Source organism: Panicum virgatum, chromosome 7K (assembly GCF_016808335.1).
Source record: "Panicum virgatum strain AP13 chromosome 7K, P.virgatum_v5, whole genome shotgun sequence".
Classification (NCBI taxonomy): domain Eukaryota; kingdom Viridiplantae; phylum Streptophyta; class Magnoliopsida; order Poales; family Poaceae; genus Panicum; species Panicum virgatum.
Genome location: NC_053142.1, coordinates 5,939,049 through 6,083,227, shown reverse-complemented (window position 1 = coordinate 6,083,227; position 144,179 = coordinate 5,939,049). Strand labels below are relative to the sequence as shown.

Sequence of the window (144,179 nt, the reverse complement as noted above, 5' to 3'; positions counted from 1 at the left end):
CACCTGCTGTATCATCTCAACAAAGCGGCTGAACTGCTCATCTGTACTTGGCTTCTTTGCCCTCATAGGGAATGGCAATACTTGAGTATCATAGAATTCATGCGGAGCCGTCTTCCCTTCATGAACCTTCTCGGGTTCCTCCTCCCGAGGTGGTTCTTCTGCCACTGGGCTTGCTTTCTTCCTGTTAATATGGTTAGGATAAGGCGGATCTTGAGTAGTTTTACCTCCTAGTGTGGTTATCGCCTTAACGTTCTCCAAAGCAGGGGGCATGGTAGCAGCCACTTGATCTAGTTGAGTCTCAATCATCTTGTTGAAACTCAACTGGTTCTTGATGGCAGTGGAGAATCCATCCATCTTGGCATGAATAGTCTCCATAGATTTATCTATAGCAGCCAACTTCCTTTGAAGGGACTCATTAATCTTCGCTTGGCCGTAGACAAGATCTCTCAAGGTAGGCTGGTTAGGACCGAAAGAATTCGAATTCCCATTACCTCCTTAGTAGTATGGGCATGGTTGATTCCACCCCTGATCTCCTTGTGGACGAAACCCATTGCTGCAATTGTGGAATAGAGCTTTTTCTTGGGTTTCTGGGCAATTGTCGCCTGAATGTCCAACATTCTCATAGACCTCGCACGTCATGAGAGTTTCCAAGGCTCGAAGTGTTTGCATTTGAGCCTTATCTTGGGAATAATCTTCAAATTTCTTGAGGAGGAGATCAATCTTCATAGCGAGCATGTCAGCCTCCTTGACGAAGTGCATACCTCACTGGCGCGGTTGGAGGCGATCATCGCTCCAACCTTGGTTGGAAACCATCTTCTCGATCAATGATGTAGCTCTTTCAATGGTCCACCCGCAGCGGCATCCACATGATCACGGGATGACTGTGTCAACCCATTGTAGAAGTTTTGTAGAATGAGCCAATTATCCATTCCATAGTGCAGACACGCCAGAATGTACTCTAAAGCCTCTCCCAAGCTTCCGGAATTGACTCATCTGATGCCTGCTGGAAGTTCGAAATCCGATCACGAAGAGCATTGGTTTTGCCCATCGGGAAGAACTTCGAGAGGAACGCCTTGGCACATTTGTCCCAAGTATCCACAACAGCCTTGTTAGCATAAAACCATTGCTTCGCTCTCCCTAAAAGAGAGAATGGAAACAGACAGAGCCGGATTGCATCTTGCGATACACCCTTGATAACAAAAGTACTGCAGAGCTCCAGGAACTGTTGGAGATGAGTGCTGGCATCCTCATTGGCCTTGCCACAGAAAGGGCTGACCTGCACCATCATAATGAGACCCGTCTTGATCTTGAAATTTTCTCCTCCGGTGTTAACCTCGGGCCCGGTAGGGACCTGGTTAGCAGATGGAGCTGAGTAATCACGGAGTGTCTTCTGGGCCACAGCTCTAGGAGCTGACTACGATGCGATGACTGGTTCGGCTGCCAAGAGTGAGATCTGAGGAGATACGAGATGAGCTCGTGTCCTTCTCAAAAGTAACTCTGGATCGGAATGAAAGTTTTGTGGCAAGTCGAAACCGGTCATACACTACCCTATTTTCATATCAACAAAGATAGGAAAACAAAGCCAAGTTAGCCTGTTTAGCAAGCGAATACAAATTTTGATTTTGTTCACAACTTTGTATATATATTTCACTCTGTGCCTTCCCCAGCAATGGCGCCAAAAATACTTGTTGGTGCCTACCAACGTCACCAGCGAAGACGCCCGCAGACGCCAATTTGGGGTGGCAGTATTTCATGAACCACTAATAAATCCGCAAGCGCACGGAATACCGCTGTAGCATTTTACCCGGGAGTATACTGGGGTGTCATTTATATTTCCGCAGGGAAGGCGGTGAGTGAGAAGATATATAGATTAGTTGGTGAACTCTATCTAGATTGGATATTCTCATGCATAAACAGGGGTAAGATAATAACATGGTAGGAGGTAGTGTGACACACACACAAACTACCCTCTTGGATAAATAAAAGATAAAAGAAAGATAAAAGATGGTTCAGGTCGGGAGTAAGGTAGAAGTCAGAGCTCGAGTCCGCTGTGCTAGGCTAGCAATATCTACACTTTCTCATTGGTTAGCTCGTCAGAGATTAAACTACACAACAGGGAGATCGCTATTGAAGCAACGGGAGGAGCCCGTATACTCCGGCGACTTTATGTACCTCCTACCCCGCATAGCGAACGTGGAGGATTACTCGGGCTCGGACAGGGCTGTCACCACCTGCCGGCTACCTCTACAAACTGTGGGTATAGTTGACATCCAGCAACACTTAGCTAATCTAGACACCATGTCTACACTAGTAAGGGATACTCTAGTGTCTCGGGCGGAGCCCCCACCCTCCGGATGGACAGACATCACACTAGAGCAATCATACGAATACTGGAGCGGTTGATAGAGTTCTAAGAACAAAAGACTAACGATCTCCAGCACAGGGCGATCATACAATGCAAGCATTGAATAATAACGCAACCATGACAAGAAGCATATACCCGATAACTCAGAATATACTTCAAGCAGATATCGGTAACCATAGTCTAATTCTATTACAAACGACCGAATATTAGAAGAGAGAGCTAGAGATGAACCCATACTAGAACTCTCGAGCAACTCCGGCGACTCGATGACTCCTAGACTCCTCCTAAACTCACTAAGCCTAAAGACTATGCAAGGAATGCAAGAGAGGAGAGATGTGAGGTGTGTGGGGTGTGTGTGTGTGTGTTCTAATCTCTACCCCCCCTCTCTTGTATTTATAGCAGGCAGCCACGGGGTGAGAGTACTGCAACTGACTTCAGCAACCAGTGGAGAGGCGACACGTGGCTAAGTTGAGGCGGTGGGGCCCATGGGCCAGGTCGGCCGACCTATAGGTCGGGCGACCTGCCAGGTGGGCCAACCGATCCCAGCTTCGTCCAGCAGGCTGTCTTGGGCCTTCTTGTCTGATCCACGGTGGTCTTGGCCTGTCTTGGCTTGTTTGAATTGGGTTCTTGCATCACTTTTGCTCCATCTGAGCCTGAATCGGTGCTCTGATAATTTCTGTGATTTTATGTCGGGCCAAAGTGTGCTTGTAACCTGCATATTAGCTTGAAAACATAACTTGCATATTCTAAAAGGTAAAGTGTGGTTTAGGGACTTTATTGGATAAAGATGCATGTAAGAAATGCAAACTCTCATGATTTTCTGATCAAGTTGAAACCTAAAAATGATCGTTAGTGAGCGTCAACAGAGGTAGCCGGCAGGTGGTGACAGCCCTGTTCGAACCCTAGTAATTCTCCACATTCGGATAGAGGGGTAGGAGGTACATAAAGCCATTGGATGTTCAGGCTCCTCTAGTTCATCTGGATGCGGTCTTCCTAGTCCATTGGTCAGGCTTTTCTTTTGTGTATGAACGACTCAACCCAGCTTGCTCATGAGAGTGCTATAGATTATGGCTCTAGTTACCCTTGATCTTGCTCCTTCCTCTCCGGTGTCCTAGATAGATTATCTAGTTCAGTTTGTGAGTTCACTACCCTTTGTTATCATGAATATTATCCCCCTGTTCGGATCACTGCTATTAATCCATAGTGGTCCTCCTAGCTTAATTAAATTCTACACACTGCTGCCTTCCCTTCTGAAATATAAATGACACCCCGGGTTACTCTCCGGTAAAATGCTACGGTGATACTCCGTGCGCTTGCGAATTTATTCATGGCCCATGAAATACCTACCACCCCATTGACGCATGCGGATGTCATCGCTGTTTTCCAGTGGTGACATTGGTAGGCATGAACAGTAGGCACGGCAGGCCCCAGGACGCCGATCCACTAGTTCCAACTCCAGTGGACCCCCGATCTCTGCCAGACGTTCAACTTCATCCGGAGGTTTCACCACTCTGACTCAGCAGATGGGAGAGCGGGACATGCGTGCCAGCAAAATCGACGAGTCGCTAGGCCAGCACATCCAGTCAACCCAGAACTAGCTACGACACACAGGCGAGAGGATCCACAACATGGAGCAGCAACAGCAGCAGATGCAGGAGGAGTGGAGGGCTTACTACCGTTGGGCTGGGTTCAACCCCAACCAACAGAAGTGAGCATGAAGCTAGCTTGGGGGAGGACCCCCATGAGAGGTAACTTCTATCAAACTCTACCTTTTACTGTTTTCAAAACCATTGCATGAAACCAAACAAAAATTTGTAAAATTCTGAAAATCCATAAAAATTTGCATAACTAAAATCAAATAAAAACTGGCAAAACAAAGAAAAACCCAAAAAAATATATTTACTTGCTTTCCAATATGTGTAGTAAGCATGTGTAGTTTTTTCTTGTTGAGATGATGAATAGTTGCTCTGTTAGTTCCTTTCTTATGCCTAGTTACAACCTTGTGCTCTACCTAAGTTTTGAGTTTGGTGGCTAATTATTCAAACCTTAAGCTTGAAATTTGTGGGTACCAAAACGCAGAATTCAAATATAGGTTGTTGTGGCTTATGATATGGCTGAAAAGAGTTGCTATGATCTTCTCCTACGTGATGCTTGATATCCAGAGTATTTCTTTTCAAAAATACAAAAATAAAATAAAATCCCTCGGTGATATGAAATTCCCATCCAGAGTCATATGAGTTACAAGTTTGAAAAGACTTTTCCACATGTGCAACTTGTTTTCTCATTGAGCTTTGTCAAATTGTTGTGACCCTTTGAGGGAATCATTTCATACGCCCATGATCAAGATCACGTACATGTTCACTCACATGCTATACTTCTACACTAGAAGATAGCAAGTACATCCACCCATCCATCCACAAATAAAACTTCATGATATACCATGACTATTTCTCTTCAAAGTTATCATTAAAAACTATGGGCTATACAAAAAGAAATAAAAGATGCATACCCAAAGAAGGTATGCCACAAGCCCACAAGGCATGTCAAAAAAATGAATAAAAATAAGATACATACCCAAAAGAAGGTATGACACATGTCCCCAAGGCATGTCAAAAAAAAGAGAGAAGAGAAAGAAAATACAGCCCATACCAAAAAAAGTATACAAGGGAGAGAGAAATCATGCAAAGGAGTTCCTCCACCATCCACCAAAAATATCCACACACTTGCACATCTTGATCAAGGTTTATGACTTGTTTCTCATTTGGATCCGGTCTTTGACTCATGTTGGCGCCTATCAGTGTCACCATCGGGAAAATAGTGATGACGCCCGTAGACGCCAATTGGTGTGGCAGGTATTTCATGAACCACAAATAAATCCGCAAGCGCACGGAATACTGCTGTAGTATTTTACCCAGGAGTATACCGGGGTGTCATTTATATTTCTGCAGGGAAGGCGGTTGTTGACGCTCACTAACGACCATTTCCAAGCGTCAACTTGATTAGAAAATCATGAGAGTTTGCATTTCTTACACGCATCTTTATCCAATAAAGTCCCTAAACCACACTTCAGCTTCTAGAAAAAGCAAGTTGCGTTTTTGAGCTAATATGCAGGTTGCAAGCACACTTTGGCCTGACATAAGATCACAGAAAATATCAGAGCACCAATTCTGGCTCAAATAGACCAAGTGTAACCCAAGAACTTAGTTTTGACCACCCAAGACAAGACAAGACCAATGGGGTTTGGACAAGGCATCCAAGGAAAGCCCACCAGAGGAAGTTGGGGGCTGTTGGAGCCCCTAGTCCGTCGGCCGACCACCCTGGTGTTGACGGTGCTTAAGTGCCATTTTCACCTGTCAACTATACTCAATAATAAAGGAAAATTGTATGCCTTACTCGCATATTTGTATCACTAACCTTGCTCCATAGTTGTTTTCGAGTTTTGTACATTTCAGATGAGCAGGAGCGGAATAAGACGAAAACACGCAGTAGACGCCATACAACTACGTAGAATATCGCGTTCGGCATCACCCACTTACAAGGAGGGCCCATCTGGCAGAGCAAACGGGCGCGCCACGCATAATGCATACAAGAAAAGATATCAGGGCCCACATGTCAGCCTGCCAGAGAAGGATAAGGACGAGATGTGGCCAGGTGGGGCCGGCCTCCCGTCCAGTTGCATTTCGAGGAGGAGTCGGCCCCAAGTCTCCTGATTACCTTCCATACGTGCATTTGGCGGGAACCAACCTCCACTAGTATAAATAGGGCCCCCTCTCACCCCTCACACACACACACACACTTCATTCCATTTTCTCCAAGAAGGCTCTCCTCTCTCTTGCTCTCTTAGCTAGGTAGTGGAGCTAGGCTAGTTCTTTTTAGCGAGCAAGTCGTCCTCGGGGTCGTTAAGCAATCCTCGGCTCCTGGTATGGCTTTGTATCCGACATGTCAGACTTCTATTCATAATATAGAGTTTTGCCATGGTTGCTTTACTATCTTGATAGTTTATCAATCCAGGCTTAGATCGTTCATAAGTTATGCTACGGTCTTGGTTAGGCCAGATGAGCTGGATACGGATAGAGGTTCGTTGTGCTTTCGGGCTTGCTCTAGTATTTTACTCGTCCATCCAAAGGGTGGGAGACCTGGGGGCACTAGAGTAGTGACTTCATACACGAGCGTGGTGCTCGGGTATGCGGGATCCTTCGGATATAACCGTGCTCCACGGTGTGACTGGGGTAGACGGCAGGTGATGATAGCCATGTCCATCCGGCGTAACAGCGGTGTTGCGTTTAGCGTACTCCCCGACGTTCGGGTTCGGTGTAGGAGTTCATGCAAAGAGGTAATGGGACTGGATGTACTCCGGTGCGGGACCTTCTCCCCGCTATCCCATTTTCCTAGCACCTGCAGTCCTAACCATGATCTAACATGACCCCAGCTTTGGATAGAAGCACTAGGACACCTAACCTAGCTTAAGCTCCAGCTGACTTGACGTTGGATAGAGTAGTTCTTTATTTTATAGTTTCTCTCCTTTATTCCATCCTCTTGGAGTGTGGATGTGTGCTGTGTCACATTACCCTTGCTTATTCTTTGTCTGTACTTACCCCTATTAGAGTATTGCCTATTGCTTGAGGCACAATGTCATGGTTAATGTTGAGTACAATACCTTTGCCGCTGCCGTCCTTTGGGACACAAATAAATGACGATACCCTTACTCTCCGGGTGAAATGCTACAACGGTATATCCGTGCGCTTGCGGATCCATCTGTAATCGTATTGATTATACCACGAGAGTGGCACCCCTTGGGTGCAGTTGCTAGGATGGGTTCGGCGCCCTCATTTCAAGTGATAGCACTAAGGACTGCCAACAGGCATTTCTGGCGCTGTTGCTAAGGATTAACCATTCCTAGTGATTGCGCTAAGAAATGTCAACAAGCATTTCTGGCGCCGTTGCCGGGGACGGCATGTGAATAAAGATATTGTGCTGATATTAACTTAGACCTTGTACTCAGGATATAGTCTTTACTCTTTCAGGCTAATGTCACTTTATGTCTTCTTTTATTTTTGATTTGAAAAGAAGACAGGGGTAGTGTATGACCGGTTTCTCCCAGCCGAAAAACTACACAGACATTCTAGAGAGGCTCGTGAGAAGGGCACGACCTCGCGTCGTTGCTCCTCTCGCTATCCTCCCGGCACAGGAACCCATTTCGGAAGCACCACTCGTTCTTAAGGCTATGGCTAAAAATACACTCCACGAGTTCTCCGTCCCCTTCACCGACAATGTGGCCACTGGCCCCAACATCAATGTCGGGGACGTGAACTTCGAGCTCAAATCAAGCCTCATCAACATGGTGCAGGCTAGCCCATTCTGTGGCAAGCCAAATGAGGACGCAAATGCACATTTGCAGAATTTTCTGGAGCTCTGCGACACCATTGTCATACGGGGTGTCGCTGCTGATGTTGTCAAGCTTTGTCTGTTTCCCTTTTCCCTCCTAGGGAAGGCAAAACAGTGGTTTTATAAGGAAAAGGACATCGACACCTGGGCCAAATGCTCCAAGGCATTCCTCACAAAATTCTTCCCGCTGGGCAAAACGAATGCCCTGCACTGGAAAATATCAAGTTTCCAGCAGACGGGGATGGAATCCATCCTAGAAGCTTGGGAGAGGTTGCAGGAATGCATCCTGGCCTGTCCTCATCACGGCATGGACGAGTGGCTCGTCCTGCAAAGCTTCTACAACGGGCTCACAACGACATCTCGAGCCAACATTGATGCTGCTGCTGGAGGAGCCTTTCTCGACCTGACCATAGCCAAAACAAAAGAATTGGTCGAGAAGATGGTCTCCAATCAGGGGTGGAGCGATGAACGACTCCAACCCCGCACGAAAGGCATGCATACCGTCAAGGAGATGGATATGATTGCCGCAAAACTGGACCTCCTCATCAAGAAGATGGAGGAAGGGAGCCAACGACAGATTCAGGCTCCCGTCTACGCCATGGGTTCGCACTTCGCGTGCGAAGTCTGTAGCAATGATGGACACTCGGGGAACGACTGCCCTGAAACCTGTGAGGACTGCGCCTACCTCAACAACAACAACAACAACAACAACAACAACGGGTACCGTCCACCACAAGGAGGCCAGGGTTGGAACCAGGCGCGTCCACCTTTTCAGGGAGGTAATAATTACAACTCTTCTTTCAATTCAAATTTCAATTCAAACCAACCTCCCTTGAGAGAACTTGTTCTTGGCCAAGTTAAAATCAACGAAAATATAAATAAAAAGCTTTTGGCCAATGACAAATCCCTAGAAGGTTTAAATGTCAAGCTTGAAGCTTTGTCTTCTACTCTTAAAAACTAGTTAAGTTTCAACAAAATGATCGAAACCCAGCTTGCACAAATTGCTATTTCGTTACCTGCTGTTGAGAGCGGGAAGATCCCGGGGCAACCCGAGTCTCCCGTTGAAAATGTCAGCATGGTGTCTACCGGACGGGGTAACTCGTCCCGTAGGCCACCACGCAATAACCATGCAGGTAGGTACTATCCCCCAAGGAATGACATTTGGGATGGCATGGTGGCAGTGGTGCAAGAGGATCCAGGGGTCCCCATGATCAGCTGCTTGATCTACACCAAACACATCGAGCGATGCCTATGCGATCTGGGGGGCAAGCGTGAATATAATGCCCAAGGTAATATATGAAGCACTTGAATATCCTGCTCTTTTCCCAACAACTATGCTCGTACAGCTTGCAGATTCAACCATTCGGTATCCCGAAGGGATAGCCGAACACGTTTTCATACGAGTACGAGACTCCTTCGTCCTTGCTGACTTTGTGATAATGGATATGGAGGGCAACCTCGGAGTCGACCTCGTACTTGGGCGACCTTTTCTAAGGTCTGCCAAGGCAAGGATCGTTGTCGGAAAGGGAGAAATCCATTTCCGTGTCGGAAGGGAGGATATGTTTTTCAGGTTCAAGAAGAAGGAAGAGCAGTGCTTCATGATCTAACAAGACAGTGAAGGGCAAGCACTCTGAGGTGCACCAAAACCGCAGCCAGAACAACGACCCTCCGCACCTAAAAGAAAGAAGAAGGAAAAGAAGGTGTGGCGGAAGGTCGAAAGTTCGGCCTCGTCTAGTTCTCCAGGATGAGACAACGAATGGTAAGAACGATGGAGAAAAGTCGTGCACGTCGGACTTTAAATGACGCGCCCTTGCCAAAGGTAAATTGGTATTTATCTCATATTTGCTTTCTTCGCTTTTCATCATTTTCTTTGCACCTTATTTGTTTTTATCGACTGCATGTTTGAAATTTTCAAAAATTGTTTTCTGCATGCTGGAATTTTTCTAGCATTTTTCCCTTTTTACAAAAAGACCAAAAATATTTTTTGAGTTTTAAAATCCTTTGGGAAAAATAATTTGGACATCTTTTCGAGCAAACTTTTGGCCGTGCACCATATTTCCAAAGTTCATAACCGTTGAGGAAGCATCTGGCCAAAGTGGGGCACCAGGGGGCCCACCCTGGGGCCGGCCGACCCCACAGGTCGGCCGACCCAGGGCCAACAGCTTCTGGGCCCCACCTTCTCCAATGGCTCCATAGCCGTTGTGGCTTGCATCTCCTCTGGTGCACGCGCCATCTTCTCTTTAAATAGGGGCCGAGAGGGGTGTTGAGCTCTCTCATACTCACACACTCACTCACACTCCCTCTCACACATTCTTGCTCGGGTTTCCATTGGATTTTGGCTCAAGTTTGGTTTCAAGAAATCTCTCTCTCTCTCATTCTTTGCTGCAAGATTGATCACATATTTGGATGAACTCTCGGGTAAGAATTTCATTTTGATTTTGCTAACATAACCCGAACCGAGTTGTTCTCGTTCGTTCTTGTTCGCTCTTGTTGCAAGCATGAAGGGTGTAGGTCAGAAACTTTCCGGAGCTATCAAGAAGATGACAGGGTCAAGCTCATCTCGTTCACGGGGTGGGTCGAGCTCCCGTCATTCCCCCGAACCTACACACAACGCCGACCACGATGGACTATGAGCAAGACGAACAAGAGGAACAAATAGAGGAGCAATCTAAAGAACCGCAAGCCGAGGACATGGGAATAGATGAAGATGATGCACCGTACCTCGACTTGCAAGATGACCGCGAGCGTCAAGCCTACGCCATGATCAAGAATCGAAGCTTTGGTCATACCAGAGCCTTCGATCCGGACCTTCTAAAAAAACAGGTATGGATGTTGACTTCGCTCGTGTTTGGCATGCGGTTGGATGGGATGGTTTTGTGCCCGTTGAGGAGAATGGTTCTCGTCTCCTCACCATCCAGTTTCTTTGCACTCTTCGGGAGGTGGACGATGGTGTTTCTTTCTGACTTTTTGGAGTTGAATGCTATTTTAATTGTAGAAATTTCAGTCACCTCCTTGGTTTTAGCGCGCGCTTGCCGATTTCCCTTGCAAAAGCTTGCCGCGGTTTTGATCGGCATGAGTTTTGGGGTTTGATTTCGGGTCAAGTTGTTCATGGCAAGTTTGCACCTCGGTGCAATGACATTCAAAATCCGACTCTTCGTTTGATGCACAAGTGGGTGGCTATCACTCTCTTTCCAAGAGATGATCCACGACCAGTGCGGAACAATGAGTTGATGATATTATACGCCATGGTCAACAAAATCCGAATCTTCCCCGCACAAGCAATGGTTAAGCAATGGCTCACAAATTTTCAGATGACAGGTCCTATTGAATGCACTTCTTTGGTTACCCGCATCGCATCAAACATGGGAATCTTAGATGGGAACCCCGTTCCCTTCATTGAGGAGCCCCATGTTATGATCGATGAGGCGTACTTGGTTCAAGGCCACACGCTCAAGAAAGGCCCAGATGACTCCTTGATTTTCTTTTCGCTTGGTTATGCAAATGAAATCCCGTTGCCAAATGCGGGGTATCATTTGTATAACTGTCGTTCGCTAACCATCCCTCTTGTTCCACAAGAGTAGAGCCGCCGGCATAGTGTTTCTGGTCTTCCTGGCAGGGTTACAAGATGCAGGGCCAGAAGGGAGGAATTCATGCAGTAGCAACCTCAGCCTCAACCACAGCAATATGAGGCTGGAGGTTCGTCAAAGCAGAGTGCCAGCTCCACCGAGTGGGAACGGTAGGCCTCAGGGCACCGGTCCACCAGTTCCAGCTGTAGCGGACCTCCGAGACGTACAGCTTCGTCCAGAGGCTTCGCCACTCTGACTCGGTAGATGGGCGAGCTGAACATGCGCACCACCAACATCGACGAGTCGCTGGGCCAGCACATTGAGTCAACTCAAAACTGGCAGCGATACACAGGCGAGAGGATCCGCAACCTGGAGAAGCAACAGCAGCAATCCCAGGAGGAGTGGAGGGCCTGCTATCGTTGGGCTGGGTTTAATCCCAACCAGCAGTAGTGAGCGTGAAGCTAGCTTGGGGGAGGACCCCCATGAGAGGTACCTTGTATCAAACTCTACCTTTACCGCTTTTCAAAACCTTGCATGAAACCAAACAAAAATTTGCAAAATTCTGAAAATCCATAAAAATTCGCATAACTAAAATCAAATAAAAATTGACAAAACCTTTAAAAACCCAAAAATATTTACTTGCTTTCCAGTATGTGTAGTAAGCATGTGTAGTTTTTCCTTGTTGAGATGATAAATAGTTGCTCTGTTAGTTCCTTTCATATGCCGAGTTACAACCTTGTGCTCTCCCTAAGTTCTGAGTTTGGTGGCTAGATATTCAAACCTTAAGCTTGAAACTTGTGGGTAGCGAAAAGTAGAATTCGAATCTAGGTTGTTGTGGGTTATGATATGGCTAAAAAGAGTTGCTATGATCTTCTCCTACGTGATGCTTGATATCCGGAGTATTTCTTTTCAAAAAATACAATAAAGTTCCTCGGTGATATGCAATTCCCATCCAAAGCCAAATGAGTTACAAGTTTGAAAAAAAAACATTTCTTTATATGCAACTTGTCCTCTCATTGAGCTTTGTCAAATTGTTGTGACCCTTTGTGAGAATCACTTCAAACGCCCATGATCAAGATCACGTACACGTCCACTCACATGCTATACTTCTATACTTGGAAGATAGCAAGTACATCCCCCATCCATCCACAAATAAAACTCCAAGTTGCGCCATGTTTATCTCTCTCCAAAGTTATCATCATAATGTATGGGCTATACAAAAAGAAATAAAAGATGCATACCCAAAGAAGGTATGCCACACGCCCACAAGGTGTGTCAAAAAAAAAGATGCATACCCAAAGAAGGTGTGCCACACACCCACAAGGTGTGTCAAAAAAAAGGAAAAAAAAGAAAAGAAAAGAAAAAAGAAAATATAGCCCGTACCAAAAATTACAAGGGAGAGAGAATTCATATAAAGGAGTTTTTCATCCACCATCCACCAAAAATATCCACACTCTTGCACATCTTGATCAAGGCTTATGACTTGTTTCTCCATTGGATCTGGTCTTTGACTTGGCAAAATATGAGAAGCAAGGTTGCCATCATATCTTCCATACCTACAGATCCATCAAAAAGAAGCCATTAGAAGTAGGGTGGAAAAACAAAGGAGCATAACAAGGCCTTGGTGAGGAATGAATCACATATGAGCGATCCGAGGGATCACCCGAGGAACTTACAAATTTATTTTCAAAAACTTTATAAAACCTCCAGATTGACGGTTGAACAAAGGAGTGGTAAGTGGTACTCTACAAGCCGTTCTGACCCTCAACCGCCAAAGATGAGGATGATGCTATAAGCCCCATAGGAGTAAGGTAAAAGGTGCGAACAAGGCCAACTTATTCAGAATAAAGGTAAGAACATTCGGTTGTGCCTTGGGCATAAGTCAGGAATGCGACATTGTAGCAACTCCTTTTCAACAACCTAAGTCTAAAACTTTGCTCGGGACGAGCAAAGGGCTAGCTTGGGGGAGATGTTGACGTTGCTTAAGTGCCATTTTCACCCGTCAACTATACTCAATAATAAAGGAAAACTGCATGCATTACTGGCATATTTGTATCACTAACCTTGCTACACAGTTGTTTTCGAGTTTTGTACATTTCAGATGAGCAGGAGCGGAATAAGATGAAAACACGCAGCAGACGCCATACAACTACGTAAAATATCGCGTCCGGTGTCACCCACTTACAAGGAGGGCCCATCTGGCAGAGCAAACGGGCGCGCCACGCATAATGCATACAAGGAAAGATATCAGGGCCCACATGATAGCCTGCCAGAGAAGGAAAAGGATGAGAGGTGGCCAGGTGGGGCCGGCCGACCCCCTGGGTCGGCCGAACCTGGCCGGCCTCCCGCCCAGGTGCATTTCGAGGAGGAGTCGGCCCCAAGTCTCCTGATTACCTTCCATACGTGCATTTGGCGGGAACCGACCTCCACTAGTGTAAATAGGGCCCCCTCTCACCCCTCACACACACACACACACACTTCATTCCATTCTCTCCTAGAAGGCTCTCCTCTCTCTTGCTCTCTTAGCTAGGTAGTGGAGCTAGGCTAGTTCTCTTTAGCGAGCAAGTCGTCCTCGGGGTCATTGAGCAATCCTCAGCTCCTGGTATGGCTTTGTATCCGACTTGTCAGACTTCTATATATAATATAGAGTTTTGCTATGGTTGCTTTACTATCTTGATAGTTTATCAATCCATGCTTAGATCGTTCATAAGTTATGCTACGGTCTTGGTTAGGCCAGATGATCCGGGTACGGATAGAGGTTTGTTGTGCTTTTGGGCTTGCTCTAGTGTTTTACTCGTCCATCCGAAGGGTGGGAGACCTGGGGGCACTAGTGTAGTGACTTCATACACGAGCGTGGTGCTCGAGTATGCGGGATCCTTCGGATATGACCGTGCTCCACGGTGTGACTGGAGTAGACGGCAGGTGGTGACAGCCCTGTCCGTCCGGCGTAACAGCGGTGTTGCGTTTAGCGTACTCCCCGACGTTCGGGTTCGGTGTATGAGTTCATGCAAAGAGGTAACGGGACTGGATGTACTCCGGTGCGGGACCTTCTCCCCGCTATCCCATTTTCCTGGCACCTGCAGTCCTAACCATGATCTAACATGACCCCAGCTTTGGATAGAAGCACTAGGACACCTAACCTAGCCTAAGCTCCAGCTGACTTGACGTAGGATAGAGTAGTTCTTTATTTTATAGTTTCTCTCCTTTATTCCTTCCTCTTGGGGTGTGGATGTGTGCTGTGTCACATTACCCTTTCTTATTCTTTATCTGTACTTACCCCTGTTAGAGTATTGCCTATTGCTTGAGGCACAATGTCATGGTTAATGTTGAGTACAATACCTTTGCCGCAGCCGTCCTTTGGGATACAAATAAATGACGATACCCTTACTCTCCGGGTGAAATGCTACAATGGTATATCCTGCGCTTGCGGATCCATCTGTAATCGTATTGATTATACCACGAGAGTGGCACCCCTTGGGTGCAGTTGCTAGGATGGGTTTGGCGCCCTCATTTCTAGTGATTGCACTAAGGACTGCCAACAGGCATTTCTGGTGTTGTTGCTAAGGATTAACCATTCCTAGTGATTGCGCTAAGAAATGTCAACACCTGGTCTGCTGAGCAGGCCCGTGCGCCCCACCGCCTCAACTTTGCCACATGTCGCCTCCTTAGTGGTTGCTCAAGTCGATTCTGCAGGTCTTAGCCCGTGGCTCCCTCCTATAAATACAAGGGGGGGTAGAGAATAGAACACACACACACCTCACTCACCTCTTCTCTTGCTCATCTTGCATAGTCTTTAGGCTTAGTGGAGTTTAGGATAAGTCTAGGAGTCATAGAGTCGCCGGAGTTGCTCGAGAGTTCTGGTACGGGTTCATCTCTACCTCTCTCTTGTAATATTCGGTTGTTTGTAATAGAATTAAACTATGGTTACCGATATCTGCTAGAAGTATGTTCTGAGTTATCGGATATATGCTTCTTGATCTAGTTCCGTTATTGTTCAATGCTTGCATTGCATGATCGCCCTGTGCTCGCGATGGTTAAAATATCGGCCTTATAACTCTATCAACTGCTCCAGTATTCGTATGTTTGCTCTAGTGTGATGTCTGTCCATCTGGAGGGTGGGGGCTCCACACGAGACACTAGAGTATCACTTACAAGTGTAGACATGATGTCTAGATTAGCTAAGAGTTGCTGGATGTCAACTATACCCACGGTTTGTAGAGGTAGCCGACAGGTGGTGACAGCCCTGTTCGAGCCCTAGTAATCCTCCACGTTCGGCATGGGGGATAGGAGGTGCATAAAGCCACCAGGGTGTACGGGCTCCTCCCGTTGCTTCGATAGCGGTCTCCCTATTATGTAGTTTAATCTCTGTCGATCTAGCCATAAGATAGCATAGATATAGCTGGCGTAGCACAGTTGACTCGAGCTCGAACTTCTGCCTTGCTCCCAGCCTAAAGCATCTTTTGTTTTCTTTTATTAGCTAAGAGCTCTAACATAAATGGCACCCTGGTATACTCCCAGGTAAAATGCTACAGCGGCATTCTGTGTGCTTGCGGATTTATTTGTGGTTCATGAAATACCCGCCACCCTAATTGGCGTCTGCGGGCGTCATCGCTGTTTTCCCAGTGGTGACGCTAGTAGGCGCCAACAAGCATTTTTGGCGCCGTTGCCGGGGAAGGCGTAGATTGAAGTATATAGACAAAGTTATGAACAAAATCGAAATTGGTACTCACTTGCTAAATAGGCTAACTTGACTTTGTTTTCTTGTCTTTGTTGACATGAAAACAGGGTAGTGTATGACCGGTTTCGACTTGCCACAAAACTTTCATTCCGATCTAGAGTCACTTTTGAGGAGGACGCGAGCTCATCTCGTATCACCTCGGAGACCACTCTCGGCAGCCGAACCAGTCATCACATCATCGTCAGCTTCTCAAGCTATGACCCAGAAGACACTCCGTGATTATTCTGCTCCGTCTGCAAACCAGGTCCCCACCAGACCCGAGGTTAACACCGGAGGGGAAAATTTCGAGATCAAGACGGGTCACATTATGATGGTGCAGGCCAGTCTTTTCTGTGGCAAGGCCAATGAGGATGCCAGCGCTCATCTCCTGCAGTTCCTGGAGATCTACAGTACTTTTGTTATCAAGGGTGTATCACAAGATGCAATCCGGCTCTGTCTGTTTTCGTTCTCTCTCTTGGGGACAAGGTTGTTGTGGACACTTGGGCCAAATGTGCCAAGGCATTCCTCGCGAAGTTCTTCCAGACGGGCAAAACCAATGCTCTTCATGGACGGAATTCGAACTTCCAGTAGGCATCAAATGAGTCAATTCCTGAAGCTTGGGAGAGACTTCAGGAGTACATTCTAGCGTGTCCGCACCATGGAATGGACAATTGGCTCATTCTTCAAAACTTCTACAACGGGTTGACTCAATCATCCTGTGATCATGTGGATGCCGCTGCGGGTGGAGCTTTCTTCTCGCTGACCATTAAAAGAGCTACATCATTAATCGAGAAGATGGTGTCCAACCAAGGTTGGAGCGATGATCGCCTCCAACCACGCCAGCGAGGCATGCACTCCGTCATGGAGGCCGACATGCTTGCTATGAAGATTGATCTCCTCCACAAAAAATTCAAGGATTATTCCCAAGATAAGGCTCAAATACAAACACTTCAAGTCTTGGAGACTCGCATGACGTGCGAGGTCTGCGGGAATATTCGACATTCAGGAGATAATTGCCCGGAAACCCAAGAAGAAGCATTATATCTCAATGGCAACAACAATGGGTTTCGTCCACAAGGAGGTCAGGGGTGGAATCAACCACGCCCATACTATTAAGGAGGTAATGGCAATTCGAATTCTTTCAATCCTAACCAACCTACCTTGAGAGATCTTATCTACGGCCAAGCGAAGATCAATGAGTCCCTTCAAAAGAAGTTGGCCGCTATAGACAAATCAATGGAGACCATCCATGCCAAGATGGACGGATTCTCCACTGCTATCAAGAACCAGCTGAGTTTCAACAACATGCTTGAAACTCAATTGGCTTAGTTAACTGCTGCCACACCTGCTACTGAATTAGGGAAGATTCCGGGGCAACCCAAATCAACTCTAGAGAGCGTCAATGTCATAAATGCTATGTGGAAAGAGCCACTTAGCAGGACACCCCTAAGCTATGCAGAGTATCTCACACGCCCAAGAAGAGGTGCGTGGGGCGAGTTAGCAGCTATAGTAAGAGAAGATCCTGGAACCCTAGTGATCAATTGCTCAATCTTTGATTGTAAATTTGATCACGCTCTATGTGACCATGGAGCCAGCGTCAACATCATGCCCAAGGTAACATTTGAGAAGTTAGGCTATCCATCAATTTCTCCTACTACTATGTGTGTTCAGCTGGCGGATTCCACTATGAGATATCCTGATGGAGTCGTGGAAATTCTTATGGTAAAAGTCAAGAATACCTACATATTAGTGGACTTCGTAGTCCTCGATATGGAAGGAGATCTTGGGATCCCGCTCATACTTGGGCGCCCGTTCCTCAAGGACATAAACGCCAGAATTGATGTAGGGACAGGAAGAATCAGCCTCTGCATCATGGGAAAGACCATGAAGTTCAAGTTTCAAAACAAGAGGTAAGTATTCTTGATTCATGAGGATAGCAAGAAACATGGGTTATGGGCAGAACCCGATTGAGATGATCAAGATTATCACTCCCCTTCCAAGCCAGCTTGGGAGGATTGGGAGATTCATACTCACCCAACCGAGCCATAGGAAGACGACCAGAAGATTCCCGATTTCATCACCAATACAGTATGGGAAGATCTAGAGATCGTCTATCCTACATCCGAGGATCCTATTTCTGTGCCGTCTACGCCACCAAAGAAGAACAAGAAAATATGACGCAAGAAGAACAAGACGTTATCGACCTCTACTACTTCTCCAGGTATGGACAAAATGACCTCAACCTGATCAGGTATGGAGAAAGGTCCTGCTTTTCGGACCCTAAACCAAGAGCTAGCTTGTGGGAGGTTCCCCCCCCCCTAAGTCAAATGTATCCTTTATTTGCTTTTTGAATAAAATTTGATAAAAACTTTCAAAATAAAATAAATATTTACTGCTTTATTTCCCTTTCCATCATGCGCGGTAAGAATGTTTTAACTCCTTATGAAAGTTGAAAGGATGAGTTTTGCTTTGTTCTACCATGTCTGTTGTATTTAGTTTGGCAGTAGGAGTTCTCGTGAGTTTAAATCTGTTGGTCATGAAAATACCTTGCCAATGAACCTGAAAGTTCCATGGGTTGCATATGCTTGATCCAAGTCTAAGTTGTTGTGAGTATAGATATGGTAAATAAAGTTTTGCAAATTTGTTCTAGTGATGCTCGAAATCTGGAGTTGTTTTCGAAAATCTAAAAAGGCAAGTTCCCCAGTAATAAGCAAAGTCCTACCGGAGCCATATGTTACACTCCATGAAAAAACCTTACACATATGCTACTTGATGTTCTATTGAGTTTTGTCAAATTGTGTGACCCTAGTGAGATGCTTTTCATACTTTCTCGATCATAAGCACGTACACGACCCATCCATTTGCTACATTCCTACATTGGGAAATGAGCACCATCATCCATCCATTTCCCATCAATAAATACTCCATGTCTTGTTAATCTCTCTCATAGAACATCCCTAAAATAAAATAAAGTCAGATTATGGTTGCCCCAAAAAGAGAAAAGATGGCACGCCAAAGAAGCATGACCCAAAAAAAAGAGAGAGAAAGGGGTAGCCATGTCTCAAAAAAAGAGAGAGAGAGAGAAGAAAGGGATGTTTCAAGAGAGAGAACCAATGCCTTAAGGAGTAGGTCCGTCCATCCATCCACTCATACACTTGCACCTTTTGATCGAGATTGCATGACTTGTTTCTCCATGGATCCCCTCTTTGACTTTACAATATATGAAATGCAAGTATGCCCTGTTCTTATCCTACCTTGAGCTCCACAAACGCTTTATAGTAGTAGGAATGGTTGAAGACAGATACTGCCCTAGTGAGGATAATAAAAGTTGAGTGCTTCGAGAGAATCATCCTGGGAACTTTGCGATGTTTTAAAAAATCTTTCAAAAAAAGTATCTCCAGATGGATTGCAGATCTATGAACATGTAAGTACTACTCTATGCACCGTTCTAACTCTCAACAACGCAAGACAAGGAGACAGCTAAGAAGCCCCATGAAGGAGTAAGGTAATTGTGCAAAGGTATGATAGCCAACTTATTTAAGCTTATAGATGAACATCTCTGCTTCAGACTATCACATGATAGGTAAGGAATGAGTCAAAGTGATTTTTTAATCAACAAACTGATTTGTCCGACTTTGCTCGGGACGAGCAAAGGATAGCTTGGGGGATCTTGTTGACACTCACTAATGACCATTTCCAAGCATCAACTTGATCAGAAAATCATGAGAGTTTGTATAGAAATTATCAGAGCACCGATTCAGGCTCAAATGGACCAAGTGTAGCCCAAGAACTCAGTTCAGACCACCCAAGATGAGCCAAGACCAACGAGGTTCGGACAAGGCAGCCCAGGACAGCCCACCTGAGGAAGTTGGGGGCAGTTGGAGCCCCTGGGCCGTCGGACGACCACCCTGGTCGGCCGAGGAGGCCCGTGGGCCCCACCACCTCAACTTTGCCACATGTCACTTCCTTAGTGGTTGCACAAGTCGGTTATGCAAGTCTCAGCTTGTGGCTCCTCCTATAAATACAAGGGGGGTAGAGAAAAGAACACACACACACACACACACCCCTCACTCACCTCTTCTCTTGCTCATCTTGCATAGTCTTTAGGCTTAGTGGAGTTTAGGAGAAGTCTAGGAGTCATCGAGTCGCCAGAGTTGCTCGAGAGTTCTGGTATGGGTTCATCTCTACCTCTCTCTTGTAATATTCGGTAGTTTGTAATAGAATTAGACTATGGTTACCGATATCTGCTCGAAGTATGTTTTGAGTTATCGGATATATACTTCTTGATCTGGTTGTGTTATTGTTCAATGCTTGCATTGCATGATCACCCTATGCTCACGATGGTTAACATATCGGCCTTAGAACTCTATCAACTGCTCCAGTATTCGTATGTTTGCTCTAGTGTGATGTCTGTCCATCCGGAGGGTGGGGCCTCCGTGTGGGACACTAGAGTATCGCTTACTAGTCTAGACATGGTGTCTAGATTAGCTAAGAGTTGCTGGATGTCAACTATACCCAAGGTTTGTATAGGTAGCCGGCAGGTGGTGACAGCCCTGTTCGAGCCCTAGTAATCCTCCACGTTAGGTATGGGGGGTAGGAGGTGCATAAAGCCACCGGGGTGTACGGGCTCCTCCCGTTGCTTCGATAGCGGTCTCCCTGTTGTGTAGTTTAATCTCTGATGATCTAACCATAAGATATCATAGATATAGCTAGCCTAGCACTATGTGTGTGTGTGTGTCCTATTCTCATCCCCCCTTGTAATTATAGCAGGGAGCCACGGGGTGAGACGCTGGAATCCTCGGTGAACCGCCATTGGGAGCCTATGAGATGTCACCACATGGCAGGTTTAAGGCGGTAGGGCCCACGGGCCGGCCGGCCTGCTGATGGCCCCCACCGCCAACAACTGCCTGGGGTTGGGCTTGTCTGGGCCTGGCCTTGTCTGAACACCGGGGCTTGCCTTGTATTAACTGGGTTTGCTTCGGTTCTTCGGCTACACTTGGTCCATTTGAGCCTGAATCGATGCTCTGATATTTTCTGTGATTTTATGTCCGGCCAAAGTGTGCTTGCAACCTGCATATTAGCTCAAAAACACAACTTGCATTTTCTAGAAGGTAAAGTGTGGTTTAGGGACTTTATTGGATAAAGATGCATGTAAGAAATGCAAACTCTCGTGATTTTCTGATCAAGTTGACGCCTGGAAATAGTCGTTAGTGAGCGTCAACAACTCAGTAAAATATGCGAAGCAGGCTTGCCTTCATATCCTCCATACCTACAGCTCCACTAAAAAGAACCAATTAGGAGTAGGAACCAATTAGGAGTAGGATGGAAGAGAAAGGCGCATGAAAAGGCCTTGGTGAGGAATGAAATACATTTGAGCGATCCGAGAGATCACCCGAGAAACTTACAAAATTTCTTTTTAGAAACTTTATAAAACCTCCGGATTGACGGTTGAGCAAAGGAGTGGGTAAATGGTACTCTACAAGCTGTTCTGATCCTCAACCGCCAAAGATGAGGATGATGCTATAAGCCCCACAGGAGTAAGGTAAAAGGTGCGAACAAGGCCATCTTATTCAAAATCAAGGTGAGAACACTCGGTTGTGCCTTGTGCATAAGTCAGGAATGCGACATTGTAGCAACTCTTGATCAACAACCTAAATCTAAAACTTCGCTCGGCTGAGCAAAGGGCTAGCATGGGGGAGTTGTTGACAGTCGTTAAGTGCCAAATTTGACTGTCAACTAGACTCAATAATTATTGAAAACAATATACCTTACTCGCATATTTGTATCACTAACCTTGCTCCACAGTTGTTTTCGAGTTTTATACATTTCAGATGAACAAGAGCGGAATAAGATGAAAACATGCAGCAGATGCCACACAATTATGCAGGATATCGCATCCGGCGTCACACACTTATAAGAAGGTTCCATCTAACAGAGCAAACGGGCACGCCACGCAAAATGCATACAAGGAAAGAGATCAGGGCCCACATGTCAGCCTGACAAAAGAGGATGAGGACGAGCGGCAGCAAAGTAGGGCCGGGTGACCCCTAGTGTTGACACTGTTTTTTGACACGTGTCAAGGAACGTGATATTGTGAAGGAAAGGTTGCCGATTTGGAAGAAACCAAAAGATGCACAGGATCAGGGCCGGCCGATGGAGTGTAGCCGATAGGCTAGAAGAATATTCCATGAAGATGGCGATCCGCACGGTTTGGTGATCGGCCGATGAAGAGTTGCCGATGAACAAGAAGACAAAGGGAAGTCCGAGTTTTACGAAGATTCTGATGATTCGGTTGTAGATTTTTAGATAGTTTGTTTTTAGAAAGTCTTTACTTTTTAGTCAAGTAATATATTTGCCATAATCGGCTAGGACTTGTTAGTGTAGACTATATATATATATATATATATATATATATATATATATATATATATATATATATATATATATATCAGTTGTATGGGACCGGAAAAAGTTGATACACATCCAATACAACAAACCCTTTGCAATTTCCTTGCACTTTACTTTTCCTGTCGGCGACTTCACTATTTTCTTTTCGGTGAGCTCTTTCAAGTGGATCAAGGACATCTCACATTCGAGTGACTTGATTTGCTGGTGAGTTTTCATTTTATCGAGTATATTTGAGCTTTAGCTACCGGGCGCATTGTTGTAGCTTTGTTCAAATCTATTCAAAAGTTATCGAATTTATCTAGGCTTTGATCTCGGGCGTATCGCTATTTTCTCATCTAGACTTATTCACAATTTATCGATATTGGCTAGATTTATAGGTTGTTCCTATGCTTTTGGCCATTATCACATCTATTTGCTTTGAAACATATTAGATTGGCTATAGAATTTGCAGTAACATCCCGTTATTATAAAGGCCGGTTTAGATCTATTTCAAGCTACATCATCTGAGTTACATATTCGTAGCTTAGATCTTGTTACATATGTGCAATCAGCTGTTCTAAGCTAATTTTGTCATTTTCTGCATCGGCTGAATCTGCCGACGCGTTCGTTCATCTCGTACCCGTATTTAATATTCTTTTGTCATTTTTTCCCTATCGGCAGAGCTTGCCGATACGTTGGTGTGAGAGATATACGGAATCCCAACCAATACACTCTCGAATTTAACTTTGTTTTATCCCTTGTCAATTGTAGGTCAAATTGACTGGCACGCTTGGTTGAATTTTTGGAGCTTGGCGAGCACTTGCTCTCAGATTCCAGGGTGTTGATTTTTGCGTCAACACCTAGGGTCGGCCGAACCTGGCCTGCCTCCCGTCCAGGTGCATGTTGGGTATTTTAACGATGCGAATTAGATCCGCAAGCGCACGGATACCGTCGTAGCTTTCACCCGTGAGTATTCAAGGGTATCGTATCCATAGGGAACGTGTGTGCACTAACTCCTAACTCAGTCGGCCCAAGGACACACCAAGATTAAGTGGCAAGGCTGGAGAGGATTCCTGCGGTAGCACTAAAGATGAGTTAAAGGTCGATCTCTCGGGTAAGACTCACTTTGGGCACCGGCTTACCCCTGAAATGGTCAGGAGACTCCGGCCAACGGCTCTACGCTATATCCGAACGTGGAGGGCTACTAAGGACCAACAGGGCTGTCACTACCTACGGCCTACCTCACAGACCGTGGGATATAAGGCAAACGAAGGTAACCCTTAGCCTAGACACCATGTCTATACTACTGCTTACTACTGTAGTCTAACTACGTCTGATATCCCGTAGCAAACTACAGCACTCCGTGTAAATACGGAGCGATGAACCCGCGAGTAAGAGAACTGATCTCACCCATATAAAAGTACTATGAAATACAAGAATCATAAATACTAACTTACTCATACAAGAGGAAGCCAGCATCCGTAGAGGTACAAGTTGGAGAAGAGCGCCGACAGGCCGGCGCCCCTCCAAACTACTCCTCACGCTCCTGCTACACTAAGCACTAGCCTAGGCAGCGCCTCGCCTTTGCAATGGAGCACAAGATCTACATGATGGTGGTGTGTTCAATGGGGGACTCTCCTCCTCCTTATATAGCCCTCTAAGGGTGGATCTTCGCCTCAGCTTTCGGGGTGGTACCATCCGGGACCAGCGTAGGGGATGCACAAGGGAACTACAGGAGAAAGTTGGGCCTGATTGAGCCCAGAAAGGGGTCGGGCGACCCAGGGGTTCGGCCGGCCCCTTTCTGAGGCCGTCAGGCCCCATCTTCGGCCTGTGGCCTCCCTGTGGGCTCCCTGTGTTGGCATGTGGGTGTTTCCCGAAAGTTAAGTGGGTTAAGCTTGACATTTGGCCTTCGGATCCTTGTGTCTGCTTCTGGCTTTGTTGAAAGTGTCTTTTCTTTTGGGCTTGAGCTGATTTGCTTCTGGATGTGTGCTCTCTAATTCTCATGCTCGTGTAGCATGCTCTGAATTATAGTGTTGGCTTCATTTGAGCATGGTTTCCCTCCATATGCAGACACGGTCTCCTGAAAACGATCATTCACCAAAACTTGTGGAAATGATTAGTATTAAACTCCTATCTCTAGTTTGGTGTTTGATTTGGCATTGTTCTTTGCCAGAGTTGATGGTCAGATATGACACTTAAGGACCGTCAACAACACCCCCACACTTAGCCTTTGCTCATCCTCGAGTGAATGGGAAAGGACTAAGGTGGATGCCACTCCGTGGATGTAACCTGCATACAAGTTATTCCAAGCTTCCTCTAGTCCTGTGAACTTTGAAGTGGCTACCATGCTTTCTTGGGTAATTGAAGAATGGAACAATGCAGACTTCAGGTTCCTAGCTCTTACTGCTAAGAAACTTGGTTTTTATATTTTGAAATAAAAGAATAGTCTTACTCCTCAAATTATTCTCTCGAATCACTCCTTTTGTTTCATATCCTCACCAAGGCAAAGTTGGTGCCTTCTTTTCTCCTATCTTCTAATTAGGCTTATGTGGAGCTCAGCGTAGGAGTAGAGAGGCATGCTTGCTTTGCTTCTGTTGCTAAGTCAAAAACAAGATCCAAGCAGAAACGAGTCATACAATCTGATCAAGATGTGCAAATGTATGGAATTTTTTTTTGGTGGATGAACTCCTTTGTATGATCCTTCTCTCTTCTTTATTTTCCGTGGATGTGGACTATCTTTCTCTTCTCTTTTTTTTTGACATACCATGTGGGCATGTGGCATACCTTTTTTGGGTATGCATCTTTATTATTTTTTTCTTTTTTTGACATGCCTTTTGAGCATGTGGCACACCTTCTTTGGGTATGCAGCTTTTATTTCTTTTTGCATAGCCCACATCCTTTATGGTCACCTTAGAGAGAAAGAGTCATGGAATGTCATGGAGTTTTATTATGTGGGTGGATGATAAAGTTTGCTATGTGAGTGGACGTGTCCGTGACCTTGATCATGAGAGTATGACAAGTCTCTGACAAGGGTCAAAGAATTTGACAAAACTCAAAGCAAAGTCAAACTGCATATGAAGGTTAGAGCATGAAAATCTAACTTTGGCATTGGTAGGAATTCATTAATTTGAGGAGACAAGCTATTGATGATTTTTTTGAAAAGAAATCCCAACTACTTTGCAAGGAAGAGCATGGTTCCATTCATCCAATCATATCACATTAGTCAATTACTTAGATAGCATGGGGTCCCTATGAGGATATATGTTCACAAGAACTTGAAAGAATGCAAGGAATAAAGAGTATGCAAGTTTATTCATGGAAGCCCATAGAGTGCACATGGTGAATTGGCATGATTCATTGAGTTTAAATTTAGTGATGAACATGTAATTTGTTTAAACTCAAGAGAGAGGGAGTTTGAGGGTAGTGTTGTACAAACCATCTGATGAGGACATCCTCCACTATTACCCGCTGGCAAAGACGCAACAAAAATAGGCCAAAAGTGGCCCAGTTGTAGTCGGGCGGCGACCGTGTGAGCCGCATAATCCCACCTTGCTTAGCTTGGGAGGAGGAAGCCACCTTAAAAGGGAGAGCTACCCTTCCCCTATTGGACTAGTCTTTTGGGGCGATTGGGCATTTTCCTGAGTGGGTGCGCCGGAGTGCGGTGCTAAGATTGCCGAGGCACAACAAGAGGCCCTAGTGGCATTGTAGGCCGGATTGGTGCGTCGTAATTTTGGATGCCGGTGCTAAGATTGCGGGATTCGTGGAATCCGGATCGGTGTATCGGGCTTTTCATCCAATCCGACCTGGGCCGGACTCATCATTTGGTATCAGAGCTGGGCTCTTGTTAAGGGGATGGGAATAATGAGGACATCCTCCACTATTACCCGCTGGCAAAGACGCAACAAAAATGGGCCAAAAGTGGCCCAGTTGTAGTCGGGCGGCGACCGTGTGAGCTGCATAATCCCGCCCTAACCATGTCCTAACATAACCTCAGCTTTGAATAGAAGCACTAGGACACCAAACCTAGCCTAAGCTCCAGCTGACTTAACATAGGGTAGATTAGTTTTTCTTTTGTTCTTTCTTTCTTTTATTCCTTTCTCCTTGGGTGTGGTTGTGTGTTGTGTCGCATTACCCTTGCTTATTCTTTATCATGGCTTACTCCTGTCAGAGCTCTGCCTATTGCTTGAGGCACAATGTCCTGATTAATGTTAAGTACAATACCTTTGCCACTGCCATCCTTTGGGAAAATATAAATAACGATACCCTTACTCTCTGGGTGAAATGCTACAACGGTATATCCATGCACTTGCGGATCCTTCTGTAATCGTATAGACTATACACGAGAGTGGCGTTCCTATGGTGCAGTTGCTAGGATGGGTTGGCGCCCTCGTTTCTAGTGATTACACTAAGGAATGCCAACAAGCATTTCTGAGGCCGTTGCCGGGAACACAAAACCGAGTAGCGACTTAAGAAATGCCAACACTCATAAACGAAAACATCTTCGACTAAACCAGTTGGACCATCCGCACCACCTGGCCGGACCGTCCGCCCTTCAAAGTTTCAGGGCGACTAAAAACCACAACAAGGGCCGAATCATCCACCCTTGATTTTTCAGCGCCCACCAGAGACACATGTGTCCTTAACTAAAACTTTCAAGGAGGGGCAGACCGTCCGCCCCCTATGGCCAGATTGTCCGTCCCTGGTGTTCAGCTCACCTTTTGAAAAACCAGAGTTTTCCATTTTCAAACATGTTAACCTTCATGCATGTAATGAAAGTGTTTGAGCAAAATGGCACTAAAGAACATTCAAGCAAAGGCACAACAACCCCTCTTGATAGTATGACTATTTATCCTATTAATCTGGTCATTCTTCATCCTCTAATCACCTTATGACCAGCAAAATAGAAAAAGCCCTATTATATACCTTTGCCTTGAGCTCATGCATTTAACATCATCTCTATGACATCAATGTATGCTCGCTCACCCATGGACCAACCTATACTCATTTTTCTCTCAAGAAATCGCCAGTCCATAAATGTTGTCATTAATTATCAAAACTCAGATTATGGGCCTAGATGCTTTCATCGAGACATCCTTAACATTGCCCTCTGGATGCCCAACTTACGAGTCAATAGCTGCATCAGTGTTAGAGTCAGCACCAATTAGTTGAGACGATCAAAGACCGCCTTGGGCATCACACTGACACTGGAACCTAAATCACACTAGGCCTTGTAAAAAAATTGTGTCCTAATTGAGCATATGATAGTGGCACACCTTGGATCCTTCTTCTTCATAGGAAGCTGCTGAAGTATAGTTGCGTTGCACGCCTCGATGAGCTTGACTACTTTTGTAGTTGGTAATGGCCGCTTGTTGTTGATGAGATAGAGAGCATAAGTAGGGACTTGCATCGCATTAATCAAGGGCACATTGATATTCACTTGTTGGATCTTCTCTACAAAGCGGTTGAAGAGCTCATCCATCATCAGCTTTTTCACTTTCATGGGAAATGACAATACCTGAGTATTATAGAATTCAAGCGGTGTTGTCTTCCCTTCATGCACCTTCTCGGTGTCATCCTCTTGTTGTCACTACATTGACATTTTCCACAGCAAAGGGTACGGCAGTGGCCAGTTGAGCTAGTTGAGTTTTAAGCATCTTGTTGAAGCTGAGCTGATTTTTAATAGCGGTGGAGAAGCCATCCATCTTGACATGAATGGTCTCCAAAGACTTTTCGTTGGAAACCAACTTCTTCTAGATTGACTCATTGATCTTCGCTTGGCCGTAGACAAGATCCCTCAAGGTAGGTTGGTTAGAATTAAATGAATTTGAATTACCATTACCTCTTTGGTAGTATGGGCATGGTTGATCCCACCCCTCCCTCCTTGTGGATGAAACCCATTATTGTTGTTGTTAAAGTGCATCGCCTCTTTATGGGTTTCACAACAATCGTCCAAATGTCCAGTGTTCCCGCAGACCTCACACGTCATGCAAGCATCCTAGGCTTGGAGTGTCTATATTTGAGCCTTGTCTTGGGAATAACCCTCAAATTTCTTGAGGAGGAGATCAATCTTTGCAGTAAGCATGTCTGTTTCCTTAATGGTGTGCATGCCCCGCTGGTGTGGTTGGAGACGATCATCGCTCCGTCCATGGTTGGACACCATCTTCTCGATCAAATCTATGGTTCTTAATGGTTAGCGAGAAGAAAGCTCCACCTGCAGGAGCGTCTCTACATGATCACCGGCTGTCTGCGTCAACCCATTGTAGATGTTCTAAAGAATGAGCCAATTGTTCATCCCATGGTGCGGACACGCCAGGATGTACTCCTGAAGCTTCTCCCAAACTTCAGGAATGGTCTCATCAGATGCTTGCTGGAAGATCGAGATCCTTCCGCGAAGAGCATTGGTTTCGCCCATCATGAAGAACTTCATGAGGAATGCCATGGTGCAATTATCCCAAGTGTCTACTAAACTCTTGTTTGAGTAAAACCACTTCACTCTTCCCAGAAGAGAGAACAAAAATAGTTAGAGTTGGATTGCATCTTGAGAGACTACTTTGGTCACAAGAGTGCTGTAAAGCTCCAGGAATTACTGGAGATGAGTGCTGACATCCTCATAGGCCATGCCACAAAAAGGGCTGGCCTGCACCATCATGATAAGATTGCTGACGCCTACCGACGTCACCATTGGGAACCAGCGATGATGCCCGCAGACATCAATGGGGTTGCAGGCATTTCATGAGCCATGAATAAATCCGCAAGCACACGGAGTACCGCCGTAGCATTTTACCCGAGAGTAACCCGGGGTGTCATTTATATTTCCGCAGGAAAGGCGGCGGTGTGTAGAATTTTGTTAAGCTTGGAAGAACCACTATGGACTAATGTCAATGATCGAACAGGGGGATAATATTCATGATAACTGGGGTAGTGAACACACAAGCATAACTAGATAATCTGTCTAGGACATTGGAGAGGAAAGAGCAAGATCAAGGGTAACCAGGGTGGTCGGCTGGCCATCCAGTGGGCCCACCGACCTTCCCCTTTGTCTTGTGGGCTGCTCTCGGGCCCACTTGTCAATAGTGTGTGTCTTGACTCTGTTCATTTTGGTTTTCTTCTCTGGTGGGCCATTCGATCCATGTGAAGCTCGTGTGATGGTGTTTGATCGGACGGCGTTTTGCTCCTTGGCTGCAAAGGGTATGATTGCCCTCCATTTTCAGCTAAAACCTGCACTCACAGAAATCTAGAGGGACATGTGGAATTTGGTGATTTATTAGAGGCATGAGTGTAAGAAATGCAAGTTCATCCATTTATTATAGCTATATTGACGCTTAGAAATGGTCGTTAGTGAGCGTCAACAAAGATCTGACTTGATCTCGAAATTCTCATCTTTGGTGCTGACCTCGGGCCCACCTAGGACGTTGGTAGCAGACGGAGTAGAAAATTCACTGAGCGTCTTCTAGGCATTAGTATTGGATGTCGATGGCACCGTAGTGACTGGTTTGGCTGCCGAGAGTGAAATCTAAGGAGGTATGACACGGGGTCGAACACTTTTCAAAAGTGACTTCGGATTCTGATTGAAAATTTGGCGGTAGATCAAAACCGGTCGTACACTACCTTATTTTCACGGTAAAGAGAAAACAAAGCCAATTTAACCGATTTGACAAATGAATACCAATTTTATTTTTGTTCATAACTTTGCCTATTCAATTAATCCATGCCTTCTCTGGCAACGATGCCAAAAATGCTTGTTGGCATCTACAATCAACACCTTTAGGTTGGGTGTGCCTAGGCAGTATGCCCGCAAATGCAAGGTGGTGGGTATTTCGCAAACCATGAATAATCCATAGGTGCACGAAATACCACTGTAGAATTTTTTTGGGAGTATTTTGAGGTGTCATTTATATTTCCGCAAGGAAGACGACTGTTAATGTATAAGCAAGTTGATGAACTAATCTTGATTGGATATTCAATTGCATAAATAAGGGTGAGATAAATATTGGAAAACAGGTAGTGTGACACACAAGTTTCAATATCAACTCAAGATAAGATAGAGGCAGGAAGAAAAGGAGAAATTAGCAACTCGGGTTTCATGTAATTAAGTTTGTTATATAGCTTATATCATACTTTACACCGTACACACGTATAAACTAGCTCTAGTCAACCTAGTACTCCCGGAAGACTGCTTATGACTGACAGATAGTACTTCAAATTATTATAGTACTTTATGGACCTTCTACCCCCTAACCGAACGTGGAGGATTTCACTGGCACAAAACAGGGTTGTCACCACCTGCATTCTACCTCTACAAATATGGAAAAGGGCAACATCCGGCAACACTTAATTAACCCAAACACCACATCTACGCCAATAAGCCATACTCTAGTATCCCGCCCAAAGCCTCCACCCTTCGGATGGACAAACATCATACTAGAGCAAACATTTGAATACTAGAACGGGTACCGATGTACTAAAGCTAATTGTCTAATCATGCAAAGTATAGAGTAAGCATACAAACTAATAACGAAGTATATGTCTGACATTGGAAGATATAAGTCATGTCTATATAAATAATTATAAGATAAGTCAATTACAGATATCCAAAAATTACAAAGGAAGATATGAGCTAGACTCATACTGAAGACTAACTAATTAAGCCTAAACTTCACTATCATATTTAGCTAAACAAGAGAAGGAGCTTGAGTTTCAACTTGAGGTGTGTCTTCATTCTTACCCCCCCCCCCCTCTCATATTTATATTGGGGAGCCAGGGGTGTGCACGGCATGTTGCAATAGCTCAATCACCAAGAATCGACGTTGTGAGCCAATGGGAAGCTGCCACATCGAAGGAGGTAAGTCGGTTGTGCAGTGGGCTGGTTGCCGACCAGGCTGGTCGGCCAAGTTGGGGCTGGCACTAGCCACCCCCAACTTCCTCCGAGAGGCAGTCCCATGGGTCTACAAGTCAATTTCAAGTGAGTGGGCTCTGTCCTAAGTCGGTTACGCCTGCAAGTGGACCCATTGATCCGTGTGAGACTGAATTTTGCATTCTAATTGGTCGACATGTTTCTACCTCGGATCAATAGGTGCTTGTAGCCTGCATTTCTGCTTAATTTCCAACATTGCATATTTTCTAAAGGCTTAGTTGGTTTTAGCATTATTTCGGATATGTATGTGGGTAAGAAATGCAATTTCTTATGATTTGTTGATCAAATTGATGCTTGAAAATTGTCTCTATTGAGCGTCAACACGTGCACGTCCCTGGTTGCGGGCTCGTGGTGCTCCTTCCCCTGACACACACCAAGCTCAACTTCCCCGTCCAGGAAGGAGAACCTCCTCCCCACGGAGACAGGGGCACGGGAGAAAAGAAGAACATAACACGATGGGAGGGTAGGGCGGCACAATGCGGATGTGGAAGGGAGTGACGGGATGAGGGGCGTGATTGGAGGGGTGGGTACCATGGGCGGGTAAGTGGGCAAACACGGTAAAAAAGATTAAATGATTTGGCGGAATGTTTTTAGAACATTGTTTTTATTAATTTGCATCCTATCAGGCCGATTCCAATGCTAACAGATGGGACCAATGAGAGGGATATCGTTAATTTTTAGTGGTGAAATGTGTACTTAGTTTTTGATCTTTATAGTACAGATTTTTTGAAGTTTTCAAAAATATTTTTATGAGCTTCAATTATTTCATTGGAACTGTAGAGAATTTTTATGATTTAAAACATAGATATATTATTTGTTGGACTTATTTTGAATTAGCATAGACGCACGTGCAACAAGCACGTTGCAAGTAATTTTAAAAATCCAATAAGCTTTTAATTTAATATTTAAATTAAATACCAAAAACATGTATCATGATAGACGTCACTACTATAAAGTAGATTAGGTTGATATGACCCTATTGCAGCAGGAACTGACCTAAAATAATTAAGCGGTTGAGGTTTAAAGATATAGGAATAAGGGTATAAATGTTGGCATGACACATTAAATAGCGCTTAGGAATTAGGAAAAAATCTTAGATTAGTTATACAAGTCCAATAATCGAATAATTGTAAGAAGAAGCCGATGGGGCTTCTCACCTTCACGCATCGAAGTTTGGCGTAGCAGTGGTTTGTTGAGGACGATGACGGGTGCAGAAATCTGCCGCAAGGAGCACGACTATCTTACGGCCTTGCCACTTCTTTGGTCGATGGTTGTAGACGAAGCTTGATTGCAGGACCTTCACGTGGGGCAGCCTGATGGAGTAGTTCCACAGTGTGTTGGTGTTGAATTTATGAAACCTATATAGCTAGTTCCCACTAGAGATTTCTCTTAACATACAAGTTGTCCACCTCAGCAATGCACTATCACGTGCAATTAAACCCACTACGACACCAACATTTGTTATCCATGTCAACATGTTATGCAATCCACTAACATTAATTTATAATAGTTTATTCATTTAGATAAGTAACTACGTATGTAATAATTTTATATCTATATCTATAAAACTCATATAGAAATTCATATCTATATCTATATTTATAAAACATATATAGAAGATCCTCACTAAAGATCACTAGAGATTTCTCTCAACATAAGGCTGCCGCGGCAACTGGCGTCGGTGCGAAGAAAGGCATGGTTGCTGCCGCCGATTAGCAGCAGGGCGCAAGAAGGTGGACTACAAAACTATACCGAAGTGGTACGTCAACTCCCTGCTACGAGAGTATGATCTACACGCCACTGACAATCTCAACAGCAAGTAGAAATTCGCCATTGGGCCATGGGCACTGACGGTGGGTGAGTACTGCCCGCAGGGATTCTAGGGAACCCCCGTTTAGAGATTCGGCCAGGGGTGTAACACGCAGTGAGATCTTCCTGCCAGAAGGTGTGTGAGACGGAGGTTTAGACAGGTTCAGGCCGCCATTAGAGGCATAATACCCTACGTCCTGTGTTCTTGAGTTCTTGGGATTACTACTCTTGCTCCTGTGTGTTCATTATCTAGCATCAGGAGCCGATCCCTTTACATGTCCTGGGACCTTCCTATTTATAGAATACAACCGGTACTGGGAATATTCTCCCTTGGGTGTGAACGCTCTATGCTTGGGGCGGGCGCCATCCACCAACCGCTTCTGCTTCTTGTCAATCGATGGGCCAGTCTGTCGGGCCCACCCGGAGCCACCTGGGCGGGAACCCCAGGGTGCGGCCCGAGGCGCCACGGGGCATCTTGGGGTGGCCTTCTCCTGACCCGCTGGGCCCGTCTCTTGCCCGGGGTGACCTAGGCCCACCGCTACACGGCTCCTCCATAATCATGATGTTTTTACAGAGAAGCCGCACCCTCCTTCAGGCCTTGCGTAGGCTACGGCGGCACGGAGCAGTAACTCCTAGGAATTGCCGTCGTGGTAAGGGATTTTTACCACGCGGGTGTCTTTGCCGAGAAGGAAAAGGACCTCCTCGGGCCACTCTGAGTGGCCCGGAGCCAGCCCAGCCTGATTAAGTGTTGGATCCTCGCCCGGGCTTGCTCGGCCCCCTCAGCCCTTCATGAGGGTGGGTGCTCATTTTGCCCTGTGGAGTGGGACCCCGATCCCACTACGCTGACAGTAGCCCCTGGGCCCTCCGGCGACCCGGGGAAGGGTCGGTGGTGGGGCCATCCACACCCGCCGCCATGAATGCAGCGGCTGCTTTCCCATGTCGCTGTTGTGGGGATCATGCCGTATCTGTCGGAGGAGACGAGGCGCTGCCATAGGTGATCCTCTTGTCGCTCCACTTCTCCTCCCCCCATAAGTATATAAGGGGAGAGATAGACGCCGCTAGCCATTTACGCCTTCTGCCTTTCTTCAACCTTCTGCCTCCCTTCTTCCAATCTCTTCCCCTTTTAACATTTAGCCATGGCTCGCCAGGGCTCGCAGGTCAGTGGCACCCGCGTCGTCGACTTCTCACCGTCGAAGGTCTCCGCCGAAGGCATGGACCGCAAGATGGCACCTGCGGGCATCGTGGTTCACCAAGGCGGGAGCTTTCCTACTCCTCACAATGGCCGGGAGGTAGTGATCTTCCTCTTGTTTCTGGTAGTGGGAGCGGTGCCACCGTTCTCGCCGTTCTTGATGGCAGTCCTTGAGGACTTCGCCATCCACCTAGTGAACCTCACCCCCAACGCCATTCTCACGCTGGTGTTGTTTGCGCATGCGTGCGAGATGTTCATGGTGGTGCATCCATTGGTGGAGCTGTTCCTGCACTTCTTCACCATCTGCCGATCGGCGTCGCTCTCCCCTGGCCCTGGTGCCGCCCCGCAACCACGTTTTGTCGGCGGGGTCTTCTTCAAGCGGCATGGCTCGAGCTTCCTCCCACTCGCTCGGCGGGGCAAGTGGGAGAACTGGGAGAGGCATTGGCTGTACATCGAGGTGCACAGCCTGTCGCCGCTCCTGCTTCTCTCCCAGGGGCCTCCGGCTGGCAACAACTGCTGGACCGAGGTGCCGGTGCTTGGGGCTATGTGGGCGTCGGTGATGGGGCGAATCGAGACGCTTTGGCAGGCCCGCCTCACGTCGACCATGGTGGCCGCCGAATTCTTCCGCCGTTGTTTGGCTCCCCTGCAGGCCCGCCCACATCCATCGTGGTTCTACGACGGTGATGGTGACGCGAGTCGCCTGGGGCGCGGCGCGGAGTTCAACCATAACGACCACATGGTGGCCGAGTGGCTGGAGCTGTCAATGGACGAGAAGGATCCCGCCGTGGCCTTCCTCCACAAGGGGATCCTTCCCTTGTGTGAGGATCCAAGCCAGGAGGTGGTGCTGTGCCTCCATCCGGTGATGGACGAGCGGGGGCTAGCCCTCCTGCCGCCGCCTCCCCCTCCCACTGGACACAGTGGCGGCCCGGCGCCCGGAGGAGGCAGCCATCCTGTGGGTCGGAGGAGGCACCGGAGCCGAGTCACGGGGGATCCAAATGCCCGCGCTTGGTCTCCCTCATCTTGGTGGAGTCTTCCTCAGCATCCCCATCTCCTTCGCCGGCGTCCAGCGCAAGGCCCGCGGGGGGCTCGTCTTCCGCTTTCGCTGTATCGCAGCAAATGCCGGCCACGAAACGGCCGGCAGCGATCTCCCCTCGGTGGCGGCAGCAGTCTTTGACCCGTACCAGGTTCGTGCCCCAGATCACGGTCTTTTTGCATTTTTGCATTGTCTCTTGGTTGGTCAAAAACTCGGTCGATGTCATCGTACATGGGTGCTCTTGGCTCTGCAGTCGGCACCTCATCCGCCCGCCACCGGGCAAATCCACCGGTGACAGGGGAGACCGTGCTGGGAGCGTGTTGACAGCCATTATTTCACATTCTGACCATCAACTTCGCGGGAATAAATTGAGCTTCACACTATGTTACATTCATATTTTATTTAATTCTAACAAGTTCCACAAGTTTTAGATGAGTTTTGATTTCAGGTGAACACATGCCAAAAATGGGCAAAATCCCAGGCTGATCGGCCTCTCCTAGGCCGGCCGGCCTGGCACCTCTACACACAGTGCCACGTCTTCGATCCAGGGGCAATGTTATACACTCAAGTGCCTCTGAGTCGTGGATTGGATGTCGGTTCAATCGAATGGACCGAAAGGCTTCCACAAGGATCAAAGGACCCACAATTCAGTGCAAAGACATGTCCAAGCCAGCAATCCACCTCCCAGGAAGATCACAAGCGTACACTTGCAATGTTGGTGCAATGGAGGGCCGAGGAGAGCCAGAGGGAGGCCGGCCGGCCTAGCACGTGCAAGTGTTGCAACTATGCAACTGTTACCGACATCAAGAGAGGATCTGAAGCGTCCAGGAGAAGGCGGTGGCCATGTGGCAACATTCCTAGGCCGGCCGGCCCCACATGGTGGCCTCTGGCGTCCCGACTTTGTGTGGAAGTTAAGCTCAACTACCACAACTGCTTTCAACCGACACCATGTGCTTCACCTGCTCAGAACCAACCTTGGAAGGCTATAAATAGAACACTCCTCCCTTACTTGTAACACACACCATTGGAGCTCATTCTCTCTTTCACTTTCTAGAGTAGGTTAGTAGTTTGGGAGTTAGAGTCGAGTCGAGCTTGCTCGGGATTCCGGAGTCATCGGAAGTTTGGTATAGCTCTTATATCCTTCTTTCGAATTTATTAATATAAGTTATCTTCTCTACTTATCTGAGTCAGCTTTACTTTCTGCCTTCCTTTATCCTCTCGAGTCTGAGTGTTCAGCTCGAGCGTGGAAGCTGTATCCTTTAGCTTAGGCTAAGTTATCTCTCTAATAGTCGGGATTCTATCTTACGGGTTTTCTCGCCCGGACTAGAGTATCTCAAGTTAAATGCTCTAGGTTGAGGGGAATTTCTCTCGAAGGCCTCGAGAGAAATCCTAACAACGAGTGCAGACGTGGTGTCTGAGCTTAGTGTTAGCTAGAAAGTGTGTTCCACCCTGCGGAACCATTGTGGTAGGCGGTAGGTAGTGACAGCCCTATCCATCCCTCGTAGTCCACCATGTTCGGATGCTTTCATAGCAATAATGCCGACTGCTGTTGGACTCCTGTCTCATCCCAGTCTTAGTCCTTCCCTGAGGCCGCCGAAGTAAGATCTACCTTCCCGAAGATTAGTTAGATAGTTGGTCTGATCTAGAGAGGCTAGCTTGATAGTTCAGAAGTGTATCAGGAGTCTTATCTCGCTCGTTGTCCTCCCAGCTGCTACCTCTCTAAGGAGTTGAGTCTCCATGTGTCACTCGGCATAGACTGGCCATTTACCCTATCCTTATATCTGGCTTACCCCCGTCTAGTTAGTCGGTTGATTAAGCTAGTACGGTTATCATTTGATTTACGATACTCTTTACCATAGTGCTTCCCTGAGGAAAAATACGATACCCTGGAATACTCCATGGTGAAGTGCTACAGCGGTGATTCTGTGCGCTTGCGGAATTAATATTCTAATGGGGCATAAGAAACGCCAACAGAGCACCGCCCGCCTCCTCACCCGCCATCACGGATGCGGATGTGGCCGATACGTGCGCGTCGAGGCCCCGAGTTTCTCCAGTCGAGCCTCTGGAACAGGTGCTCCTAGTCGTCGATACTACCACTGGAGGCTCGGGCGCTTCTCCCACTGTGACGTCGCCGTCTCAGCCTGCCGTCACGGGGGCCCTGGTGGACACCCCTCACAGGGAAACAGCGGTGGCTCCTCCTTCGACCATGTCATGGGTCGTCGCGTGGATGGAGGTCGCGCTCTCCGATCTGCGCATCCTCCAGGCGAGTGAAGACCCGACCGGTGAGTGCGCCTCCCGCCACGCGGCCTGGGGGTGCGACCTCCAGGCACGTGAGGAGGAGCTCCGGCCACGCGGCGAGCAGGCGCACCTGGCGCTCGTCGATGCCGGCCGCCAGGAGGAGGTACTAGCATTAAAGGAGCAGCGCCTTGAGGTGGAGCTGGGCGCCATTCCTGCCTGTGAGCAGGTGCTTGCCGTCGGATTCACGAGGCTGGAGAGCGATCGTGCCCGCGTCTTGCAGCAGGAGTTAGCGCTCCACGAATGGGAGGGCCGGCTTTTGGAAAAGGAGACGGATGTCTCCTCCCGGGACACAGCGCTCACCGCCCGGGAGCGTGTGGTAGCCGTCCGTGAGGAGTCCATGCGCCGGGAGGCGGCGGCCGCAGCGACCGCCGGCGAGCGCGTGGTGGCCGCCCAACGGGAAGCCCGCGATGCTGCTACCGCGGCTGCGCTTGATGCTGCCGCCAAGGTGAAGGATGCCCGGGCCAGCTGTGCGAGGCCAACCACCGAGTTGCGGTGGCAGAGAAGGCTGCCCGGTTGGAGGCGCAGCTGGCTGATGCCCTTCGTGCCAGCCAGCAATCGGAGGCGGCCACACTCCGCGGCCAACTCCGTCAGCTGGCTGACGGCGCGCGGGCCCTAGAATAGCGCTTCAAGGTGGCATGGTCGTCGGCGAGCCTGGGCGAGGTGAAGCTCCCGCCTCACGGTGAGTCACAGGACGAGCTCTACCTCTACCCCCACATGCGTGTCCAGGGCGACCGGCTGGACACGCTTGACGGCGTGCTCCGGCGGGCTATGGAAGCCAGTTTGCGGGAGATTGCCACGGAGGTAGTGGAGTTCACGATGGACAGCCTATGGAGCCGTGTGCCTGGCATCCCACTGGAGGAGGTGCTGCTCGGCGTCGTAACCAGCTACGAGGCGAAGGTGCGAGGCCAAGTGCACCACCTGGCGGTGGACGTCATCGCCTCGTTCGTTCCCGAGACTGGTGACGACCCCGCGGTAGGAGGCGGCGAGGACTCGGCGACCGCAAAGGTGGGGTCCATTTCTGGCCGGTAGGGCCCTCCCTTCTATCTTCTTTTGTTTGATGATGTCAGTGTTGGGGCGCTGTTGGCGCCTACCAACATCACCACCGGGAAAACAACGATGACGCTCGTAGACACCAACTTGGGGTGGCAGTATTCCATGAACCACGACTAATTCTGCAAGCGCACGTAATACCGCTGTAGCATTTTACCCGAGAGCATACCGGGGTGTCATTTATATTTCCGTAGGGAAGGTTGTGAGTGAAGAGATATAGACATCACACTAGAGCAAACATACGAGTACTGGAGCAGTTGATAGAGTTCTAAGCATGATATGTTAACCATCACAAGCACAGGGTGATCATGCAATGCCAGCATTGAACAATAACACAACCAGATCAAGAAGCATATATTTGATAACTCAGAACATACTTCGAGTAGATATCGGTAACCATAGTCTAATTCTATTACAAACAACCGAATACTATAAGAGAGAGCTAGAGATGAACCCATACCAGAACTCTCAAGCAACTCCGGCGACTCAAAGACTCATAGACTTCTCCTAAACTCCACTAAGCCTAGAGACTATGCAAGAGGTGAACAAGAGAGGAGAGGTAAGTGTGGTGTGTGTGTGTGTTCCTATTCTCCACCCCCCCCCTCTTTGTATTTATAGCAGGGCGCCACGGGGTGAAGCTCTCCAAACCGACCTAAAGGACCAACCAGGAGATGCCACGTGGCTTGGCTAAGGAAGTGGGGCCCACGAGCCAGGTCGGCCGACCAGGCAGGTCGGTCGGCCTGCTAATGGCGCTAAACCGCCCCCATCTTCGTCCGGCAGGCTGTCCTGGGCCTCCTTTTCTGGTCCACATTGGTATTGGCTTGTCTTGGCTTGTCTAAACTGGGTTCTTGCACCACTTTTAGTCCATCTGAGCCTGAATCGGTGCTCCGATAATCTTTGTAATTTATGTCGGGCCAAAGTGTGCTTGTAACCTACATATTAGCTCAAAAACACAACTTGCATTTTCTAGAAGGTGAAATGTGGTCTAGGGACTTTATTGGATAAAGATGCGTGTAAGAAATGCAAACTCTCATGATTTTCTGATCAAGTTGACGCCTAGAAATGGTCATTAGTGAGCGTCAACAGGCGTGCTTGCTGTAAAAAGAACTTGCAGGGGGTTTCGTCCTCCTTAACTTAGTGCTTTGGTTACCTGGCCTGTCCGTGAAGTACTCGTAGCATTTAGCAACATCGCGCCATCCCTTGCTTGCGTGTCGTGTGCCCTTGGCCGTGCTAGGGCACTTGAGTGCGCAAATGGCGCAGTCAGAGCCACATTGCCCAGATTTGAGAAGGCAGAGGATTCAGGGCGGAGTCCTCCGTGGCGCGCATGCCACGGGCCTGACTGGAGCCCCGCTGGTCATGGCGTCCATGCCCAGCCGTTGGCTCAGCGGCCGGGGACGCGTGGCGGGGCGAGTGCTGTGGCCGTGCTTGCTCTGCTGCCGAGTGGACCGATGGGCCGGGAGGTAGTGGAGGTACGCCTCCCAGCCGGTGCACGCCTTGGACAGGTGGAAACTTCTTGGGTCCCGCCCGAAGACCCTAGTCGGTCTGCCCTCCTACTGCTGGCCTATAAATAGCCCGGTGGGGGCGTCTTCTTCCCCAACTCGAGATGGAAGAACCATCCAGTCTTGGGTTAATGGCTGGGCTTTGGGGCTCCTCCCCAAGGCCGCTACTGCAGCTTGGCTCCTTGCCACCGGCGAGGGGCCAAAGGAGCGAGTGCTCCTCCTTCCATCCAGTGTATTGGAGTCGGGTTGAAACAGCGTTGTGGGCTTGGGCAGCCATGGCGCCCTCGAAGCATGGAGGAGGTGGTCCTCCTAGATTTTTGGCCACTGCCCGAGCAACCCCCCTCCCTACGTCATCCTCCGACTCCAATGTAGCCGAGAGGGGCCGAAGGGGGGTTCGCCGCTTGGGGGCAGCTGCACGCGCTCTGTCTCAGGGCGTTCATCAAGGTGAGGTCGGAGCTCCAGCTTTCACTTCACCTTCATCTGCGGCTGCTGCTGGAGTCCGTGGTCTACCCTAGCATGGAGGCCGCTGCTCTGCTGCATTGCTTCGTCCCTCGTCTTCTCCCACCGAGAAGGAAGAAGACATTAAGGGTGTACCAGCAAAGCAGAGCAGCACCGGGGCCACCGTCGTAGACGCAGGTGCCGACGGTGCTCTTCTGGCCATGCCGCTCCTAGCGGGGGGCTGCAAGCCCCCATGCTGAGCGGGAGCGGTCTGCCCTGTCGCTGGGCGTCGTCGGCTTAGCGAGGATGGTGATGAGGGATCTCCCTCACCATCTTCTTCGTCGCCTATGATGCTGGTGACCTCCTCCGGGAAGTTGTTGCCGCTTCTGCTGAGTATGAGGAAGGGCCTGTAGCCTTTCTCATCCTCCCCAAAGCGGCTGCTTCTCCGGCTATGCCCCACGGCCGGGTGTAGGATGCTTTTGTTGCTCCGGGAACTTGTTGGGATTGCCTCCAACTCCTTCTTGTGGCAGCTGGGGGTGGAGCGACTACACCTCAGTAGTCGCTTCGATTCCGGAGCTCGGGATGTACAAGGTGAGGAACACCCAAGTTCCTTTCCCACTGATCCCGAGCTCCAGATTGCCCCTGCTGCCCCTTCTGCTCGTGGCCTATGGGAGTGCCCTCCTGGCCTCGTTGTAGACCCGCTCCGGCCACAGCGTGGTACTCCCAGCGGACGGGAAGTTCTTCGCGGCAGCTTTATGTACCTTTGTCCTTGTAACTCTGTGATGTACTCAAACAAAGCAATAAAGTTTCCCCTTTTTGGGATCTAACGATCCCGATCATTTTCGACCTTTAGTGATGTGGAAAACTCTAATTACTGTTGTTTTTTACTTTGCCCGTGAGCAGGCTGATTCACCACGAGGCGGATGCTGTTTTTGTTACTTGGTGTGTCTTTGTCGTTGAGTGGAAATGTCGAGGGTGTAGGGTTCCTTAGCAGGCAACTGATCCCAGAGTCTGGGGGACCATGCTGGGAGTCGGAGTTGGCCAGGAAGAGCTTGTAAACCCCCAAGCAAATCGGCACTTTTGGCAAAGAGTGATCAAAGGGCAGTGACATGTCAGCAATCCGAGGCAATCTCCTCTCGACCAATCAGACGCAAGCATGAGGATCAAAGGGCCCACATGGCAGCCATGCATAAGGAGGAAACTTGGCATCCACTCTTCCTTGCATGAGGGGTCCACGTGTCAGTCACCCAGCCAAAGGAGAGGTCGGTGGGCCACTGTGCCAGGCCGGCCGACCACCCTGGTCGGCTGACGGCCCAGTGGGCCCCAATGCCTCAAGTTGCCACGTGTCACTTCCCTATTGGCTCTAGTAGGCGGTTTGAGGAGGATTAGCTGCAGCACAGCGATGCAAGGCCCCTGGCTCCCTCCTACATTTATGAGGGGAGGGGTGAGAATAGGAACACACACACACACACACCACAAACCACACCATCTCTTCTCTTGAGTTCTCACTTGAGTGAAAGTTTTCTTAGGGAGTTTAGGAGTAGAGGTACTCAGGAGGGGCGCCGGCAATGGCGCTCTTATCCAATTTGTACCTCTACAAGAGAGTGAGGAGGAGTCGGGGAACGTGCCGGGCTTGTCGGCGCTCTTCTCTGCTTATACCTCGACGGAAGCTTATTCGGTTGTAAGTGTTCGAGACCTTCTTATTTAGAATTAGAGTTTAGATTGCAAGTTATTATCTCTGCATTATATTATATGAGTGTATGCTTAGAGAGTAGCATTTGACTCTAGAGTTGGGCTCCAGATAGAAAAGGATAACCATGATTGCCTCTAGAGTTAGTAGGGAATGGCATAGACGTGGTGTCTAGGCTAGACTATACCACTCTGTTATCTGATAGTCCCATGGTTTGTAGAGATAGCCGGCAGGTAGTGACAGTCCTGTTTGAGCCCTAGTAATCCTCCATGTTTGGATATCGGATAGAGTGAGATGCAGTGGAGTCCTGCTCCTTGGTGTGATGAGTGATTGCCAACACGTGGAGTGGACTAACTGTGTGTAGTCGCGACTCTATGTAGATTGCGCCAGTTCTTGGTCTGTGGTGTGCATGTACTCAGATGGCGCAGTGGCAGCAAGATGGTTTGGACAAGAGCGAGGCACGTGCCGATGCACCATGCGGCGTCGTTGCGGTGGCAGGGAGCTCGACGACCATGCGGAGGCGGGAGACCTTGCGGTGGCATTGGAGGCCCGACCGGGCGACCGTACGGTGGAGAAGGGAGGCCCAGATGCTTGGGCCACTGCTGGGCCGCGTTGCGAACCACTCCTGGCGCCAAGGCGGGACGGCGTGGAGTTTGTTGGTAACTCGGGAAAAACCAACGGCTGGGATGCGTCGACGTCGGCCTAGTCGGAGAGAGATGGCGATGGCGTCTAGATGACGAAGGCGCTAGGGTTCCGTTGGGAGGTCGGACATGTGGCAACATCGGGCTTGGCGGGTGTGCCAGAAACATCACGCGGGAAGGTTTGGCGGTTCCTCCAAAACCGCCCCCGAACTCGGTTTCGACAGTTTTCCCAAAACTGCCCCCGTGAAGATTCCAGAAGGACGCGTGGAGACGTCGGGGCGATTGTGTCGGGATGAAGCAAATTTCTCCAAGTCATCGCAGCCGTCGGATGGTCTTCAATGTATCTTTTCCGGTTTTGCCCCTAAGGGCCTTCTAGTTTAATTTCAGCACTTAGGGGTATTCTAGTCTTTAGAGGGAGACTTGGAGGATAAGAAAGGAGGGGAGGCCAGCAGAGACGGGTGCGACTTGCCCAGGGAACCAGATGTGCGCCCTCTCCCTGCTGGTCGCCTCTCTCCTTCCCTCTCTGTTCTTCTCCCTTCCTCCTCTCGGGTGAGATTTTGGAGATGGATTCTTGATACTTTGTACGTGAATTGATCGGGAAAGGAGGCCCTTCCCTCCTTGTGCCCTCGGGGCTTTTGATTTCATTCAATTCGGTATGTCTCTCGTCTTCCTTGTGATGGATTTTCCATTCCGTGATGATTCTTTGTGTGCACGAGATCGTAGTGGTTCTTAGAGCTCTTTGTGGTGAATTCTTATCCTCTTGCCTAGTGCCAAACTCCTAGGATTCACGAGCTTCTTAGGATCGATGTTCTTGAGAGTTCCACGTTTTGAGAAAACCCCGTTCTTGCTCATGATTTTGACGATTCCTCTCGAATCATGGAGTGAATCGTCGATTCCTTTGGTGGGTGTGTTCACAAGGTCTTTGTGATCGTGCCTGCAAATTTTGGTGAGATTTGGACTTGTTTTGATCCTCGTATCGTCAAGTCTTGATCGAGCCGCGAGCAAAAACAGAGTTTTCTGCGTCGTGCTGAACTTTTCCAATCACCAGTTAAACCGATGTTCACGCTGGACATCGTCGGTTCAACCGGTGTGTAGAAATCTCGACTGTTAGGGTTTTCGGCTTCTCATCTGGTTGCACCGGTGCTTTCTCTCTCTAGAGCATCGGTTCATCCGGTGATTGCTGTCCTATTGCTGGTTTTCCTCATTGCATCGGTGTATAAAAAGTTGTCTACATCAGTTCAACCGGTGCTCAGCACTTCTCGCTTTGTGATCTCTCTGGAGAATTACACTGGTGTTTGGATTTGAGAATGTCGGTTTAACCGGTGCTTGTTGAGATCGTTTTGAGCTCTCTCTGGACAACTGCACCGGTGTTCGACTTTGATTTTGTCGGATCATCCGGTGTTGCATCATCGGTTGAACTGACGACGTTCAAACCGCTATGTCGGATCAACCGGTGCTGCTTTTCACGTGCTGTAGGCTCTGTATCATCGGTTTAACCGACGCACACAATTCTGTGAGCGTCGAATCAACCGTTGATATATACCTTGCTGGTTCTTGTGTTGTTTTCTTGTGTTTGCTTCCACGCTTGTTCACTCTTGTTCCTAGGTTTGTTTTGTGTTAGTGTAGCTCCCCAATAGCTACTCTACACCTCACCTAGGACTCTTGGGTTGGGTGTTTAATTGGGATCAAGACCGAACTTTCGTTTGCGAAAATTTTTTATCGGCTCCCATTCACCTCCCCTCTGGTCGCATTTCTCGGTCCTACAATTAGTATCAGAGCTGGGTTGGTTTCTCAATAGCCTTCTCTGGTTCGAAACCGTTGTGCGACCATGGGTTCACCGGGCAAACCCCCGATTTTCGATGGAACCGATTATGACAACTGGAAGGTGCGCATGCGTGCCTATCTCTTGAGTCTAGGTTCTGAAGTCTGGGAGATTTGCGTGGACACTGAATACGTGAACCTTGTGGTCCACACGATCGAACTTCAGGTCAGGAGACACGAGGTCAATAGCAAGGCGTACAATGCTCTTATCACCTGTCTCGCTCGTCCTGAGTTCGATCGTGTCAGCGATCTTCTCACAGCCCGGGAGATTTGGGCATGGTTGGCCAATTTCCATGAGGGAACCAACCATGTCAAGTCTAGGCTGTATGAGACTCACCGACAAGAATATGAGAACTTTACCCAGTTGCCGGGTGAGAGCATCGACACCATGTTCAGTCGTTTCCAATCGATTGTGAACAAGGTGCGTGCGAACCATCCACAGGGTACCCAGACCTACTCCGATCATGAGAAGGCTATGAAGCTTCTCTATGCTCTTGATCGCAAGGTCTGGGAGGTGAAGGTCCAGACTATCATAGAGTCTGCTGGCTATGAGACCCTCACCGTGGATGAGCTGTTTAGAAAGCTCAAGGCTTCGGAGGTGGAGAAGCTCTCTCGAGCTAAGATGGAAGGCAATCATGCTGATGCCTCCGCCTATAAAGTCGATGGCCCTGGTAGGCAACTCTGGAGCTAACTCTAACCCTTCTCTTGGAGGTTTTTGCTTGTCTTCTCTTGTGTCTGTGACAGATGAGCAGCTGGAGGTGCTGGGAAATGAGGAGCTTGCACTGATCATCCACAAGTTCCAGCGCGCCTTCAACAACAGACAAGCACGAGCGAAGACCTGCTTCAACTGCGGCAAGACCGGCCACTTCGCCGCCGAGTGCCGCAAGAAGAAGAGTTCCAGGGAAGAGGACGACCGCTCCAGGCATGAAGAGTACCGCGAGCACCGCCACAAGCACAAGAGTGGACACTCACACAAGAAGAGTGGCGGACGCTCCAAGCGGCACCACGAGCGGAAGAAGAACGTCGGCAAGTACAAGAGCAAGCAGGCGTTCGTCGCCCAGAGCGAGGATCACTCCTCCACCAGCCATAGTTCGATGTCTTTGTCCTCATCTAGCTCCAGTGACTCCGACTCATACCACCGTGGCAAGAAGAAGCGGAGCTCCAAGAAGAAGGCCCGGAGGGCTTCACTGGCCTTTGCCTTCATGCTGGGAAGGCGGCCGGTTTCTGCACCATGGCCATCGACTCCGACGCCGATGGGACTCCTTTCACCACGGCAGAGCCTGTACTTCAGCCAGAGCCAAGCTCTAAGGTACGTCCTGAGCACCCCACTCCTGAGGAGTTGGAGGATCTTTACACTGCTCTAGATAACCAGGACTTGATCATTAAGGATGCTAAGAGGTAGTTTAGAGCTTTGAGATAGGAGTTGAAGGAAGTTAAGCTAGCTCTAGAGATTGCTCAGTCTGCTCCTATTGTGGAGGATTGTGAGGAGGAAGATGAGTGTAGTCAGTGTATCGGTTTGATGTCTGACCTTTCCGAGCTTAGTAGCAAGTATGATGAGAACTTGCTCAAGCTCGAGGAGGGCAAGAAGGCCTTGGACGAGCTCAAGTCCTGGCCTACCCTCTTGGGTGCTTGTAAGGAGTGCCCAGCGCTTAGAGAAGAGCTTAAGGAGAAGAATGTTGCTTTGAGGAAGTTGGAGAAATCCGCAGTTACTAGCTCTTGCTCTGCTGATTGTACTGTGTGCCCAAGTCTGATCTCTGAACTTGAGGAGGCACGGAAGGACAAGACCCGGATGGAGGAGGAGAACTCCCACCTTCGGGAGATTCTTAGTTGGGTGTCCACCCGCAAGCCTCAGTTGGGCATGATGGTTCAGCAGTTTAAGCATCCTGACGGTGTTGGGGTTGGTTTTGCTTTTCACTCCTGCTGACTTTGTCCAACCCTATGGCAAGATTGGTGAGATGCTTGAGCCGAGTGTGAGTGCACCTTCTTCTTCCACAGCTCCACCAGTTCCTAAGCCAGCACCAGTTAAGGACGAAATTCTCTCTGAGCCACCCAGAGCTCCACCTAAGAATCCAATGTGGGTTCCCAAGCCTAACCACCTCAAGAACCGACTGGATACACTCCCTCCTAGTGGTAAGCCTATTCCTAAGCCCAAGGTAAGGACTCAGCCCCCCAGAGTGCATCAGAGAGCCCCAGCTCCTACACCATAGCCTACACACAAGAGAGAGCCTTACCAGTGTGAGTGGTGTGGAAGGGATGGTCACTTGGCAGAGTTCTATTTTCGGAGGTTGAGGTTTGAGCGCAGGCAGCCTGAGAGGTGCGCTCCGGAGGTGTTCCACCAGCCTACGGGAGGACACGCTCCAGCTCAACGTGGGCAGAGGCGGGATGCCATGCCACGTCGTGTAGGTGGAGGAGGGGGAGGTGGTGATGGATACCGCGCTCCTGGTGGTGGTTTCACTGGCCCCATTCCACACCGTGCTTTCGGTGGTGGTCAGCGTGGCCGAGGCTTTGGTGGCGGAGGCGCACCACGTTTTCCTCAGCGTGGTGGTCGCCAGCCACAGTTTTCGTTTGAGGAGACTTACCCTGCTTTCAAGTAGATGGCACGACACTGGTTTGCTTCCTTCTATGCTAACCCCAGTGTCAGGCCATTTGCCTGCTCTTTTTCCTCTTACTGAGCAGGACACTCGAGGCCTGGAGAACATATGGCTCATGGACTCCGGTTGTTTGTGCTATATGACCAGGAGTCACAGATGGTTCTCCAGCCACACCCCGATGAAAGAAAAAGAGTACATCGTCTTCGGGGATAACAGCAGAGGAAAGGTACGTGGAGTTGGCACTATTCGGATTTTTGACGACTTTACCCTGAGAGAGGTTGCTCTTGTTGATAAACTTAGTTTTAATCTACTTTCTGTTTCGCAACTTCTTGATGATGGGTATGAGGTGAGTTTCAAGAGAGGTTGCTCGCGTGTTCTTGATTCCAGAGGGGATTTTATTTGTAACATTGTTCCTCTTGGTCGTGTGTTTCGCATTGACTTCTCTGGATCTTCTTCTAGCACTTCTCACTGTCAGGTGACGGGTCAGTCCTCTGAGCTCTGGAAGTGGCATAGGAGACTTGGTCACTTGAGCTTTGATCTACTAGTTAGGCTCAGCTCACTTGATCTAATCCGAGGATTGCCCAAGTTCAAGTTGGAAAAGGACCTTGTCTGTCACCCATGTCGTCACGGGAAGATGGTTTCCCTTCCGCACCCACCTGTGAATCAGGTGATGACATCGCATCCAGGCGAGCTTCATCATATGGACACCATCGGTTCTGTTCGTGTGCGCTCTGTTGGTGGGAAGTGGTACATTCCTGGAGACTAAGGATACTCTTGGGTTTTCTTCTTGGAGACTAAGGATGAGGTTTTTCAGTACTTTCGAGACCTTGCCTTGAGGTTACAGAACGAGCTTCCACATGCCATGAGGGCTATTCGCAGTGACAATGGCTCTGAATTTAAGAATGCTCGTTTTGATGACCTCTGTCGTGGCCTCGGTCTTGATCACCAATACTCCTCTCCTTATGTTCCTCCACAGAATGCGCGTGGTTGAACGCAAAAATCGGACCCTAGTGGAGATGGCCAGGACGATGCTCGATGAGCATAGGACTCCTAGGCGTTTTTGGGCCGAGGCAATCAACACCACATGCTATGTTGCCAACCGCATCTTCCTTTGCTCATTCATGAAAAAGACTTCGTATGAGTTGTGGTTTGGTCGACAGCCCAGAGTGTCTCACCTGCATGCTTTTGGTTGCAGATGCTTTGTTCTGAAGGAGGGAAATCTTGATAAGTTCGAGTCTAGGAGCTCTGATGGCATTCTTCTTGGCTATGCTCTTCAATCTAGAGGCTATCGTGTTCTTATTCTTGAGACTAACTGGATCGTCGAAACTTGTAATGTAACATTCGACGAGTCCACTCCTTCCTTGTCTACTTCTGTGGAGTGTGCAGGTGACGATGAGTTTGGCCAGGACATCTTCGAGGATGAGGATGAGCCTGAAGCCTTTGAGGGTGATGGTGGTGTCCCTGCGCCGGCTGTAGGCCCACTTCCTGGGGATTTGAGTTCTAACGACGATGGCGGCCCGCTCCCCACAGCTTCGACTACGGCCAATCCATGTCCAGCTCAAGGTTCTTCCTCCAGAACCCATGCTAAGGGCGGCGGAGAGGTGACTTCACCTCAGCGAGTACACCACCGAGCCCTGCGGGATCATCCTCCAGAGAGGATACTTGGGGACCTTCACCGAGGAGTTCAGACGCGGTCAAAGGTTACCTCTATCGCTTTCTGTGCTCACTCTGCTTTCGTAGCCACCTTTGAGCCCAAAGATGTTGGACACGCTTTATCTGATTCTAACTGGGTCAATGCCATGCATGAGGAGCTAGAAAACTTTGAGCGAAACCAAGTCTGGGTCCTTGTAGAGCCTACACCAGATTGCCACCCTATAGGTACCAAATGGGTTTTCAAGAACAAACAGGGTCAGGATTGGGTGGTTGTGACGAACAAGGCTAGGTTAGTAGCTCAGGGTTACAGCCAGCAGGAGGGGATAGATTACGAGGAGAGCTTTGCACCTGTAGCTCGTTTAGAGGTCATCCGGATCTTTTTAGCCTTTGCAGCTTCGAAGGGGTTCAAGCTGTATCAGATGGATGTGAAGAGTGCCTTCTTGAACGGGTTTATAGAGGAGGAGGTCTATGTGAAGCAACCTCCTGGCTTTGAGAATCCCAAGTTTCCAGACCGACTCTTCAAGCTTCAGAAGGCTTTGTATGGTCTGAAACAAGCCCCTAGAGCCTGGTATGCGAGGTTGAGAGCCTTTTTGCTTAAGCAGGGATTTGTCATGGGATCGGTAGATAAGACTTTGTTTCTCCTCAGGCGTGGCACTGATTTTCTGTTGGTTTAGATTTACATGGATGATATTATCTTTGGTGGCTCCTCTCACTCTCTTGTTTCTAGCTTTTCTGATGACATGAGCAGGGAGTTTGAGATGTCTATGATGGGTGAGCTTCAGTTCTTCCTTGGGTTGCACATCAAGCAAACCCGGGATGGCACCTTCGTCCACTAGGCCAAGTACACCAAGGACATGCTTAAGAAGTTCAACTTCGGGGACCTCAGTCCCATGCCGACTCCTATGGGCACTTCTACGGCGCTGGATGAGGACACTGAAGGTGTTGCTGTGGACTAGAAGGAGTACAGGAGCATGATCGGCTCGCTCCTGTACTTGATGGCCACTAGACCCGACATCCAGTTCGCGGTTTGTCTCTACGCGAGGTTCCAGGCTTCTCCGCGCACTTCTCACAGGAACGCTATGAAGAGAATTTTCAGGTACCTCCGCTACACTCCTGAGTTTGGCCTTTGGCACTCTTCTTCCTCTTCTCTTGCGTTAGTTGGCTTTTCTGATGCTGATCATGGTGGGTGTCGGATTGATCGCAAGTCGACTTCAGGCACCTGTCAGTTTCTTGGAACTTCTCTTGTGTCTTGGTCTACCCGCAAGCAAACTAGTGTAGCTCTTTCCACCACAGAAGCCGAATACATTGCTGCTGCTAGTTGCTGCTCCCAGATCCTTTGGATGAGACACACTCTCAGTGATTATGGCCTAACCTATGGCAGAGTTCCTATTTTCATTGACAGCACCTCAGCCATAAGCTTAGCCAAGAACCCCGTCCTACACTCTCTCTCCAAGCATATAGACGTGAGGTTCCATTTCCTGAGAGATCACTATGAGAAGGGCGATGTTGAGCAGACCCATGTATCCACTGATAATCAAGTAGCCGACATCCTGACCAAGCCCTTAGAACAAGCCACCTATGTTCGCTTGCGGGGAGAGCTTGGCGTGTGCTACCCATTTTGAGTTGGGTAGTTGTTTCTGTAGTTTAGGATTGGATTGGATTTTCTATTGCTTTTTTTTGCATTTTTGTGTACATACCATTTTGCATAGCATTTGCTCATATGCATTACACTTGCACTAAGCTTCTCTTGTATGATATCTGCATTTGCTTGTGCCTTGTGCTATGCTATGAGTTGTATATATGCTTTGACCATGTGTAGTTAGCTCCTTTGAATATGTGTATATTGGCTCTGATCTTAGCTATTTTATTCTTTGAAAATCATAAAACATGGTCACCTTCAGGATCTGCTACTAGCATGTGTAGGCTTGTATGCTTATGCTATCTTGTTTCATGCTTAGTGGCTAGGTCCTTTGCTATCATATGCAACAAGATGCCCTCTTTTGCTTCATGATTGTTTTGCAAACTCAAACAGTTGGTGTGTTATAATTGGTATTCAATTTCAAAAATCCAACATTTGGTATATCATGCTTTGCTCTGAGTGAAAAGATCCAGGTGGGATTGCTTGCACCACTGATCTTGTTCCGAGACTGCTCCTCTAGAGAACTTGGACAAGGCTGTGGATGACTGAGAGTGTTGTCTCAACCTTCTGATGGCCCTTGACCTAGGCTTGGCACATTCGCTAAGTTAAGCACTTGCAAGTTTTCAACCCCTGGCACCACTTCTTCTTGTTGAGAAATTAAGAGTTTTCAGTTGGTTGAGTGGCAGTTGCTGTGATATGCTTTGGATAGCTCACTTGTATGTTCTTGCTAGCACTAGCATGCTTGTTTGCCTTCTAGTATACTAGGTCCTTTATGGTGATGCTTTTTCTTTTACAAATGACAAATGCTTGCTCATGATCTGTATAGATATATTCTTATGAGCTTCTCCATGCATTGTCTTTGTATATGCACCCTCATATGCTGTGCTGTTTCGACCCTTGCAAATGCTCTTGTTCTGTACCTGGAAGCTCTTTAGGCACGCATGCATTGCACTTCATGGCATATTTCCAGGGGGAGCATCTAGACAGGGGGAGGTACCTTGGTGTGTGCCTTGTCAACAAGGGGGAGAGATTGGTGTTTGGTATAAGGGGGAGAGTTTGGTGTCTCTGATACCTTAGGCGGAGAGATTGTGGAGAGTTCCAGTCTTTGAGTGTGCACACATCGGGGGAGGGTTGCATAGTGAGGGGGAGCTGCATTTCAGGGGGAGTCTTTGAGTCTTTTCATGCTCTTTGCTGGTTGTGTTGAGCCTTGCCTCTTTCTGGAGGGACCAACTTTGCACATGCTTGGCTATGTTGAGCCTTGCCTCTTTCTTGAGGGGTCAAGCATGTTTTGGAGTTAGTGCGTCGAGCCGTTGCCCTTGTCTTGGGGGCTGACTCTTTTGGCTTTGCTATCTTCAAGTGATCCTTTCTGGCTTTCATTCGCTTTTGATCACTTGAGTTAGCTCTCTTTATTTTCCATTTCTTTTTCGGTTATATTTTTCTTTCACCAGTGCCCGTGTGGGGTGTGGTGTTGACAATGCACTCATCAAAGGGGAGATTGAGAGGCAGTGGAGGCCTGCTCCTTGGTGTGATGAGTGATTGCCAACACGTGGAGTGGACTAACTGTGTGTAGTCGCGACTCTGTGGAGATTGCGCCAGTTCTTGGTCTGTGGTGTGCAGGTACATAGATGGCGCGGTCGCAGCAAGATGGTTTGGACAAGAGCGAGGCACGTGCCGATGCACAATGCGGCGGTGTTGCGGTGGCAGGGAGCTCGACGACCATGCGGAGGCGGGAGACCTTGCGGTGGCGTTGGAGGCCCGACCGGATGACCGTGCGGTGGAGAAGGGCGGCCCAGATGCTTGGGCCACTGCTGGGCCGCGTTGCAATCCACTCCTGGCGCCAAGGCGGGACGGCGTGGAGTTTGTTGGTAACTCGGGAAAAACCAATGGCTGGGATGCGTCGACGTCATCCAAGTCGGAGAGAGATGGCGATGGCGTCTGGATGACGAAGGCGCTAGGGTTCCGGCGGGAGGTCGGACACGTGGCGACATCGGGCTTGGCGGGTGTGCTGGAAACATTGCGCGGGAAGGTTTGGCGGTTCCTCCAAAACCACCCCCGAACTCGGTTTCGGCAGTTTTCCCAAAACTGCCCCCGTGAAGATTCCAGAACGACGCGTGGCGACGTCGGGGCGATTGCGTCGGGACGAAGCAAATTTCTCCAAGTCGACGCAGCCGTCGGATGGTCTTCAATGTATCTTTTCCGGTTCTGCCCCTAAGGGCCTTCTAGTTTAATTTCAGCACTTAGGGGTATTCTAGTCTTTAGAGGGAGACTTGGAGGATAAGAAAGGAGGGGAGGCCAGCAGAGACGGGTGCGACTTGCCCAGGGAACCAGATGTGCGCCCTCTCCCTGCTGGTTGCCTCTCTCCTTCCCTCTCTGTTCTTCTCCCTTCCTCCTCTAGGGTGAGATTTTGGAGATGGATTCTTGATACTTTGTACGTGAATTGATCGGGAAAGGAGGCCCTTCCCTCCTTGTGCCCTCGGGGCTTTTGATTTCATTCAATTCGGTATGTCTCTCGTCTTCCTTGTGATGGATTTTCCATTCCGTGATGATTCTTTGTGTGCACGAGATCATAGTGGTTCTTAGAGCTCTTTGTGGTGAATTCTTATCCTCTTGCCTAGTGCCAAACTCCTAGGATTCACGAGCTTCTTAGGATCGACGTTCTTGAGAGTTCCACGTTTTGAGAAAACCCCATTCTTGCTCATGATTTTGATGATTCCTCTCGAATCATGGAGTGAATCATCGATTCCTTTGGTGGGTGTGTTCACAAGGTCTTTGTGATCGTGCCTGCAAATTTTGGTGAGATTTGGACTTGTTTTGATCCTCGTATCGTCAAGTCTTGATCGAGCCGCGAGCAAAAAACAAAGTTTTCTGCGTCATGTTGAACTTTTCCTATCACCGGTTAAACCGATGTTCACGCTGGACATCGTCGGTTCAACCGGTGTGTAGAAATCTCGACTGTTAGGGTTTTCGGCTGATCATCTGGTTGCACTGGTGCTTTCTCTCTCTAGAGCATCGGTTCATCCGGTGATTGCTGTCCTATTGTTGTTTTTCCTCGTTGCACCGGCGTATAGAAAGTTGTCTACGTCGGTTCAACCGGCGCTCAGCACTTCTCGCTTTGTGATCTCTCTGGAGAATTACACCGGTGTTTGGATTTGAGAACGTCGGTTTAACCAGTGCTTGTTGAGATCATTTTGAGCTCTCTCTGGACAACTGCACCGGCGTTCGACTTTGATTTTGTCGGATCATCCGGTGTTGCATCATCGGTTGAACCGACGACGTTCAAACCGCTGCGTCGGATCAACCGGTGCTGCTTTTCACGTGCTGCAGGCTCTGTATCATCAGTTTAACCGACGCACACAATTCTGTGAGCGTCGGATCAACCGGTGATATATACCTTGCTGATTCTTGTGCTGTTTTCTCGTGTTTGCTTCCACGCTTGTTCACTCTTGTTCCTAGGGTTGTTTTGTGTTAGTGTAGCTCCCCAATAGCTACTCTGCACCTCACCTAGGACTCTTGGGTTGGGTGCTTAATTGCGATCAAGACCGAACTTTCGTTTGCGAAAATTTTTGATCGGCTTCCATTCACCCCCCCTCTGGTCGCATTTCTCGGTCCTACATAGAGCACATATTATTGGAACTATTGGCTCGTATAAGTTGGTCGAAACCAGTAGCTCGAAGCATAACGGCGACGTGATCTCTTCTTCTAAACATATATTCTAAAGGAAGTCCTCTCTGTCCTATCCTTCCCACACCAGTGTGTGTGTCCTTGGACTGTCTGAACCCATTGATAGTGTACTCACGTTCCCCAGTGGATACAATACCCTGGAATACTCTTGGGTGAAAGCTATAGCGGTATCCGTGCGCTTACGGATTTTATTCGTGACGTTACAAAGTACCAGCAAGCTTTCTGGCGCCATTGCCAGGGAACGGCAGCTACATTATCTTCGGACTCAGTCGTCCTCGTATCTTTTTTTTTCTTTATTTCTACCTCAATCCCTGCTACCCATGGAGCAGCCAATCTTTTCACGGCTCTCTTACCCCCCGGGCGAGTTCAGGAAGCCATCATCCTCATCGAACCCATTTCTTTCAGCAAACGATGAACCCCGTCCTGCCTTCAAAGCCATGGTTCGAACTCGACTCTTTTCTGGAACAATTAGTGAAGATCTCGGCGATCATTTGAGAGTGTTCGAGGGACTGTGTTCAAGCTTGGAAATTCCAGGCATGACATAGGAGGCCGTGCGGTGAAAATTGATTCCTTTCTCTCTCACAGAGAGGGCGGAGCAATGGTACACCCGCACGATAGGAAGTATGTGCGGTAGTTGGAAAGAGCTTCGAGCTGACTTTTGTCCCTCATTCTCTCGCGATAAATGCATAAACTCCCTACCGATAGATATCTTCAACTTCAAGCAATTAGAGGAGGAGTCCATAGGTGCAGCTTGGGCTAGATTCTTACGCCTTTTGGCATCTAGCCCAGACTTGTCTCTACCCGATGATGTATCATTGAACATCTTCTGCTCGGGTTTAGGCATGAAATCTGCCCTCAAACTCGACATCGCCGCCGGAGGTTCGTTTGCTCAGATAACTCCAACAGAAGGAAGAGAGATCTTAGATTTTTCTCTTAGCAAACTCTTCATTCCCTACGAACCACAACGAACCCATCCAACAAGATTGCGAGTTGCGCCAAGAGGAGCTTCCAGCAGCTGAATCCTGTCCTTCAACTTCTACATCCTTAGATTCAGCCGTAGAACTCACGCCGACCCAGGAACAATGGAGGAAGAAGATATTCAACCTCCGACGTCCTGTTTTCGATTCGAGGATGAACCTTTAGGAAATATCTGAAACACCTCGAATCATCTTAGGCACGAGGAGCCTACGAAATCGATGTGTCTTTATGAGACCCTCAATGCAATTTTCCGCCATACACCCGCAATGGATTGGTCAAAGGAGGCAAAGCTTGCTTCCGAAGCAATTTGGATTAGCCCAACCTCTGCAACCATCACTTGTTCTATGAAGGAAAAAATCATAGAAGCTCTTCATGACCCTACTGCTGAGGTTTGCATCATACCCAAGTACCTCTTGGATACTCTTGTGGGTAACAAGCCTTTAACCCCGACTGACAAATACTTTAAGAGTCCATCTAGACTGTACTTTAAATGTCGGGGGATTGCAAGGGACGTGCCTATCACCATAGACAAAATCGAGGTGCATTTAGATTTTTACATTTACGATATCCTCGATTTTGATCTTCTCCTAGGCCTCCCGTTAGAAAAACTTTTGGCATCTCATAGGAGCCTAGATGAAAAGCTTAGGGAAACCAGCTCTGCCATTGCTACTCCTTATTTAGAAAATCTTTTGGCAAAGCCTCTTCCTGAACAAAACCCACTCAATGAGAGGATGCATACATCTCCGTTCATACCATCCAAGCCCGTTCTCTTGGGAGTTTTAGAATCCTCTGAAGAATACGACTCTGAGGGTGGCCTTCACTCTTGTGAAGATGAACGATTATCATCATCCTTGACCGAGTTTGAGCCTCTTCCCGATGGCCTAGAAACTGTTGTTCTCGACCTTGATCTAGATACAACTATGATCTTTCACGATGAATCTCTTGAGATGGAGAAATCATGGGCCAAGGAATTTTGTGAGGCGCCGACTCTGGAGTCCGAGGAAAAGGATTCCACAAACAAGCATGGGAGTTTCACTTTTGACATACCATGTAAACCATGCTCATTCAATGCAACTCCAGAGTCAGGCATGCTTAGTGCACCGTGCACACACGAGGACTATAATCACCTTATGGTCCTCTTCTGCAAAATCTTCAGAAGGTTGGTTGTAGATATATATGTTTATCGTAAATATTGCAGATTTCGTGAGTGCACCATGACACTAACCTTGCAGCTAGCTTCAACAATTGGTGGTGAAACAATGACCCATCACCAATTATGACTGCAAGAGTTATCATGGTCGAGCTTATGACCAGAAACAAAGCAATGTTGGGAGATAGCCCGGACTATTATTTACTTACTTATTTATTTCCCTTTCAATAAAAGCAAGAGCATGTTCTAGAACATAGTTTTCCTTCGGGTATTTTTGGTCGCTAACCTTTCTAGGGGAAGATCAAGAAGAATGATGGACAAGCAATACCTACGAACATGAGAGCTGCACCAACTACAACACCTCGATATGCCTTGATGAAGGAACAACTACAGAAGGGGACTTGAACTCCATACACTTGAGTTTTGCAAACTCCAAGTGTGGGGGAGGTATGTGAGTGCCCCAAAGTAAGTTCCTTTCTCAATTCATATCTTTTCTTGGAATTGGTGTATGTCCTCACATCTTGCTCTATAAAAAAATGAAAAAAATGAAAATGAGAGGAATTGCCATGGTGACAACATCGAGTCTTCATCAACAAAAAATGTTGTGGTAAGTACTCTCGATGTCCTGCTTTTGACATTAAACAAAGCCCTGCCGGGAGGTCGCCCGAGGATCACCAGGTTCATACCCATGCCTATCTCTCTTTGAATAAAGCTCAACCGTGCTTCCTTTCTCCCTTTATCTGTTCTTGCATGCTCTAGTTTGAATGTGTTTGATGCATCACACATTCATAGGTGTTTTAAATCAAGCATGGTGTTTGGGTTGAAATGTCATCTTTAGTCAAACTAGACCTTGTGTCAAGTTTGTTTGATGTTCCGGAGTTAATACTTGTATAGATATTGGTTGCATATGTGGACTAACCCCTGCAGAAATCTTCAAATCCAATTGGGTGAGTCATTGATGCTGAAATCAAATGGAAAAGTAAGACAAGGTTTTGGATTAATATTGCACAACATACTCATGTTGATGCAATCTTAATTCAGCCTTGCTTGAGTAAGTATCATGGTGAGATTAAATTTTAGTTTCAATAAATTTTAGAAGCTCCCTGGTTCTTAAAACCGATAGAGCTATTAGTTTGTTTCCACATTTTTGTTTTTTGAATAAGCACCATGTATAAGAACAAGTGTGGGGGAGATCTCTCGGAACTTTCAGGCATATACACTCGAGATCTCCCACAACACGTGCACAACACTGAACGAACCAGAATGCGAAAAGTCAAGAAAAATCAGAGCTCGTATTGGGCAGTGGAACCTCAGGTTTGACTGACTAGCACTAGCTCCGATCATCTTCATCGCGACGGTTTGTGCACTCTACCCCTCATACTCTCCCTAATCTATGAGTTTAAATGAAATCTGGATCAATCACTAAAATTAAACTCAAGGTATCCTCAGGTCTTGTGCTTCTCTATGATTGGCTTGCATACTTTTTATTCTTTGCTAAGCCTAAGCTTGTGAATCATATCTTAGGGAACCCATGATTGTTAAGTTGTTGACTAGTGAGATATAGTTTGATGGAAGAATCCTTGCTTTATCTGCTTATGTGTCTGGAAAAATTTTATCAAAAGAAAAACCTCCATAGCTTTACAACTCCACGTGTCTGTCCTACCAAAGCCATATGTTGATATTCATGATACAAATCGTTATGCATATGTGGCTTGTTGTTGCATTGAGCTTCTTCAAACTTTGTGACCCTAGTGAGATGTCCTTCATGCTTGTTTGATCAAGGTCACGTGCCCTCCACCAGTTGAACTTCTACTCTAGAAGTCAGATATGCCATTCCATCCATCCACAAAATAAACGCCATGTTTAATGATCTCTCTCTCTCTCTGGTATCCTTCAATTGAGGCATGGGCTATAAAAAAAGATTGCATGCCCAAGAAGCATGACTCAAAAAAAATGGACACATCAATGTCCATGAAAAAAAAGAGAAGAGAAAAAGAAGAAAAAAAATATAGCCATGTCCTCATGTTATCCAAATAAAGGAGAGAGAGATTCATAAAAGGAGTATTTCATTCCACCATCCACCTTCCACACATGTGCACAATCTTGATCAACTTGTGTGATTTGTCATCTCCATGGATCCTTTGTTTGATTTTGCAATATATGTGACACAAGTGCATGCTTCCATTTCCCTACCGTGAGCTCCACATATGCCATCTTTAGAAGTAGGGTGAAACGAAGCAATGCTTTGGTGACGACATATACACAATGAGCGACATGAGAGATTCTATGGAGAAGTAAAGCTATGGTTGGTCTTTTCAAAAAAAATCATTTCCAAAACCCCAGTCATATAGCAGGAAAGTGGAGGAGACTGAAGTCAATATCGTTCCGCTCTTCAACTTCCCAAACATTTATGGTAGACACATCAAAATTCACAAGTAAAAATAAGGCTTAGAATAATCTGTATGTAAGTGCCACATCATATGAAGTCGGGTCCGCCTTAGTTCTAGCCTTTACTCGAGGACGAGCAAAGAACTAAGTGTGGGAGATCTTGTTGACGGTCTCTATCGACCCATTTTGACCGTCAACTATCGTGCAAAAGTTGAGCATCGAAAGGAATAAATGTTAGCATAGGATGATTATTTGATGAATTCCACAGATGCTCGTCTAAGAATGTGTGCAGGTGAATTTGGGACAAAACTGCGTGTAACAAGCATATTATCCAAGGCATAAATTCCTAGGCCAAGCATAAGCAAGCCCAAAGGCCAAAAGGGCCCACTTGGCAGCTGCACACGAGAGAGAGACGCAGCCCATGAGCAGTGACACGTCAGCAATCCGAGGCAATCTCTTCTCGACCAATCAGACGCAAGCGCGAGGATCCATGGACCCAAATCCAGCAGCCAAACCGACTTATCAGAAACAATACCACGTGCTAAAGACCAAGGACTCCACGTGTCAACCTCTGGATGAAAGCTGGAGGCGGTTGGCAGCTGGGCCTGGTCAGCCGACCACCCAGGTCGGCCGACGGCCTAGTGGGCCCCACCGCCTCAAGCTTTGATGTGGCGCTTCCTCATTGGTGGAGAATGTCGGTTTGGGGAGTATTAGCTGCAGCACGGCGACGCAAGACCCGTGGCTCTCTCCTATATATATGAGGGGAGGGGTAAGGAATGGGGCACACAACACACCGCACCATCAACAATTCACTCTTCTCTTGAGTTCTCACTTGAGTGAGAGTTGTCTTAGGGAGGTTAGGAGTAGAGGTACTCAGGAGGGGCGCCGGTAACAACGCTCTTCTCCAAATTGTACCTCTACGAGAGTGAGGGAGAGAGTTGGGGGAAGTGCCGGGCTTGTCGGTGCTCTTCTCCGCTTGTACCTCGACGGATGCTTATTCGGTTTTAAGTGTTTGAGACTTCCTTATTTAGAATTAGAGTTTAGATTGCAAGTTATCATCTCTGCCTTATATTACATGAGTGTATGCTTAGAGAGTAGCATTTGACTCTAGAGTTGGGCTCCGGATAGAAAAGGATAACCCTGATCGCCTCTAGCGTTAGTAGGGAATAGCGTAGACGTGGTGTCTAGGCTGGACTATACCACTCTGTTGTCTGATAGTCCCACAGTTTGTAGAGGTAGCTGGTAGGTGGTGACAGCCCTGTTCGAGCCCTAGTAATCCTCCACGTTCGGATATTGGATAGAGCACGTATTATTGGAGCTATTGGCTTGTATGAGCCGGTCGAAACCAGTAGTTCGAAGTATAACGGCGACGTGATCTCTTCTTCTAAAGGAAGTCCTCTCTGTCCTATCCTTCCCACACCATTGTGTGTGTCCTTGGATGAGCCTAAAAACGTAGATAGTGTACTCATGTTCCCCAGTGGATACGATACCCTGGAATACTTTTGGGTGAAAGCTACAACGGTATCCTTGCGCTTGCAGATTTTATTCGTGATGTTATAAAATACCAACATTGGTCCACGTGCCGGAGCACCAGAGCTTTCTGCTAACCCCAAAAGTAGAACTTACAGTAGCATTTCGCCATTCCATTCATTTGGCATTCGTGCCTCCTTCCCATAGGGGTGACGGGTAGCCCTCAGCCAGCATTTTTTTCATCGCACGGGGAAAGATCCTCTCGCGTTAGCGAGGCTGTGGTTCGACCTCGGCGGTGGCTGGAAAATGGCGGAGGGTAAGTCTCCCAACTTGGGATTTTCCTGGGCCGTGCATAGCACTGCCCGAGGGCGATGTCCCCCCGACATCCTATGGCGTCCTGCCGTTGAGGCGCCCAAGGCGTCACGCTTGGCGAGACGTCGTTGTTGGAGCCCCCTGCTGTTGACGGTTACTAACAACCTATTTTAACCGTCAACTCCTACACAAAAATGAACCATAATATGGAATAAAAGCTAGGATAGACTAATTTACTAATGAATTCCACAAATACTGTTCTAGAATATGTGCAGGTGATTTTTAGCTAATTTTGCAGCATAATGGTGTGGCATGATCCAAGACACGATGTTCCAGCGAATCAGGACGTGACACGTGTCAGAACATGGACTAAAGGGCCCACCAGAGCAAGAAACTGACATACCAGAGGCTAATATCCATGCCATTGACAAGTGGGCCCAGGAAGAAACCCACAGACCAAAAGGGAAGGTCGATGGCCCCACTGGGTGGCCTGCCGACCACCCTGGTCGGCCGAGCAGCCCGTGGGCCCCACCGTCTTAACCTTGCCACGTGGAGGAAGCTCATTGGATGCCCACGTCGGTTTGGAGAGGATCAGCTGCAGAATGGACTCCCCTTGGCCGTGACTCCCTCCTATAAATACAAAGGGAGGGGGAAGCAATGAACACACAGAACACCACACAACACTCAACTCACCCTTTCTCCCTTAGAGCTTGAGGCCTTCATCCTAGATGCTTAGGTAGTCTAGGAGGTGTAGAAGAGGAGGAGGAGAGTGAGGAGGAGTCGGGGGAAGTGCCGAGTTTGTCGGCACTCTTCTCTGCTTGTACCTCGATGGATGCTTATTCGGTTTTAAGTGTTTGAGACTTTCTTATTTAGAATTAGAGTTTAGATTGCAAGTTATCATCTCTGCCTTATATTACATGAGGGTATGCTTAGAGAGTAGCATTTGACTCTAGAGTTGGGCTCCGGATAGAAAAGGATAACCCTGATCGCCTCTAGAGTTAGTAGGGAATAGCGTAGATGTGGTGTCTAGGCTGGACTATACCACTCTGTTGTCTGATAGTCCCACAGTTTGTAGAGGTAGCCGGCAAGTGGTGACATCCCTGTTCGAGCCCTAGTAATCCTCCATGTTCGGATAATGGATAGAGCACGTATTACTGGAGCTATCGACTAGTATAAGCCGGTCGAAACCAGTAGCTCAAAGTATAATGGCAACGTGATCTCTTTTTCTAGGCATAGATTCTAGATCTTAGAAAGTCCTCGCTTCTATCTTTTCCGCACTGGCGTGTGTGTCCTTAGATGAGCCTGAACACATAGATAGTGCACTCACGTTCCCCAGAGGATACGATACCCTGGAATACTTTTGGGTGAAAGCTACAGCAGTATCCGTGCGCTTGCGGATTTTATTCGTGACGTTACAAAGTACCAACACCTGCTTGCACCGGTCTCCGCGGCGATAGCATGCACGACCCACCGGAAAGCCGGGCTGGCATTCTTGAGCATGAAGGGCATACGGGCGCGAACATCCGCCTTTGCCACTGCGGCAAACGGGGCTTCTTCCTTGTCCCTCCCGGGTACGTTCACTCGGCGGCAGATGGGGCCCATGCCCCGAACATGCGAGGATTCGTATTCCACCAGGGCATCAAGGCCTTGGCCCGCGAGAGGTGGTGAGTGGGACTCCGCTTCGCCGGCGCGGTTTCTAGAGTCGATCCTGATGGAGACGACCCCAGCAGGGGCAGGGACCTTAAGCGTGTTGCAGCCGTAGTGGATTGCCGCCATGAACATGGCGAGCGCCGGACGCCCGAGGATGGCATTGTAGGGGAGGTTGAAGTGCGCCACGTCAAACGTGATGCTCTCAGTGCAGAAGTTGTCGCGTCCGCCAAATGTGACGGGGAGCTCGATCTGTCCCAGCAGGAGGGTTTTCCCATTGGTGACCCCGCAGAATGGGGGAGAAGGAGTAAGCTTGCGCTCTTCGATCTGCATTTGGCGGAACACCTCCGGTGACAGTTGGTTGAGGCTGGCTCCCCCGTCAACGAGGGTCCGGCCGACTCCAATGTTGCAAATCGTGGGCGTGACCACGACGGGGAGAAGGCCTACCCCAGCCGTGTTGGATGGGTGGTCACCCTGGTCAAAGGTGACCGGGGTGTCAGACCACTTCAGAGGCCGGGTACCCTCGGGGGCCGGCGCCGCCACGCAGACCTCCCTCCAGAGGAGCTTGGCCTTCCGCCAGGAGGGCGGTGCGCCTGCTCCACTGAAGATGGTGGCCACCACATACTGGGGCTCCTGGAAGCCCAAACCGGCCCCGTCCGGGCCCGGTGAGCTGCGGTTGTCGTGGTTGTCGCGGCGCCGATCGCCGTGGTCCTTTCGTCATTCCGCAGCCAGGTCCTTGACAAGGCGGCACTCGGTGAGGTCGTGGTAGTTGGTGCGGTGAAGCTTGCACCACTTCCCACCGCCTTGGCGGGCGGGGCAGGTGCCTTCCCCTCACAGGCGGGCTTGCTGCCGGCCTGGGACTTGGGGTGTCCTTCTGCCGCTAGGACAGCGGCAGCCTTCCTCTTGTTCTTCTTGGCACCGAGCTTCGGGGCCTTGCCTTTCGGAGGATCCTCCGGTGCGCCTCGACGCTCGACGCGAGCATGCGCCTACAACTTGCGGGCACACTTGACCGCGAGCGCGAAAAGTTCGGAGACGGTTTCCATTTTGTGGGTCTCCAGCTTGCCCACCAACCGTTTGTTGGTGACCCCTTCACTGAATGCCATGATAATAGCAGCTAGAAAGATGCGGGGAATGGTGTTGCGAACCTGACTGAAACGCTGGATGTACTGCCGCAGCGATTCGCCCTTGCGCTGACGGATGGCGAGGAGGTCGCCGCGTGTCCCGGGTCGGGTGAACGACCCGGAGAAGTTTGTGACGAACTATTCGCACAGCTCCCCCCAAGACCCGACAGATCCTGGCGGAAGATTCATCAACCAGGACTTGGTGGTCCCCCAGAGAGCAACATGGAAGTAGTTGGCCATGACCCGGGGCCCTCCCCTTGCCACCTGGATGGCGGTGGTGTAGATCTGAAAGAATTCCTCCAGATCGATTGTGCCGTCATATTTCTCCGGCATGTCGGCCGAAACTTCATGGGCCAGTCAACCTGTCGCAGGTCCGCCGTGAACGCCAGGCAGCTGGGTCCGTACGGGCCGATGTTGTCGAGCCCCCCGACCTGGTCCTCGGGGGGTCGAGCCGTGGTGGTGTGGTGGCATATGAGGCCGCTCGTCCGCCGGTCGGAACTGGAGAAGGTGAGCCCCCAGCCTCCATGCGTGGAGGAGCACTAGGGGGTCCGCAACGCGGGTGCATGCGCTCTCTATTGCTCTCACTGTCGGTACGGTTGGAGCGGCTTGCCATGGATCTTGCTTGAGGAAGCTTCGCAACGAGGCAGATTTTCACGCGCCTACACCCCCTACCTGGCGCGCCAGCTGATGGTGGGTGAGTACCGCCCACAGGGATTTCGGGGAATCCACATTAAGAGATTCGGCCAGGGGTGTAACACGCAGCGAGATCTTCCTGCCGGAAGGTGTGTGAGACGGTGGTTTAGACAGGTTCAGGCTGCCGTTAGAGGTGTAATACCCTACATCCTGTGTTCTTGAGTTCTTGGGATTACTACTCTTGCTCCTGTGTGTTCATTATCTGGGATCAGGAGCGGATCCCTTTACATGTACTGGGACCTTTCTATTTATAGAATACAACCGGTACTGGGAATATGCTCCCTTGGGTGTGAACGCTCCATGCCTGGGGCGGGCGCCATCCACCAACTTGCTTCTGCTTCTTGTCAGTCAAGGGGCCAGTCTGTCGGGCCCACCTGGAGCCACTCGGGGTGCACCCCGGAGGGACGTGGCACCCCGGGAACCCCGGGGTGCGGCCTAAGGCACCATGGGGCATCCCGGGTGGCCTTCTCCTGACCCGCTGGGCCCGCCTCTTGCTCGGGGTGACCTAGGTCAACCCCGGGCAGGCAGCCGGGGTCGGGAGAGGAGTTTCCACGACGGGACGCGCAGTAAACGGGGGCGGGCCCCAGCCACCTCCCACTTACCCCTGATGTGACGCGGCTCAGAGATAAGCTTATCCAGCCGGCTCACCGCTGCACGGCTCCTCCGTAATCATGATGTTTTTACGGGGAAGCCACGCCCTCCTTTGGGCCTTGCGTAGGCTACGGCGGCACGACGTCGTAACTCTTGGGAATTGTCGTCGTGGTAAGGGATTTTTAACACGCGGGTGTCTTCGCTGAGAAGGAAAAGGACCTCCTCGGGCCGCTCTGAGGGGCCCGGAGCCAGCCCGGCCTGATTAAGTGTAGGATCCTCGCCCGGGCTTTTGCTCGGCCTGCTCAGCCCTTCATGGGGGTGGGTGCTCGTTTTGCCCTGCGCAGTGGGACCCCCGATCCCACTACACTGACAGGCACATCTCTCTCATCTCTCAAGCAACCACATCGTCACCTTGATTATCCTAACCATTTAGATCAATTTCGTGCACATCTTCCGTCCATCAAGTTTATTATTCTTTTATCATATTTTAACGTAAAGCATCTTCAAATCCCGCAGCAACGCGCGGGGAATCACCTAGTGATGATTGATTCTAGGGAGCCAAATAAACCGATTTATTTATTTGATTTCCAAGATATAGAACTTAGGAAACTGATTGATGCTGAGCGCAGCCAAATCCGATCCAGCTAGCCGCAGGAATATCACTAGAAATTCCTCGTCTCCCACTCTCTTGTCCCTTCATCATCGTGCGGCCCGGCAGCAGGTCCAGGGTGCATCTAGCAGGCTCGCCTGATGGACTGGGAACCATATTGATCTATGGGGTATACGCGGGACTGGTGAGAAAAAAATTAGTTTTTGATAGAAACACTCTCCAACTCGCAATTTTTATAGATCTATCCTCCCTTCGTCCTCTATCAACCTCGACAGACGGCTCCAACATGAGCGGTATAGCGGGCCCAATATAAGTGAGAAAAATTTTCAATTGTTTTCGATCTTCATAGTATAAATAAAAAAATAACTATATCTTCTGATATCAAGTATTTTTATTTCATGCATTTAGATAATGAGACCTGACACATACATCAAAGACGTGATTAGTAAGCGATTAACATGGTTTGAAACCACTTTTAATCATTGCATAGATCCTTATTCCCGATGTTTTAAATTAGGTACCGGAATGACACACTCTAACAAGTTCAAGGATCTGGATCCTTCATTTTATAAATTTAGAGATAGGAATGACACAACAACAACAACAACATAGTCTTTTTTTCCCAAGCAAGTTGGGGTAGGCTAGAGATGAAACCCGAAAGAAATAAGTTCAAGGTTCAGGAACATTGATAGCTAGTCTCCAAGCGTTCCTATCCAAAGCTATCTCTTTAGAGATATTCCAATCCTTAAGGTCTCTCTTAACCAACTCATCCCACGTCAGTTTAGGTCTACCTCTACCCCTCTTTACATTATCGACCCGCTCAAGAACCCCATTACGCACCGGCGCCTCAGGAGGCATTCGTTGGACATGTCCAAACCATCTCAGCCGATGCTGAGTAAGTTTCTCCTCAATTGGTGCCACCCCGACCCTATCCCGAATAACTTCGTTCTGGACTCTATCCCTCCTTGTGTGCCCGCAAAACCACCGCAACATCCGCATCTCTGCTACACTCAGTTGCTGCACATGTCGCCTTTTTGTAGGCCAACATTCAGCACCGTATAACATCGCCGGACGAATTGCTGTCCTATAGAATTTGCCTTTTAGCTTTTGTGGCACCCTCTTGTCACAAAGGATGCCAGAAGCTTGCCGCCATTTCAACCAGCCAGCTGAAATTCTATGCCTAACATCTTCATCAATGTCGCCATCCTTTTGTAGCACCGATCCTAAATACCGAAAAGTATCCTTCTGGACCACCACTTGCCCATCTTGACTAACGTCTCCCCCCTCATGCCTAGTCGCGCTGAAATCGCACATCATGTACTCGGTCTTGGTCCTACTAAGTCTGAACCCTTTCGACTCTAACGTGCGTCTCCACAGCTCTAACTTCCTATTAACCCCTGCCTTACTCTCGTCAACTAGCACCACATCATCAGCAAAGAGCATACACCAAGGGATTTCACCTTGTATATCCCTTGTGACCTCATCCATCACTAAATCAAATAAATAAGGGCTCAATGCTGACCCCTGGTGTAGGCCTATGTTAATAGGAAAGTCAGTGGTGTTGCCATCACATGTCCGGACAAACGTCGTCGCATCCTTGTACATATCCTTAATGAGGGTAATGTACTTAGTTGGGACTTTGTGCTTCTCCAAAGCCCACCACATAACATTTCTCGGTACTTTGTCATATGCCTTCTCAAGGTCAATGAAGACCATGTGCAAGTCCTTCTTCTGCTCCCTATATCTCTCCATCAATTGTCGTATTAAGAAAATCGCCTCCATGGTTGACCTTCCAGGTATGAACCCAAATTGGTTTTGGGTCACACTTGTCACTTGTGGGTTTCAAATCCATTAGAGTGACATTTTTTATGCTGGTTTGCCAAAACCTAACGCAACCCTCCTCCTTTACCCGGGCTTGGGACCGGCTATGTTGAGACGACTCAGGAGAGAGAGTCTTCCAGTCAGCATAGGCGGAGTTAGAGATAGGAATGACACATCATAATAAATTCGAGGAATTTAGACAAAAAAAATCAGTTTTCACAGATTGCCTGTAAAATGCGAGACAAATCTTTTGAGCCTAATTAGTCCGTGATTAGATAATAAATTGCAATAGTAAACATGTGCTAACGACAGATTAATTAGTCTTAATAAATTTGTTAGTAATTTACAGATGAGCTCTACAATTAGTCTATGTTTAATACTTCAAATGTGAAAAGATTTCATTTAAAAAAAACTTTCAGAACTAAACAATGCCTTAATAAATGCATAAATAGATTAAAGTGAGTCCGTACCTAGGGAACATGTCTGGTGGAAATCACAACCTTCGTGAAACCCCGTGCAAACCACGATAAAAAAGTTGTCTAAATTCAACAAAAAATCACACATGTAAAAATAACAAATTTCAAACCAGGAAGCTGTCTAGATGATTTGTTAGAAATTTGTTATTTTTATATCTCACAAACGAAGTCGAGTTTGGACAAGATATTTTACAAGATTGTGTATTATCATATCATCTATATGTTGATTTTCTAGGTGGAAGCTCGCAGGACTGGAGGATTGCGGCAGCTACCTATCGGCTGAGTGTGTTGTTGGACTAATTGGGCTTGGCCCACTTTTAGTCTTTTAATCATGAACTTCAAAGGCCCATAATAGTTGCTAAGTGGAAAAGGGATTAGTACCACATTGTGTTAATACTAATGAGGTACTCAACTTAAATAGTGAGTTGTGAGATACATAAGAGAAGTTGAAAGGAGACATGAGAATCCACACGCGCGCGCCGCCGCCGAGCCGAGCCACGCCGCCCGCCCGCGACGCGCTGAGCCGTGGGCGAGGCATGACGTGGCTGGCTGGCGGGCTGGGCTGGGCCTTGGACTTGGCTTGGCCGGCCGCGCCGTGGCCTGCCTGGATGGGCCAGAAACCCTAGCCGCCAACTCCCAACTCCATCCCCCCGATAGGGAGTAACGGGTAGATCTTGGACATGGTTAAAAGGGAGGGCGCCCATGTCCGGTGTACACTACACGCTTCCCTCGCCACCTTTCTCAGACTTGTGCTAAGCTTTTGCATCTCCGGCCAGAGCTCTCTGCGCGCACAGAAAACTCCGGCGAGCAGGCCTCCGGAACTCCGTCCGTCAAGCGTACCTGCACGGGTAGGCGGGTGACTACTCCTTCTACTCTTCACCGACAAACGTCACTTCCCCAACCGTCGCTGCCATGGTAGTACAGACGAGGGGAACTGCGGGCACAGCTGCCGGCGCCAACTCGAAGAGTGGTGGTTCTGGTGGAGCTCATGCCGTGAGCACCGGTACTGAGTCTATCCAAGGGTATAAACCTACATCCTCTCTGGTTAAGCATTTCATTAGTGCTATGCTACTGGTTGTTCTGTTTAGTAGTATAGTACAGTGTTCTGTTTAGTAGTACAGTACAGAATGCTTATGCTTATGTTGAAATGCTCATGTTCATGTTAGTATCTATTACATGGATTTTATAGATTAAAGCATATTGCAAAATGGCTAAATATTCAACATGTGTGAAGACATTGAGAGAGAGAGCTGTGGTAGCTGCTGTAGGACGGCAACGAGAGAACTGAGTGCGCTTGCTTGGCCGGTCGCCGGCACCGCCGCTAGCGCTTGTGAGGGAGATTCGATGGGTCGAACCACTCGACGCTTAGGTTAGAGTGAATTTCTATCCATTCAATTAAGCCAGCTTCATGGTTCTGAAAATGGGACCCGTTAGAGATTTCAGAATTTTGATTTAAATTCGCAAACTTTTCAGAATTTGACCTCCTTATTACAGTAATTTGTGGGGTCAATCCGAGTCGGATAGCGGGTCAAATTCTAAAAATCTTGCGAATTTAGACTCAATATCTGAAATTTCTCCATTTTAACGGGCCGGTTCGGCGAACGAATGGGCCGCCTCGCACCATCCCATCTTTACATTTGGCCATTTCAACCTTCCCGGCAGCCGTTGCAATTCCTCTTCTCCCCCATCCTCGGCGGCGGCGAGGCGACTGACCGACCCGGACGTCGATCTGCCTTGCCGACGGAGCCTCGCTCTGCTTCCGACTCTCCCCTCCCGCCGAGGCACGCACCCGCGCGGCGCCGCGGGTACTTGCATCGACCGTTAAAGACGCCCAGCTCTACCCTAACGCCCCGCCCTCGCTCCGCCAAGGGGTTTTCTAGGGTTTTGGTAAGAATCTCCGCTCCATTCCGTCGCGTTTCGTTCGAATCGTGCTGCCAAATCCCAGAGCTCGGGCCCCATCGCCGTCGCCCGCGGCTCCCATCCCAAGATGAGCTACGCGGCGTACAAAATGATGCACTGGCCCACCGGCATCGACTACTGCGCCGCCGGCTTCATTACCCACTCCCCTGCTGAAGCCGCCGCCTTCTCCTCACTGGAGCCCTCCATCTCGTGTCCCGAGGGTGACGTCGACTCCGCGGCGCCGAGGGCGGCCCAGCGCGTGGGCCCCACCCCCAACCTGGTCGTGGTGGCAGCTAACGTGCTCGAGGTGTACGCCGTGAGGACTGACGCCGTGATGGGGGCTCAGGATGGGGGGCCTTCTTCGACGGCTGCCATCCTGGACGGGATATCCGGTGCTCGACTGGAGCTTGTGTGCTATTACAGGTGCTGAGGACGCTTTCTTGCATTTCTGCATTTACCTTGCTTTAGAGTTCAGGTATTGAAGTTAGCTTCTTGGAGGACTAATCGTTCTCTGAATGACATTTAGGCTTCACGGTAACATTGAGTCGATGGCTGTGTTGTCGGATGGCACAGACAATACACGAGACTCCATCGCACTTGCATTTAAAGACGCAAAAATAGCATGTCTGGAGTTTGATGACAGCATCAATGGCCTGCGAACGAGGTATGCACATGTCAGTTGTCACATTGGATTGTCACTTTGAACGACCAATGAACATAGAGTATTTCTCCTTCACTGTATATGGGTACGATAATTCAACTTTTAACTAACTGAAATGATAAGTCAGTATGTGCAAATTAGAATTTTGCTGTTGGTGAAACTGTGCACGTACTCCCTCCATATAGGAAATAGATGACGTTTAGGACAAGGTTTGAGTCAAACATTGGGAATATAAATCATGAATAACTTTTAAGTTATTGAGTTTGAAAAAGTAAAAATTATATGAATAGATTTGTCTTAAAAAATACTTTCATAAAATTATACATATATCACTTTTCAACAAATATTTTTATAAAAATAAGAAGTCAAAGTTATGCTTCGAAGACCGTATCGCTGTCCTAAATGTAATCTATTTCCTATATGGAGGGAGTATATGTATTATATTTCTGTTAGATGCGTCGAAGGATCATACTATTTTGTTTCCTCTTTATTGGTGGCTTTTGTTGGGCCTACCACAACATGTTTAGATAAAATGGCTTTGTTGTTCTTGTAGAGGTTTTGAAAGATCAAGATGCCGACGGCTATTGGCTTGTACTCCCTCCATTCCAAATTATAGGTCGTTTGGCTTTTCTAGATGCATAGTTTTTCCTATGTATCTGGACATAATGTATATCTAGATATATAGCAAATGATATGTATCTAGAAAAGGCAAAACTGCCTATAATTTGGGACAGAGGGAGTACTAGCACCTTTAATTTTTCTCAGAAATTGATAAAATTATAAGTAGCACCTTTTTTTACTTCTTGGACTCTTTCTAAACTAAAATAATTGTTGTCATGGTTGAATTAGTTCGTTGCTTTGCCTGACAGATTATGATTCCTGATCTTTCAGCTCAATGCATTGCTTTGAAGGCCCTGACTGGTTGCATCTGAAAAGAGGCAGGGAATCCTTTGCCTGTGGTCCTATCATAAAAGCGGATCCTCAAGGCAGATGTGGTGCTGCACTTTTTTATGGATTGCAGATGATAATTCTGAAAGCAGCGCAGGTTGATTTTCCTTGATTTGGTCTCTTCTTGTCATCCAGAAGTGTAACTATTTCTAGCTTTGTATCTCCTATAATCTTGATTCATTTAACATTAAAACTAAGCCAATTTTTTTTTACCATTTTGATTACTTATTTTACAGATGGGGATCCATGAAATTAAATGATAATGTGATGTTTTATTATTCGCTTTCAAATTAGTACGGTTATGAAAAATCAAAATGTACATTGATCGGCAGTTAATGTATTTTGTCTTTTTAGGTTGGGCAGAGCTTAGTTGGAGAAGATGAACCTACACGTATGTTGAGTTCGGCTGCTGTTCGGATTGATTCTTCATATGTGATTGACTTGCGTCATTTAGAAATGAATCACATCAAAGATTTTACATTTGTGCATGGTGAGTTGAGATCTTCTTTTGGAATGTCTTGCAATATTTGCTATTGGGTATTACCAGTAGATTGTGCTGACATTATTATTCTATCTAACCCTCCATCCTATTTTGATAAATGTGGCGTTTTTAGATTACTATTACTATTGTTGATCATCATATCTTATATGATAATATGATGAGTAAATTGTATCCATCATACAACAATTTGTATGGTTGTATTACTTTGGTCCAACAAGTAGCAAAATGTGCAAACGGTTGCACGAACTTGTCAAAATGTGTGCATACACGGTTCTTCTGGTCACAAAGGGGGCAGTGTTCAGGACGAGGGAGGTCTCGGAGTGCCAGGTGATATGCAGTTCGGCATTGATTGTTTATGACCAACCACATAGTGAAACGGCATTTGTGGGGTGTCTATGACTTCCCTATGCGCTCCCAAGCATCAAAATGGACTGCTCACTGAAACAGAGCATCATACGTGGATTTCGCTGAGTACTGGTCAGAACTAGAGAGCCTCCAAATGTGCGAATCAGTAACACCTGGCTGTAGTTCCACCTCTGCAAGAAGTCCCAAAGATGAAGATTGTTCTTGATAGCAAGTGTCTTGAATCTATTACTGGTTGGTCATGGCTTCAAAAACAATGCGCTTATTAGCACGATGCTTCGGGATCCATGCAACCAGATGAGGAGCAATTTCTTCATTACTCTGCCCAAGCAGCCATTTCTTGTTCAAGACTTTAATCGTTTTATGCGACAGAGTTCTTTAACCGTTTTCTTCTTTTGCTCTGTGCACTGCTTCTAGTTCTGCATATCACATGTTCATTTTCTTAATTTTTTGTCACACCGTTCCTGTATATATTCATCATTAGCAGCACAAACTTCTCATATTCATAACTATTCTGTTCATGCCATCTTTACACTATGATGCCTTCAGGTTATATTGAGCCTGTGTTGGTCATACTTCATGAGCAAGAACCTACGTGGGCTGGGCGTATCTCATCAAAGAACCAAACATGCATGATATCTGCATTTAGTATAAGCATGAGTTTAAAGCAACATCCGATGATATGGTCTTCTGCTGTAAGTGTGAAAGATCAGTTTTTAATCTTTGTCATTTCTTGTTAAAATCTGTATATTCTTACATTGTTTAAAAAAAAATCTTAACATATTTATATGGATTGGGTATTAAAGAATTATAAAATCCATTTGTTGTATTATATCTTGTCAATAAAATATGCTTGTATCTTTAATCCAAGTACTATGATTTCACATAAATCATCGCTCCTTTCACAGCTTTACAGAACTACTACATACCTCTAAATCCATGAATTTATGTTGTCAATACTTGCTTCTTGTACTTAACGTATACTTCTTTGTGCTAGAAATTGGCTAAAGGTTTAAGCAATGACTTAGATTACTCTTGACTTCTTTGTGTTGTTTCGAGTCCGGACCTAGTACATCATTGCTTGATAAGCTCATATTATTTTGTACTAAACTTATGAGATATGTAGTTGATTGGGGCTATCTGAGGTGTATAAACTGGTTTTAAACTAAACAATTTATTTTTCCATAAATTGTGCTTAGGAATGAACATCTTGGAGCTGTGTTCGAGTTTTCCCCCCTCCAAATTATCATGGGTTTCCAGAAGTTGTATTGATTTTCAATTTTTTTAACAGTTCCTTTTGTGATTTGTTGCTGTGATTATCTATTGTTTTTACCATGGTTTCCAACATCCTACCTTGTCAGCCTGTTGGGTTTATTGTTTTTCTTTCCTTTGTGGGTTTATTTTGCTTCTTTCCTTCACTGAAGCAATCACTTCATTAATGTGTTTTTTTTCTCAAACAGTTAACTGATTCATTTTCTTGGATTCAATATGATCTTTAAAAAGTACTATTTCTCTCCAGAAACTGCCGCATGATGCGTACCAACTTCTTGCTGTTCCTCCACCAATTAGTGGCATTCTTGTGATCTGTGCAAATTCGATCCATTATCATAGTCAGGTTTGTCCACCTAAAAATACTCATGGCTGATGAATGTTGATTCTTTGATTGTCTGTAGCCATTGATTATTAAATTTTCTTCGTTGTTGCAGTCCACATCTTGTTCACTTACCTTGAACAGTTTCTCATCCCAGCCTGATGGCAGGTAGTATGTTGCCTTCTTGCTTAAAATTGTTAATTTCATCTTCCTTATGACTGGCTTACTCCTACGTCCTGCATTAGGAAAGTACTTGCTTGTTATTTAACTCAAATCACAGAGAGAAGCACTATAACTTGTTTCTGATTGGTAACTCCTGAGATGTTTATGTTACTTTAGCGACTTGCACTAGTACACACATGCAGCTACTGTGGCATTAACCATTAGATGATGATGCCCATGGGGCATGGCCAGTCGCATGTAAACCCCTCAAGGATATACTGTTTGCTCTATTTGAATATGTGAAGTGGAAATTGATCTAGATCAAGCTAGCAGAAAAAAGCAACTGTCAAGATTCTGTTGGCTGTAGGCAGGCTTCTAAAATACTGGATTTAGCAGAAATATCTTGTGTGGATTGGTACAAGGCTGTCATTTCTGTGGACAAATTCTTGCAAAATGATAACCATCTGCGTACCTGAAAAAAAATGAAAAAGTCTTGAACAGTGACCATTTTTTACCTGTTGACCTTCAAAAATATTTGGATCACATTATATGGTGGTAAAACCTTCTTAAGGGCAATATCAGGGGGACGTCTCTCCCCCTGGTTGAGGGTTTTTTTGTTGGAGGCCATTGGCATAAAGGGTATAATTATTAATTAGTGAAATGCTGAGGTTAGAACCAGTCCATTAGGGTTTGCTGATGCTTTCCATTGTACCTAGCACCCGTTTTTGCTAGGACTCGGTATTCTGTCATTCTATGTAATTTTGAATGAGTGCTATCTTAGATGTGACTTCCTTCAATGCACTATTGGCACCCGCATACGAGTATATATTTGCGTCAGTTGATATGCTTTTACATGATTGCTGGTATGGCCACCATTATTATTCTCAAAAATCGGCAGGTGCTGTTGCTATAAAGTTTCATTTATGCCTAATATTAAACCGTGCATAATTGTCAATGGCTGGGGCAAAAGAAATTAGCTGTTGAAGCTGAATGAAATTGTTGCCTGGTTTTTGAATGGAAGGCTTTTCGCATGTTTCATTTACTAAATAGAGAAAGTTTGTTGCATGATATTGCAATCTAGAATTCAATTGACTTGTAGACCAGATTATTACCAGTAAGTAAGGGATGGCTTCCCCGTATTCTCTTACAAAAAAGACTTATTACCAGTGGCAGTTGCTGTGACATATGCAATATTTACTAGTACTTTACAGGGTATCATTGTCACTGCAGCTTAAGTTGATCTTTTCTGCATAAAAAATGGTGGTGCCTGTCCAGTATTGCAAGTATATTGGGTTCGGTGTACAATATGTTGTACTTTGGTCCATGCATGATTCTGCTACCATGGCTCTGTTTGGTTTGTGCTACGCTAGGAACTGTAGCAACTTTGACCGCTAATTAAGGATATTAAATGAAGTCAGTTTACAAAACCAACTCCAGAACCCCTGCGCTAGGAACCCTGAAGAATCTAATGAGACCTTCGACCGCACGATTAGAGCATGGTTACTGTAGCATTGCTGTAGCCAATCATGGATTAATTACCGTCATTAGATTCGTCGCGCAAAGTTACACCCATCCCTAAAAAGGTTTTGCAAATAAACTTCGTTTAGTACTCCATGCATGCAAGATTCCTTTCCTAGCGCAAATTGCGCTAGGAAACCAAACAAGGCCCATAAATGGCTGTTTCTTATTTTCCTTAGGCTTCATTATGGTGCCTTTACGTCTCTTTGTAACTTTGCAGCCCAGAAACTCTTAAAACGAGTTTCCATGTGGAGCTTGATGCAGCTAAAGCAACATGGTTATCCCATGATATTGTAATGTTTTCATCAAAGAATGGAGAAATATTATTACTAACAGTGGTTTACGATGGGCGGTATGATACTATTGCTTACTATTTGTACAAGTGTTCTAGACTTTATATTGATCATTATCTACTTTTCTGGATTTACAGAGCTGTACAAAGATTAGATCTTATGAAATCAAAAGCATCTATTCTCAGTTTGGTTAGTTACCTATGCACTTGCTTTGCTCATAGGGAAACTCTTGTACTATTTATTACTCAACTGAAGGATAATCTTTTTCATGTTCACTAACCTACTGGGCATAGGGTGCTACAACTCTTGGAAGTTCGTTCTTCTTTCTTGGCAGTCGTCTGGCAGACAGCCTTCTTGTGCAATTTTCCTTTGGGGTGCCAACATCGGTTCTGCCTGATCTAACAGATGAGGTTAGTTTTGAGATCTCTCTCTGGTTGTGCAAAAAAAAAAAAAAAACGAGTATGGGAGAATACCTCTCACCCTAATGATGGGGGGCGCACTGCTGGGGCGGGGGGGGGGGGGGGGGCTGCATTATATATATATAGCCAATGGTATACATGGTAATACAAGGAATGAATAAATCAGTGGCTATACATTCCCTGATACCTGCGTGCAATCGCAACGGGAGGAATTTGGACGCCAAGACTAGACCTAAATTTGTGAACAACTGTACAGGCAAACCTTTTGGTCATGAGTATCCGTGAATTGGTGGGAGGACAGTATGTGTAGAACACCAACTTGGCCCAAAGAGACCTTACCGCGAACAAAGTGGATGCCAATCTCAATATGCTTGGTACGATAAGTGGACTGCGTTGACGTGACAATAGACTACGGTCGCACGTGGAGCTCCTGTAGGAGTTGGCGGCGGAGCAAATATCACTCGACGACTACTTGTGCAATAGCACGGTATTCTTCAGCATTGGAGCGGGAGATGGTGGTCTAGCGCTTGGAGGACCAGGACACCGAGTTGTCGCTGAGGAACATGCAGAAGTCGGACGTGGACCATCAGGTGTCAAGGCAGCTAGCCCATGATGGGGATTGCCCCCTCTAGAGATGGAGGAGCCCGAAGGTTAGGCTCCAAGGTTGAAGATCAGCTGAGGGTTGCCCGAAGGTTAACAAGCTCCGAGAGCACTTCCATTTTGTAGGGTCATTTGGACAAGCGAGGCGAGTTCGTCACGAAGCCGTAGGCTGCGTGATCCCCTAAGCCGACAAGGATCTTCGTGGATCGAAGGTTGCCCAAAGGTCCTTAGAACAATGATGACAACACTGAGCTACGCGAAGGTCCAAGGTCGAAGGTTATGCACAAAGCCGCGTGAGAAGCGTGATCAAGGTTGAAGTAAGCAAATTGAGCACTCTAATCTTAGAAAATGACCAAAAACCCGCTCTGAAATCGGAATTGAAGGAGGGACATTTAGGGAATGATTTAATAAAGGTAGGTGGTATAAATAGCCCCCTCACACAACACTAACGGGTTGAATCTTTTGGAATTATAGTGCAATTTACGGTTGTGCCGTTGTTCCATCGTTTCTCCTACGCTTGTTCTATTCTACCTGTTTGGGATCTGCACCTTCAATCTCAACAACCCAGTCGACGTTGGAGTAGGTTGCTAGAGACTCAACGGGACTAGTGTCTATGTGAAAGCCCATTTGATAGGCTGGCCTTCACACAGCGTGATTAGCACAAGATGAGGCTCGTGAGGATTATGCATGAAGAAGACATTGAGGCCAGGTCGATGCTCCTATACTAAGAGAGGCCGACAACCAGAGTGCCGTTAGAAGCGGAGAGCTTGGCTTGTCAACTGAGGTTGACGTGGAGTGACACTTGGCGATGCCTGTGCCGTGGTGGAGGTCGAGGGCGTACCGTCACTAGGATGCAAAGGGGTCGTTGGTGGAGCGTGTCAGCGATGCTGAGGAAGTGGTGGAAGTCGCATAGGTCCGTCATTGCATACTCGGAGCAAAGATGTGGCGTGATGCGATGAAGGTGCGGTCGTGAAGCTGTGATGATGATGTCATCGTTGTAGAGGACCAAGTAGGCGATGCTCATGCCCAATTTGTTTCTTTTTAAACAAAGAGGGAAGTGTCGAAGTTCGACGTGATGAAGCCGAACTGCCTGATATGCGTGGAAAAGCCATACTACGCCTGAGGGGCTTCCTTAAGTCTGTAAGGGGACCTCTGTAATGGACATATGGTCAGGCGTGACGGAGTTGACGATGCTGGCAGTTGTCTGTCTCCTCCACTTGACCATGAAGGAATGCATTCTTCACGTCTAGCGGGTGTGTTAGCTAGGTGTATGAGAAAGTGATGCTGAGGATCGCCCAGATGGTGGCAGGCTGACACGGGGCTAAAAGTCTCATCGTAGTCGATGCTGTGCCACTAAGCTGCAAACCACCAAACGCGCTTTGTGACGGGCAAGTGTGTTGTTGGAGTTGAACTAGTGCTTGTAGATCCGCTTGCCAGTCACAATGCTGGCCCCTCGTGGTCGAGTTATGAGATGCTAGGTGTCGTTGTAGATGAGCACCTGAAACTCGTTAGCTGTCGGCCCGTCGCTGCTCTCTAGTTGGGATCGGTCAACCTACTCTTGTGGTTAGCCCTAATCGGCGAAATCGGTGGCGCAGTTGTTGAGAGGTGTATGAAATGAACATGTTGAAGAGTCCTGTCTGGGAGCATGGCTCTGGTGCTCGGGTAGGGAACGGTGCTAGGACAAGAGGTGGCGGTTAAGCAGCTGGAGCCTAGGTCAGCACAGGTGGCAGTGAAGCAGCTGTATCCTTGAGGTCCTCTGCTGTAGACATACCGGACGGAGTGGTCGTGGGCTGACTAGGGTGCGTCGACTGTCGAGCAGACTGGCTGCAGGCCGCTGGACAGCTGGTGGTGGACCGTGACCTCCTATCACGGGTGACCAGCCTAGGAGGGAGCAGAAGCTGCTCGGAGAGTCGGCCCACGGTAGATGATGGCGTGGTCGTCAACAGGGTAATCTAGCCGGACTCCCAACATGACCCTAGAAGGGGGCATGGTCTGGAGCGACTTCAGGTCAGGGAATTAACTAGGAAAACATGGACTTTAAAAAATCAAATGTATTTGTATTTCAAGTTTGTAATGGCCTTGCAATTATGCTAACTTATGATTTTGTGTAAATCGTCCTAGCTTTTACATGTTAGAAGATGCAATTGGAATCAGGCTAGATCCATGCAGAAATACTATCTAGAATTACATGGTAGGAATGTCAGTGCAGGAGAAAACTTTGCAATTGGAATCAGGCTAGACCCATGCAGAAATACTATCTATACTCACATAGTAGGAATGTCAGTGCAGGAAAAAAAATTCAATGCTTGTTTTTGTTTCATGCAATTGTTAGTAAATATTTTTCTTACGATTTTTTTGCTTTGTTTTGTGAGTCTTGGTATCTTATGTATCATTTTATTTCTATACATGACTGCATCTTTCCATGCACGAATAATTTCATGTAGCGGTAAACTTTTGGAAATTATGCTCAACTTAGTCTTAGTCTGTCCCTTGAACCTTGGTGACTAATATATAGTTCTCTACTTGTGCAACAGTCTGCTGATATTGAAGGTGACCCGCCTTTCGCAAAGCGTCTAAGAAGGATTCCTTCTGATATTTTACAAGATGTGAACAGTGTTGAGGAACTTTCTTTTCATAGTAATTCAGTGCCAAATAGTCTAGATTCAGCACAGGTCTGAAGAATACTTTCTGTTGTATGGTAGCTATCTGTTTATAATATATATCCACCTTCGGCAGTGCTGCTATATGTTCCATTTGTTGTAGGTTATACGATTTCTTCTTTATTTTTAGTTATTCAATTTTTTTTTGTTACATGATGAGTTTCCTGCTGCATAGGTGATTGCCATTTCTCTCTCTCCTATTGCTGATTTTTTTATGTAAACTTTACAGAAGATCTCATTTGTAGTGAGAGATGCATTGATCAATGTTGGTCCTCTGAAAGATTTTGCATATGGTTTAAGAACTAATTCGGATCCCAATGCGGCAGGCATTGCAAAACAAAGTAATTATGAGTTGGTAAGTTGTTTGAGCCCTGAAATTGTTGGTTACAATGAAGTATATCTTGTTCTTTTATAGTTTATTATATTTTTCATAATTGATTTTAGAGAGAAGGTATGAAATCCAGGTCCCAAGTGGTTTCAGCTGCTCAAAATCTGAGCGTTTTATGGGATCTAATACCAGATGGGTTTCGGGATTGTTTATTCTATGTGCAAAATTGGATTTGTAATATGATACTGAAGTCACAGAAACACATCGATACGGAAAGAAGAGTGTAGGACAAACAAAACATGTCAAAAGCTAGCTAGAATATACAAGAGAACTTGGCAGTGCGCAGTTCCCCTGCATGCCCAGATTAGTACCTGGATGGGTTAATGGAATCCTTAAAACAATTACAAAGCGAAAATTTAAAGTGTGCACACTTAATACTGTATACTATATAATGAACCTATTTTTCTTCTTAATATAATGAACGTAGATTGCCTGCGCTTTTGAGAAAAAATACTGTATACTATATTAAAACGTGGAAAAAAATATCTATGATCCAGTGCAATTCACACTTTTTTTGAACCGAAGTGCAATTCACACTTGCCCTTTGCAAAAACTTATTTTGCAAATGGACCCTCCAGGAATCCAGTTTGAAAAATAGGCCCAAGAGCTCGGCTCTTGTTCGGATGGTGCTCATTGCTAAGGGTATATTACTGTGGTGCCACGTATCCTGACGTTACAGCAGGGCCAACTTTAACTGTCACAGCACTGTGCCTTCGGTGCCATGACAATTATCGCTGAATTCCAGGGACAGTTATTAGAAATTGTCTCTCTCAGAACGTTCCTTTGCAAAATAAAATTCTCAAAAGAACAAAATAAGAAAATCTCACCTGTGGTTAGCAGCCATGGATTAATTTTTCCACTCATTTTACTGCATGTGTTAACCTTTTCATTATTCTTCCATACACTGCCATTTACCGAATTCTTGAAACGATAGGAGGGTCTCTGGTTGCTTGGAACGATAGAAGTGTAGCAAAGGAAGTAGATTTTGTTATTTTCACTTAATCAATTTTGGAGCCCTTATGGTGGACCAGCCCTAACACACAGATCTTTTTTTTTTCTCGAATACGCAGGAAAACTGCGTATCATTGTATTAATAGGAGAGTGTCTTACATAGACCCAAAACACACACCCACACCCCATTTAACCTGCAAGACCTGAATCGCCTATTGCTGTTGAGAAAGACCTGACCACATAACGTGCAGATCTGGCACATCCAATCCTTACGTTAACTTACTGATGCAATTACAATTCTAGGTGCTGAAGTAGACAAACTAACTTTTCTCCAACGTAAACAAAGTAACATAGAGACATCGTTCTTGCTGCTGTTTCTTGTGCCAGAATGGTCCTTGCTTCAAGCCTGGTTGCTAGTGTGCCCAGTGCACTTGCTGTGTGACAGTTCAGCACTGTCTGCATCACACATCCTTAATGAATTTGTGCAAATCATTTTAGTTGATTAATGTGATTCATAATGTACTTTTTGCTACCATTCTTTGCATCAAATCTTTCTTGCTCTATTGGAACCATGTCATGAAACACAATCAATTCATCCTGATTTCTTAGATAATTGCTGAGCTGTATAACTTCTGTCATTCTTCATTTGAGTTTCTTCCTTTGTGACAATATTGTCTGTCTCAGGTGTGTTGTTCTGGTCATGGAAAGAATGGAACACTGTCGGCCCTTCAACAATCTATTCGCCCAGATTTAATTACTGAGGTGCATACATTTTTTTCCTGTTCTTTTGGTCAATTACCTTTTATCACTCTTTTGGGAAGAAGATAATGTTTGGTATGCAATTTTCTTTCTTTGCCAATTGATGCCACTATTATGCCTGGTATTGTTCATTTGGACATAGTTGCATTTGGACTTTTGATGTTGCAAAATCTGGTTGGGCTACTTAACAGACCCAGTGCGCACATTCATTCGCGATGCGTAACTTTGACCTAACGCAATACACGTAGAGGTTATTTTTTGTTGGACTTTGGGGATGGTAATATAATCACATAGGTTATAATGTTATATACATGTTGTAACATGTCAATATGTTAACATTGCTGGATAACCTGACATGTATTGACAGAAAAAAATAAAAGGTCTAGTCCCCAAAATTATCGCTAGGTATGTAATAGCAGAAAAATTCAGTCACTGGGCATACCTGGGCTGCTCAATTTAGCACTACATCATTGCCTTTTGTGAAACTCTAACAGCATACTTTACCATTTTTCTACTTTCCCATCTTATATTAGTATTTTGCAATCATCAATATGCCTGTTATATTTTGAGTTTAGGGGAAATTGTTAAAAGGCACATCTTGGTACACACTAAACCAGACCCCCAGCTAATTGATATGTCATGAACTCCCCCACTCCCTAAACCATTACAACAACAACAACAATATAGTCTTTTTTCCCAAGCAAGTTGGGGTAGGCTAGAGATGAAACCCGAAAGAAATAAGTTCAAGGTTCAGGCACATTGATAGCTAGTCTCCAAGCGCTCCTATCCAAAGCTATCTCTTTAGAGATATTCCAATCCTTAAGGTCTCTCTTAACCGACTCATCCCACGTCAGTTTAGGTCTACCTCTACCCCTCATTACATTATTGACCCGCTCAAGAACCCCATTACGCACCGGCGCCTCAGGAGGCCTTCGTTGGACATGTCCAAACCATCTCAGCCGATGCTGGGTAAGTTTCTCCTCAATTGGTGCCACCCCGACCCTATCCCGAATAACTTCGTTCCGGACTCTATCCCTCCTTGTATGCCCGCAAAACCACCGCAACATCCGCATCTCTGCTACACTCAGTTGCTGGACATGTCGCCTTTTTGTAGGCCAACATTCAGCACCGTATAACATCGCCGGACGAATTGCTGTCCTATAGAATTTGCCTTTTAGCTTTTGTGGCTCTCTCTTGTCACAAAGGATGCCAGAAGCTTGCCGCCATTTCAACCAGCCAGCTGAAATTCTATGCCTAACATCTTCATTAATGTCGTCATCCTTTTGTAGCACCAATCCTAAATACCGAAAAGTATCCGTCTGGACTACCACTTGCCCATCTAGACTAACGTCTCCTCCCTCATGCCTAGTCGCGCTGAAATCGCACATAGGTCTTGGTCCTACTAAGTCTGAACCCTTTCGACTCTAACGTGCGTCTCCACAGCTCTAACTTCCTATTAACCCCTGCCTTACTCTCGTCAACTAGCACCACATCATCAGCAAAGAGCATACACCAAGGGATCTCACCTTGTATATCCCTTGTGACCTCATCCATCACTAAATCAAATAAATAAGGGCTCAATGCTGACCCTCTGGTGTAGGCCTATGTTAATAGGAAAGTCAGTGGTGTTGCCATCACGTGTCCGGACAAACGTCGTCGCATCCTTGTACATATCCTTAATGAGGGTAATGTACTTAGTTGGGACTTTGTACTTCTCCAAGGCCCACCACAAGACATTTCTCGGTACTTTGTCATATGCCTTCTCAAAGTCAATGAAGACCATGTGCAAGTCCTTCTGCTCCCTATATCTCTCCATCAATTGTCGTATTAAGAAAATCGCCTCCATGGTTGACCTTCCAGGCATGAACCCAAATTGGTTTTGGGTCACACTTGTCACTCTTCTTAGGCGAATGCTCGATAACCCTCTCCCAAAGCTTCATCATACGGCTCATCAGCTTAATCCCACGGTAGTTAGTACAACTTTGAACATCGCCCTTGTTTTTGAAGATAGGTACTAATATACTTCTCCTCCATTCTTCCGGCATCTTGTTTGACCGAAAAATGGATTTGAAACCCACTCCCTAAACCATTACTGTCCAATTTCTTGTCACATGCCAGCATCCCGCACATTGTCTCCTTTTCATGGGTTTGATAACTGGGTTGTGGCATAGATGGGTTTGATGGGTTGAATAACTGGATGCTTATAGGCACGGCAGTACCATCAGAGTGGTGGATGGATCTCAATGTCATTGTCATTGTCATTGTCATTGGCAGAGAAGTTGTATCCACAGAAGAAGACCAGTGAGAATGAGGGGATATTTGTCGCCGTAGATGGTTGGTGTTGGAGGCAGATTTGAGCTGATTCGTTAGTGTTGTCCTTGGTGAGGAAAACTTGGTTGTGGTTTTGTGCGTCTCCGTGATTTTGTTGGTTAAGAGATCTTTTCTGTGTCTGTTGTGTAGATCAGGAGTGGGGTTGTGTTAATTTTTAGCGATAAGGATGATGACATTACTACCAGTACCAGGCATGACAATCACTGTTTACTTTAAGTGAAAAAGTGAATCATGTGAAAAAATTGGGGAGTAGACATTGTGGGAAAATGGAAGGGAATTGACTTGTCAGAAGTGTACAGTACCCAGATAACTTATATGGTGGAAATTAACAATATCGTGCAGTTATAGGTTGACACCGGTATCATTGTCTTTTTTGTTCTCTGAAATTTCAATTTTGTTGTCCCAAGTATTTTACTTATGTTTGTGCCTAACTTGTGTAGGTGGAACTACCAAGTTGCACAGGTATTTGGACGGTTTACTACAAGAGTTCCCGTGGAATTACAACCGAGGATAATGAATATCATGCTTATTTGATAATAAGCCTAGAAAGCCGTACAATGGTAACTCTATTTCCATTTTCTTTTTTCTCGTTGAAGATATTCTATAGTGAGTTCTGAGTGATTCATTATAATCATTATAATTATGTGGGACTAAGAGCATCTCCAAGAGCTCTTGTATCTTGGGTGAGTTAGCTAAAAAAAGAAAAGGAAGACAAAACCCCCCATCCAACAGAAACTCTAGCTATCTCATCTTCTATCCTCGTTTTCTATCCAAGGGGTGCCGTTGGGCATCTTTGCCTAGCGCTGAGCGCTAGCCACCCCTTTTTGGAATTTGGAGAAGCTTTTGGATTTCATCCCTTTTTCGCTAACTATTTCGTTTTACATAATAGCTATATCAGGATTTTAGCTATTAATAGATACAAGAGCTCTTGGAGATGCTCTAAAGATAATAGTATCTCGAGTCTTGGTATTAGTAGAATATGGAAGTTTAGAGAGTTTAGTTGATTGTCGAAAATACGATATTTGAATGTTTTCTGACCTTCATCTTTCTATGGTGAGTATGGACCTGTTCACACCCCTTGCCTGGCCTGAAAAAAGCATGGCTTTGAAAAGATAGGTTCGTCCAGCAGTACCCATGCCTGAAGAGTGGGACAGGTCCAGGTCATTTGGACTAGGCTAGGTTGCCCATGAACAATGAGTTGAATGATTCCTCCACTTTGGTTAGATTTACTGGGACCTGGATCTCACTATGAAATGTGCTTGGCTGGGTATTTTAATGCTTTTGTATGTTTCTGAAATAATGATTGTATTTTTTCTCTAACTCTCCCGTTGTATTATTTGTGGAATCTGAAATCAAAGGACGCACAACTGCTAGACAGTGTGTTACCCTTCTGTGTCTAATTTGTGGATTTGCATACTCGAGACATCGTTTGTGCATCGTTTAAACGCCCTTGCTGCTTCCTGCACTTCATACAGAATTTTTTTCTTCAAAATGGTGACTGAAATAGGTGCATACGTGCATACAAAATACATTATGCACAGAAGTGATCATATGATATGGAAAGTATCGGTAGTAAATGAAATAGAAGTCCCATAATATGCCATTTAATAATTACATGTGCTTGGTTCCCTATTCAAACTTCTAAGCTAGGCTTCAAAAATGCAACGGGGTTCAGGGCGTGGCTTGCTGGAAACGAGGGAAGCAAGCGTTTCCAACAAGCCACATGCCTCATTGGCACATGTTGCAGGTATCTCCTCACCTCCCATGCGTTGTGCCATCCTTACCACCGGCGAAGCTTGATGGAGCTCACCCGCGCGGCTCTTGCACGCAGCGACGAAGCTCACCAGCAACTGATGGGACATCATTAGCCTTAGCAAGTAGAGGAGCAGATTTCGCAGCTATGCACAACCAATTGCAGCGCTGTTGGAGCTTGAGGTCTCAATGGGGCGGAGCTCAATTTGTCTGCATGGCTCGAGGTAATGATAGGGAGAGAGGAGCGGTGGACCTTGATTCGTTGTAGCTCAAGGTTACGACCGCGAGAGAGGAGCGGCGTACCTCGATTTATCCGCACTCCGCGTCGAGGGAGGCGATGGTCGCGGTGGACTACCGTGCGCTTGTGGATGCGGGGATACACTGCTCTTGCTGCAGCTTCATAAACTACGGCTAATATGGAACCAAGTCCATCCAAATTCATTTGATTTGTATATCTTGATTTGCATATCTACAAACAACGAGAAGCCAAACAAGGACATGGTTTGCAATTTTGCATCTCTTCAACTAAGGAGAAGCCAACGAAGGAGCCTGGAGGTCTTGACAGTGAAAAGGGGATGGCCCCCAGCTAGGTTCGTCTCGACGTCGTGTAGGTGGAGCTGAGCCACGGCCCCTTAGGATCTAGAGGATCTCAAACTCAACCCCTACGGCCACAAACGCTAGTCTTGCCGGCTTCAACAGCTTCCAAGGGCTACTCTATGTGCTGCACAACTCGAGCTCGCTCCTCCTATTATCCTCACCAGCGGCGCCATCTCTTGCACCACCCATGTGGGACCATGTGCGTGGAGGCCGGCGTGGGTGTTGGTGTCCATCACAAATCTGCAGCAGAGGATGGCTTAGGAGGCTGAGCCCAACAGCTGTGGTGCGCCACAGGTTAGGATGTGCGAGTGTGAATGTGGCACGGGTTAGGATGTGCGAGTGTGGATGCGGCACGGGTTAGGATGTGCGAGTGTGGATGTGGCACAGGAGGTGGAGCGTCAAGGTCATAATGGAGAAAAATCAGAGAAGAGAGGTGACAGGCCGACGGCTCACCGCTTGGAAAGATGAAGTGATGCCAACCAAGATACAAGGAAACAAATCACAACAAAATTAAACCAGGCTTCACTAATTTATGCAACCAAACATGAACCCAATGTAGTGGAGACATGCTTAGGCTGGCCTGGCTCCAGATCCTATCCATGCTGCATAAGCCCATGAACATTAAACAGATCAATAATGAGTAAATTGCACCCATGATACAATTACTTGCATGGTTGTATCACTTTGGTCCAATAAGTTACAAAACATGCAAACGGAACCATGAACTTGTCACATGTGTGCTTGTACGGTCACATTTTATGCCCCTAACGTAATTTCATTGAAGTTTTAAAACTTCATCATTTTTGCTTCTAACTGAATAAATAATTTCTGTTGTGTTTTAAAAATTTAATGAAGTTATTGTTGTGTAGGTGTAATAATAAGTATAGATGGACACGCACATACGGCAGTGATCTGTTCTAGGAGGTCCTGGGATCAATTCCCAGCTTATATTATTTTTTAACCACATTTTCTCTCATTCATAACTGCCCAACCGACTCAACACAGAAAATAAGAAAACAAATATGATTCCACGTATCACAACTTCCATTTTTTTATCCACATCTTCTCTTACTGAGAATTGGACCCAACCAACTCGCTAATCACTAAGAATTAAAAAACAAAACAACTCTATTGTACACGGATTGGGTGCAGACCTCGCCTGCAGTTGCAGCTTAGCAGTGGCTGGCATGCAGGGACAAGTGGTGATGACCAGCTTGGCTTGCAGGACTGGAGCATTGGGACACGGTAAGGACCCTTTGTTGTTTCCATTCACGTCATGATGCCCTTTCAGTGTCTAGACAACTGGTTAGAGTAGAGGTTTGCTTGCTAACTGCCGAGCTACCGCCCTGCCCAATTTCTTACCGAGTGCATTGCAGGAATGGTAGAGTTAGGCTATGAAGGGCTCAGGGACGTCAATTTTGCATTTTTCCTCCACCTTAAAATTAATAGTTATGACCTAAGCTACAGGCAAAATACGCTCGTTGTGCACATATGACTGTGCATGTACACAGTTGATAAGTTCACGCATCCATTCGCATGTTTTACAACTTGTTGGACCAAAGTGATAGGACCATAAAAGTTATTGTATGGTGGGTGCAATTTAGTCCTACATAATTATGCCACTCATTGTGTGGTTGAACATAAGGTCTCTGAAACATAAATAGAATTTGATCAACATTCGAAGTTATTCCTTGGATATAGAAATTGCCCCCAAACTTAGCCTGATTATTATTTTAGGATTCAAAGTTATTCCTTGGCATATAGAAATTGCCCCCAAACTTAGCCTGAATATTATTTTAGGACTAATTTCTTATACGCCACTGAATATTTGGTATGTCACTTATTGTGTGGTTGAACATGGGCCCTTGAATATCTGTAGCATGCGACCGACATATGAAGTTATTCAGTTGCATATAAGAAATCACCCCTAAATTTAATCATTATTTTCTATCCCCAGCAAGATGCATACATAGTTACCTGTCTTCCGTATAAGTAGATGCACTGCCATCTTGTTGTCTCTAAAACCAGTTTTTCCATATACGATCATGTGATACGGAAGTATGGTTAAAGTTTTTTAATTTAAGGATAATTGATTTGGTGTTTGACAATATATGCTATACCACTGGGCTTGATCCTCTAATTTCTTTTGACGAAATGCTTACTTGTTTGATTCGCTAGGTGAGTTATGTATGTTTCATTTCCATTTGGGTTGATCCACCATTCTTTTAAAAAAAATTATTACTTGTTGATTTTTCTATTTCACATATAGTTCATTTCAATTTGGCTTGAGAATTTCGCTTGACAAAAGAATTACTAACTGTGCACCAATATTGTGTTTCAAAGGTACTTCAGACAGGTGATGATCTAGGAGAAGTTACTGAAACAGTTGATTATAATGTTCAAGCAAGCACAATTGCTGCTGGTAACTTGTTTGGGAGGTATGGCCCACTGCTAATCAAATCATTTTCTTTTGTCACTTTACTTATTGTTGTTGTACAAGTGCATGCATATGTGGAGCGATTGGTGACTCGGATTGGTTGGGATCATTCATTCTGAACTACTCCCCTTGACCCTTGTTTAGACCTGCAGCCCTTGGTTCTTGGTGACTGTTTGCGATGGCTTTGCTATATTGTATTAAACTTATTAGTTACCATTACACTGTATTGGTTATTCAATTAATGATAATTATGAATTAGCTCTATTGGAGTTTTGAAACCTAAATTGCAAGATAGACCAATTAGTTTTTTTTGCCTTATCAATGGCTGTGCTTGGATCTGCGTCTGCGTCGAGTATGACGAAGAAAAGTGAGGAAAGCTTGCAGAAAGGTTTGCGTCAAACACGGGTCAGATGCGAAATGCAGGGAGGGGTCGTCTTCTCGGTGCGCTGCGAAGCGCTTCTTTGACCCGCTGTTCTAATCAAGGCCAATATCATGTGAATTTTGGCAGTCTGAAGTGGCAACAAATGATCAAATATAGTAGCAAGTGCTGCAAATTAACCAGGTTCTCTTGGTAAAAACTAGCATTACCACAGCTGTTGATAACAAAATGTTCTTACTCCTGGGCATGTTAAGCCTGGGAGGTAGCACAACTTGAACACTTGGCCAAGATCCTACCTCATCCCTGTGATAACCTAAATGGACAAATTGCTACATACCTCAACCTCTTCATCCATCGGCCCCCTCTGGCTTGCTCTTTTGGTGGTGCAGCGAGGGCCTCTGGTGGCTCAAATTAATGCAAAGGGAAGGACTGCAAGGAAGGTGACAGGACATTGATAGCAGCATCAATCATATCCAATGTTTTTAATGTCCACCAACGCTAGCTTTTCAGAGAGCGATATCAGAAAAGGAAATTAGCAGCCAATTTGCTGGAGCTCTAGGTTAATAGTAAGAAAGTTATGTCTTTGCACTCACTTCTACCTGCTCTCCTCAGTCCTCTCATTAATCTCATATCTAAAATTTTGATGCCAATGTGAAAGAAGACAGTTGATGTGCCTTTTTCGGTTGTAATCTTTCATGGAAATATTTTTCCTTACCTGAAAGCATCTAAAATTTTGAAGTTAAATTGTTTTCAAGTAAATTTCTTTTGTCTTGTGCATTGAACTTCGAAATAGAAATTTGTTGGAATCAACTGTACCCACTATTGCTGAATATGGGCTCAACGTTTGTCTATAAATGTACTCCCTCTGACCATTTCGACATGGTCATCGATATCAGACTTTTACTAATAATATTTGATGGACTATGGATAAAAGCCCCCACCCCTCCCACTATAACACCTGGGTTTTATGGTCGGGTTGGCTAGGTGAGGCGCGCTAACATGGTACCAGAGCCGAGGTCCCAGGGTTCAAACCCACCCGGCCACGCATTTCCGCTGCGCGATTTCCCCTGCGCCTCTCGTGTGCTGAGACCTGCTGCGGGCTACGCCGGGCTCGCACGCCGTAGGGGGAATGATGGACTATGGATAAAAGCCCCCACCCCTCCCACTATAACACCTGGGTTTTATGGTCGGGTTGGTTAGGTGGGGCGCGCTAACAATATTTATGAATATGCATTATTTTTTAAAATGATTTAGATAGTACGGAAGTATGTCTCATGTTGAATCTAGTAATATCAATACTACATCCATCGACCTATATGATTTTGAAGATTTGAAGGTCAAAGTTTGAAATATTTGACAGTGTTTGTTTAAAGAAGAGTGACGCTTTCAGGTTGACGGGGAAAGAGATATATTTAGTCTTCAATTACTCTTGCTAGATTATGAATGTGATGTACATATTTTTTTTTTTCTCGAACACGCAGGAGAGCTGCGCATCTTTATATTAAGAGGAAAAAAAGGGTTGGTCCAAATTACAGAGTCCAGCTCCTCTCCTTGGACTGGAGAGAGGGCTGCAGAAACATGCTAGAGCTGTTACAAAAAGAAAGACACTAGGACCTGACCATCTCACACTTATCAACCTACACTTGTTCTACTAACCTTCCCGGGTCCAAGGCAACAAGGCCCTTAGCCCCAGAGAACCTCCATAGTAGTGATTCTTCCTTGAAAGCCTAGAGCGCCCGCTGCAGATTTGGAGACGTCCCGTCGAAGACACAAGCATTCCTGTGTTTCCATAGAATCCAAGCTCCGAGAATACAAAGGGAGTTGAAACCCTTCCTATGTTGCTTATGTATTTTCTTCCAAGATCTTCTCCACCATTCAGCAAAGGAGACAATGCTGCTGCTGGGTGCCAGGTGTGCTAAATTCAGAGGCTGTAGGACAGCAAACCAAAATTATCGTGCGAATACACAAGATGTAAGAATGTGTTGAATATTCTCATCATCTTGGTCTCTAAGAGGACAACGCTCTGGATGAGGGAGGCATCATTTCTGTACATATATATTGATGAATCATGAAGCCAACCAGAGTTATGGACTTATTTTTCAAAAAAAAATTTAGTGCCAGATGTCCATACTCTTGAGGATAATGCAACTCTTTTTATCATTGTTGTCTATTGATCGTCTATTTACCTTAAGGGCATTACTGGCTTGCATCTTTGTAGAGTTATGTATCGAAATGATCCCTTACTGTTGGTGTATATGTGAGCCCATGTATAGAGGCCCATGTATAGGATCTATATATTCCACCCTTCTAGGGTTTGGAGGAATACATCTCATTATTCTCTCCTACATGGTATCAGCTAGTTTTCTCCCTCTTCCTCTCTTCCTCCTCTAGCTGTAGCCGCCGCCGCCGGCACCATGGCCGGCCGGCCGCCGGCGCCGCCCCTCCTTCCCTTCTCTTTCCCTCCCCTGCCCTCTGCTCCCGGCGCCCCCTCCCCCGGCGCTGCATCCCCTGCTCCCGGCCTGGCGCGGCCCCTGGGCGCCGCCGCCGCCTCCCCTGCTTCAGGCGCGGTGCGGCCGTGGCCCCAGGCTGGCACCGCCGCCGCCCTTGCTGCCGTTCCTTGTGGCGTAGGGGTCGGCGTGGCCGTGGGCGCTGGCGTGGGCTCTGTGCGGCCGCCCTATGCCGCCGCGGGTCCGGCCGGCGCAGGCGAGGGCACGGGCGCGGCCGTCCCCGTGACCCACGCGGCCCTTGCGCCCCCCACGATTTTCGCGGCCACCGCCCCTGCGACTCCCGCGGGCACGGCCGCGGGCACTGCGCCCCACGCGACCTTCGCGGCCTGCGTGGGCGCGGGTGCGGCCGGCGCGGCGGCCCCGCGGCGTTCGCGGCCACCGGCCCTGCGCCTCCCGCGGGCGCCCCCGTGGCCCCTGCCCCCGTGGGTCCTGCGCCTCCCGTCGCGGCCCCCGTGTCCCCTGCGGCTGCTGCCGCCGCTGCCCATGTGCGCACGGCTGGCGCAGGTGGCCCTCCTCCCTGGCGCGGAGTGACACCTGCGGCCGGCGCAGGCGTTGCCGCTGCTGTCTATGCGCGCGCGGCTGGCGCACGTGGTCCTCCTCCCTGGCGCGATGTGCCCCTTGCCGCTGCCACTGCTGCCCATGCGCGCGCGGCTGGCGCAGGTGGTCCTCCCTGGCGCGACGTGCCTCTGCGGCCCCCGCGGCCGGCGTGGGCGTTGCCGTTGCTGTCCATGCGCGCGCGGCTGGCACAGGTGGCCCTCCTCCATGGCACGACCTGGGTGTGCCCCTGCGGACGCGCTATTCGCCGCTGCCGCCCTCCGCGGGAAGGAGCCCCTCGTCGCCGGAGCTGCTACGGCCGACGCCGCTCTCGCCGCGGCTCTCCTCGCTGCCAAGTCCGAGGCTGCGGCGGCCCAGGAGCGGGTCTGCGCGACTGCCCTCGCTTGGGAGCGCGTGCGCTCTGCGGCCGACGCTCTCACTCGCCGGGTCGCCGAGGCGGTTGTCCAGCCCGTCGTCCCCTTCACCAAGCACGACGCTTCGTCCTCCCACCAGGCTCTGCCTTCTGGATCTGGAACCCAGACTTCGCCCTCTGGATCTGGACCCCGGATCGACCCGACCGACCCCCTCCTTTGTGCTCCTCTCACCGGCCAGACCGGGGGTGGGGGAGGCCGCGAGCGTCGTCGTCGGGGCGGATGTGGTGGTGGTGGTACTGGTGGAGGCCGTCGGGATACTCCGACTCCGGCTCCCACTCCTGCTCCTGGCTCTGGATGTACGCCCTAGCCATCCTTCAGCACCCCATGGCCAGGGCACCTCTCGATGTGGCCGGTTCAGGGTCAGGGGGATCTCGTCCTCAGCCCCAGCTGGTGGCCATGTTCGCCGGTGCTGCTCCTCTGTTCGCGCCGTTCTGGATCCCGTCCGATCAGTCCAGCCAGCAGCCGACCTGGCCTGGGGGTGGGATCAGGCCGCACTAGCGCAGTCCTTCAGCGCCATGGGGCTGACGCCGCCGGTCAGCACCGAGTGGATCGCCGACTCGGGTGTCTCCTTCCACACCACCCCAGATGCCTTTATCCTCTCTTCTGTCCGACCCCCACACCCCTCTTGTCCTCCTTCCATCATAGTTGGTGATGGGTCTTGCCTTCCTGTCACCGCCGTGGGTTCTGCACGTGGCTCTTTTCGTCTTCCCAATGTCCTTGTTGCTCCTCAGATGGTTCATAACCTTCTTTACATTCGTCAGTTTACAGCTGACAATTCTTGTTCCATCGAGTTTGATTCTTCTGGCCTCACTGTAAAGGATTCGACCTCCCGGCATCCGCTACTCCGGTGTGACAGCACGGGGCCCCTTTACACCCTTCGTCTTCCTTCTTCCGCTGCACCACTCGCCTTCTTCTTCGCCCTGGCCGTCTTGGTCTGCCGCTTTTGCCGCGACGCCATCTTCCACCACCTGGCACCGCCGTCTTGGTCACCCTGGCCGCGACTTTCTGGCTCAGCTCAGTCGTAGTACCGATGTTCCTGGTATTAGGGCTCCTGCTGAGCCTCTCTGCCATGCGTGCCAGCTCGGTCGTCATGTTCGGCTCCCTTTTTCTTTTTATTCTTCTTCGCATGCGACGCATGCATTTGATCTTATTCACTGTGACCTGTGGACCTCTCCTGTTCTTAGCCTTTTTGGCTATAAGTACTATCTGGTGGTGGTCGATGATTTCTCGCACTACTCTTGGACGTTTCCTTTGCGCGCCAAGTCTGAGACCTTCCCCACCCTCCACTTATTTGCCTGGGTGTCCACTCAGTTCGGCCTCACCGTTAAGGCCGTCCAGTGTGACAACGGGCGGGAGTTCGACAACTCCACCTCCCGTTCTTTCTTCCTCTCTCGGGGTGTTCAGCTGCGTATGTCTTGTCCGTATACCTCTCCTCAGAACGGCAAGGCTGAACGGATGATTCGCACGACGAATGACGTCGTGCGCACCCTTCTGATCCAGGCCTCTCTGCCCCCGCGCTTCTGGGCTGAGAGCCTCTACACCGCCACCTACTTGCTCAACCGTCTTCCGTCCACTGCTTCTCCTGCTCCCACTCCACACCACTCTTTTCGGTACCCCTCCTCGCTACGACCACCTTCGGGTCTTCGGGTGTGCGTGTTATCCTAACACCTCCGCCACTGCTCCTCACAAGCTGGCGACCCGCTCGACTCGTTGTGTGTTCCTTGGTTACTCCCCTGACCACAAGGGGTACCGATGTTTGACCTCACCTCTCGCCGCGCCCTGATCTCCCGACACGTCGTCTTTGACGAGTCGGATTTCCCCTACTCCACCTCCTCCACACCTTCTCCTGACCCCGAGCTCCGAGCTGGAGTCTCTGTTTCCGACTGACCCGGTGGTTCAGCCACCTTTTCCTGTCTGTCCTTTCCTTGCAGGTTTTCCCGGTACAACGGCACCGTTCCCGATGATTCCTGCTGCGCCGAGCGCTACCCCGGTGCCCGCAGTCGCGCCACGCGCGGCCCCTGGACCTCCGATCGTGCTGCGCGCGGATCCGGTGTCTCTTGCTGCGCCACGCGCGGCCCCGGTGTCTCCTGCTGCGCCACGCACGGCCCAGTGCCTTCCCCTGCACCTGCGCGGTACGCTCAGCCATGTACCGGCGTCGTTCGGCGCCGACACCGGCGCCGCCGCGGTACGCTGAGCCGGTGCAGGTGTACCGGCGTCGTTCGGTGCCGACATCGGGGCCGTCTCCTGCTCCGGAGGCTCCTGCGACGCCTCCACTGGAGCCGCCGCCGCCTCCACTGGCTCCCTCTCGAGCCGAGCCGGCGGTGTACCACCCGACCGTCGTCCAACGGGATCCTCGGCATATCCATCCCATGGTGACTCGGCGGATGGCGTCTCAGGCCGCGACTCTCTCCGCCACTGAGGGAGAGCCGCGGGTCTCTCCGGTACCGTCCTCTGTCCGCGACGCCTTGGCGGATCCTCACTGGCGCCGCGCAATAGAAGTACGCGACTCTTCTTGCCACCCAAATGTGGGACCTCGTGCCGCGTCCGTCTGGTTGCAATGTGGTGACTGACAAGTGGATCTGGACGCATAAGCGTCGGGCTGATGGCACACTGGAGCGCTACAAGGCTCGCTGTGTTCTCCGGGGGTTCACTCAGCGACCTGGTGTGAACTATGATGAGACCTTCAGCCCAGTGGTGAAGCCTGTTACTGTGCGCACGGTCCTCTCGCTTGCGCTCTCGCGCTCCTGGCCTGTGCACCAGCTGGACGTGAAGAATGCGTTTCTTCACGGCACTCTGTCAGAGACTGTCTACTGCTCTCAACCAGTGGGATCTGTGGACTCGAGTCGTCTGGATATGGCCTGCCGACTCAACAAGTCTCTCTATGGTCTGAAGCAGGCTCCTCGGGCTTGGTACTCTCGGTTCGCCACGTTCTTGCTGACATTGGGGTTCACCGAGGCCAAGTCTGACACGTCTCTCTTCATCTACCGCCGTGGGGATGAGACTGCATATCTGCTGCTCTATGTCGATGACATTGTGCTCACAGCCTCCAGTCAGCAGTTGCTTTAGAGTGTCATCTCCTTTCTGCAGCAGGAGTTTGCTACGAAGGATCTGGGTCAGCTCCACCACTTCTTGGGCGTCACTGTTGAGCCTCGCTCGTCTGGTCTTCTTCTTCACCAGCGGCAGTACACACTCGATATTCTGGAGCAGCTGGGATGACTGATTGCAAGCCCTGCTCCACTCCTGTCGACACTCAGGCGAAGCTGTCTGCTGATCTGGTTGATCCGGTGGCTGATCCTACTGCCTACCGGAGTCTGGCTGGTGTTTTGCAGTACCTCACCTTCACCAGGCCGGACCTCACCTACGCTATTCAGCAGGTCTGTCTCCATATTCATGATCCCCGGAGTCACTTTGCCGCGTTGAAGCGTCTCCTCCGCTACGTCCGTGGCACTATGGACCTCGGCCTGGTGCTTCACCGCTCGTCCTCTGCTGAGCTGGTGGTCTCCACCGACGCTGACTGGGCTGGCTGCCCGGACACTGTTGCTCCACTTCCGGCTACGCCGTCTTCTTGGGCGGCAACCTGGTCTCCTGGTCGTCCAAGCGGCAGCCGGTTGTCTCCCGCTCTAGTGCTGAGGCGGAGTGCCGGGCTGTCGCTAACGACATGGCGGAGGCGTCCTGGCTATGACAGCTCTTGGCGGAACTCCACAGCCCGCTCGCCAAGAGCACGCTCGTCTACTGCGACAATGTCAGCGCCGTGTATCTCTCCACCAACCCCGTCCAGCATCAGCGGACGAAGCATGTGGAGATCGACCTACACTTCTTGCGCGACAAAGTCGCCATCGGCGATGTTCGGGTACTCCATATCCCGACTACCTCTCAGTTTGCTGACATCTTCACCAAGGGACTGCCCTCCTCGACCTTCTCGGAGTTTCGCTCCAGCCTCAACGTAGCCGGTGGCTAGTTGTGGCTGGGGGGGGGGGGTATTTGCCTTTTGTACTCTATTTGTACTCTCTTCTTGTCTAGTCTTGAACACCGCTGCGCCGGTAGTTCAGACTACGGGGGGGGGGTGTTGGCTTTTTTGTTGTCCAGTCTTGAACACCGCTGCGCCGGTAGTTCAGACTGCGGGGGGGTGTTGGTGTATATGTGAGCCCATGTATAGAGGCCCATGTATAGGATTTATATATCCCACCCTTCTAGGGTTTGGAGGAATACATCTCATTATTCTCTCCTACACTTACTAAATGGTGAATGGTCAACACCATTAGAACTTTGTCTTTATCATCGTAATGTTATTTGAATTTTTGCAGGCGACGTGTCATACAGGTATATGCCAAGGGTGCTCGTGTGCTTGATGGTTCCTTCATGACGCAAGAACTGAACTTCACTATGCACAGTTCAGAATCTTCATTGAGTTCTGAGCCAGTTGCAGCGGCATCTGCTTCAATTGCAGATCCATATGTTCTTTTGAAGATGGTTGATGGAACCGTTCGACTTCTTGTAGGAGGTATGGTATACGTATATCCACTAGTTGGGTTATTTTTCTTTCATGCTACTCTGTTGTGCATCAGAAGAATCCATACTCCAGTGTTAACCTGACTTCTTGATGATTAGCTTTCAATCGATTTTTATCTGTGCCACATGGAATTCTGATGGGTTTAGGGCAGGTATTTGACTGTGCACTGTTCACATATTAGCACTGAAAGTTGGTTTTACACAAATATACTTGATTCTTCCCCTTGTAGAACCCTGAGGAATTTCCCTAATGCTAAATAGAAGCTATGCTATTTGGTTTAATCTAGATTTTTTTGGGTGGCCTACCTGCTCAATTCATGGCCCATGTATTTGTCATTGCCAGTTAACTGAAATCATGGAAACTTCTATTTTGTTCGCTGTACTTTTGTCATTTTTTTGTTAAAAAGGAGCTTGAATACTTGCTATGTTCTTCTGATGCAGATCATTCTAACTGTACTATTTCTATCAATGCGCCTACTGTATTTGCAAGCTCAAGTCAGCGAATATCTTCATGTACACTTTACTGTGACAGAGGCCCTGAGCCATGGCTTAGAAAGGCACGTACTGATGCATGGCTATCCAGTGGTATTGGAGAGGCTACTGATAGCAATGATGGTTTTTCTCATGATCAGTCAGATATATATTGCATAATTTGTTTTGAAAGCGGTAAACTTGGAATTTTTGAAGTGCCCAGTTTTAAATGTGTGTTCTCTGTGGAAGGATTTGTTTCTGGATCAGCTATTTTGTCAGATGACCTTTCCCATGCTAAGGATGCTGTAATTGGAGTCCCAGATGCTACTACTGTTTCTGTGAAGAAAGAGGAAGCAAATAACATTAAGATAGTTGAGCTTGCAATGCATAGATGGTCTGGTCAGTTCAGTTGTCCGTTCCTCTTTGGATTATTGAATGATGGGACTTTGTTATGTTACCATGCATATTGTTATGATGGTTCTGAAAGCAATGCACATCGGGCTCCTTTGTCACCGAATGGTTCATCTGATCTTGACAATGCCAGTGATTCAAGACTCAGAAGTTTGAGATTCCATCGCGTTTCAATTGATATCTCATCACGAGATGACATATCAAGTTTTACACGACCAAGAATAACAATTTTCAATAATGTTGGAGGTTATGAGGGATTATTTCTTGGTGGCCCAAGGCCAACCTGGGTTTTTGTTTGCCGACAAAGATTTCGGGTGCATCCACAGGTATCAAATGCTGCACTATTAGTGTCCTTTTTTTTGGGTATCTGAGATGCAATTCTTTCCTTGATATTCTTGCATGTCTAGGAAGCAATAACACTCTTTTGTTGAGTAGAATCTAACTCAGTTAATCTGCTGAACTTATATCTTCATTCCACAATCCTATTGGACAAAAAGAAAAGTTATCTTGCATTTTTTTCAATTAGGTCTTGTCAACTATTCTCACTGTTTGTTCAATTTCATATGGTCCTTATGCCCCAGCCTCTTAGACTTGCACTGGACTGAAGTGCTAAATCCATCAGAATTTATAATTTGTTTCTTTCATCTTCAAAAGCATATATCATGTTAATTGTTATGTAATACACGTCTCAAATATTACCAGTTGAGCTGATTGTCTTTCCTTAGGTTATCCGGAAATATGAATTACATACAAGTTGAACTATTCTTTTATTTTTCTTCTTTTAAATAGTTATTATATTTTGCAGTTATGTGATGGTCCGATTGTAGCCTTTACCGTTCTCCACAATGTCAATTGTTGCCGTGGCCTTATTTATGTTACATCTCAGGTAAAGTTTTGTTTAGATATGCATTTTTTTAACATAGTACTCCCTCTATTTATGATGTCCACCACACGCATTGGACCGAGGTAGTATGAGTTCTAAGAAAAAATCAATTTGAAATGACAATCCACACCCCTATTTTTAACATGATATAACCATATCATCTCGTTCAATGCTTTTAAAATTAAGGGTAATGAGTGTAAAACATTGCAACAACTGTCAATATATGTCGTCAATGGGCAAACATTGCAAATGTATTTCCCCAAGGCCATGGACAAACCTAGCAAAATGGAGTAGGGTTTAGATACTTATTTTGCTTCCATTTTAAAATCATTTGAGATTCATGAATTATGAGGTGCAGGGTTTTCTGAAGATATGTCAATTGCCGTCAGCATATAACTATGACAACTACTGGCCTGTTCAAAAGGTAAAATTAGTTTTCATGTACACATACTATACATTAACATTATTTAAAGGGTTTTATCTTGTATACAGAGGTTTTATTCATTGCGCTTTTGTAGGTCCCCTTGCATGGCACCCCACATCAGGTCACATATTATGCAGAGCAGTCCCTCTATCCACTTATTGTCTCTGTTCCTGTAAGTACTATGTTTTGGTTTGTTCCTGGATGTAGTATGTACTGTCTCATGGTGTCGGTTCCTGTTAGTGTTGTAGTGTCTTATTTGTCTGTTCCTTTGTAGTGTCTTATTTGTCTGTTCCTGTAAGTAGTACGCCCTTTGTTCCAAATTGTATGTCTATATACATAGTAAAAAGTGTGTATCTAGAAAAGCCTAAACGACTTACAATTTAGAATGGTGTTTGTGTGTAATTCAACAAGAAGTTGAAACCATTATTTGTTACCTGTTTACTGCTATATTTGATTGTGCTTGTCAGGCTGTTGTCTGTTGATATATTTGTTTAGTAAGGTTCCTTTTTTTATTTTGCTGCAGGTTGTTCGCCCCTTAAATCAAGTTCTTTCTTCTATGGCTGATCAAGAATTGGGTCTGCACATAGAAAACGATTTTACAGTTGGTGATGACCTCCAAAAGGTTTATACTGTTGATGAATTTGAGGTTCGTATTATGGAGTTGGAGAAACCCAGTGGATGTTGGGAGACAAGGTTCACCATTCCGATGCAACAATTTGAAAATGCTCTAACAGTGCGCATTGTTACATTGCAAGTATGTATGTTTTATCACCTCATATGGATACTGCACTCAGCTAAAATATTATTGACCAAAACATTATTTATTTTCATCTCAGAACACAACCACAAAGGAAAATGAAACCCTGATGGCGATTGGAACTGCTTATGTTCAAGGGGAGGATGTTGCTGCTAGAGGAAGGGTGCTTCTGTTCTCTTTCAGTAAAAGTGAAAATTCTCAGAATCTGGTACTTGAGGAGAGCATTGTGTACTTTTTTGGATAAAATTTTCTGCTGATAGTTCTATTACTACTACGTTTATCTGGTAACAAGTCAATCTTAGTTTCAGGTTACGGAAGTCTACTCAAAAGAGAGTAAAGGTGCTGTATCAGCTGTTGCCTCTCTTCAAGGTCATCTACTGATAGCTTCTGGTCCTAAGATCACATTGAACAAATGGACTGGTGCTGAATTGACTGCTGTTGCGTTCTATGATGCCCCGTTGCATGTTGTGAGCCTGAACATTGTAAGTTGAGTAAAAACTTCATTTTCATTAGGAACCTCTGATTTTGTTTGTCATAGTTATAAACAATTTTCCTGGTACCATATTAAATTGTTGTCAGTAGTGAACTAGTGAACAGAAATAAGATTCTTAATAAATTTCAGTAAAATGAGGACATTATTAAGAGATGAATCAGAAAGATTTGCTGCGCCAGTAGCAGTGATGGGAAGCATCACTGACAGCAATGGTCTAAGGAAAAGGGTACTGCGGGCTGGATAAATAAGAAAGAGAACTGGAATCTGGAGTCATGTGAGACGTAGCACCTGAGTTGAAGTACCTGTCATTGGACTGCAGCTGGTTGGGGGACATGGTGCTGAAAGTTGAGGCGAGGGACTGCTGATCCCTGGAGGAAGGCAGGCCTGTCATGGGTTTGTAAAAACCCGGTGGGATCAGAGGCGCCTGCTTTTTTTCTCGAACACGCAGGAGAGCTGCGCATCTTTGTATTAAGAGAGGAAAAAAGAATGGTCCAATTACAAATCTCAGCACCACACCTTGGACCAGAGTGAGGGCTGTAGTGGTCTCAAATATAGGAACAATGTTACAGGAAAAAAACACAGTGTAGGACCTGACCACAAAGCACCCCAACTAACTAAGCCTGAGCGAGCGCCCTGTTTTCCAAGGCAGCAAGCCCTTTTGCTCCACTGAACTGCCAGAGGTGAGCTTCATCCTTGTAGCTCTGTAGTGCTTGCTGCTAATTTGGGGCTGCCCCCTCAAATACACATCCATTCCTGTGTTTCCACAAAATCCAAGCACCGAGAATGCACAGCGAGTTGAAGCCTTTCTTAAGATGCTTTGGAACTTTCTTCCAAGATCTCCTCCACCAATCTGCTAAGGAACTGATCCTGTGGCTGGGCGTCACGTGGGCTAACTCCAGCGGCTGCAGGACAGCGAACCAAAATTGTCGAGCAAATACACAGGAGCAAAGAATGTGCTGGACTGTTTCATCGGCTTGGTCGCATAGGGGGCAATGTTCTGGATGAGGAAGACCCCTTTTCTGCAAACGATCCGCTGTCCAACAGCGGTTTCTAATTGCCAACCACACAAAGGTCTTGCACTTGCTAGGAGCCCATGATTTCCAAAGCCTCTTCCATGGTTCAAAGGTGACTGAGCCAATAAAGAAGTTTCTGTAGGCTGATCTTGTAGAAAACAATCCTGAAATTTCAAACTTCCATTGGTGCACATCGTTAGTTGTGTCAAGATTCCAATTATTCAAGATATCCCATAATTCAAGGTATTCTGCATGACCATGCCATCCTAGTGGTCCTCTGATATCCGCCACCCAAGTGTTATTCTGCAAAGCCTCATTCACAGTTCTTGCTTTTCTTAACCTCAAAGGAACACTTTTGAAGACATTTGGGGCCAAGTCTTCTAGGCAGCTACCATGCAGCCATCGATCAGTCCAGAACTTTGTATTTTGTCCATTGCCAACTGTGGTCACAATTGATATAGCAAATATGGTAGTGGTATTCGGGTGTACTGGGTTTTCTAGACCAGCCCATGGCCGATCAGGTTTTGTCTTCTCTAACCAAAGCCAACGCATTTGGAGGGCCCATCCCATAAACTCAAGATTGTGGATGCCTAGCCCCCCAAGGTCAATTGGTCGCATGACCTTTTCCCATGCTACTAGGCAGCTGCCACCATTGGCTTCTTTTCTCCCTTTCCATAGGAAGCTTCTTCTAATTTTGTCAACTGCACGTATAAACCACTTGGGAACTCTGATCGCCACCAGCAAATAAATGGGTATAGCTGTGAGCACGAAGCGTACAAGCACTGCCCGACCAGCCAAGGTCATTAGCGATGCTTTCCACCCTGGGAGTTTATTGGCTATTTTTGCAATCCATGCTAACAAATCACTTCTTCTCAGCTTCTTGTCAGATATGGGCAGCCCCAAGTAGGTAGTAGGGAAATTGGATGTTGTGCATTGCAAAGAGGTATTGACAGTTTCCACAATCTCTCCCCCACAGTGCATAGGAATTACACAACTCTTCTGCAAGTTGGTTTGCAGGCCCGATACTTCTCCAAAAATTTGTAGTAGGTTTTTTGTGAGCTGTAGATCTGCTTCTTCGGGACGGATAAAAAGAGCAACGTCATCTGCGTACAGTGATAATCGCTGACCAGTAGAATGTAAAGGTAAAAGAAGGCCTTCTGAATCAGCTTTTGTGAAGAGACTGTTTAAAACGTCCATGACTAATATGAACAACATAGGGGAGAGTGGGTCACCCTGCCGTAGACCACGTTGATGGGCGATGAATGCCCCTGGCTCTCCATTCAGAATCACTTGGGTAGATGCTGACTGAAGTAAATTAGCGATGAGATTTCTCCAAACAGTGCCAAACCCCAGGTGTGACAAAATTTCCAGTAGAAAAGCCCAATCAACTGAATCAAAAGCTTTTGAGATGAGATGTCGAGTTTCAAGAAAAGACTTGAGATTTTCCGACGATGGAGTACCTTGATAGTCTGCTGTACCAACATGAAGTTGTCATGGATACATCTACCCCTAGTGAAGGCACTTTGGTTGGTTGCGACCAGTTTGTCCAGATGAGGAGCCAAACGGTTTGCCATCATCTTGGTCACAAGCTTTGCAAAGCTGTGAACCAAACTGATGGGACGATAATCCTTGGCTTCAAGAGCTTCTAATTTCTTGGGGATTAGCGTTATATATGCAGAGTTAAGAAGCTCCAACCTCCTTGCATCACCTTGCTGTAAACAAACCAAAGCTGCCATGAAATCTGCCTTGATAATTGGCCAACAAGATTTGTAAAAGCGACCAGTGAACCCATCAGGTCCCGGCGCTCGATCTGCTGGGAGAGATTTGATGGTCGACCAAGCTTCTTCCTCCGAGAAAGGTGCATCATGATCAGAAAGGTCAATCCCGGCTCTATGAAAAACTAGAGGCGCCTGCTGGCCCAGGTAGTACGCCTGCTGACCCATGAGAGGGGCCTGGAACGCCTGTTGCTGCGCCTGTGCCTGCTGGTGAGCAAGCTGTGCTTGCTGCTGCGCATGGAAGGCCTGCTTCTGCGCCACAAGAGCTTGCTGTGGTGCATCCGGCCGAGGCAGAGCGACGGGCCGGCGTGGACTAGGGAACATGTTGATGGCCGAGGACGCCGAGGGAGTTGGCCATCTGCTTGAACCTCTTGCAGTAGTTTGTGATGGACAGAATGCCTTGGATGTAGTTGCGGAACTGGGCATCAAGGTAGAGAGTGCGGGTTTCCCGGTTGCCGAGAAACCATGATTTGATGGTGAGCCAAGTGGCACCAGCGGTGGCGCCCCGCTTGCGGCTCTCGAGGACGACGTTGATGAGATCGTTGGCGATGGTGCCGTAGAGCCAAGACCTAACAACGCAGTCCATGCAACTCCCATCCGGGGGAGTTGAGGGTAGTGGAGTCGTGCAGAACGTCGTCCTGGAGCGAGTACTTTTGCCGAGGATGAAAATGAATTGCTCGTGCCAGCGCGTGTACTTGCTGGAGTTTATGTCAAGGGTGATGGGAATGAGGCTCAGGATGTTCTACACAGTGATGGCCTGCACGTGCAGATTTAGATGGAAAGCGGCGGCTTCATGAAGCAGCATGGCCCCAACATCTAAATAAAGGGCGGGTGCCGAAAAGGAAGCAGTGACGCCTTTTCGACGAAAGCTTAGCCTGCGGCTTCATGAAGTAGCATGGCAGCATTGAAGCCGACGGAGGAGGCTTAGAGACAGCAGATTTGGCGTCGTTGTCGCGTTCCTCGTTGGAGTCGGTAGGAGCAGCGCGAGCCAGAGTATCGCGGACACGCCTCGTGTTCCTAGCTGACAGCAGCAGCTTCCTCTTCGGCCTGGGCCACGCGTGCAAGGGCGGGCTCGTGCGCTAGCCTGCGCGCAGCACGCTCATCTTATACCCTTGGCCGTCAAAGTGAGCAACAGGGAGGGAGCTAGCCATCGCATAGAGAGGGGGAGGCGGCGCCGGCTGGGAGGTGAGCTGCGGGAGATCGCGCGTGGCCGGCGGATGCGCAGTGGGAGACTGCATGCAGTGGGGAAGGTGTGGGTGGTGTTCCTAGGGTGCGGAAGGACTAAGCTATGAACCTAGACTCATGATACCATGAGACCAATTGAGATTGCATGGAATAATAGGTTGATTATACAATACATGAATATATATAGGCAGCCCTGAGAGAGGTTTATAGAATCAGAACCAATCGAGGGATAACCTGCCCTATCCTAATCATCTAGGAACGGCAGGGAGCCGGTCATGGGCCTGGATGCCAGGCCCATCACGCACACAACACATATATTCTAACAGGTTATATTTGAATTTTGAAGTTATACTCCCTCTGATTCCAAATGTAGCTCATTTATGATATCAACACAGGCTCCAAAACTCCAATATGACACTTAATATCACATTTTTCGTAAATTATAATATTTTGAATGGAGAATCATATAAATTATAATATTTTGAATACTGAATCAAATATTTATAATATTTTGAATACAGTATATTATGAAAGTATATGTTTCATTGTGAATCTAGTAGTGTTAATCCTGTATTGTCATTGTATATAACTTTTCTGAAGAAGTTTGGCCAACAAGAATCCTGAAACCACCTATTTTGGAATCTACATAACGATCATGTGCCGGTTCTCAAATTTGATTGTTTTATTGTTCCATGACTTTGGTTCATTGTCTGTGCAATGATGTGTGCTTTTTTGTAAGTAAGCTATGTTGCAATAGTTTATTGCAATTCTGTGGCAACGCATTACAATTAAGGACATTCTCTCAATATCTTAACAGGTGAAAAACTTTATTTTGTTTGGTGATATTCACAAAAGCATATATTTTCTTAGCTGGAAGGAGCAAGGTTCTCAATTGAGTCTGCTGGCAAAAGATTTTGGGTCACTTGAATGTTTTGCAACTGAGTTTTTAATTGATGGAAGCACCTTGAGCCTTGTAGTTTCAGATTCTGATAAGAATTTGCAGGTAAGTTTCTCTTGTCTTTTATATCATACATTAGCAGAACACTACATTAGGTCTTCACATACTCTTTGCCCATCTAACCGTCATTTTGCTTGGAAAGAAATATAAGTTGATAGTAACAGTTCAAGACTACATTGGCAGCTTGAAGCATCATATTTTCTCTTACTACAGGAATGGTTCTTGTAGGATTATTCTTCCTGGGTATGTCAACCTAGCAGTCAATACTTAAAAAAATTAAATTGTAATCAGTCTTCAAGAAAGTACTAGACTGGTGGCTGGATGGTGCTGTGGAAACACCTACATGGCTGACTTAGAAGCCCTTGTGCACGAGGGGGATGAGGTTTGGACACCAACATGGCGCTGTTAGCAATGCTCTTGAACGTGGGTTAAGAACTAGAGGTAGATGAACACAGGAGCTTGTATGTTGCTGGATCAAGGATCCCAGCTTAGCCCTTCTACATTTGTATGCAAAGGTTCAGTACAAAAGTGTTGCCTACCTTGCCACATTGGATGCCACACTCCCAGTTTCCCACTACTTCTAGTGGAGTTGCTACTGACCATGGCCATGATGATGTCTTACTTCCTAGTGTTGCACAAGTGTATCCACAGCTGCCCCTAGCTATGCATAAGTTGCCATTACACGTTGACTGGCAAAGCTGGTCCTTAGGATATACTAGCATAAGAGATTAGCACAAGGGTTACACCATCAACAGCATTCCCGAAGCAGTAGCCTCCACTACACTTTAAGCATGGCCTTCCCCAAAAGTCAGTAAGTCAGTTGGCACCATTACCTCAACTTAGGTCTTGACTGGCCCACTGAGACCAGTAGTGTAAATGTTGATCTGCTAGGGTTTGTTGAACCACCACACCATAAGGATCTGAATAAGGAACTGCTCAGTATACTCAGCAGAAATTGGCGACGAAGGGCCGCCTAAGGAGTTGGTGCAAGTTTTGGTCTGATGCTCCCAGATTGATGTTCTTTTATCCTTCTCCAGCTTCATGTACCACTGACCCTCAGCTTAAAAGTCGGGTGATAGGAGGCCAGCCATGCCTCCTCGTGTTCCACAATCTGCTGTCTGCTCACACCTGTCTCCAGCTTCGTATTGCATGGGTTTTGGATATTTGTAAATTGCTGATACCAAAACAAATAAACGCAGATTGCCATCCTATATTTTTTGTAATAATGTTTCTGGTGTCGTTCCTTTAGAGTCTAAATTTCTCTCAAATTTGTCACTATCTTTTTCCATCTGAACTAGGTTACTTTCACTAATTACGTTTCAGTGGAGTAACAAATAACACCATGCAGATTTTCTACTATGCTCCCAAAATGGTGGAGAGCTGGAAGGGTCAAAAGCTCCTTTCCAGAGCAGAGTTTCATGTTGGAGCACATGTGTCAAAATTGTTGAGAATACAGATGTTGCCCACACAAGGATTGGTATCTGAAAAGACAAATCGTTTTGCTCTTGTATTTGGAACGTTGGATGGTGGAATTGGGTGCATTGCACCTGTTGATGAATTGACATTTCGTCGGCTTCAGAGCTTACAGAGGAAGCTTGTAGACGCTGTCCCCCATGTGTGTGGCCTGAACCCAAGATCATTTAGGCATTTTAAGTCCAACGGCAAGGCACATCGACCTGGACCAGATAACATCATTGACTTCGAGCTTCTTTCTCAGTAAGTCAATCTTCAACCCATTCTCTTCATTTTTTTTCTTAATATAGTAAAATAGGGGTATTATGAAGTGCTACCGTAGACCCTACAGTCCATTATGTCTGTCGACGGCCTCGAAGAAAACCTTTCACAATTTTTGTCCTTGAAGAATATCAAGTGTTAAATTATTGCAATATTTTCTCGCACTACCCTTAATTAGCATTGAAAAAAAAGAGAAGTGGTTCTATCATATTATTTAACAGTGATATGATTGTGATTTCACATTGGCTTTTAATTGGAAATACTAGTACTTGGTCAGTGAGTGCATATAGCGTGCTATGGACAAACATTGCAGAACCGATATATGAACTTTCATTTTTGTACAAAAGTATAACTCAATGGAATAAATGGTACCAAACCAGTAAGAAAATATATTTTAATCTAAAATGGTATATTAACATAATTTTGCATAGCAATTAGAAAAAATGAACTCATTTTTGAATAATTCAAAAATGATTTTTATAAAGATAGCTATCTTACAAGTGTAAGTGCTGGATATAGTGTTCCAAAGGAGTCTCCTTTACATCAAAAAAGAACTATTTATGTTATAAAAAAATGGAATAAAATTTATACCCCCTAGTTTGTTACCTGGTAGACTATCGCCATTGTTTCTTAACCTTTTTACCATTTATAAATTCCTATTCCTAAACGTGCATTTTGCAATTTTTTCCACGTTTTTGCAGCTATGAGATGTTGTCTTTGGGAGAGCAACTTGATATTGCCCAACAAATTGGAACCACCCGCTCGCAAATTATTTCCAATTTTAGTGACTTTTTACTGGGCACTAGTTTCTTGTAGATCACACTGATCGGGAATTTACTTGTGCTTTGTAATTCAGTAGAATTAGTGCCAGTTCCATCGACTCCACTTACAACAGATCTACTGTAAAGATGTCTGCTGCCGAGTTTAGGTTTTTATTGTTGTTTTCACTAGACATTGGATGTTCACCAGAAACTGAATTTTCAGTAGGCTTGGTATTAGAAATGGGAACATATCAAGTGCAAACTAACTTCTTCGTGCAAACTATGAAAACTTCAACTTGGGCCATCATATCAACATACAAGGGGAGGGGCACAGAGAGGTGGGAGGGGGGATTTGCAAAAGTGTGGTTATCCAATTCAAAGGCGGGTCTAGATTGTAAAATTATCCGATCTCTCATATTTCATGGATGTTGATCCAATGACTCAGATTGAAGTTTCCATAGTTTGTATGGAGAGGTTGGTTTGCATCTGATACGTTAGTATAGGACCTGAGGTGGTGTTTGGTTCGGTCAATTTGGTGCACAATCAGATTGCAGCTCCATTTGTTACAATTGCGTTATGTTTGGTTGGGCTGGCTGATATTGCTTCGTTCCTATTGTCTTCCATGTGCGTCGTCCTCTTCCTTGCGCACACACTGCAAACAGTGACACTGGCTGGCATCTAGTGCCGCCGCCCTTGAGCCAGCTCCATCACAGATTCACAGTGCAACCTTAGCACCAGATTCGGTTGGTGCAACCTTAGCACCAGATTCCATGCCCCTGAGGCCTGACACGGTTGTTACACTAGATACCCACGCCGCGCTGCTTTAGAGGTCTCAAACCAGCCTCTATTCGTTTCCAGCCATAATACATCCATGTTCACCTCCACCCAATTCCACCTATCCTCCACAAATCCACCAAAAAGATGAGCTTTGGCCGAGCTTTCGGCAGCGGCGCCAAGTTTCACAAGCTCCTTCGACCCTGTTGCTTGTTGCGGATGCTCCCGTCCACTGAGTCCATGACTATGCAGCCTGTTACCTCGGCATCTCCATACTTCCCCACTCCATTAGTACGGCGAGTTCAATGCCAGAGCTCTAAAAAAATGAGGGAGGGCTTGTACACTGCTAGTCTTAGTTGAATTTGACGAAATCATTAAGGAAATGCAAGGGGCCTTCCAGCTCAAGCTCAAGCTCTAATTCCATCTGTTTGCGGTTCCTCATCTTGCCAGGGGCCTTCCAGCTCAAGCTCCAGAACTGGCTACTACCAGGTTATTCATGGTTATATACCTAGAAAATGATGAAATTATACTAACTCTAAAATTAAGGCTAAATAGCAACTCATCTCGAAATACTAAACAAAATAAACCCTTCACGCCTTTTGTTTTGTGAAACACTAAATGTTTCGTGCTAGCCTAATCTATAACCATACGAATTGAAAACCAGTTAAATCTGATGAGAAATAAAAATCCACGCAACAAAAGGATTTTTGATGAAAGAAAACCAAATTAGGCTGGCAGTGGCTATAGCCTAGGAATCGTGATGACTGCAGAGTATTGGTGGAGAGTGTCTCCGGAGAAGACAAACACTACAACAGACGAAGTGAGCACGGTCTGAAGACGTATGAACGCAGAGAAACAACGAACGTCTTTGGACAATCGTTTGGGCTTTTCTCTCTCTGTATTCAATGTCCTATCAATGACAATTATAGGGGTATTTATAGGGAGGTCGTTCACCTCCCCTGGTCAATTACAGCCCATGCTCCTTCTCTATTTTCCTGAGTGGATTACAGCTCATCATGGACCCACTCGTCGGAAGCCTCCTTGGTCTTCGCTCGATGAGCCTTCTAGGCCGACACTCTTCGTCGCGAGATCCCCAGCGCTGCCGTCGCGAGTGTATCTTCGCAACGGTCTTTGGTGCACCGTCCGAAGACCGTTCCCTCTTCGTGCCACTTGCCTTTTGCTCGGACGTGCTTCCATGGATGCGTCTTCGGCGGCTTGGCCGAAGGTGGCGTCCCCAACAGTAGCCTGGCCCCGAGCTTCGATTTCTTTCTGTGCGCCTGAGAGGCTTCGCCTACACCCGAAGCGCCACCCTTCAGACTGAGGCTGTCGCTTGTGCTGGGGGGTTTTCAGTCTGTGGATACTTGTGTGAGATGTGACGAACAAGATTGTTGCAAAGGGCAGTGTTATCATGTATATTTATTTAAGTAATAACGTCTCTTTGGGATGCCCGCCCACTTGTAAATTGACTGGGATGTCCCTTGGGGAAGAATCTGTGGCGCTTGCCTTCCTAAGGGGCATGACGGTCTTTTCACTTTCATTTCCTCGTTAGTAGGGTTTTGAGAGCGTCTTATTTAAAGGTGGGGGGAGGGGGGCAGAGGTCTCTCCCTTATTTGCGTCCACTTCCCCCCTTCACATTGTGCCCCCCCCCCCCACTCGCTCACGGAAATCTGGAGTCTTCGCGCAGCATACCCTCTTCCGACTTGGGTTCGAGGTGTGAAAAGCCGAAGGGGCCAACGACCATCATTCTAGGGTCGACAAAGATGATGCCGGCGTCTCTTGACGACCTGGTGAGGCGTGGCGCCATCGCTTCCGGTGCTGCACACATGCCCCCGGCTCATCACACGACCGCAGAGCCCAAAGATGACGAAGTGGTTGTTTTTCGCAATCTATTTGCCGCCGGCCTTCGGTTCCTCCTAGATCCCGTGGTCTTGGGTACTTTTTAGCTATTCAAGGTTTTTCTCCACTAGCTGACTCCGACCTCCATTGTCCGTTTGAATCTGGACATGTGGTTGGCGAAGAGCTGCGGGTTGGTAACGAGCGCCGAAGGTTTTGCCTACACTCATCGGGTGCAATATAAAGATTGTTGTGCGGGCTGGCGAAGAAAGGATCAAAACTCTGCCTCAATACAGGTGTTACACTTTTGCTATGCACAAGACGTGACTGAGCCCTGTTGTCGCTGTTGACGCTCACTAACAATCATTTCCAGGCGACAATTTGATCAGAAAATCATGAGAGTTTGCATTTCTTACACGCATCTTTATCTAATAAAGTCCCTACACCACACTTCACCTTCCAGAAAATGCAAGTTGTGTTTTTAGCTAATATGCAGGTTGCAAGCACACTTTGGCCTGATATAAAATCACAGAAAATATCAAAGCGTCGATTCAGGCTCAATTGGACCAAGTGTAGCCCAAGAACCAACCCAAATCCACTTAAGACAAGCCGTACCCCAGTGTTTAAACAAGAGGAGGCCCAGACAAGCCCAGCAGGAAAGATTGAGGGCGGTTGGCGCCATTGGCTGGCCGGCCGACCAGCCTGGTCGGCTGACTGGCCCGTGGGCCCCACCGCCTTAAGCTTGATACGTGACAGCTTGGGATTGGCTCACAACGTCAGTTTGCTGAGGATTGGCAGCTTCTCACCCGTGGCTCCCAGCTATAAATACAAGGGGGGTTAGAGAATGAGAAGAGACACACACACACACACACACACACCACACTTACCTCTCCTCTCTTGCTCATCTTGCATAGTCTTTAGGCTTAGAGGAGTTTATGAGAAGTCTAGGAGTTGTCGAGTCACCGGAGTTGCTCGAGAGTTTTGGTATGGGTTCATCTCTAGCTCTCTCTTGTAATATTCGGTTGTTTGTAATAGAATTAGACTATGGTTAACGATATCTGCTCGAAGTATGTTCTGAGTTATCGGATATATGCTTCTTGATCTGGTTGCGTTATTGTTCAATGCTTGCATTGCATGATCGCCCTATGCTTGCGATAGTTAACATATCGGTCTTAGAACTCTATCAACTGCTCCAGTATTCGTATGTTTGCTCTAGTGTGATGTCTATCCATCCGGAGGGTGGGGGCTCCGCGCGGGACACTAGAGTATCGCTTACTAGTGTAGACATGGTATCTAGATTAGCTAAGAGTTGCTTGATGTCAACTATACCCATGGTTTGTAGAGGTAGCCGACAGGTGGTGACAGCTCTGTTCGAGCCCTAGTAATCCTTCACGCTCGGTATGGGGGGTAGGAGGTGCATAAAGCCGCCGGGGTGTACGGGCTCCTCCCGTTGCTTCAATAGCGGTCTCTCTGTTGTGTAGTTTAATCTCTGACGATCTAACCATAAGATGGCATTGATATAGCTAGCCTATCACAGTTGACTCGAGCTCTAACTTCTACCTTGCTTTCGGCCTAAAGCATCTTTTCATTTCTTTTATTTATTTATCTAGAGGGTAATTTGTGTGTGTATCACACTACCTCTTACCAAGTTATCTATCTTACCCCTGTTTATGTAAGAGAATATCCAATCTAGATAAAGTTCATCAACTAGTCTATATCTCTTCATTCATCGCCTTCCCTGCGGAAATATAAATGACACCCCGGTATACTCCTGGGTAAAATGCTATAGCGATATTCCGTGCGCTTATGGATTTATTTGTGGTTCATGAAATACCTGCCATCCCAAATTGGTGTCTACGAGCGTCATCGCTGTTTTCCCGGTGGTGACGCTGGTAGGCGCCAACAAGCATTTTTGGCGCCGTTGCCGGGGAAGACACAGATTGAAGTATATAGACAAAGATATGAACAAAATCGAAATTGGTATTCGCTTGCTAAACAGGCTAACTTGGCATTGTTTTCTTGTCTTTGTTGATATGAAAACATGGTAGTGTATGACCGGTTTCGACTTGCCGCAAAACTTTCATTCCGATTCAGAGTCACTTTTGAGGAGGACGCGAACTCGTCTCGTATCACCTCGGAGACCACTCTCGGCAGCCGAACCAGTCATCGCATCATCGTCAGCTCCTCGAACTATGGCCCAGAAGACACTTCGTGATTACTCTGCTCCGTCTGCTAACTAAGTCCCCACCGGGCCCGAGGTTAACACCGGAGAGGGAAATTTCGAGATCAAGACGGGTCTCATTACGATGGTGCAGGCCAGCCCTTTCTGTGGCAAGGCCAATAAGGATGCCAGCGCTCATCTCCAGCAGCTCTTAGAGATTTGCAGTACTTTTGTTATCAAGGGTGTATCGCAAGATGCAATTCGGCTCTGTCTGTTTCCGTTCTCTCTCTTGGGGAGAGCGAAGCAATAGTTTTATGCTAACAAGGCTGTTGTGGACACTTGGGACAAATGTGCCAAGGCGTTCCTCGCGAAGTTCTTCCCGACATGCAAAACCAATGCTCTTAGTGGACGGATTTCGAACTTTCAGTAGGCATCAAATAAGTCAATACCTGAAGCTTGGGAGAGACTTCAGGAGTACATTCTAGCGTGTCCGCACCATGGAATGGACAATTGGCTCATTCATTAGAACTTCTACAATGGGTTGATGCAATCATCCCGTGATCATGTGGATGCCGCTGCGGGTGGAGCTTTGTTCTCGTTGACCGTTGAAAGAGCTACATCATTAATCGAGAAGATGGTGTCCAACCAAGGTTGGAGCAATGATCGCCTCCAACCACGCCAGCGAGACATGCACTCCGTCAAGGGGGCCGACATGCTCGCTATGAAGATTGATCTCCTCCTCAAGAAATTCGAGGATTATTCCCAAGATAAGGCTCAAATGCAAACACTTCAAGCCTTGAAAACTCGTATGACGTGTGAGGTCTGCGGGAATATTGGACATTCGGGCGACAACTGCCCAGAAACCCAAGAAGAAGAATTATATCTCAATGGCAACAACAATGGGTTTCGTCCACAAGGAGGTCAGGGAAGGAATCAACCACGCCCATACTATCAAGGAGGTAATATCAATTTAAATTCTTTCAATCCTAACCAACCAACCTTGAGAGATCTTGTCTACGGCCAAACGAAAATCAATGAGTCCCTTCAGAAGAAGTTTGCCGCTACAGACAAATCTATGGAGACCATTTATGCCAAGATGGATGGATTCTCCACTACTATCAAGAACCAGCTGAGTTTCAATAAGATGCTCGAAACTCAATTGGCTCAGCTAGCTGCTACCACACCTGCTGCTGAATTAGAGAAGACTCCGGGGCAACCCGAATCAACTCTAGAGAGCGTCAATGTCATAAATGCTATGTGGAAAGAGCCACTTAGCAGGACACCCCTCAGCTACGCAGAGAAGCTCACACACCCAAGAAGAGGTACGTGGGGTGAGTTAGCAGCTACAGTAAGAGAAGATCCTGGAACCCCAGTGATCAATTGCTCAATCTTCGATTGTGAGTTTGATCACGCTCTATGTGACCTTGGAGCCAGCGTCAACATCATGCCCAAGGTGACATTTGAGAAGTTAGGCTATCCATCAATTTTCCCTACTACTATGTGTGTTCAGCTGGCGGATTCCACTGTGAGATATCCCGAAGGAGTCGTGGCAAATCTTATGGTAAAAGTCAAGGATACCTACATATTAGTGGACTTAGTAGTCCTCGATATGGAAGGAGATCTTGGGATCCTGATCATACTTGGGCGCCCGTTCCTCAAGGATACAAATGGCAGAATTGATGTAGGGACAGGAAGAATCAGCCTCCGCATCATGGGAAAGATCATGAAGTTCAAATTTCAAAACAAGAGGGTAGTATTCCTGATTCATGAGGATAGTAAGAAACAAGGGTTATGGGCAGAACCCAGTTGGGATGATCAAGATTATCACTCTCCTTCCACGCCAACTTGGGAGGATTAGGAGATTCATACTCCCCCAACCGAGCCAGTGGAAGACAATCAGAAGATCCCCGATTTCATCACCAATACAGTATGGGAAGATCTGGAGATCGTCTATCCTACATTCGAGGATCCTATTCCTGCGCCGTCTATGCCACCAAAGAAGAACAAGAAAATATGGCGCAAGAAGAACAAGACGTCATCGACCGCTACTACTTCTCCAGGTACGGACGAAACGACCTCAACCTAATCAGGTATGGAGAAAGGTTCTGCTTTTCGGACCCTAAACTAAGAGCTAGCTTGGGGGAGGTTCCCTCCCCTAAGTCAACTGTATCCTTTATTTGCTTTTTGAAAAAATTTGATAAAAACATCCAAAACAAAATAAATATTTACTGCTTTATTTCCCTTTTTATCATGCGCGGTAAGAATGTTTTAACTTCTTATGGAAGTTGAAAGGATGAGTTTTGCTTTGCTCTACCATATCTGTTGTGCTTAGTTTGGAAATAAGAGTTCTCCTGAGTTTAAATCTGTTGGTTATGCAAATACCTTGCCAATGAACCTGAAAGTTCCGTGGGTTGCATATGCCTAATCCAAGTCTAAGTTGTTGTGAGTATAGATATGGTAAATAAAGTTGTACGAGTTTGTACTAGTGATACTTGAAATCTGGATGTTATTTTCAAAACTCTAAAAAGGCAAGTTCTCCGGTGATAAGCAAAGTCCTACCAGAGCCATATGTTATATTCCATGAAAAACCTTACACATATGCTGCTTGATGTTCTGTTGAGTTTTGTCAAATCGCGTGACCCTAGTGAGATGCTTTTCATGCTTTCTCGATCATAAGCACATACACGACCCATCTATTTGCTACATTCCTACATTGGGAATTGAGCACCATCATCCATCCATTTCCCATTAATAAATGCTCTATGTCTTGGTAAACTCTCTCGTAGAACATCCCTGAAATAAAATAAAGTCAGATTATGGTTGCCCCAAAAAGAGAAAAGATGGCATACCAAGAAAGCATGACCCAAAAAAGAGAGAGAGAGAGAGAGAGAGAGAGAGAAAGGGGGTAACCATGTCTCAAAAAAAGGGATGTTTCAAGAGAGAGAACCAATACCTTAAGGGGTAGGTCATATCCATTCATCCCTCCACCCATCCATCCATCCACTCATGCACTTGCACCTTTTGATCGAGATTGCATGACTTGTTTCTCTATAGATCCTCTCCTTGACTTTACAATATATGAAATGCAAGTATGCCCTATTCTTATCCTACCTTGATCCCCATAAAGGCTTTTTAGTAGTAGGAGAGACAGAAGGCAGATACTGGCCTGGTGAGGATAATAAAAGTTGAGTGCTTCGAGAGAACCATCCTGGGAACTTTGCCATATTTTCAAAAATGTTTCAAAAAGTATCTCCAGATAGATTGCAGATCTATGAACAAGTAAGTACTACTCTATGCACCGTTCTAACTCTCAATAGCCCAAGGCGAGGAGATAGCTAAGAAGCCCCATGAAGGAGTAAGGTAATTGTGCAAAGGTATGATAGCCAACTTATTTAAGCTTATAGATGAACATTACTGCTTCAGACTATGACATGACAGGTAAGGTACGAGTCAAAGTGATTTTCTGATCAACAACCTGATTTGTCCTACTTTGCTCGGGATGAGCAAAGGACAGCTTGGGGGATCTTGTTGACGCTCACTAACGACCATTTCCAGACGTCAACTTGATCAGAAAATCATAAGAGTTTGCATTTCTTACACGCATCTTTATACAATAAAGTCCCTAAACCACACTCCACCTTCCAAAAAATGCAAGATGTATTTTTGAGATAATATACAGGTTGCAAGCACACTTTGGCCCGACATAAAATCACAGAAAATATCAGAGTGTCGATTCAGGCTCAATTGGACCAAGTGTAGCCCAAGAACCAACCCAAATCCACTTAAGACAAGTTGTACCCAGTGTTCAGACAAGAGGAGGTCTAGACAAGCCCAGCGGTTGGCGCCACTGGCAGGCCGGCCGACTAGCCAGGTCAGCCGATTGGCCCGTGGGCCCCACCGCCTTAAGCTTGCTACGTGGCAGCTTGGGATTGGCTCACAACGTCGGTTTGCTGAGGATTGGCAGCTTCTCACCCATGCCTTCCAGCTATAAATACAAGGGGGGTTAGAGAATGAGAAGACACAAACACACACACACACACACCACACTTACCTCTCCTCTCTTGCTCATCTTGCATAGTCTTTAGGCTTAGTGGAGTTTAGGAGAAGTCTAGGAGTCGTCGAGTCGCCGGAGTTGCTCGAGAGTTTTGGTATGGGTTCATCTCTAGCTCTCTCTTGTAATATTTGGTTGTTTGTAATAGAATTAGACTATGGTTACCGATATCTGCTCGAAGTATGTTCTGAGTTATCGGATATATGCTTCTTGATCTGGTTGCATTATTGTTCAATGCTTGCATTGCATGATCGTCCTGTGCTTGCGATGGTTAACATATCGGCCTTAGAACTCTATCAACTGCTCCAGTATTCATATGTTTGCTCTAGTGTGATGTCTATCCATCCGGAGGGTGGGGGCTCCGCGCGGGACACTAGAGTATCGCTTACTAGTGTAGACATGGTGTCTAGATTAGCTAAGAGTTGCTGGATGTCAACTATACCCATGGTTTGTAGAGGTAGCCGGCAGGTGGTGACAGTCTTGTTCGAGTCCTAGTAATCCTCCACGCTCGGTATGGGGGGTAGGAGGTGCATAAAGCCGCCGTGGTGTACGGGCTCCTCCCGTTGCTTCGATAGTAGTCTCCCTGTTGTGTAGTTTAATCTCTGACAATCTAACCATAAGATGGCATAGATATAGCTAGCCTAGCATAGTTGACTCGAGCTCTAACTTCTACCTTGCTTCCGGCCTAAAGCATCTTTTCATTTCTTTTATTTATTTATTTATCTAGAGGGTAGTTTGTGTGTGTGTCACACTACCTCCTACCATGTTATCTATCTTACCCCTGTTTATGCAAGAGAATATCCAATCTAGATAAAGTTCATCAACTAGTCTATATCTCTCCAATCACCGCCTTCCCTACGGAAATATAAATGACACCCCAGTATACTCTCTGGTTAAATACTACAGCGGTATTCCGTGCGCTTGCGGATTTATTCGTGGTTCATGAAATACCTGCCATCCCAAATTGGCGTCTGCGGGCATCATCGCTATTTTCCCGGTGGTGACGCTGGTAGGCGCCAACAGTCTGAAGCGTCCCCACATTAGTAGAGACTAAATGTGATACAAATATCAGTCCCAGGAGGCTGATACACATTTATTACATCAGATGGTACGTCACCGTACAAACCTCTGAGGAGGCGGACACTTGATACAAACGATAATAAGAAATAAAAAGGCTACGGTGATACACCAAAGCACGACTCACATAGGATCCAGCTCGGGCTCAGAGTATCATGCCAGCAGAATCATCTTGCAGGGGGCCAACACCACAGGCAAGGGTTGGGTTCGGACGCAACCTCTACTCGACATCTTCAACAGCGTAGTACGGATCTTCTTCTGAAGAAAAACCACAAACATATATCGGGTGTGTACAAAAGTACTCAACAAGTCCAACCCCATCCACGGAGGGGGGTAACACAGATATGCGCAGGATAAATCAAGGATAGGGCTGAGGTTTATTTGCGGTAAAGCTAGATTTTACACATGCAGGGGTTTAGTTTTGAAAAAAGGTTTTCTTAAAGCAGTTTCTCACTTAAACGAATAATGAGTGGGGAAGATCCTACACAACGGATCCAAGTTTAAATGCTACTGGACTCCTCAGTAGCTCACGGCACAACTACCGGACACCTTCCAAAAACAACTCACGCCATGAAAACATCCCTCCCAAAAGTCTAGATGTGTGACCAAACCGTAACTCGCTCAATACCATGAGCACGGCTATTCGAATAGGTTCTACACTCTGCAGAGGTGTGCAACTTTACCCACAAGTGGGGTACCACAGCACGATCACCTTAGTGTCGGTGTAGATCCCATCAAAGCCATTACCCACCATAGCTAGATCAGACTAGCCAACACGAGCTCCACCAAGGGGCCATTGACCTGACACCGAGGTTTAACCGGGGCATAAGTCACCACGACCTTATCCCTTCTCCTTGGTCACCCGTTGCTCTCAGCTCTCCTGATGGCTATCAGACTAACTAGCGGGTTTATGCTAAGTCGTTGCCACATACAACGGTCGAGTGGTTTGCATGATAGTTGAGTCAGGCAAGATGACACATCAACTCGGTCCTTAATTGTGACAGGATAGCTATGTCCCAACCTCCTTGCTCTACCACAATTGTACGAGCCTCCAACGTATGACAATCCACCCAGGGGATGCCATTCATCCATCCCATCTTAACATTTTATTCTTTACAACCCAATTTCCCTTTTCTTAATACTAACACATTTTTCTTTTTATAAAGCATGTTGCAACCATTTTAGAGTGTAATAAAACGAGTACCGGGTCCTAAGCGGCGCTCTAGCAGCGATCAACATCCAAATAGAATAAATCATATTTAGACATTAATCTATGTGGTCAATGAATGGTTATAACAAATCAAGGGGTGGCTATCCAACCATGTTTTCAGAAGTAAAAACATATGCAATTTTGTAAAACAGGCCAATAGGTTTGTTTATAAAACTGGGTCGAAATATGCAATCAAAGGATGAGATTGAACTTGCCGTCTTCAAAGCCTTCCGGGAGGTCCTGATCGAGGTACTGTCCTTCGGGTTCGGGGTCGCGGTACTGATCCTCGCACACCTGCTCGCAGTACTTCTCGTCGACGGGTTCTCCCTCGTTCACACCGTGATCTACGGCGCGCACAAACAAACACACAATAAAGAAAAAGAAATAAATGTTTTTTGTCGAGCTCGAATCGGAAGAAATTAAGATATGGAGATGGGAGTAATATTTTTGGGTGGTTTTCTAATGGCATGGCTAAAAATATATTGGAAATGTCTTGGTAAAGTGTTGGGGTGTTTGGAGGATTTTTGGCGCATGAAATGATAGGTCGAAGAGGGGTTTAAGGGTTAAACCGGGGTTTTGGGGCCTCTTTGTAATTATTTTTGAGATGGCAAAGGCTTGGTTATAATTTCTGGGAATATGGGGGTTACTCTGAAAAGGGGTAGGTGTATATTTAGAATTATTTCTATATGGTGGAGGGACTAGTTCTCTAAATAAATAAAAGAAGAGGGGTTTTTCTTTAAAAGGGACATATTGGGGGGCTCTTAATTAAAAGAAGGAAAGGCTAGGGGGTTAAGGGCAAAACAGCCCCCTTCTTCCTCCTCACGACAGGGAAGCAGAGGAGGGAGGGGAGGGGCGACGGCGCCCTGGCCGGCGACCCAGGGGGGCACGGCGGCGGCCGGGAGGAGGGGGAAAAGAGGGAGGGGGCTACGAGGATTCGATTCCCGGCCCTACCTCAGGCTTGGACGGCGCGAGGAGGCAGGGCGACGAGGGCTGGCAGCGGTGGGCGGAGGTGGCTGCGGCGGAGGTGCTGCAAGGCCGGGAAGGGGGCGCGCGGGGGCTGGGCAGGTTCGTGGAGGAGTGGAGGCGCGCGGAGGGGCCTATTTATAGGCTAGCGAGGGCGAGGGGGAGGGGGCCGCGGTGGTGGCCGGCGGGAGGTAGCTCGGCGGCCATTAATAGTGTGGGGGCGGTCTGGGCGTCGCGAAGCGGGGCGGTGGCGCTGAGGCGACGACGTGCTGGGATGGACGGTGGCACGTAGCGGGGAGGGTCACGCCTAGGGGAGGTGTGGCACAGGGGGCGTGGCCACTGGCGAGGCGCCGCACGGCGGCCGGCTCTACTCCGCCGTGGCTCGCCGGGGCGGGCGCGAGCGCCGAAGAGGTCAAGGGGGTACGGTGGCGCAGATGGACGGGACGGGGCAGCGCAAGTGGAGGCCGCAAGTGGAGGAGGGGTGGGGGCCGGGCGCTCGGCGTCGAGCTCTGCTCTGTGCCCTGGTGTGCTGTGCGTGGGGGAAGAAGGAAGAAAGAAGAAGGAGGAGGGAAAAAGAAAAAGAGAAAAAGAAAAAGAAAATGGAGAAGAAAAGGAGAGAGAGGAAAAGAGAGAGAGATGCGGCGGGATTCGCGGCGGCGGTCGACGCACGCGCACGGCGGCTTCAGTCGGAAGCGACTTGCACGTGGAACGAGGAAAAGGGGAACACAAGGATGAGGATTGAATTCGGGTGTCGGATCGGCGGATCATCGGAAAAAGATTTCGTAGAATCAGGAGCTCGGACAGGAAAGAATTTTGGAATGATTTGAGTTCAGCGACGAAAAAGTTTTTGGAAAATAATATTTTTAGCGGGTGATTTATTTGGGTCTATTTTCGGGACGTTACACAGTCGCATACAATAACAAGTGGGCCACGGATTGGGCTTTGCACTAGTTTTATCATAAAGTCCCATTGGACCCTGTGACGAAGCACCACCCTCTCGTGGTCCAGCATTTTTTTGAGCTCGATGAAACACCGAAGGTGAACGTGGGCGGCAGGCCCGAAGACAAGGCGTTTGTCGCTATGCTTCGAAAGGTGGACAAAGCTTTTGGGTTCAAGGACATAGTCGAAGAATATGTCTCCTGCGATTGTTTCCCAGTGATGGCTGGGTGGGCCATCTCCTCGTGGCTTGCCGAGGACCGCTGGATTGATGGTGTCCTGGTGCCCGACTTTTTGTCATTGTTCAATCTTCATCGGGACGGTAAGTCCGCTAGCCTCGCTTTCTTTTTCGCATTTTTTCCCTGGCTAACGAAGAACATTCATGTAATGTCCTTGATAGGCGTTGATGCAGCTGTCGTTGATAGCCGAGCCGACGAAGCCCTTGGGCCTGTGTCGGGCAATGAGTACAAGGCGTTGCTAGGCCATCTTGCGGGTGCGTGGCGAAACCACGTGTTCCATGCCTTCGGGATTGTTGCTACTCAGCGTGTCGCGGAGGCCAAACTCATCAGCAGAAAAGGCCCCACTTCCACAGGCGTGCTGGAAAAATTGAAAAAAAAACATGGGATCTCTACTGCACGCGCGCCGAAGAGGACCCGCATCTTGGATAAGGTCCTCAACGGCTCCCCATTGCACGATAAAGGGGAGTCGGAGGATGTGACTAGCAAGGACAACAATTCTCTTTCTAGAGGCTCTTCGCATCCTGTTGCCGATACCGTCGCCACCGTTGTCCCGGTGATGACCATGCTCACGTGCTTAGATCTAGAGTTTAGCGCAGCTATAGAAAACACCAAAGAGGAGGCGGATGACGACGTCCAAGTTGTTCTCGACTCACCTGCTCCCGCACGTACTGAGCGCGATGGGGCTCCTTGCACGCAAGAGGAGCTGGCAAAGGCATCTACCGCAGCCGCCGCTCCAACCGAATTCGAAGCTCGAGGTACTAGGCCGAAGGTGACATCAGCTCTTCGGACAGCAGTAGTTACTTCATTCGTGATGTTGACCCGGAGGCACTGGCTGTCGAACTTGGGAAAGTCGAAGGCGGTTCACCTCGGGTGTAACATTGTGGAATCCCTTCGCTTCGAAATCCGAGATCGCGAGCAGGAGCTTCTAGCGGTAGGGGGACTCATTTTACTATCCGCTGATGGAGTCTGGGTTGGAGAACACAGTACTGAGCGCCCAAGACCTAGTGACGAAAGCGTTCGTCGCTGCTCGTCAGATGGAAAATGAAGGTAGCTCGAAAGTCGTGTTAGACCTGGAAGCTAAGGACTCCACCCTCAAAAAAGAGAAAGCCGCCCTTCAGCTTCGCTCTAAGAAGTCCAGCACGGAGAACGCCACTTCGGCTACCAAGCGGTCCGCGGCTACTAAAGAGAGGCGAAGGAGGCTGAGGCTGCCGAAGAGCGGCGTGCGATGATGAGGAACCGCCTTCATTCTTACAAGGAGGCGGTGAAAGCAGAATCTGCGGCATTGCAGGAGGAGCTGCCTGACCTTCTGGAGAAGTACAGGCTCGTGGCTCCCGAGTTGTCTTCGGAGGATAACATTGGGTTGGAAATTTTTTTCAAATGGCTTCGAGCGTGCGTTGCTATGGTTGGATGCTGGGGCTCATTTTCATGAGAATCTGAGCGCTATCGTTGCGGTGCGTACTTTGAGTGCCACGGTGTATGGGCTCTTTCCTACCAAAGCTTGCAATGAAGGGAGTGTGACGAAGGCGCAGCTCCAACCCGACGTCAGCTTTGGTGATGAATATCGCCAAAAACTTTATGGACGGGTTTTTCAAAGGCAAGGGTCGTGCACTTGTGCGGCGCAAAGCTTAACGACTAAAGCACTAGGTGGTTTTGTTACCTCTGTACTTAGGGAAAGGTTTTGTTCCACATATTACTAATTGTCGTCTATGCTTTTGCTTTTTCAGCTCCAAGCTAAAGCCGACGCCATTGCCCCGAGTATCCTGGATGGTTCCAATGAGCCTATCACTACTGCGGAGACTCCTGCCACCGAAATGATTGAAGTTGGTGGACACGGGGGGATGCCCTGCAAGTCCCTCATCACCCTGCTCAGGCGGAGCCGATGGCGAAGACCTAGGAGAGGTGTGAGAGAGTGGTTTGAACTTTTTTGTACTGAACAACACCTTTTGTGTAACTAATGCCTTCGGTGCCTGCACAGGACCCTGCGGTGGAACCTGTGCGGATCACCGAAGGTATCCAACCTTTGTTGATGCATTGCGATGCCTTTTATATTTCGCGTGCAATGTGGTCACGGTTTCACTCGCCTTTTCCTTGGGTTAGCTTTGACGAGTTCTGGGATGCGGAGATGCGCTTGTATGATTATCATAATGATGACTCGAAGTCCTTTTGGGAGGAGTTCGGGCGTGATCCTGAAGCGCAGGCGAGGATTCTTTTGGAGCGCTACGCTCGCCGGGTATCGCGCCGTGCGGAGGCGGGCTTAACCTCGCCTTCCCTGGGCCTTGCGGAGCCTAAAGAGGAGCCTGCCGAAGATATTCCTCAGGAACCTTGTTTCAGGTTCCACCTTAGAAATGGGTCCGTTGAAGATGATCACTGACAGTGCTGCTGGTTCTTGTGTAGGGCCCGTCTTTGAAGACTTCCTTTGGCGAACCACCGAAGACTTCATTACTCGCGCGGTCCGCGAACTTGTCGAAGAGACGGACCACATAGTGTTTGAAGAGGAGATATCTGTTGTATCAAATGTGTGTTTGTAAAACGTGCTTTTACTGTTGGCCAGACTTGTTTGTAATGTGGTTTTTTAGGATGTCATCCTGTGAGTTTTCGGAAGTGTGTAAAATATCTTGTCGTGATTAATACAAGTGTTTTAATAATGATGAGCCCTGCGGCTACGCATGTCTATATCTAGATGTTAAGCCCCCCTTGTGGAGATGCGGGGCGAAGAGTGCTACGCTGGACTCTATAGTCGTGGCTTTAGATGTGCTAGTTTTTTGTTGAACGCGAAGCGGCACCCTCCTCTTCGGGTGCTAGGTTTTAGTTTTGAGTGGCAGCACGTTCATCGCACAATCATTGTTTGCGAAGTGCCACCCCCCTTTGCGCGGCTAAGGGGCCGAGACGTTTTGTCTTGATTTGCGACTTTGGCTCTTGGAGCGCGACAGGTCTTTCCTTAGGGTGTCTTCGGCTGTTCAGCGCGAGAGAATCCTAGTCTTCGACTTTCACACGACAGGACTTTCCTTAGGATGCCTTTGGTTATTTAGTGCGAGAGGGCCCATTCTAGCCTTCAGCTTTCGCACGACATGACTTTCTTGCCTTAGGCTTTCGCTCATAAGGTCTTGGCTTTAGGGTGCCTCCGGCTCTTTAGCGCGAAAGGAACACACCTAGCCTTAGGCTTTAGCGTACTTGTAGTTTCCTGGCGCCACCGGTAGGGGACCAATGATATCGACGCCCCATCACGCCAGTGGCCAAACCTCCACCTCGTTGGGGAGGGGGGGACTTGCTGTATGGGGCATGTCTCTGGCAATTTGGACATGTGCGAACCACTTCGTGTGCTTCAGCTATTGCCGAAGGCCAGTAGAAACCTTTACAGAAAGCTTTTCCCACCAGAGCCTGTGTTCCAATATGCGAAGAACACATGTCAGTGTGTATCTCTTCGAGTAATCAATGACCTTCTTTGCATGATACGCATTTCAGGAGAGGGGCATAAACTCCCCCTCGGTATAGATCTTCGTTGACAATTTGAGTGGTTGCGGGCTCGAAGAGCAATTCTTGTTTCTTCTTTTTCATCCTCCGGGACAAAGTGTCTGCAAAGGTATGCCATTATGGTTGCTCGCCAATCTTTGCTGCTGATTGCATTGACAAATTTTGCTAGTTCTTTGGCGCAATTTACGGAGCCCTGCTTTATCATTTAAAAAAAGACATCTGTGGCCAATGGTTCTTGCTGTGCTACACCCTTCGCTAGCTTGTCTGCTAGCCAGTTCTGTGCCCTTGGAAAACTGCGTATGCTGAAACCCAGGAAATACTTTTCCATATTTCTCATTGCTGCTAGATACTTCGCCAGCTTCGGTTTTAGTGCCCTGTTGGACTTGTTAATTTGCCCTGTGATCAACTCAGTCTGATTTCATGGTCAGTCTTCGTGCCCCTAACGCTCTTGCTTTCTGAAGACCCAAAAGAAGGTCTTCGTATTCTACGACATTGTTTGTGCACCCCTCGAAATCAAACCTGACCACATATTTAAACTAAGTCCCCAACGGTGCTGTAAGTACTGCCGAAGCCACTGCACCAACCTTGCAATATGCACCATCACACATAAGCTGCCATACTGCCTCGATCTTCGGTGTCTAATCTATGGTGAATCTACCAGGACCTGTGACTTCATAGCTGATTTGGAGGTGAAGTCTACGGTGTGCTCTGCCAGTTGTGCGACCCATTTTTCTATTCTGCCAGAGGCCTCCCAGTTTTCGAACATATCCCGAAGTGGGAAAGAGGTCAAAACTTTGATATTTTAGCTCTAGAAGTTGTGCCGAAGCTTTCTTGCTGCCATCACGACAGCGTATGCTATCTTTTCCATTTCTGAGTACAGTAACTTCGACTCGTTTGAGTGCCCCTTCAATGCTATGCTCTTCGACGAGAGTGGCACTAACTGCTGCCCCTGATATGGCGATGTATAACAATAATTCTGGTCCCTCTGAAGGGCTGGCCATGATAGCCAAATTCTCAATGTATGCCTTGAGGGCTTCGAAGGCCTTCTCCTGCCCTTCGCCCCATTAGAAATTGCCCGAGCCTTTCAATGCTTTGAAGAATGGAAGACACATTTCTCCTGACCTGGATATGAATATGTTCAGCAAAGCTAGCCGACCTGTTAACTTCTGCACTCCCCTCTTTGTTGTTGGTGGCTCCATCCGCCTGATAGCTTCAATTTTTTTCCGGGTTTGCCTCGATTCCCCTTTTCGTGATCATGCAGCCGAGCAACTTGCCTCTGCGGACACCGAAGACACATTTTTCTAGATTCAATTTCAGGCCATGTCGCTGGAGATCTGCAAATGTTTCTCGAAGGTCCTGAATGTGATCCTCCCTTTTCTTACTTCGGACGACTATGTTGTCAACATATGCGGAGATGTTCTTATCTAGATGATCCCTGAGAACAATCGTGATCATCCTGTTGAAGGTCACCTTGCGTTACGAAGACCCTGTGGCATTCTCATAAAAATATGTGCCGAAGGGGGTGGTGAAGCTGGTCTTCTCCTCATCTGACTTGTTCATGAAGATCTGGTGGTACCCAGAGAAACAATCGAGCAAGCTCAGCATTTTGGAGCCAGTCATCGCATCGACCAAGATGTCAATGCATGGCAAGGGATATTCGTCCTTCGGGCAGTCTTTGTTGACTTTGGTGAAGTCAATGCACATTCGCCATTTTCCATTCTTCTTCGGCACCATGATGACATTTGCTAGCCACTATGGAACTGGACTTCGCGAATGACCCCTACGTCTAGCAACTTCTGTACTTCGGCTTGTGCGGCCTTCTTTCTTTCTTCGGACATTGTCCAAAGGCACTGCTTTACTGGTCTTGCCTTCGGATCGACTTTGAATGAGTGCTCCATGACATCCCTACGAACTCCTCGCAAGTCGGACGAAGATCATACGAACACATCTTGGTTGTTCTATAAGAACTGGATCAACCTAGATTCTTCTGCCTCTTTGAGCCCCTTGCCGATGATAACCATTCGGTCTGGGACATCTTCACACAATGAGACTTTATTCGTATGCTCTGCCGGTGATACCCCTTCTGGTTCTTGTGGCTCCTCATCAACCCCTCCTTCGGTGTCCTCTGACTCTGGTGCTTCAAATGCATGGACATTGTTGTTAGCATAAGATGTGTTGTCTTTGCACTTGCGTGCCTCTTCCTGATTGCCGAAGACAGTTATCACTCCGCCGGCTGTCGGTAGCTTCATGCATAGGTATGGCTGATGGATCACTCCTGCGAATTTAATGATGGTGTTGCGGCCGAAGATGGCATTATACGGGTAGTTAATGTCTACTATGTCAAAGGTTATTGCCTCTGTTCTCTGTGCGTTCCCTTCGCCGAAAGTGACATTCGGTTTGATTTTTTTCGACAGTGTCAATTCTCTTGCAGACGAAGCCAATGAGCAGGTACTGTGACTTTTGCAAGTTGTTTTATATCAGCACCATCTTGACGAAGCACTGCCAAACCAAAATGTCTGCTGAGCTGCCGTTGTCGACCAGGATTCTTCCCACATTGTTTCTTGCGAAGTTCACGAAGCTTTTGCCAATCTTTGCTCTGATGACGAGGGGGTCATTGTGTGGGTAGTGTTGTAGCCCGGAGGTTTGCCTCTATGAAGGATATCGGGACATGGGACCATAGAGTGCGGAAATGCTTGCCTTTGCTGACATGCGACACAGTTCTGAAATATTCTTTTCATCGGCTCTTTGTCTCATGGATGGGCTCATTGGATCCTCCGGATATAGCATTAATGACGTTGACTATGCCTCCGGAGGTGTGTTGCCTGGTTGATTTGTTTGCCTGCTCCGCTACCTGTCTTGGTTCGAGCTTCGGTGGTGGGGGTAGAGTTGCTAGTTCATAGGATTGAGGCGTGGAGCTCCTCGACCACGTTTGAGTGTATTGCGAAGGGGTCGGCATTGGTTGCGGGGGCGTCGAAGGGGCTGGTAATGTTGGTGTCTATGGCAGTGGGGTGTAGTTGAGCATTGGGTATGATATTGGCCAGTTTGGGGTTGGAGTCCACATGGGGGCTGAGACCGAAGGCTTTTGTTGGGATGGCTGTGAGGTGTAGTTTACTAGCTTCGCCGGCTGTGCACCATGTCGGTCAAACTCCTCCTTCCTTTCAATGGCGATGGGGCATTCATTCATCCAATGGCTTTTATCTTTGCCATGGAAGAAACAAAACGGGATCTTCTCTCTGCGGCTGCCCTCTCTTCGACTGCGGTGGTGCCGCTTGTCATAGTGGTGTCTCTCATCACGGCCGTGTCTTTCGTCGTGATGCTCTCTCTCTCACTTCTCCCTCGTTTATTGTGATGCCAAGAGTTGTGTGGCTCTTCTTCGGTCACTGTGTTGATTGCTTTGTGGTGCTTCAGTTGATCCGCGTGCCATGGCTTCGAGTGCGATCTGTCACTGTTTCTTGCCTTTTTCTGCTCATTCATTTCATTTATTCTTCGTCTTTTCCCTGGTCAGACTTGCGGGAGGTAGTGTGACATCACCTGCAAGCTACCTCTACAAACCGCAGGATAAAGCCGCATTCAAACATAACCCTTAACCCAGACACCATGTCTTCATTAATGATTACCATTCTAGCCTTGCGAAAGGACATCCATATTTATCAGGAGCCTTAGTTCTAGAGTGCCTGGTAAAGGGGGATGAAACAAAAACCAGGGTTTTAGATAATCAACTAAACATACATGATAAACAACTCAAGCACAAATCATGAAAGGATCACACACATTGGAACAAGCATATGAACCAAACATGCTAAGATAAATAAATGAACTCTAGTACAGACTTAAGAAATTACATAAAAAGAAGATACAAAACCACACCAACTCTTTATGAAGACTCTAAGACCTTGAAGGACCACTCCACACCTGTATTCTACTAATCCTAAGACCTTTACAAGTGAAAGTGAGGCTACATGTTGATGTCTTGATGTGTCTTGATTTGGAGCCCCTCACCTCATATTTATAGAGGGGAGCCACCTTCTTGGCTGAGTTCAGCAACTCTTTCACTTGAAACCGACATTGTGAACCAATGAAGAGCTGCCACATCGAAGATCAATGGTGCTAGAGCCCATGGGCCGTCGGCCGACCTGTGCTTGGATCCGTCTTCCTTCCCTTTTGGCCGAGACATTGATATGCGAGCCCTTGTGCCCGTGGTTGATGACTCAGCTCGAAGTAGGTCGGTTTGTGTCACTGGTGGGCCCTCCAATCCATTTGATGCTCGCCTGGCGGCATATGATTGGACGGTGTTTTGCTCCTTGGATTGAAGGGTGTGATTTCCCTTCAATTTCAGCCAAAAACCTGCACTCATAAATTTCTATGAGGACGTGGAATTTATTGATCTATTAGCATCATGATATAAGAAATACAAGTTCATCCATTTATTTTGACTAAGTTGATGCTAAAACGATCTATAGCCAGCGTCCACATCAAAGAACCCCTTTTTATCAAGTTTTAAACAAATTTTAGATTTTCGTCGGATTGTGTGTTGGGCACATTCCTACGGAGCACCTGTGGCGGCTGTGAGTTTCTTTCGGGAAGATCGTTCCTTCGGGAACTACAATAGAGTTTGGCGGGCAATACCTCTAAAGGGTGCCGACCGCGGACTTCGTTGACGGATATGCTCTTGGACGAAGATGCTCGCCTCGGCAATATAGTTCGAGATTGTGGACATGGAAACAGAACTATGTCAAACGTGCACATTATGAGTGTGAACTCAGTCTGAGCTAGCTATGCGTGGCCCCATACCTGTTGGCTGACAGGGTATCAGTGTTAGGGGGCTTGAACCTATGGCCCCCGATTAGCAGGGTCCGATGAGATCTGAGTAGGGAGGCTTCATAGTCCCGGGCGTCCTCTCGCGGGAGGATGCACCCCAGACTGGGAAAGCAGGATGGTGGCCGTAGCTGGCTAGCATCGGGGCGAGTGGGTACATGTGTACAACCTCTGCAGGGTAAAAACTATACATATAGCCGCATGCTCGGTCATTTACAACTCTGAATCTGGCTTCACATTCATAGAGTAGTCCCACTTGATATTTTTACCTCCCTCTAGTCTACTTTCCCTGCTCGAATAGCAGTTGAGGTGTGAGGAGAGGGAGTTCCCGTACCGAATCAAGGGGATTGTTTTCTTAGCTGAAGATAGATGTGATCGGGAGTCCGGGATGCCGGAATGGCCCGCGTCGAGGAGTTATGGATGACATTATATATAGAGAAAATTTCTTATTTGACAAAAAAATTTTGTTCCCAATTTGACACCCAAAGTTCAAATACTTCCTATATATATGTCCAACCTCAAAATTTTTGTTCCTAATATGAAACTCCCGTTAGATTTATCAGGCCTCACCGTTAACTGACATGTGGGGCCATGAGAAAAAGACCAAAATGTCCTTTATCCAAACTACACTGAAGAAGTCTCCAGTTTCGTTTCTCCTTCACTCCACACATCTCCCTGAGCTAATGGAGGGCCGGTCTGGCGGCGCGGCCACCGCGGGCGTGCGGGGCACGGGCGCCGTGAGTGGGTCGGCCGTGGCTGCCACGGGCTCAGCCGCCCGAGATCAACGCGTAGCCCACCTCCCCCAGCGGCCCCTGCAGCAACGACGCTTGGAGCTGGCGTGCTGTGCTTGGTAGCGAGGTCTCAGCCGGCGCGTCGCACCCCCCCCCCCCCCCCCCCCCCCCCCCCCCCGCGTCCCTGCACGGGTGGCTCCAGCCCGGCGAGCAGCGGCCTGAATTCATCCCTGTGAAGCGCCAGTGCTCCCCCAATTATGGCGGAAAGATTAGTGATTAGTGATTTGACGGAAAGATTCCAGGACGAGGACGTCTGGGTGTGAGGAATTTATTTATTTGGGGCTTGAACCTGATGTTGCTTCACGCTTAAAAAAAGAAAGTCGGAATTGGTGAGTTTTCCAGTAATTATATACGTCAGCTGTCCAATTATGACCAAGTTTGATGCTTCTAATTGCACACTTTTTTCTTGATCTGCCCCCGGCTATTCTGCATTAGCGCCCACACTTCAAACTCAAGGAGCGGCAAAATCGACCTTTCATCCTGTTGGCGGAGAGTGTCTCCGAGCGGGATGAACACTACAACAGCCAGGAGATGCGCATGATACAAAGATGTGACGAACACGGGAAACAAAGATGGCCTTCGGACAATCATCCGGTATGCTTTCTTCTTGTATTCAATGTCCCATCAATGACCGTTACATGGGTATTTATAGGCGGCGATTCACCTACCAGCCCTCCAAATTACACTGAAATGCCCTCCAATGGCTAGATTCATAGAATATTCTCAGGGCAGACCCGTACTTGTACAACACTCAGTGGGTTACAGCTAGGCTCCCACTTAGACTCGCCGTGGGCCCGGCTGCTGACGTCACTGTCAGTCCGCTCCGGTCCTCGACCATGTCACCGAAGCCCGATTCTTCGGCTTGCTCCCGGGCGTCACCTGTATCTGCTCCTCGCCTCTTCGTCCCGACTGCCCGAGGGCTTCGCTCTCCTTGGCGAAGCGGTCAGGACCTTCGTAGGGCCTTCGCTTCGCCCTTCTCTTGTCGGCTCTTCTCTCATCGTATGAAGACCTCGTCGTCTGAGGCCTATGTCCGGTCCAGTCCTGACCCGCTTGCTCGAGGCGGGGCCTTCGGGCTTTCGTATTTGGCCGAAGGTGGCGCCCCCAACACACCCTTCAAGTAACACTATTAAGCCACGAATCTAGCGGGAGTGTCCTGTTAGGAGCTAAAATTTCTAGGTTGGACATATAGGGAATATTTGAACTTTGGGTGTCAAATTGGGAACAACAATATATATACTTGCTGCTGCTTGCATAGAAAACCCCTGCCTTATCATTTGTCTATGTTACCGTTGCATCTACATAAAGCTTGAATATGAATGGTGACGTGAAGCTATTCCATCCTTGGTGATAGCCTGATAGATGCAGGATCCGAACGGAGAAGACCACCAGACGATAAAGAGAAGAAGTTAAGGATGACCCGAGCTACACTCCGAGCTGCTTGTGGAGAAAAGTTGAGAAGATGGAATTGCCCAGAAGACTAGCTATTGTTTCCGCTTTCTGTTTGTTTTCCTTTAGCCCAAGAGGCTTGTACTCAGAGATTCATATTACAATAGGATTATGTATTAAATAAACTCATTTACTGTTTTAACGTGAGCATGTCTGTGATATGTAATTGAAATGAGTTCTGTATGTGATAGCTAATGATTCAGGGACTATCATGACGATACTTAGAGTCAGGGATCACTACTACACAAATCTTTACCGAGGCGGGCAAAAAACATTAACCGAGCCGGTTTTTGCAACCGCCTCGGAGCCAACATCACGGTTAATCATGGCATTAACCGAGGCGATTTTTTTGCCCGCCTTGGTAATCAAATAAAGAAATAAAAAAAAGTTAAACCCGTGACGATCCCGCTGAGTCCATCACGGGCCCGCCAAGCCCTTCTGAACGGCACAGCTCGCCGACACGCCACTCATGGCCGCCGCAGCTGCCGCCGCACCATTCGGCGCCGCCCGCCGCTCTGCGCCACCCTGCGGCGGTGGCTATGGAGAAGGAGAGGGAGAGAGAGAATGTGGACTCTAAACCCTAAGAGCTATATATATACTTGTGCTTGCAACTGGGCCATTTGGGTTAGTGGGCTGGACCTTTTTTACCGAGGCAGTTGTGTTTATTAACTGAGACGATCATATTAGTAGCGTTCGCCTCGGTTAATTGATTTTGCGAGACGGTTTTGTGGGCGGTTAAAAATTGTGCCCGGCTCCGAGCCGATTTTCAAGTGTCTCACAAAATAGAATTTTGTAGTAGTGGATCTCTTTTTGAAAACTCGGTTCGTTTCGCGACCGGTCAGACCGGTCAGCCTCGACATGTGCCAAAATTGGCTGTCAGCACGTTCACAAAAGCTCAAACTGTTAGACAGGTCCCTACTAGCCACCTGCCAGTTATGAATCACCGACATGTCAAAAACTTGTCAAGCAGGAACCGCTTATTATTGCAGCTCTGTGCCTTAACGATGGCACGGCAGGTTTATTTACACTGATGTGGCTTTGGCGGCTATTTCGAATGTTCATGGCTTTCCATCTGGAAGTGTTGGAACGATTGTTTGTATTCAATTCCCACGTAGTTGTCTACTCCCTAATGAGCCACATAAACAATTCTGCCATGATGTTAAACTTTTGGGTGGTGATGATATCTATGATATGACTGAGTTCTGACCCTTCTTCTAAACTAATAAATAAATCCGCATGCCCGCCTTCGTAAAAACAAGACATATCTCACAACCTACGCCGTGCTGTATCTTGCCATTTGGAAGACAGAGAGAGAGAGAGAAGAGACTCACCTTGCTACAGTAGACGGCAAAGAAAAAAAAATCATTTGGACGGATTTTCTTGGCCATATGGTGAAGGATCGTGGCGAATGACTGGATTATTGGTCAGACTCCACCACGCCTAGGCCAGCAGATCGATCCCGCTGCAGACAAGTGATAGAATAAGGTGATATTCTTTGTCAGCATTTGTTAAACTTTCAAGCACCAACCGTATAAAAATTTCCTTTCGTGCGTTGTTTACAGCTTTGGTGGCCACATCAAATTAATTTCATGCCGGCTACACACATATTAACTGTTGAATCATCGGAACAAGTTCCCGAACACACTAGGTCAGAGCTCGTGCTGTCTAGCAAATGGTATGCACACACACGACGAAGCAGAAAAATTCCTGTTTGTTGTTTCATCGAATTTTCTTACATGACATCATGAATTGCTAATTCATTCCATGCGGGCTCGACATATTTACCGTTCAATATATAGGTGCTCTTTTTGTATTTAATTGGTGTATTAGACTTTTAAAAAGTCTTTTCAGGGATATTTTTCACAAATTATTCTTCCAATATATTATCGATTGCTACTAATTTAATGTCATCTAAAAAGTTCATTAAAATAAGAATATATGTTTGAGTTCTAGCTGTGTCATGCAGGGGAGGCGGGTACGGCGCCGGCACCCGCCCTAAAAACCTTTCCATAGTAGTGTTCAAGTAATATTTATGCACTAAACATGCATATAAATTGATTAGTCAATTGTGTAGAAATTCTTAAAGTCCATGAAGAAAGTGAACTTTATGTTAACCCAATGCAGCGGTGAAGTAACCAAGCTGCAAACAGTTGATTTGGCGAAAAGATAAGGAAATTTGCTGCTCAATTAGGGTGTAGATGTTGCAATCCCTCCGAACCAACCAGACCAATCCTGGATTTTTTTTTTGTTTTCTTCTTCTCCCCATCTGTTTCTACCGCGATGATAAATCACATCGCCGTCCTCTCCCAATGACAGCCATACGCTGTCTATAGTGGCGCCTTCACCACCAGATCCGTTTCAGCGACACTGCCCGCGAAACCAGCTTCACTGGTTTGTCTTCCCTCATCTCACCCTCTCCCCACCCATCCCAAGATCCAATACCGTGCCCACAGCCATTGCTGCCTGCACCACCACGTCAACCGAAACCATGACCCAATAACCTACCAGGAGCCAATGATTTTTCTTCTAGTGTTGTAATATCACTTCCGGCCAAAAAAGTTTCATAAACTGTGGAGGTGATTTGATAATCGTTTTACGCTAGAAAAGAGAATGCAGATTCCACGCGTTATTGTTTGTGTGAGTTAACTGACGTAAAAGATAGAAGTGTCAAATTGGTAATAAAAGTCAACACGGTGTTGAATAGAGAAGTTGGAAATTTTAAGCATAAATAAAGAATTCTCAACATTTTCTAGTGTTGAATACGGAATTTTCATAAACAATATGATAGTTGATCTTGAAGGACTGAGATTTATCGTCTTGTTGGCATTGGATCTCCTGAAATGTTAGAATTTATCAATTTCAGGCACCTGTAAGGTCAGTCTCAATAGGTTTCATAACATTAAATATTATCAATTTTGCTGACATGGTAAGAAAAGAAAATAATAGAGTTTTATGAGATGTGCGGAGAGTTTCATCACCATAAAACCCATCCGGCACAGTTATCTAGTTTTCAGTCTAGAAAATTGTGCTTATGAAATTTCCACTGAGACTGGACTAATACATGAGATGTTGTTAAATTAAATAAGAAGGGTACACCCAAGAGATCTATATATTTTCCTAGTTTTCTGGGAAAGAGAAGGATGATTAAAGTACGAAAGGCAACAGTTAGCTACACTGTACACAATACATTGATCAGCTCCAAACCACAAAATGGTCTACTACTAATATATTCCACCTAAAAACTGTAAGCCTTTCACTTGGTCCGAAAATTTACGGCCGCTCACCGTTGTATATATGTGAGTCTACGAATAACGAATATTACTGCTCCAGTGTGTGAGGGAATTCCGTGTGTGAGAGCCAAGGGATGGTCGTGGCATGGCACCAATGCAAAACTTGCCAATTGCAACGTGACAAAGCTTCGTTGAATCCTAAGGCGGTGCGGCAGAAGTCGCGCTCCCGTCCAAGTCACGGCGCACCATCGGGAGCTGCAGCCGAGGGCAGCCTTTTTTTTATGAAACCGAACGCCACGCCGGCGCTCGGCAAATTGGCCTAGCTAGGATTCTTCCGCCCGTTGTTCTCTCATCATGGAGGACTTCTCATTCTCCCTCTCCGGCACGCACCAGCGTCGCCGGCCAGGCGCGCGTTCTCCCTTCACCACGGCAGACAACTCCACCTCCTTCGCCGCCCCTGTGCTGGTCGGACGCCGGGGCCTCGATGACATGTCGTGGCAGAGCTCCGTGTCCTGGCAGCCGGACACGTCGTGGGCGCAGCCGCACGGCCTCGGCGCAGCCATCGGGCCATGGGCACCGGCGGGGTCGGGGTCTGCCTCCCGGCGTGGGCCAGCGCTTTTCCGCCGGACAGCAAGGGACTACTACCTGTCAACACGGTCCAGACGAATATACCGAGACCGATCGTCGGTGGCGAGGCAGCCCCGTGCTGGTGGCGGCAAGCGCCTGGAGCTACAGAGTGTCGTGACCGACGCGAGCCGCGCCATCGTTGTGGCGCCCAACACTTCTTTTGCCAGCAACGACGACATCGTCAGCACGACCACCGCCGTCCGCACCGCCGCCGGCCTAGACTCTGGAGACAAGGCGATGGTGAAGCACAGCGGCACCTACAACAACGCCATGTCCCGTGAAGTCTCCTTTTCGCGCGACAACCACGACAAGCTCTACGTTCCGCCGCGGCGGGACGCGCCTAGCTTTGGCTACGACGTCAGCGTCGCGTCATACAGCCACAGCCAGCGCTACGACGACGGCGGTGGCTACGGTTACGACGACGACGACGACTGTGAGATCGAGGTGAGGATCGGAAAGCCTGTCAGCATCTCCGGGCTGTTTAAGTACTCGACACCGTTAGACATCCTCCTCCTCGTTCTCGGGTGTGTTGGTGCCACAATCAACGGTGGCTCACTTCCCTGGTACTCGTATCTGTTCGGGAATTTCATCAACAAGGTTGTCAACGCCGATAAGGCACAGATGATGACGGATGTCAAACAGGCAAGTTCGTTGTGCTATAATAATTAGACACGAAATTACCAAAATAACACACACACACACACACACACACACACACACTCACACACACACACACACACACACACACACACACACACACAGAAATTCACGCGACCAGATTACTTCGAAGCTAAACGTTTTACAAACCACCTTGGTTGCAGATCAGCTTTTACATGGTGTTCCTTGCTGCAGTAGTTGTGATAGGGGCCTATCTTGGTAAGCATGCTGTTTTGGTATTTCCTTTTCAAGTCAGCACGCATGTTCTTGACAAGCTCTGTGAGCATGCAGAGATCACGTGTTGGAGGATCATTGGCGAGAGGTCGGCGCTCCGCATACGACGGGAGTACCTAAAGGCGGTGCTGAGGCAAGAGATTGGGTTCTTCGACACGGAGGTCAGCACGGGCGAGGTGATGCAAAGCATCTCCAGTGATGTCGCTCAAATCCAGGATGTCATGGGAGAGAAGGTAACAGAGTAGTAACACACGGAGTGAGTGAAGAGCCCTGAATTAGTGCTTGGTACTGAACAAGGCAGGTGATTAATTAATTGTCTATTACATACAAAATAAGATGGCAGGCTTTGTGCATCACGTCTTCACCTTCATCTTCGGTTACGCGGTCGGCTTCACCAAATCATGGAAGATTGCTCTTGCGGTCTTCGCTGTCACACCTCTCATGATGTCCTGCGGCATCGCCTACAAGGCCATCTATGGCGGCCTCACCGCCAGGGACGAGGTCAGCACGCTCTTATTATCTCCTCTCAAATGACCAATTAGTAGTACATACAGATTCGTGATTGCTAAAATGTACTGGACTGAAATAATCATTTTCTTTTCTTTTTTGTTTTGCTTTGATTTAATTCGGTGATGTATTAGGCATCATACCAACGTGCAGGCAGCGTGGCCCAGCAGGCGATCAGCTCGATCCGGACTGTCCTCTCCTTTGTGATGGAGGACCGGCTGGCTGACAAATACGCTGAGTGGCTGAACAAGGCAGCACCAATCGGTATAAAGATGGGCTTCGCCAAGGGCGCAGGTATGGGCATGATCTACCTAGTAACTTACTCCCAGTGGGCTCTGGCGTTGTGGTATGGCTCGGAGCTGGTTGCCAAGGGCGAGATCAAAGGTGGCGACGCCATCGCCTGCTTCTTCGGTGTCATGGTCGGAGGAAGGTATGTATATAGAACAAACAACTTGAACAATATCTTTGACGTGCCGCGTGTGTGTATATATATATATATATATATATATATATATATATATATATATATATATATATATATATATATCTTGTCCCAAGAAATGTTTCTTTTGCTGATGCCTTGGAATCTGGCAACGTTGTGCGCAGGGGTTTGGCGTTATCGCTATCCTACTACGCCCAGTTCGCGCAGGGGACGGTGGCGGCAGGGCGAGTCTTCGAGATCATCGACCGGGTGCCGGAGATTGACGCATACGATAGTGGCGGTCGCATGTTGTCGACAGTAAGGGGGCGGATCGAGTTCAAGGACGTGGAGTTCACGTACCCGTCACGGCCGGAGGCCATCATCTTGTACAACCTGAATCTTACCATCCCCGCTTCCAAGATGCTGGCGCTTGTTGGTGTCAGCGGAGGGGGAAAGTCCACTATGTTCGCGCTCATCGAAAGGTTCTACGACCCGACGCGAGGTGAAGCAGAAACACTGAATAAGCAAAATGGAATGTTTCGTGTATGTTTGCTGTTGTGGATGTGTGGTAATTCTAGGTTATTGGTGTTGGTGCAGGGACGATTATGTTGGACGGCCAGGACCTGCCATCCCTAAATCTTAGGTGGCTGCGCTCGCTGGTCGGCTTGGTCGGACAGGAGCCCATCCTATTTGCCACCTCCATCATAGAGAACGTGATGATGGGGAAGGAGAACGCGACGAGGCAAGAGGCCATCGCGGCCTGCACCAAGGCCAATGCTCACACCTTCATCCTGGGCCTGCCAGATGGCTATGATACACAGGTGAGCTGTGAGCAAACTTTGACGTACATATATGCCATCAGCTAGCTAGCCTCCGTGTGCTCGAGTTGCAGCTAGCAATTCTAACATATTAAGACTTACTGTTTATAGGTTGGCGACCGTGGGACCCAGCTGTCAGGCGGGCAGAAGCAGCGGATCGCGCTCGCGCGTGCAATCATCCGGGACCCGCGCATCCTGCTGCTGGATGAGCCCACCAGCGCCCTGGACGCCGAGTCTGAGGCTCTGGTGCAGAAGTCTATTGACCACCTTTCAGCCGGACGCACCGTGGTAGTCATTGCCCATCGCCTCGCCACCGTCCGCAATGCTGACACCATCGCCGTGCTGGACCGTGGGGCCGTGGTTGAGTCTGGCCGCCACGCTGATCTGATGGCTCGGGGCGGTCCATACGCTGCCCTTGTGAAGCTCGCATCAGACAGTGGCAGGTCCGACACCTCTGCAGAGCCCAGCAAACCAGCTGCCGCCGGCACGGATATGCACAACAGTTTCACCGATGAGTCAGGGTATGAGATGTCCATGATGTCCAAGTCACGGCACCGTGTTCAGACGATCCACGAAGAGGCAAGCCCGAAGGATGATGCTAGTGCAAAGTTCAGTGTCTCAGAAATATGGAAGCTGCAGCGGCGGGAAGGCCCCTTGCTGATCTTGGGTTTTCTGATGGGCATAAATGCTGGAGCTGTGTTCTCGGTGTTCCCGCTACTTCTGGGCCAGGCCGTCGAGGTGTACTTCGATGCCAACACGTCAAAGATGAAGCGGCAGGTGGGCTATCTGGCGGTTGCCGTGGTTGGTCTAGGCGTGGCTTGCATCCTGACCATGACAGGGCAGCAGGGTCTGTGCGGATGGGCGGGTGCTCGGCTCACCATGCGTGTCCGTGACCGCCTCTTCCGCGCCATCATGAAGCAGGAGCCAGCGTGGTTCGATGAGGAAGACAACGCCATGGGTGTCCTAGTGACACGGCTTGCGCGGGACGCCATCGCGTTCCGGTCCATGTTCGGAGACAGGTACGCCGTGCTCTTGATGGCTGTGGGCTCAGCCGGTGTGGGACTCGGCATATGTTTCGCGCTGGACTGGCGATTGACGCTTGTCGCCATGGGCTGCACGCCGTTGACGCTTGGTGCCAGTTATCTCAACCTGCTCATCAACGTCGGTCCAAAGTCGGACGATGGCACGTACGCAAGGGCCAGCAGCGTTGCCGCTGGCGCCGTGTCCAACGTGCGCACGGTGGCTGCTCTCTGCGCCCAGGGCAACATCGTCCAATCCTTCAACCGGGCACTCGATGCCCCCATGTCCAAGGCACGGAGGAGGTCACAGATCATGGGCATCATCCTCGGGCTGTCCCAAGGCGCCATGTATGGCGCCTACACGGTGACACTTTGGGCTGGTGCTCTCTTCATAAAGAGAGACGAGTCCAAATTCGGTAACGTGTCAAAGATCTTCCTCATCCTTGTGCTAAGTTCCTTCTCTGTTGGCCAACTGGCTGGCCTTGCCCCCGACACATCTGGCGCACCAGCGGCCATCGCGGGCATACTGTCCATATTGAAGCGTCGCCCAACGATCAACGAGGATCCTACCAAGCGGCGAGCAATCAAAGATGGGAGGCCCATTGATGTGGATCTGAAGAATGTGACGTTTGCATACCCATCGCGTCCAGGTGTGACAGTGCTGAATGGATTCTCAATGCGTGTGAAGGCAGGGAGCACCACTGCAGTGGTTGGTGCCAGTGGTAGCGGGAAGTCCACAGTGGTGTGGTTGGTACAACGATTCTACGACCCGGTGGATGGGAAAGTGATGGTAGGCAGTATTGATGTACGGGAACTGGACCTCAAGTGGCTTCGAGGGGAGTGTGCGATGGTGGGCCAGGAGCCGGCCTTGTTCACTGGGTCCATAAGAGAGAACATTGGGTTCGGCAACCAAAAAGCTTCTTGGGCTGAAATTGAAGATGCAGCCAAGGAGGCCAACATCCATAAGTTCATTGCTGGGCTTCCCAATGGCTACGATACTCAAGTAAGCAATCTTAACAAATCCACTAAAATATTTCAGGAAATAGTGGTAAGAAGAAGGTTTTTTATCAAAACTTATTTTGACTTTTTCTTGCATGCTTTTTTTAATTAAACAGTACAACTTAGACACACACTCACTCCTATGAACATACAAACGCATATTCTACCTTTATGAGCATCTTCGAAGACCGAGTCTGCAAATCTTTAAGATTGATGAAGTCATCATAGACGTCTCGTTGTCGACTGGAACAGTGACTCCTACTATAAGCACAACGCCGTTAAATCCTAGAATACTTTTATAACCACTAGGGTACATGCCCTTTCACAATTTTTCTTGCATGTGTATTCTGTAGTAGTTCATATTTTTCTGATATAAAGTTGTACAAGATACCTAGAACATCTTTCATAAAAATTAATAATCATATGATGGTTTAAAAACAGACAATCATGCATTGAGGAAAATAAGCTTAAAATGTACTCAAGCTACATAACTTTGCATGGGTTGATCCTATCTAATTGTATACATATATGTCGCTGAAAAAGGATTGCTAAACCATTGTTATTTTCTGCAGGTTGGAGAGAGTGGGGTCCAATTGTCAGGGGGTCAGAAGCAGAGGATCGCAATTGCACGAGCAATCGTCAAGCAATCCAGGATACTACTTCTGGACGAGGCTAGCAGCGCGTTGGATCTTGAATCCGAAAAGCATGTGCAGGAAGCACTCAGGAAAGTCTCACGACGTGCAACGACTATCGTGGTAGCACACCGCCTCTCCACTGTTCGTGAAGCCGATCGCATTGCTGTTGTGGACAACGGAAGGGTCATCGAGTTCGGAAGCCACGACGACCTTCTAGCGAGCCATCGTGATGGTTTGTACGCCGCCATGGTTAAGGCAGAAGTGGAAGCGCAAGCGTTCGCCTAGAAAATACTCTTGCTGCCTGTAATTTCAGCAATTTGCTCATAATGATGATTGTAACGACCTGCCCGAGATAACGGCTAAAATCTACTCTATATTTTGAGTAAACCACACCTGCTAAATAACTCTCTTGCGCTTTCGTCCTCGCTTCGCGCAAAAAGCTGCAGCTAGAATTATTTACCTTCCCGTGACCGGTCTGGCTCGTTACCGTTTCTCGGTACGGGACTAAACTGAATACTGTGCCGGAGCTACAGTATTTTTCGCGCTACAGTAGCCGTGCTACAGTAACTCGAATTCAGCCCGGCCCAACTGGCCACGGGCTGTCACAGTCACCCCCCGTTGAGGATTCGACGTCCTCGTCGAGACATCGAACCAGCTTACCCATACGGGACAAAGGAGCATGATCCCCTCTCTTGGGCCACGTCCCATACGTCTAGTGCTACGATCCCATGTGCCACGCCCGTGGGTTCACTGCCAGCAGCCCATGTGTGTCCGTCCACATGCTGTTGGCATCTGTGTTTCCACGCGCCGACGTGCTCATGTACGCGCACTTCTGCCCGTACGTGGCGTGAACCGCAAGAGTATGGCTCTGATACCCCTGTAACGACCCGGCCCGAGATAACGACTAAGATCTACTCTACATTTTGAGTAAACCACACCTGCTAAATAACTCTCTAGCGTTTTCGTCCTCGCTTCGCGCAAAAGGCTGCATTCGGAATTATTTACCTTCCAGTGACCGGTCTTTTAAACTGGTCTGGCTCGTTACCGTTTCTCGGTATGGGACTAAACTGGGAATACTGTGACGGAGTAACTCGAATTCAGCCCGGCCCAATTGGCCACGGGCTGTCACAATGATCAAATCTTGTTTTACAACAAAAATAGTAATACTTAGGTTTATTACATGTCAATGAATTTTTTATATATGGAATATTACTTGGACCGCGAAATGAATAAATAAAGTATGTAGAAGCTACCTTAGTCTTCCTGTTGCTATTGACAAGCATAATAACCATCTATCAAAATGGGAAATATTGATTGTGCTATTTTATTTTAAAACTCATAAAGTTATTTAATTTCTACTATTGAAAATGCACACGCCACATGCACGCATTTTAAAAATAATGAATAATATATTTATATTATAGAAAAGACATAGACAAAGTCAACTCTTATTTTATTTAAAATAATTTATTGACTAGTTGAATGTCTGTGCGTTGCTACGGGTATAATAGACCTACATAAGGGTCTTGTTTGGTTCACCATAGCACACCTAGCGATAGAAGGGAATCTTGTGTGCATGAAATACTAAATGAAGTTTATTTGCAACACCTTTTCACATATGGATGCAACTTTGCGCGACGAATCTAATGAACCTTGTCGGGTGGTAAACCCAGCAGGGTGGCAGAATGCACCCGCCTAAGCCCTGAGGGAGAATGAACTCGGGGGTTAGTTAGGATTAGTCCGATCTCGATGCAAGAACACGATGAACACAGAAGGTTTAGAGCGGTTCGGGCCGCCGGAGCGTAACACCCTATATCCACTATGTGTTGTATTGGCTGTGCTCACAAGAGATTGCTCGAGAGTGGTTCTAGCTGGTGAGCTGAGAGTGTGAGGGAGATAGTCTGAGTCCACTTGTCCTGAGACAAGCGTGTGCTCCCCTTTCATAGTCAAAGGGAGGCACGTACTTAGCCGTTGGGACCCCGACAGGTGGGCCCAATGTGGATGTATTTAAATAACATAACGCCTAGCGCTATTATAGATGTACTGACCGGCACAGACCCTACGACCGGCGTGGTCTTGCCCTGTCATGTTGGTGCGGCGCTTGCAGCTAGCCGGGTAGGCTGCGCCAGGCATGCTGTTCATGCCGCGTAGCTTGCGGCGTAGGCGGCATGATGGAAAGGGCCGTGCCGTCGCATCCATTTAGTGCGGCAGACTAACGTGCACCGCGCGGGCGGCGCCTGCGGCTGCACTGTGCACCTTGGTAATAGCGACCAATAGTGGAGTCTGGCAAAAGCTGCCCCGTGCTCTGCGGCGACAGAGCACGCCTCATCCTCCCGCATTAAATGCGGTGGGTGGACGAGTCTTCTGGCGGAAGACTCGTGCCCGCGCCCGCGGACACATGGCGGCTCCGGACCCCTCCTGGGTGAAATGCTGGTTCCCCGCGCGCCGGGGGGTCCGCATGGCACGGGGGTCCGGGGACCCCCGGCTATCTGCGCCGGGCGCTGCCTTTTTTGAGACACGTGGCGTCACCGGACCCTCCCCCGAGCAGAGAGCAGGTCCGGGGCCGCTAGCCTGGCGAGGTGGGCTCCGGACCGTAGGGGTCCGGCTGTTCTGCTCTTCAGCACGTAGTTTAGGATAACTACGTGAGTCCTTGCCCAGAAGCAGTAGGAGGGGGTACCCCGGCCCCGGGGTACCGACAGTGGCCCCCGGGCCCACCTCGGGAGAGGCTACGAACCCGAAGGTGGGGCCACTACCGTGACCTTGCTTCGATCAACTTGGTTGCTTCCAGCGCTCGACTGTGCGTGTTACAGGAGTCTTGTCCGGCTTCGACCATCCATCGGATTTCCCGCTACCTCATCACATCGCAACGGCTCACTGACTCGTGGCCCCCATACACAGTGGTACACCTAGTCACACGAGCAACGCTCGGCATTGTTGCGGCCGGGGTAAATGGAATTTTTACCACTAGCGCAGCTCCCGAAAACTCTGGTCTTGCCAGCGCTTCGTGTGCGCACGTCAGCTCCGCTTCCGCCTCGCTTAGTGCGCGGGCGACCGTTCAGATCCCGCTTTTTTCACACCTTCACTTGTTACCCGCGTCTCATGATAGGTGGGCCTGGCCCCCCTGTCATGGACTAGGCGTCTAACTCTAGGCATGAGTGTCGCTTGGCTTCCAGCGACGGTTTCGGGGCGCGCCGGATTGGTCAGGCTTTATTAAAGGACCGTGCCGCTGAACGCGGCTTCTTTTTCGCATTCGCCTTCTTCTTTCCAAGCCTTTGTGCCCCTTTGCTTTCGAGCCTCCTCACCCCTTGCTCTTCTGCGCAGATTGCTCCTCGCCTCCATAGCAAAATGACATCCCTCGTCCATCCCCGCCGTTTCCAGACTGAGGCGGAGCTAAACGTGGTGCGCCACCTGCTTGGGTGGAGTCCACGGGAGACTGCCTGGGGAATTCGAGCGGGCTCGGTTCCCCTCCGCGATCTGTGCACCGGGGAATTTGTACTGTTTGTTCGCACATTTCCACTAGTGTGGTGCTGCCGATTTCTTCATTCTTCCTGCTGCTGCTGGAGGATTTCGGCCTCCAGTTCTA

General features: G+C 47.6%; 2 protein-coding genes, 1 long non-coding RNA gene and 2 other non-coding genes across 7 annotated transcripts; 3 read left to right on the top strand and 2 right to left on the bottom strand.

Annotated features, from left to right (window-relative positions):
• Positions 1 to 7,950: 7,950 nt before the first annotated feature.
• Positions 7,951 to 8,059, bottom strand: LOC120643289. Its single transcript, XR_005662968.1, has one exon. It is a non-coding gene; the product is annotated as a small nucleolar RNA R71 (small nucleolar RNA).
• Positions 8,060 to 69,230: 61,171 nt separating this feature from the next.
• Positions 69,231 to 107,962, top strand: LOC120639669 (probable cleavage and polyadenylation specificity factor subunit 1). 2 transcript variants are annotated; one of them, XM_039915531.1, is made up of 26 exons: positions 69,231 to 69,945; positions 70,049 to 70,186; positions 71,075 to 71,228; positions 71,486 to 71,621; positions 72,546 to 72,691; positions 73,516 to 73,611; positions 73,703 to 73,755; positions 75,488 to 75,619; positions 75,698 to 75,749; positions 75,854 to 75,970; positions 79,114 to 79,251; positions 79,469 to 79,594; positions 81,263 to 81,340; positions 84,109 to 84,228; positions 88,361 to 88,455; positions 96,613 to 96,809; positions 97,259 to 98,025; positions 98,505 to 98,585; positions 98,941 to 99,006; positions 99,101 to 99,178; positions 99,530 to 99,760; positions 99,843 to 99,971; positions 100,072 to 100,245; positions 105,047 to 105,232; positions 106,536 to 106,903; positions 107,623 to 107,962. In XM_039915531.1, the coding sequence occupies exons 1-26, from the start codon at positions 69,611 to 69,613 to the stop codon at positions 107,735 to 107,737; spliced, it is 4,308 nt and encodes a 1,435-aa protein (XP_039771465.1). In that variant the 5' UTR covers positions 69,231 to 69,610; the 3' UTR covers positions 107,738 to 107,962. The 2 variants fall into 2 exon arrangements, with proteins under 2 accessions (XP_039771465.1, XP_039771464.1); XM_039915530.1 differs by having other exon boundaries at positions 100,066 to 100,245.
• Positions 107,963 to 112,847: 4,885 nt separating this feature from the next.
• On the bottom strand, positions 112,848 to 112,954 carry LOC120643201. Its single transcript, XR_005662892.1, has one exon. It is a non-coding gene; the product is annotated as a small nucleolar RNA R71 (small nucleolar RNA).
• Positions 112,955 to 129,408: 16,454 nt separating this feature from the next.
• On the top strand, positions 129,409 to 131,632 carry LOC120639668. 2 transcript variants are annotated; one of them, XR_005661593.1, is made up of 3 exons: positions 129,858 to 130,332; positions 130,439 to 130,597; positions 131,355 to 131,632. It is a non-coding gene; the product is annotated as an uncharacterized LOC120639668 (long non-coding RNA). The 2 variants fall into 2 exon arrangements; XR_005661592.1 differs by having other exon boundaries at positions 129,409 to 130,597.
• Positions 131,633 to 135,461: 3,829 nt separating this feature from the next.
• Positions 135,462 to 141,028, top strand: LOC120642860 (ABC transporter B family member 19-like). Its single transcript, XM_039919467.1, has 9 exons — positions 135,462 to 135,948; positions 136,128 to 136,182; positions 136,255 to 136,430; positions 136,534 to 136,698; positions 136,839 to 137,134; positions 137,263 to 137,627; positions 137,723 to 137,946; positions 138,055 to 139,965; positions 140,534 to 141,028. Exons 1-9 carry the CDS (start codon positions 135,544 to 135,546, stop codon positions 140,879 to 140,881), a joined length of 3,945 nt encoding a protein of 1,314 aa, XP_039775401.1. The 5' UTR covers positions 135,462 to 135,543; the 3' UTR covers positions 140,882 to 141,028.
• Positions 141,029 to 144,179: the final 3,151 nt, after the last annotated feature.

Bases quoted from the DNA above. Each gene is read 5' to 3' on its own strand.
- LOC120639669 (XM_039915530.1), top strand. From the start codon at position 69,611: ATGAGCTACGCGGCGTACAAAATGATGCACTGGCCCACCGGCATCGAC. The intron at 75,750-75,853 runs GTTAGTTACCTA...TACTGGGCATAG, and splicing joins AAGCATCTATTCTCAGTTTG to GGTGCTACAACTCTTGGAAG. The intron at 79,595-81,262 runs GTAAGTTGTTTG...TGTCTGTCTCAG, and splicing joins AACAAAGTAATTATGAGTTG to GTGTGTTGTTCTGGTCATGG.
- LOC120642860 (XM_039919467.1), top strand. From the start codon at position 135,544: ATGGTGAAGCACAGCGGCACCTACAACAACGCCATGTCCCGTGAAGTC. The intron at 136,183-136,254 runs GTAAGCATGCTG...GTGAGCATGCAG, and splicing joins TGTGATAGGGGCCTATCTTG to AGATCACGTGTTGGAGGATC. The intron at 137,947-138,054 runs GTGAGCTGTGAG...TACTGTTTATAG, and splicing joins CAGATGGCTATGATACACAG to GTTGGCGACCGTGGGACCCA.